The following is a 142794-nucleotide window of genomic DNA, read 5'->3' as shown; positions in this document are numbered from 1 at the left end:
ATGTTTATCCTTCAAGAAACATTAGTGTCAATTGAGAAGCATTCAAATATTTTTTTTTAAAAAAGCTTGTGACTATTCTGCATCTATCCCTGGCCTCTTTTGCATTTTAAAATTGGAATATTTATATCTTCATTGCACTGTTATTTTATGCAACTGACTTTTACACAAGCTTCTAACAATGATAGACATTAGCCAACTCAAGAGATATATGCCAGTGAAGCTGATGGGGTCTTTCCTTTTACCCCTCTCCCATGCCCTAGTATAGAAAGTACGCTGCAACATCAGTTCGAAAAAACACACCTCAGGTTAAGCTTAAGACTACATTATACATCACTGTGATCCAACAGAATGCCTTTAGATTAAATCACTTGAATTCCATGAGAAAATAAAGCTTGAATCTTACTATATTGGTCTGAACCCATTGGTATTTTAACTCATTTATTTTAAGAAGGCGTATAATTGCATAATACATCAATTAAAAAGTAATCAGAGTAGTTTAGTTTACTTTCTTCAGCAATTGATGAAATTTTACTAGATAATCCTAAAGTCACTTTGGTCAAAAAACACTTGGGTTTATAGTTGTACTGCAAAAATATACAAAAAGTTAGTCACAATTGGGATTGAAGAGGAAGATAAACAATTAATATGCTGATGTATTATATCCACTATTCAGTATAAAGTACCTTTCCATGTATGTTAAAGTTGCTGTTTCTTGGTGCTTTAACATCCAAAAAGCTCTTTTCATATTGTGGGGCAGGAGTCCAAGGAGAGTGTGGTGCTGGAGTAGAGATCATCATAAAGAATGGAAAATTCTTGATTCTGTGTTCCAAAAACTCCAATGAAACATTTGACTGTCAAGTGAAAGCATTAAAGTTAGAATGTTAACTGAAGTTATAGCAATTATAAAATACAAACAAGGCAATGTGTACAAATACTGGAGAGAAATCACAGCATACTGAAAAGTAAAAACAATTGCCATGTATTTCACCGACCCAAAACAATGAAGCAGAAGGGGTAGCTGTCAACGATCTCTCCATAAACCAAGAGGGACAGCCTTCCAAAAACTGCAGTAAATCAGGACAAATGCCTGTAATCACTTAAGCCTGAGTGCTGTCATAGCATGTGGTAATTTACCAGTTCATAGATCTCCAGCTAATTACAGCAGGTATATCAAGTTAGACCTGCACTTATCAGCTGCATTGGATTCCTGAACTATACAACTAAGAATCTCTAAGGTTACACCATCTTGATGTTCAACACTATGCAAAAGAGAAAGGGAGAGAGAGAATAGGGAGGAAGAGAAAGAAAACCATGATTGAAAGCAAGGGATACACTTAAATGGGATCTGGGGCAGTCAAGCCCCAACGAAGATTTAAGCATACATGAATGGAAAATAAATGTCCATAAGTTAGGAGTTGCACTCAAATTTTCAATACGTGTGTCAGTTTGTCTCAAGTCCTACTTCAAAACTTGAGCAGAACCCAGGCTGGCACTTCAAAAGGTGCCATCTTCCAAAGATGACATGAAACAAGATGTATGTAAAAGAACAGAGCAGGGAAGTTCCACTGGTGACCCCATAAATATTTATCCCTCAACCTGCACCAAAAATGATGTAGGTTTTTTTTATTGCTATTGCAGGAACATGGCAGTGTGCAAATTGGCTGCCATACTTCTTACATTACAATAGTATTTATTGACTGGAAAGCATTTGAGGTCATACAAAAGGGTGTGGAAGGCACTGTACATTGCCTATTTCTTTATGAACAGGACAAGTCAGAGGGAAATCATATCCAAAACAAGTCATTTTACAAACTTATGAATTTAAAAACTGGACCTGGGAGGGAAGAATTATAAATTTCCATCCTTCATTAGCAGAATAATTCCATCATCCAATAGAAGTGCTCCTATGCAATGACCTGCATTTGCTAGCATGGCAAGAATCTTTGGCTGATTAGGAGACTTGAATAGAAATTTAAACAGGGTGTGCAAGTTTATCCACAAATGTACCTCAATATAAATGTAAACAAAAAGTGAAAAAATTACTCACTAGTAGATCAGTTAGATAATCTTGGCTATAGTTCTGACCGTGATACTGTGGTTTTCCATTAACAGAAAGTGTGTAGTTGTAGTATTTTGAATTCTTCGCCTAAAAAGTGAAAATAGTCAGCATTGCATTATACTCTGAGCCCCTGCAAGCTAACCACTCCCTCATCCAACCAACTGTACGCAAAAAAAATACAAAATGGCCAGCTATGAGGATTTTCTAACTGCAATCTATTTTCATTAGATCTTGTACATTTTTACTTATGAATGCAATGTAAAAATTAATAGAAGTAAATCATACACCCTGTTGAGCCTGCTCTGCTATTCTATACGATCATGGCTAACCTTGGGCTTCAACTCCATTTTCTTGCCCACTCTTCATACCTGTTCATTCCCCAAGTGATCAAAAACCTGTCTTCGCAGCCTTAATATATTCAATGATGGTGCATCCACAACCCTTTGGCATGGAGATTCCAGAGAATCACTACTCGAGTGAAGAAATTCCTCAACTCAATCCTAAGTGATCAGACCTTTATTCTAAGACTGACCCAGTTTATTCTAGATTCCCCAGTAAGGGGGAAAAACAACTTCTCAGCATCTACCGTCAAGCTTCCTCAGAATCACGTTTCAATGAGATCGGCTCTCATTCTTCTAAAGTCCAAGGAATATAGGCCCACAACCAGGCAGAAAATTCATCTCTTCCCATTCTACATTTAAAACAAAGTATTTCATATGGTAATTGCACACGAAACATCAATTTATTTGGCTCTCCGTTACATATATAACTTTACCTGAAATGCAAATTCTGCAGAATTCTTACAGCATCTAAGGTAATTACGAAGTTAAAAACAGTTGTTCTATAGGTCAACAACGAACTCCTTGTAAATGCTTACCAGAGCATACCAGTGATCCCAACCTGGTGGAACATGTTCAATGCCACCTGCAACCTCTGATCCATACTGTAGAATAAGCAATACACAAATATAACTATAAGATTGTAAATGTTTACCAGGGAAGAAAATTTATTTTTCCAGTTCAATGAATAGTTTTGCCTGAAACGACCTACAAGGGGAGGACTCTGAAAAGATCCTAAAATTACATAATTCGCCCACCACTCCTTTCCACTTTATGGGGACGCATCTAGTCCCATGGGGAGGATGGAACAAGACAACTGCAAATTAACTTTTGCCATTCATAATATATAATGACTGTGAAGAAAGAAAGTCTTAATCGTATTGAAAATCTGCATGAACAGTCATTTCTAAAAAGGACACATTCAATATTTACAACATTTAATCTTTATAAATAAACAGTACCTGTAATCAATCAAGTGGCACCATGCGACTTTAATAAGTGTTAGCTATTTATTAGTATACATTCCTTCAGAGAATTAGCTGAAAATATTGCTTTGAATTTCTTGAGCAATATCATCAGATACAAAAGTACATTGGATATAATATTGTTAGAATAGCTTAGGAAAGGAGACGATGCTTAAAAGCTCAGATGAATATACATCGAAAAATCCAAATAGTTATCTAGCGTTTTAGCAAATAAAACTGGTGTTATTCAGCAGAACAGTTTCATGGATGCCTTGTTTGCTTTACCTCGTCTCCCAGATGTAGGGCAAGAATTCACTGAGCAGCATAAAATACCCAACATTAGGGTGGAGGGGACAGCCCCTTTGGTAAAGTTAGGAGCTACTTAAAAGTAGTGTACATTGGTTCACCATAAACTGATCACAGCAGCCTTCCTTCAGTGCATTTTCCAAACAAGTCATTTGATGAAAGCAACTTTCATTTGTGACTGCAGATGCCATATTTTGAGGTTCATTTCCAATTAAAACAAATGGAAATATGGCAAAAACAACAAAATGAAAAATAAATCACATGATTAACATACTCAAAATGCAAGCAGTAGAACAATCACAGGTAACTGGGAATCCAGAGCCAGGAATTCCATGGAGTGGCAATCACCATCGAATGCCATTTCTTTTCACTTATGCAGGTCGGGAGAACATTTCTCACCCGACCTTCCATCACAGCAGCTCCAGAGTCCTTTCTGTGCAGAGGTGCAGTGTTATGTGAAATAAAACCATGCCATCCTTTTACGGCACTGAACTTAACCGCTTTATGGCAGCTAAAGGTCCCATCCACCAAGAAGCCAGGGAGAAAGGAAGTGGTTGGGTGGAGGAGGGGCAGAGGATGCAGTTTGCTGAGTTAGTACCATAGTTACCCAGGAATTAGAAGTGGGTTTAATCCTTCTAGTGTTTTTTTTTAATTCATTTACGGGATGCAGGCGTCGTTGACTAGGAGAACACTTATTGCCTATCCCTAATTTCCCTCAAGAAGGTGGTGGTGGGCTGCCTTCTTGAACTGCTGCAGTCCACATGGTAGAAGTACACCCACAGTGCTGTTAGGGAGTCCCAGGATTTTGACCCAGCAACAGTGAAGGAACCAAGTCAGGACGGTGAGTGTGGTGGTGTTCCCATGTATCAGCTGCCCTTGTCCATCTAGATGGTAGCAGTCATGGGTTTGGAAGGTGCTGTGTAATGAGCTTTGGTGAGTTTTCCAGGTAACTATTGGGTTCCCTCACACCGCCCCAAGAATCAAAGTTCTAGGCCCATGAATTTCTCATCTGGGAGTGGGGGTGCAGAAGAGAGAAAAAAACAAAAACAAACAAAAGTCTTTTGGGGTTTTCTGTATTAAACCCCAGATTCCATACCTGATATTTTGTTTTTGTTGCTTGAAGTGGTAACCTCATTTATATAATTCTATACACTGGTTACATCTTGCCTTATATCTCAGCTTTACCAACTTCAACCTTCCTGCCCTTAATACACTGAATTCCAGTATAACTATCCTCTCCTTTCAGGACTATCTTTATTCATGAAAATTGGAAGAGAAATAAGGCTGCAAAATTCAAATAAAATTAAAAAGCAGGTACTGAATAAAGTACACCGCCAGTCAGCACCTGCAAAGAGCTGGGCTAACTTTCTTCCATGTGTCTTTTACTTTTAGGAATGCAACGAGCTTGGTTTTTCTTTCCAGCATTTTGCTTTTACTTCACCTTCCATTTTGTGCTCCTATCAAAGGGACCTTTTGAATACCACCAGGATTTTTTTAAAAAAATCAGCCTTTAAAGCATGAATGTAACAAAACAATCCTTTTAAAAACCCTCCAGTAAAACATTTCATATAATGATCATGCTTGAAAATTTTCCTAAATAGTTTCTCACAATGGTGACTATCATAATTATTAAGTCTAAAACATCAGTAAACTTCCAGCCACAAAAATAAGAACTTTACCTCATTCAAATATTTTCCTGCAAAAAAAGTCTTGTATCCACAATAACGTTGGAGGATAGCTTGGAAAGTGTTGGGTTCCTGTGTTTTTTGCCATGCTTTGCTACTGCAGTTTCCCTCTAGTGTATTATTAAATACACGGTGATTGTGTGGATACTTCCCAGTCAGGATACTGGCTCTGCTGGGGCAGCACAGAGGGCTGGCCACATACTTAATGAAAAACAAATAAATAACAGATACACGTGAAAATATATTGCAATCACACAATTATTTTTAGTGCATTTCTTTAAAAAATACATAGAAATATATTTAAGAGCATACAATCCTAGTTTTGTTCATTATTATTCCTGTAACAAACTTTTAAAAACTTGTCTCACAATTGTCTGCGTTTGGCACGTTTTAACATAGTAAGCTATTGGTTTTAGCTTGACCAATCAATCAAGAAAGCACCCAGATAGGAACGTCCCCAGTCATATCAACCAGACAAAGGGCTCTTGGACTATCTTATACTAATTTTACAAGTTGATTTCAGGAAAAGACAGCTCACCACATTATTGAAGGTTATTCCAAAATCTCCAATAAGTTTTCTGGTTTTCTTCAATGGTGTCTGCAGAAAACAAAATGGTTCAAGCTTAAATACATTATAATTCTGGTTTGTTTGGTTTGAGGGTTTTAGGATCATTATGGGCACTTTTTAAAAAACACAACTGGAGAAAAGAGAAGTATTTAAGTTGACTGTGCCTTAAACTTGCATATTAAAGTCATCAGAAACAAAAGATGCAGTTGGCTTAAATATACGGAAGGTTCCATCGTCACACAGCTAGCATCGTTAAGTCAGGCCTAACTCTGCCATCAGGCCCGATTTTGCTGATAATTACACCAGGCCTGGTGCCACTGACAGAAGCTAACATTAAAAGCAAACAGGGTCGCTCTGGTGCTTTAAAGCAAACCACAGCCACTCTGATCTTTCGCTCTCCCAGCGAGACGTCGCTCGCCCCCCAACCCCGCCCCCCCCGCCCAACTACCGACTCCCTGCTCACCATTCCGCCCAGGAGAACATCCTGATCGTCGGTGAGGATCAAAACTATATTTGGCTTCTTCGAGCTGACCTCTTCAACAGTAGCCAAAAGAAACAAGAGAGCGACTACACAAGACAGCACGGAAAGTAAAGCCATGGCGCTCTACTCCACGCTCCTTTCTGAATTCCTCTTTCTCTATACAGAGATACCTCCTCTCTGCTTCTTTTCTGTGATTGACGAGTCACATGCGCCTCCAAAACAAGCAAAGCTGCGTCAGCTGACCACAGCATCTGGTGAAACCTTTCAAAGGGTAATAACAATTCGCAAGTCAAAGGGGAATGTTTACTTATCGCAAATATATTAATATTAAATACATAATTCTTCGTAATTATTTAACATTATATGTATTTAGTTGCTAATTTTACTTATTTTTTTCGGTGGACCCCACATTATTGCAAAGGATTTCACTTATTTGTGGCAACTTGAAAACGAAGGAGTTCGCCTTGGAGGAAGAAGTGATGTAGACTACAAAGTATTGTAACTATTTTGTATGTGTTTTGTTGCAGAGAGGCAGAAAGGATACATAGTAGCCCAAATATAACAATACCACGTACCCAAAACACCAATACTTTATCCCTAAATTGTCTTATGTTAGTATACTTTTTATTGTTGTTGTATATACGGTCGAATGGCCTATGTAAATGTGGAGACGGATCATCAGAAAGATAGGTACAGATGAGGGAAGCCATTGGCCCGAAATATCCCACTGTGAATCCAGGAAAAAAAAACTCACCAGAAAAAAATAAACGGATCTCCTAGGCCATGTTTCTAGTTAGCCTTGTAAAGAGAGCAACCCTTACAAGTACAAAGATAAAAACAAAAAAACTGCGGATGCTGGAAATCCAAAACAAAAACAGAATTACCTGGAAAAACTCAGCAGGTCTGACAGCATCGGCGGAGAAGAAAAGAGTTGATGTTTCGCCCTTTTCTCTCCCTTTGTCCAGTCCCTTCCCACCTACATCCGTGATTCCTCTGACACCTTACGTCACATCAACAATTTCCAGTTCACTGGCCCCAACCGCTTCCTCTTCACCATGGACGTCGAATCCCTCTACACCTCCATCCCCCACCAGGATGGTCTGAGGGCCCTTAGCTTCTTCCTCGAACAGAGGCCCGAACAATCCCCATCCACCACTATTCTCCTCCGTCTGGCTGAACTTGTTCTCACACTGAACAATTTCTCCTTCAACTCCTCTAAAAAAAAAGGGGCTGAAAACATTGTCTTTGTCTCTCAGACACTGTCAGACCTGCTGAGCTTTTCCAACATTTCTGTTCACCCCCTTTCTGTTTCCCCCTTCCTTTTGTTTTTTTCCAATAAATTATATAGATTTTTCTTTTCCCACCTATTTCCATTTTTTAAAAAATATTTTTAAATCTTTTATGCTCCCCCCACCCCCACTAGAGCTATACCTTGAGTGCCCTACCATCCATTCTTAATTAGCACATTCGTTTAGATAATATCACCAACTTCGACACCTCTGTGTTCTTTTGTTCTGTTGTCTGTGACATCTTTTGATGATCTGCTTCTATCACTGCTTGTTTGTCCCTACAACCACACCAACCCCCTCTACTTCTAACCCCCCCCCCCCACCACCACACACACACACACACACACACACCTTAAACCAGCTTATATTTCAACTCTTTCTTGGACTCACTCAAGTTCTGTCAAAGGGTCATGAGGTCTCGAAACGTCAGCTATTTTCTTCTCCGCCGATGCTGCCAGACCTGCTGAGTTTTTCCAGGTAATTCTGTTTTTGTCTTACAAGCACAATATTGATAAGGAGTTGGAACTGGGGAACTCACAATGCTGAGTGTCCCCACATTCTGGTACACAAGGGAACCCAGCATAACGTTGAGGCTTAGTATAAAAACAGAAAATGCTGACGTTGTTTAACAGGTGAAGCAGAGTCCATGGACTGAGAACCAGAGTTAACATGTCAGGCCAATGACCTTTCATCAGAACTGAAGGTAGGAATGCTTCCCAGTTACACAGGCATGGGAACTGAAGAGAGGGACAGACTGCACCAGATGGCCTTAGCAAGAGAAACAACCTGAAGAATTTTCTTCCATGGGCCACTTTAGACTATCCATTATCAGTAGTTTCAGAGTTGCATCGCTTAGCAGAAGTTTAGGAGCAGGTCAATCCTCTGCCCTTAGGGATTAGAGGGAATACATTTTTGCTGTTCTAAAAAAAGTGAGAAACAAGAAAAATGCATCAAGAAGAGGAAGTTCCATCCTCAGAAATAAAACTCAAACTGAATTTGAATTTTAAATAATGTCCCTGCATACTGTACTGCAATACAGTAAAGAAGGGGTGACGACATTAAATTCACAATTGTTTACAACACAAAACAAGGTCAGTTGGCTCAGTATCTCTGAACTGGTTCTTTTCTGAAATGATCAAAAAATAATCCCTCTGCCTTGATGTCTCCTTATGCAGCCTGGATATTCATCTGCCTCAAATATTTATCCACTTTGCCCTTAAAAGATGCAGTAGTTTCAGATTCAATGTACTCCATGACAAAGTACTCCATGCTCCAATAAGGCTGTGCATAAATAAAGTTATCCTGACCTTGCTCTCTGACAATTTTAAATTGACAATCCCTCATTGGTGGCATTCCGACCAGAGGAAATCATTGTTTCCCACTTGCCTATCAAAACTAAAAGTATCAAAACCACTAATAGACCTCTTAGTTTTCTCTGATTCAGGGAAAATTATCTCAAGTCTCTGATTATAACTATAGCTTTCAATCTCTGACACCATCCCAGTAAGTCTATGTTGTAAGCTCTATTATTTTAATGCACATTCCAAGACTGCACAGTACACTGACTGTGGCCTAACCATTACTTTCTACTAATTTCCACTTTCCTATCATACTCTCTGCCCCTTATTTATAAAACTCAAAATGTTTTAGTCCTTTATATGCCTTTTTCACCCTGCACTCATGCTTATATTTGAACCACTAAAACTCCATGTTCATCAATACCCTTCAGGATTTTGCATTGAATACATATTGTCACCCTTAGTATTTCCTCCTAAATTGTATAACCTCACTTCTTCTGCCTTAAACTGCATTGTTCTGTCCATTCTACTATGTGTCCACATGTTCATGTATTTTAGAATACAACTTTTAGTTTTAGGAATTAAAGTTTTAACTGTAGAAAATGGGGGTCTGGCTGAGCATTGACTCCTGAGGTACACTGATTCTAACTCAGACAACACTCATTAAGTCTAATTTTTTATATGTCTGTTAATCAATCTTCTATCCATGTTGCTACATTCCTCTAAAACTGCATGTCAGAATTTTTGCATTTAATTTCCTGTAAAACACCTTAACGCATGTTTTAAGCAGCTAAGGTTGTGTGCTTGTCAACTGAGTTCTCCTAATTTTTATAGCATCAATTTATTTTGCACAATTTAAATATAAAACAAATACATAAAATGCTAAAAATCTGAAATAAACACAGAAAATGCTAGATGTAAACAGTAGCCAGTTGGCACTGTAAAGGAAAAATACATTATTATGTGTTTGGTGTGTATCCTTCATCAGTTTGACTTTCTGGCCAAATAAGTAATATCAGAGAGTCTTGGTCCACATGTAAAATTTAAATTTTTAGGAAGGCTTTCATTATGGATGACCTTAGAATATCTCAAAGCATTTTATTGCCAATGAAGTACTCTTGAAGCGTACTTATTATTACAATTTAGGAAACACAGCATCCAATTTGTGTACAGCAAGTTCCTACAAACAAGAACGTGAGGATGACTGAATAGTCTGTTTCGGTGGTATTGATTGAGGGATAAATATTAGCCAGGTCACCAGAGAGAACTCCCTTGCTCTTCTTTGAAATAGTGCCTCAAAATCTTTTAGGTCCAACTGAAAGGGTTGATGGGGTGTCAGTTTAGTGTCTCATTCAAAAGATGGCACCTCCAACAACACAGCAGTCCCTCGGTACTGTACTGAAATGTCAGCTTAGATTCTGAGCTTAAGTCTATGCAGTGGTACATGAATGCACAACTTCTGACTCAGTTGAGATTGTGAGATGGCTGGCACCAAAATCTATGTTACCAGTAATTTATATAGGTCTCAAGATAGTGACACTACCATATTTAAATGTTCTGACTTAGTACCTATCAACTAATGAGTCAAAAATGCTAAGACCTATTCTTCCCAAACCTCTAGGTTCTAAGATTGAATCAGGGAAAATCAACAGATAAGAGATATTGCTGACAAAAGACACATACGGTCAAAGCTTTTTGTCTTGCACTTATCAGAACAAGTGCAAGAATGCCAAATTTCAAATGGAACAATTTACAATGCATGAGAAAACGGATGCTGATCGGTTGGGAAGTCAGTTCTGATTGGTCAAGACATTGCTGTGATGAGTGCACCAGGGAGCTACTATCCCCATGCTTTCGTTTATTCAAAAAAGGTACAATGTCTGGACATATTCCTTTGCCTGCAGAGGACAAGTCCCTGCATATGAGTATATGTAGCTTCTAGCAAGTGTAAGTGAGCTACATTGTGAGGTCAACTGATACATTTAAATTGGTTATTAGTGTAATTCTTAGCACACTTAGGATTGTTTAGTAAATGTTGCCCAATTGAGGAATCACTTCCAATGTTAGATACTATGTTCTGAGTTTTGCAAGCACAGGCTGGTTACTATGGTCAGTACTCTGCCTATTGCAAACAGCCAAAAGGATGTGTTGTTTGATATGATCCACCATTTGTTGGGACGTGGGGCTATTAACAAGCACAATTGCCAGTTAGTTATCTTTTTTAAAATGGCTGGTAGGCTGCTGATTTCAGCACCTGCCCATTTACTGTTTTATGGGGACCGGGTTGGGGTGGGCAGGAAGTTGGTAGGCTAGCCATATTTTATGTTCCCACCTCCCCCATCCCATCCCAGCCCCTGACCCTGCCAAAAACTACCCAGTGGGGGTGTGCATATAATCCAGTCCATAATTTCACATAAATTTGTGATTGAATCTGTATGCAAATAATGTCACATGCATAAGCCTTTTAGAGAATGAGCCTTGTCTTTGGCATAAGAAGTTAACCTTTTTTAAAATTTATTCTTTCATGGGATGTGGGAGTCAACAGCAAGATCAGCATTTGTTGTTCACCCCTTAGGCCATTTCAGTGGGCATTGCTGTGGCTCTGGAGTCACATTTAGGTCAGGTAAGGATGGCAGATTTCCTTCCCTAAAGGACATTAGTGAATAATTGATGATAGTTTTATGGTCACCATTACTGAGACTAGCTTTCAATTCCATATTTTATTTATAGAATTTAAGTTCTACCAGATGCTTTGATGGGGTTTGAACCCATGTCACCAGGACATTAGCTAGGCCTTCAGGATTACAAGTCTAGTGACATTACCAATACGCCACCATCTCTTCCCACTGCATGCATCCCTCTCTCGACCTGCCCCCTCTTATCACAACAACTGATATTTAAAGCACCTTCAAGGGACTAAAACCTTTAAAGTACAGTGGTAATAATGGAAATGACAGAGGGGTAGAGCTGAGTGTCATCAACTTATAACTGGAAGTTAGCCTCCATGCCTACAGTGGACAAGGGACAGCGTGTAAATAGTAATAGGACAGGGCCAATGATGGAGCCCAGGAGAATGCCTGAGGTGTCCACCTGGGGATGGGAGAAATATTGAAAGATGGGCTCTGTCTGTAGTAAGAAAGGTAGGACTGAAACCTAGCAAAGGCAATGCCATGCAAGTGGACTGCAGCAGATGAACAAAGTGGAGGAGGATGAACAAAGTTGACTACGTTAAATACAATGGTCAAGTTCACAAATCATATTGCTTATACATTAGACTTAGGCAACTTGGAGCTTATTTTATTCAATAATGGGATTTGGGCGTTGCTGGCCATGCCAGCACTTATAGTGGGCAAGGTAAAACAGGAGTAAAAATATTCAAACAGAAATGATGGGACAGATGAGTATAGAGCTGGGTGGTGGCAACATTCAAGACCTTAGAAGCGAAAGAGAGATTAGAGATGTGGCAATAATTAAAGAATCAATCAATCAAATCAAGCATTCTTTTTTTGAGTAAGGAAGTATGAGTTCTGACAAAGGGTCATTTACCTGAAACGTTAACTCTGTTTTTCTCTCCAGACCTGCTGAGTATTTCCAGCATTTCCTGTTTATATTTAAAGAAGTCTAGAAAAAGTACAGATGATGCTAGATTCCAACCACTTTCCTGTATGTCTCAAAAATACCTCCTTGGATCACCACCTTGACATTTTGGAGAGGCTTGTGCACTCCAATAATCCCTTGAGCGATGCTGTTGGGGCTCCTTGCGGTGGGGGTGTGGTGGGGGGGGTGTGTGGGGGTTAGGGGTTGCCAGACAAAGTGAGGTTCAAAAAGTCCTCACCAGCAGAACAGGTGAAGGAACACAGTGTGTCTCATTGGCTGTGAAGGTGGATGAAGACTCCAGCGGCAAGGTGGTCTTGGTCATAGTGAGTCGACTACCAACCTGTCAAGATTGTGTGGACAATGACAGTGCCCCAAGGACCCCATATTAAACAAAATCACGTGCAGGTTTCTACCAGAGTCCATTTGCCAAGTCCTGTGGCAATGGGAAATTGACAATGGGGCTGTGAACCTGCGAGTCCCTGGTTAAGAACCTGCACACAGACAACAGATGTATGGAAGTGTGTCTTTGGGTAGCAGCATCAGTATCCTCTTCAGGATACCCTCAGCTCACCCCAAATGGGGAAGGTGCTAGAAAAGGTGCCCTAAAAAATAGGCTGTCCCACATTCTCCTGGCTGGCAACCACGCTCTGTGGGATCAACATCTTCATGGTCAAAGAAAGAAAACTTTAAATTTTGCAGCTTGGCATGTTAGAACACTCATGGATAATCTCAAGTATGACAGCCTGGAAAAGAAGATCTGCAGTCAGATGAGATGAGTTATCAAGACTCCAAATTGACATTGCTGCCCTCAGTGAGACCCACCTTCCTGCGGAGGAGCAGCTGAAGGACCAAGCAGGGGATACACCTTCTGCTGGAAAGGAAAGGTTCGCAGCAAGCCTCCTATTGACAAAATTCATTTTTCCATCCAGAATAGCATCTTGGATGCTCTGCCAGAGCTCCCCAACTATGTAAATGAAAGACTCACAACATTTCACCTATAGTTCAACCATAATCAATATGCCCTGGCTTATAATGCTTATGCCCTGGCCCTTGACGCCAATGAAGGTGTTAAGGAAAAGTTCTATTCTGACCATGACAAAATCCTCACTGCCATCCCAAAAGAAAAGGCCATCTTTCTGGGGGACTTTAATGCAAGAGTTGGCTGTGACCCATGTCTGGAGAAGAGCCATTGGGAAAAATGGGGTGGGAAAAGTCAATGCAAATGGTGTCTTCCTGTGCTTAGCATGGTCTCATTATAACAAACAGCCTCTTCTGCCATTAGGACAATACAAAACTACATGGAGGCATCTTAACTCAAAGCACTGGAACCTCTTGGATTATGCAATTGTTTATGTCAAAGATCTAACTGATGTCTGCACCATGCGATCCATGCAGCGGACTGATACCTGGCTGACAGATCATTGACTTGTTCGATCACTGATGGACATTCATCTAACACCAAGACATCACAAGACCAAAAGTCCAAGAGGAGGAAGATCTGTGTCTCAGCCCCGAAGCAGCCTGATGAAAGAGAGGAATTTCAAGTGCAACTCACAAGCAATCAGGAAAACCTTCACACACCCAACTTATTTTCCAAAAAGTGGGAACAAATAAAGTCAGCTGTAATAAACTCCTGTGCCCATACCATTGGATTCGAGCATTGTTATCACCAGGACTGGTTTGAGGAAAACAATGCTGAAATATGTGATCTCCTTGAACAAAAATGTGTAGCCTTCATTGCCTGGTGGAACAAGCCAAGGTCACAATTCAAGAAGGCAACATTCCAATAGCTTAAGGCTGACACCCAAGGACAAATCTGGAAAGTAAAGGACAAGTGGTAGGAAGAGAAAGCCCGAGAGATCCAACAATATGCTGACCATCATAACATGCAAAGTTTTTTCTTGAAGCCACCAAGGCCATTGGATGAAGGTCAAATGGACACAGGATTGTGTTTCTCTTCTTAAGGATAACAATACCATTTGTCAATGCTGAAAAGAACATTTCCAACAAATCCTCAACAGTGAATCCACAATGGCAGCTGATACTTTCCAGGCTATCGCCTAGTACCCTGTGATCCATGGAATCCATGGAACTACCATCGATGGGAGAGCTGCAACAAGCAATCAAATGGATGAAAAAGAACAAAGCCTGGAGCCCTGATGGTATTCCAGCTGAGGTCACCGAAGCTGATGGGCTTTTGCTCACTTGAACATTCCATGCACTCATCCTACGGATTTGGGGAAAAAAAATAACTTCCCCTACCCCCACCCCCACCCTCCTGACTTCAGGAATGTGACAACTGTAACTATCTTCAAGAAGGGAGATAAATCATGCGAGGAAACTATTGAGGTATCCCCCCCCTTGTCCGTAGCAGGGAAAATCCTGACACGCAATCTCCTGAATCGCCTACTTCCTGTGGCTGAGGAAATCCTCCCGGAGACAGTTTGGCTTTAGACTTTCCAAAGCAATTTCTGACATGGTCTTTGTTGCCAGACAAATCCATGGAAAATATCAAGAACAATACCAGGAACTCTTCATTACTTTCAGCGACCTGACCAAAGCATTTGACTCGATAAATTGTGAGGGTCTGTGGATTTTTCTCCAAAGATTTGGTTGTCCAAGAAACTTCTTCACAATCTTGCAATTGCTTCATGATGATATGACTGCAAATGCCTTGAGTGTGAGGTCTGAAACAAACGCCTTCAATATTTGAACCGGGGTCAAGAAAGGCTGTGTGATAGCCCCCATACTATTTACAATATACCTGTCAGTGGTTATTCACCTCAAAGATCACCTGTCATCTGATGTGAGTATTACATACTGCCTAGATGGAAAACTCTTTAATCTCAGTTGCGCCCTTACCAAAACTAAACTGACCACCATAGACATACATGATCTACAGCTTGCAAATGACTGCTGTGCCATTGCCTACTCTACATCAGATTTGGAATCCACTCTCTACCTCTTCAATTCGGCATACCAGGGACTTGGCCTGTCCAAAACAAAACCCATATCAACCCACACCTGGTCAGTTAATATTCCACCTCCTATATATGTTGAAGGAGAGATTCTGGAATATGTTGAGTACTTCCTGTACCTTCGCAGCCACCCCTCTCAAAAGCCCACCTTTGAGGAGGATATCCAACAGTCAATTAGTTGCTTCAGCTCAGCCTTCTACAAATTAAGGCAGCAAGGGTTTGACAAAAAAGACCTCCGCGGGTCAACAGAAGTCCTAGTGTACAAAGCAGTTGTCATCACCACACTCCTGTGCTGCAGTGAGAGCTGGACTGTGTATCAGCAACACATAAGAGCACTAGAGAAATTCCATCAACAATGCTTTTGCTGTAGCCTCTGCATTCAATGGGAGGACCACCAAACAAATGCTAGTGTTCTTCTTGAAGCCAGCTCCACAAGGATTCATGCAAAACACCTGCAAAATTAACTACAATGGACTGGTCACTGTGCCCAGATGGCTGAAAACTGTCTCCACCATCATATCATGTTTTCTCATCTCTCAAGTGGCCAGTGTTCTAGGGGAGGACAAACAAAACACTTCAAAGACACCCTAAAGCTCCTCTTGAAGTGTGACAGCATTGACATTAATGATTGGGAGAAGCTTGCCACCAATTGTTCAAATTGGCGATAACTTGTCCAACATGCTGCATCACACTTAGTCCGAATGCCTTAATGATGCAGCAGAGCAGTGGCAGAGAAAGAAAGAAAAGGAAACAAATCCTGCACTCCAGATTCTACTACCGCATGGGATACCCAAAGATCTGTGGGTCGATAATTGGCTTGTTCGGTCACATGATGACCCATGGTAGAAACACATGACCCTGAGTAGACATCATACAAGGGACAGGCGACAACGATGTCTCAGAAACCTGGACAATAAATATCTAAGGAAGAAAATAGAGGTCTTTGAAATGTGGATGAAGACGTATGCTTAAAATTCCATATTCAGACCATAAGACAAATAAAGAAGTGCTTGTAATTGCAAAAGCAGAAAGAACTCTTAAAAAGTGACAGAAAAACAAATGTCAGTATTTTGACCATTTGATGAGAGCTGAAAAGCTACAGAGATCTCTTCTAGAGGGCAAAGAGGAGGGCAGAAGAAAGAGGGGTCGATCTAGGTGTAGTTGGATGACAGACATCACTGGTCTGGTTGCAGACAAGCTACTGTGGATGTGTTTTTTAAAATTCATTTGCAGGACGTGGGCTTCGCTGGCTGGGCCAGCATTTATTGCCCATTCCTAGTTGCCCTTAAGAAGGTGGTGGTGAGCTGCCTTCTTGAACTGCCACAGTCCATGTGGTGTAGGTACACCCTCAGTGCTGTTAGGTAAGAAGTTCTAGGATTTTGGCCCAGCAACAGTGAAGAATGGCAATACATTTCCAAATCAGGATGGTGAGTGGCTTGGAGGGGAACTTCCAGGTGGTTCCCATCTATCTGCTGCTATTGTCCTTCTAGATGGTAGTGTTCTTGGGTTTGGAAGATGCTGTTGAAGGAACCTTGGTGAATTCCTGTAGTGCATCTTGTACAAGGTACATACTGCTGCTACTGTGCATTGGCGGTGAAGGGAGTGAATGTTTGTGGATGTGGTGCCAAGCAAATGGGCTGTTTTGTCTTGGACAGTGTCAAGCTTCTTGAGTGTTGTGGGAGCTGCACTCATCCAGGCAATTGGGGAGTATTCTATCACACTCCTGCCTTGCACCTTGTGGACAGGCTTTCAGGAGTCATGAGGTGAGTTACTCATTGCACGATTCCTAGCTTCTGATCTGCTCTTGTAGCCACAGTATTTATATGGCTAGCCCAGTTCTGTTTCTGGTCAATGGTAACCCCAGGATGTTGATAGTGATGGTAATGTCATTGAACATCAAGGGGCAATGGTTGGATCCTCTCTTGTTGGAGATGGTCATTGCCTGACACTTGGTGTGGTGCAAATGTTAATTGACACTCGTCAGCCCAAGCCTGGATATTGTCCAGGTCTTGCTGCATTTGGAAATGGACTGCTTCAGTATCTGAAGAGTCGTGAATGGTGAACATTGTGCAATCATCAGTGAACATCCCCACTTCTGCCCTTATGGTGGAAGGAACACCATTGATGAAGCAGCAGAAGATGGTTGGGCCTAGGCCACTGTCCTGAGGAGCTCCTGCAGTGATGTCCTGGAGCTGAGATGACTGACCTCCAACAACCACAACCATCTTCTTTTGTGCTAGCTATGACTCCAACTAACAGAGAATTTTCCCCCGATTCTCATTGACTCCAGTTTTCCTTGGACTCCTTGATGCCACACTCGGGCAAATGCGGCCTTGATGTCAAGGGCAGTAACTCTCACCTCACCTCAGGAGTTCAGCTCTTTTGTCCATGTTCGAACCAAGGTTATAATGAGGTCAGGAGCTGAGTGGCCCTGGCGGAACCCAAACTGGGCATCAGTGAACAGCTTATTGCTAAGCAAATGCTGCTTGATAGCACTATTGATGGCCCCTTCCATTACTTTACTGATGATGGAGAGTAGAACTGATGGGGCGATAATTGGCTGGGTTGGATTTGTTCTGCTTTTTGTATACAGAATATAACTGGGCAATTTTCCATATAGCCGGGTAGATGCCAGTGTTATAGCTGTACTGGAACAGCTTGGCTAGAGACACAGCAAGTTCTGGAGCACAAGTCTTCTTGCACTAATGCTGGAATATTGTAAGCGCCCATAGCCATTGCAGTATGGGGAGAAAGCGGAAGCAGTCTATTAAGTTGGATGATTATCCATGATCATAATGAATGGCGGAGCAGGCTCGAATGGCCCACTACTGCTCCTAGTTTCTATGTTTCTATGCAGTGCTTTCAGCCATTGCTTGACATCACGTGGAGTGAATCAAATTGGCTGAAGACTGACATCTGTAATACTGGGGACCTTCAGAGGAAGCTGAGATGGATCATCCACTTGGCACTTCTGGCTGAAGATTGCAGCAAATACCTTATCTTTTGCACTGATGTTCCATCATTGCGGATGGGGATATTTGTGGAGCTTCCTCCTCCAGTAAGTTGTTTAATTGTCCACCACCATTCATGACTGGATGTGGCAGGACTGCAGAGCTTAGATCTGATCCGTTGGGATTGTTTAGTTCTGCCTATCATTTCTGTTTGACACACAAGTAGCCCTATGTTATAGCTTCACCAGGTTGACACCTCATTTTTAGGTATGCCTAGTGCTGCTCCTGGCATTAGTGACATTAGTGAACCAGATGGGTTTTTACAACAATCGAGAATAGTTTCATAGTCATCATTTGACTTTTAATTTTTATTGAATTCAAATTCTACCATCTGCCGTGGCAGGATTCAAACCCTGGTCCCCAGAGCATTACCCTGGGTCTCTGGATTACCAGTTTTGTGACAATACCGCTATGCCATTGCCTCCTCAGATCTGCCTTGTGAGGGTGACACAAGGCAGACAACCATGATAACAACAGATCCACTGGTAGGCATAGCTAGAAGCTGATAGAGAAAGAGAGAGATGATGGACTGAGTTGAAAGATGAAAGAACAGTAGAGGAAGCAATTCATCAGTCAGAATTTAATCTCTAAAGAGAGAGGAAGCAATTCATTGGGCAGTATTTAATGCTGCCCCTGAGGTGGGTTCGGAGGTGTGGTGCGGCAGGGCGGGGGGGGTTGGGGGTGGTTGGAGGTTGGAGGTTGGAGGTTGTGGCTGTGTTCGTGGCCAGCAAGGTGCAGGCCAAGTTTCCAGCCGAAAAGCTATTTGAACCCCATAATTGGCTACTTAAGGGCCTCATTCCTGCCAGCAAAGGCCTTGACATGTAGGCAATCTCCAAGGTAACGTATACCTGTAGTTTGGTGAGAAGAGTCCCTTCTACTTGAGCAGCCCATGCCCAACAGAGAGACACACTGGAGGTATGGGTTTCCCATGAGTGGAGACATTCACCTGCCCTAAGTACTAACACCCTCACCAGGGCCTTCCTGTATGGCCCCTGCGAACCTGACCTACTTATCTTACCCCTGGGGCTCCATTGCCGATCCTCTGCCAAGGCTGCAGTACCAGCAGTGGCCATTGCTCTAAGTTGTGCTACTGATACTGGAGAGCTGCAGGCATCTCATTGGCCGGCAACTCTCAGGGGCGGGATATCAGTTCGGGACTGTCCAGGACTTCTGTAAGGAAACTCACTTTCAAAGAGCTGAAAAGGCTGATGATGGGAAGGTAAGCTTAATCCCAACAGGCATTGCAAGAATGGCCAAGACAGGATTGCCACTGGTTTTCAGTCAATGTATGGGCTCCCTACCATGGCCATTCAAGCTTGCTCATGATCTCAACAGTCATTGGATGAAGGAACGATAATTGCATAGCGGAGGTCTTGTGGCGCAGTGGGTGCCATCCTGCCTCTGAGCCAGAAACTCCAGGTTTAAGTCCCACTCCAGGACTTGATGCAGTAATGCATTCATATGACGGAAAGAAAATTGGGACATCTACCATCACTATCCATGGGCCCAGGCTGCAACATACATATAAAATTACATGTTGCCACAGAAACTTGGACTCCTGGGGTCTGGTTAGCTTAGTTGGCTGGATGGTCAGTGTGGATCAGGTTGGTGCCAACTGAACAGGGCTCAAATCCTATTCCAGCTGGGGTGGATTTTGGACCTACTTCCTTGCCCTATCCATGGTGCAGGTTGCAGCGCTGTGCGTCAGACCTGCCTTCGGGCAGAGAGCTCAAGAAGAATTGCACAGTCAGTAGTTGTGGGTTTTCAATTAAATCATTAGGTGGCAACACATGTCAAGTGCCCAGTCTATAATAACAAACACTGAGTCAATAGACTGGTGGTTTTATTTTTTAATATAAATAGTGTTACAACTTTTCAAATGCAAATATCAGGAATATGCTTGATTTCTGACCAGCCACTGACTGGGTATTCATTTACTGGTTGCACTCTTGCCTCTGAGTAAGAGGTTTTGTGGTTAAGTGTCACTCCAGAGACTTGCACACATAATTTAGGTTTGCATTTCATTGCAGCACTGAGGGAGAGGCACCATCTTGCAGAAGACATGTTAAACTGATGCCCCATTTGCCTTCTCAATAGCATTATTCAAACTTGAGGGAGTTCTCCTGAAGATCAAAACAAAAACAAAAACAGAATTACCTGGAAAAACACAGCAGGTCTGGCAGCATCGGCGGAGAAGAAAAGAGTTGACGTCAACTCTTTTCTTCTCCGCCGATGCTGCCAGACCTGCTGAGTTTTTCCAGGTAATTCTGTTTTTGTTTTTGTTTTGGATTTCCAGCATCCGCAGTTTTTTTGTTTTTATCTCCTGAAGATCAGGCCAATATGTATCTCTCAATCAAAGTCAATGATTTAACAGATGTATCTCACTGCTATCTGTGGAACTTTGCTGTGCACAAATTGACAGCCATATCTATTATAACACACTATAACATTATAGCCAGCATAATATTTTTGTATAAAGTGCTCTGGGACTGAGATCTTGAAAGGCATGTAAGAATACAATTCTTTCTTTTTTCTGAAGAAACTACCTACCATGAGAATCCTTTTCAGTATTATGAATATTCTGATTGATTTCCCCATATATCCCATTGGATTTCAACAATAACTTGCATAACAATAACTTTAATAAAATGTACCTAAGGCACTTCACAGAAGCAATATAGAACAAAATTTGACACCAAGCCACAATAGGGCTATTAGGACAAATGACCATAAGCTTGGTCAAAGAGATAGATCTTAAGAAGTCTTAAATCAGGAAAGAGAGGTAGAGAGGCAGAAAGTTTTAAAGACGAATTCCATAGCTTAGAGCTTTGGCAGCTGAAGATGCAGCAACAAATGGTGGAGCAATTAAAATTGGGGATGATCAAGAAGTCAGAAATAGATGATCTCAGATCTCTTGAAGGGTTGTGGGGCTGAAGGAGATTACAGAGATGGAAGGAGGAGGGATTTGAAAACATGGATGAGAATTTTAAAGATGAGATATTGCTTAACTAGAAGACAATGTAGATAAGTGAGCACAAGTTTGATGGCTTAACAGAACTTGATGCCAGTAAGGACACAGGCAGCAAAGTTTTAGATGACCTCCAGTTTATGGACCGTAGAATATGGGAGGTTAGTCAAGGGTGCATTGAAATAGTCAAGTCTGAAGGTAACAAAAGCAGATGAGGTGAGGCAGAGCAGAGCTGGTCGATTTTGGAGGTGGAAATAGGTGGTCTTCGTGCTGGTGCAGATATGTCGTCAGAAGCTCATATGATATCACTGTTAAGAGGATTTTTAAAATTATTCATTCATGGGATGTAGGCATCGCTGGCTAGCCCAGCATTTATTATTCCTCCCTAATCTTTTTTTTTGAAAAATATACTTTATTCATAAAATATCTGGAAGAACATTTCAGAACATTTCTAAATCACCCATCACAAAAGTGCAATCAGATTCAACTTTTACAGATGAATCACAAGGTGCTTCAATACAATCAATGAATATTACAATCATTTCAATATGGTCATTACAGACAGTCAGGCAATGCAATGGTATTGGAGTTATCAACATCCATCATGTTGCACTCTGAGGTGCTTCAATACAATTATAATACAGTTAGTATTCAATGCATACATTCATTGTGAGCTGTATAGCCTGAAGGGTCTATACAATTCCCAGCCCCTTGATGCACTATGGCAGAACGGTCTTAGACAGCGACCTTTCCCCGTGGGGCCTTTGTGGTGGCTGCCCCAAGCTTTACTGCATACCTCAGCACGTAGTCCTGGACCTTGGAATGTGCCAGTCTGCAGCACTCGGTCAGAGACAACTCTTTGCACTGGAAGACAGCAAGTTTCAGGCAGACCAAAGAGTGTCTTTCACTGAGTTGATGATCCTCCAGCTGCAGTTGATGTTTGTCTTGGTGTGTGTCCCTGGGAACAGCCCATAAAGCACAGAGTCCTTTGTCACGGAACTGCTCGGGATGAACCTCGACAGAAACCACTGCATCTCTCTCCAGACCTTCTTTGCAAGGGCACAATTCACAAGGAGGTGAACAATGGTCTCGTCCCCACCACAGCCACCTCGGGGGCAACGTGCAGAGAGGGTGAGACTCCTGGCGTGTTGGAAAGATCTGATGGGAAGGGCCTTTCTCACCACCAGCCAAGCTACATCTTGGTGTTTGTTGGAAAGTTCTGGCGATGAGGCGTTCTGCCAAATGACTTTGACAATCTGCTTGAGGAACCATCCGACAGGATTCACCATCTCTTTTTCCCGCAGGGCCTTTAAGATATTATGTGCTGACCACTGCCTGATGGACTTGTGGTCAAAAGTGTTTGTCTGCATAAATTTTTCCACAAGGGGCAGGTGGTACGGCACGGTCCAACTACTTGGAGTGTTCCACAGCAGCGTGGCCAGACCCATCCTTTGCAACACTGGGGACAGGTAGAACCTCAGCATGTAGTGACACTTGGTGTTTGTGTACTGAGGGTCTACACACAGCTTGATGCAGCCACACACAAAGGTGGCCATCACTCATCCCTAATCACTGGAGATGGTGGCTGCAGTCCATTTGGTGTAGGTACACCCATGGTGCTGTTACGCATTCCTCCGACTTTGTAGTAGTTTTTGATACAAATGAGTACCTTTCTAGGCCATTTCAGAGGGAATTTAAGAGCAACTGTGTGTCACATGTAGGCCAGAAAGGACATAGCTAGTTTTTAATTCCAGATTTAGTAATTGAATTTAAATTTCTGCCATGGTATCCTCAGAGCATTAGCCTAGTCCAGTGACATTACTATTCCCAACCCTGCCCCCCCCCCCCCCCCCCCCCAAACTACTTACTGATGCTTACGTGATGAGATACATTTTTAAGTGTTAGGAAAGAAGTTAACCACTAAGACTCTCTCTCCTAGTTGACAAGTGGGAGTTTCAGCCAGGAAGGAACTATCTCCAATCTTAAGAGGTAATGACGACCGATTTCCTGAATAAAATCAAAACAAACGTCTAACGCGCAAAAGCAACGGAGAGATAAGATCTTACTGCATGCTCAAATACAACACGCCCAAAACAACAGACCATTTCCCCACAAACCGATGACGTAAAGCTGGTATAAGGAACGTGCATTTGTTCCTCTGTATCAATAAGTACAATTCGCCGGCACAATACGACGTACCTTATAACTGAGTGGTTTCATTAAATATCTGAAAGTCGGTTACCTGGAACAGAGTCAGCTTTCGCTTGCAAATGTATTTGCTAATTTTAAATGTAACTAAATAAGAGCGGAGTTAAAAGGTTTGTCTGATGATTTTTTTTAAAATAAAATTAATCTTAACTCGGCGGTTCAGAAAAAAATACTTTAAACTGTGGATTTCAATGTTTAAAGAAGGAACCATACAAATAGTGGCCGGCGCAAGCTGGTAATGTCTATGCTTTCTGTTTTATCTAATTTGAATATGTATAACAAAACTGAAAAGTAATTTAATATGTAATCAATAGCTAATTGAAACCATTCAAATCGTTTTAATTCTGTGTTGATCACATATTAAGATCAAACTACGTTTCATTTTGAAGATTGTTAACAAGTTGCGAAAAGTTACAAGATCTGACACTCAGGAAAATCATTCTGAAAAATCACTCTTGACCCTACGCACAAAGCATTTTGCTCTTGAATGTATTCAATCACTGCTGTGTATTTTTTTTTTGACATTGTATCCTGGTCTTAGTATTTGCAGTCGGCTACAAATCTTGATGCAAATTTACCTGGAGCAAATTGTATAGCCCGAATGTGCCATGGCCGTCGCGGGGAAGATGGAAATCCATGATTTCAAACAATGATAATGTCAATACAAAGTATTTCAAGTTGTATCTGACAAGATCATAGGAAGACGAGGTATTCTTGCTGAAATGGAAAAAAATCTATAATTTCAGCCAGAGAAAATGATAAATTGAGGGTGTGTGAAGACTGCCCACCCCCTCAGAAAGCGAAATGGTGAAGACCCGGAACTAGCTCCCGATCTACCTGAGCCTTGCTCCAGGTCACGAATTGGGGAGTTTGCAGCAAATCAGCTGCGTAGAATGGCCGCTTCTCTTCGCATCCCTCAAAATGAACTGTCCGAAATAGACATTTCCAATGGAAATTGTCCCGAAGGAGAGAATGCCGCCTTCCCGTCAGACGGGATGTCCGGGTTCCAGCACTGGATGCAGATTGCCGATTCCCAGAGAACAGCCCAAGGCCCCTTTCTGCTAAAGGACAGCGCAAACATTCCACCAATTCCGGTGTCATCCTCGATGTTACTGCCAACGCAACACTGGACGAAAGGGACGATCGCGGCGGAAAAAGCGGCGGGATCCCACATTGAAAATCGGGGTAGGGAATACCAGTTTGGAACAGCAAGTATCGCTTGCAAGAGAACTTCTTCCATCGTGGACTGTCTGCTGACCGAACTCTATGACTCCTGCGCCTACAGCAGTAGAAGCATTGACAGTGTGGATAGTTCGACGGAGACCTCCAGCTCCGATGCTTTTCTGGGAAGGAGTAATTCTGGATCGATGTTCCTGCAGGAATTTCAGGAACAGTACACTGCAAAACATCAGATGCAGTATCTGGCGCAAAAAGGTATTTAAAATAAAATCTTTATGACATCTGTGAATACCTTCCTCTAACAAAATGCACCCTTAGCTATTGCTACACTTAGACTACCAATTCCACGCATCAATGCATAGTGGCAATATAAATCCGAAGATTACTGAGCCAATGAAGCTTTCAGTGATATCGAGTTTCCGAAGAGTGGGAATGTAAAACTAGCTAAAATACTAGGAGCTCATTTTCACTTAATTAATTAATCCCAACAAGTTAGTACCTAAGGACAAAATGTTTGGCGTTAAGCAAGTAAGCTGCAAAATATTCAGCAAAATTACAGACGTCAATGAAAACGTGGCAGTTGATAACCAACCGAGCCTTCCAAACCAGTGTCACTGAAACAAAACGGTCAGGAAAAGGCCATGGGGACTTTGAGCTGCTTGTTTGATTTTTGACTGATTAGTGTGTTAATGATGTATGCCAGCTCCTGTATCACCGGAGCTCATTACAGTGGAAAACATGTAAGTGCAAGCGCTTACATTTAACTTTATTGCCCTAGCAAGTAAAGGGGGGGGGGGGGGGGGGGGGGGGGGGGGGGGGGGGGGGGGGGGGGGATGTGGAGGAGACTAAACATAGTCTGCATTATTTAGTCTGTAAAACACCGAATTGTCTAGTTTGACGTGCGGTGACGTACGTTAAACAGCGGTGTGCATAAAGGCGAATAATCGAATCCACCTGTGCCATTAATGTCAGGAAATGAACCAAAATGGTGCAACACTTGAGTGGGCAGCAACGGGCTTACGGGTAATTTCTAAAGCCTGATGGTAAACGTGTCCATTCAGACAAAAAGAACTTCCGTGGACACGATTGAAAGAGAACGCAAAGCACAGCCCTAAAATGTAACACTAATGGGTCTGCATTAGAACTCAACATATTGCGCCTGAAATCTGATTGCCAAAACTGTGTGTAGCTCTTTCCACTACATTACATCAAGTTAGTTCAATAGATAATGGGAATTGAGGTATGACGGACTGAGATCCTGGCTTTGATGGTGAGGTAGTCCATTATTGAGATCAGAACATTTGTCACTAATATTTGAAGGTGTGCTTCAAGGTTTAGCTCCATCTTTTGAACGTTACACACCTGGAATAAGAATTTCAGAATTGAAAACAATTCCTAGCAATAATTTAAGTTGGTAATTTGACTTGATTTGTGCCCCACGAGCTCTCTAATTTCCAAGTGCACATTGGTGTCATCTCTTTATCAGACACTTCAGTGACAAGTACACCAAGGAGGAAACTTCTGCACCAAAAAGAGTAAGTTTAAAAGAATATTTGAAAATGAGAGCCAATTTACTAGATATAACAGTGGAGATAATGAAATAAATTAAAACCTTCTTAGTAATGTTAGTGGAACCCAAGACTCAAGGATATGGAAGCAACTTATTACCAGGTTTCTGTAGTAATTAAAATTATTTTGACATCATGCTTACAAATGTAATTTTCTTTTCTTGATAACAGATGTAGATGAGCTGAAGCGAATTGTAGAAGAGCTAAAATACAGAATTGCTGTGCAATCTGCAAAGCTGGTTCGTCAGTTAAGGAGAAAAGACAATCTTTCACATAAACTACAGAAGAACAGCGATATTGTGACAGCATGTTTGCAAGCAGTTTCACAGAAAAGGCGTAAGTATATTTAAAATATGGAGCACTCAATTTCCTCTTGCAGTATCTTATATAATATTTGCATTTATATGGCACATTATCACTCAAGACCTCGAATACATAACTTTTGTAGTTTATTGGTTTGCTAATTAGGCAATTATAGGCATGGTTTAATACTTGCATGCCTTTTCATATTGCTGCGGGACTTAATGGGATCTTTTCATTACCTCAATAGTATATGCTCTGCATTTATATAATTTATATACAGTCAGGCTAGCAGCTGAAAGAATCAGTTAAAGCATATTCTGTATGTTTAATGTATCATGTTTACCTTTTGATCAGTTAGAATTCTGGGGAAATCTTTACATCAGGTTTCTTTTAAGTATAACCATTACCAAGTAGACTAGTAAATTATGAAATGGTGTTTGGAAAGGAGTGCTAGACTAATGGTAACAGTTATTAACTGGAAAGGAAAAAAAATCAGCTGATTGAAAATGTATCATGATCTGGAAATACTCTAAATGGTTTGACATGGTCTGAGTGGTTTGACAGTTATACCTTTAAACAACAATTTTATGCTTTAATTTCAAACAGTTTTTGAGAGATAGTGAGTTTTGAGTTTTCTATGCATTCTTTAATTACACCTTCATATACTTTCAAAAGGATTTATTTTGAGTATTTCCTTATTAAGGTTTCATTAACATCATAAGAATTTTCCATACCAACCTTTAAACATTATAATTTGTAGATCTAATAATTAGATGGAAAGCATTAAATCTTACTCTCAAACAAGTGTTGAGAATTCTGATAATTTCCTATGGCAGCAGAATTGCTGAAAAGCTCTGTTTTAAAGAATACAATTACCTAGGTGTAAATTGCTGTTTATGCAGATTGAAGTCCTTATTCTTCTTACATTTGTCATTTTAATTGTGGGAATTATTTGCAATGCACAGATTTGCAAAACTGTAAATATTTTAGGTCACCATATAGTGAATGGAAGTAAATGTAGCTACAGAAATATTATAATATGGTAATAACTAGTTTTTGTTTTATTTGAATAATCTCTCTTTTGTTGCTCCCTTCTCCTGATTTTCTTATTTCTCTGAAGATAGTTGCTGAGGTAAGATTCCATTAGTGTTGGGAGCCCTCTGAGTTCTTACCCATTCAATTATTTTTCATACCTGGGTTAAGAGTTTACTGGTGTGTGTCAACTATGGACCTTCACAGCCAAACCCAATCTGATCTCCGTTTACTCATGTGCCAGCAGAAATTACCAGTACACCATACTGGCTGCTTTCTTTCCCTCTAGCCAAAGGATACTTGAGTAAATTGGTGTGCCCTAATTGCCATACAAACTGAGATTAGTTAACTGAACACAGATTAATAATTGAAACTAATTCTTTTCTGTAGGTTTTATTAGCACACCAGATTCTTTGTTTACCCATTAAACCGTTGTAATGTTTTTCTTTTGATAAGTAAGAAAATATTGTTCGCCTTTTGTGTTCAAATTTGTTATTATGATCAGTACTCTATAGAGAATTGGTTAGGAGCATCCTAATTTGAATACATTTATATACTATTTTATGCTGTGACTGATTTGGAAGTCAAATCTCTAACTTAAATGCTGTGGAATAAATAAACTTGTAATTGATTTTCAAATCCACATACACAGTTCTTTGTCTTACAACTTCTCATTTATAGTTCAGTTAGCCATCGTCCTGCAAAGCAGATGTTGTATCAAATACCATTGAATTCAATGCATTATAAACTGATGGTCTGGTACTTAGTAATGTGCATGACACCAAAGCAAGAGATTCAATTTTTAGAACCTAGCTGATATAATGTTAAGTCACACGTTAAACAGATCTCTAATTGAGCATAGCAGGGAGCAGTTCTGAGCAGTTTCAGCGGGAATTCAAATGAGGTCCTGAAAATGCAGTTTAAACATTGGTAGTTTAAAACAGTTATATAAAGCTGAGACATATAATGAATGAATATTAAAATTTAATTATAAACAAAAAATTGACCTCTTTACTCTATTTTCATGATTATACTTAGTATTAGTAATAGTGATTCAGAATAATGCAAAATGGACATCCCATGCTTTTAGTTTGGGACATATTTTAAATATATTAAACCTTTCCTAAGTTAATATTTTAATTATCTGTTTTATTAACATGCAGCATGACTGAGGTAAGGTAAATATGATAAACTTTGTATTTTATTGACTTTGATGGCATGTTAGTTTGAATCATTATTTTTACTTTGAGATCATCAGTTAATTGGTCTCTCAGTCTTGGCAATTAACAGGTTTCTAATCGATTTTCTTTTGCATGTATTAATATGCTTGCTCATTTATAAATTTTATGCATCACTGCACTGAATGCTGAAGAAGTACTCTTTTCAGCTACACTAAATATAAGTTTTAAACAATATAAGTATTTATTTCATGGCTTAATTTTGCATTTCATTGTACAATTACTGTCAATGAACTCTCCTGTAAAACTTGCTTGAATTCTTTTTATTTTTCAATATTTCCTTCTCATGTCTTATGTAATGGACTTGAGGCCTTTCATATTATATCCTTTTTTCCTTCTGTAACATTAAATACAAACTCTGCCATTTGCTCATTCTACAATTACTTTTTATATTAGGAAAAATACAAGCAGAGGCCTATTTGGAGACCTTTTCTAAGCCTTGTATGATCAGCCTATTTCTGTGGCTAATTATAACACATGCCGTAAATGGGTGCTTCAATTCAAAATGTTAAGATTCCTTACAATGAATATTGTAATAATCATGATTTAGAGATACAAGAAGATTGTTTATTGAAAATACCCCTTCATTTAGGGCAAATGCACATTTGTATAATATATCATTAGAAGTATTGTTTAACGAAGCAGTAGTCTTCATAATAAAACTTTTCACTGATTTCAGTAACGGCTTCAGTACTAAAAAGATGCTCAATGTTGCATACAATTAAATGGTAAGAAGTCAATTGACATCAGAGAGCACCTGCTTTAAATGCTCGTCAGTAGCCACTAGACTGGAATAGGTGCAACAATATTTAGGATATTTCAGTGTCACCATCAAATTCCAATGACCATAAACTAAACTTTGCAAACCTCTGACTGGACAGTGGGAATATCTGATTTGCATTTTCTAACATTAGATTACATAAATTCTTCAACCTTGAGTTAGCTTGAACAGATTAAATATTTCTGATGTCCAAAGAAACACTCAAAATTGTTTTAGCAGAAACTACTTTTATTTCCTCTAGAATATCCCCATCAAGGAATTACAAAAGAGAGGACTTGGAATAGAATTGCTACTTCCATCAGGGGGCCATCTAGTGTTCAATTAACAATATGCGAGTCTCGTAGATACCAGTGTTATGGCAGGCAGATGGTAAATGCCAAGCTGCCCAAATCCCAGAGGGAAACTTGAAGCAGCTGCCACAACTATTTGCATTTTGTATTTATTTTGAGATGTGGGCTTTGAATTCAGTAAAAAGAAGGCCACCAAGTCTTATAGGTTTCTTACAAAACTAAATTAAACCTTTATTAATAGAAGAAATGATTTTGAGCACATACATAGATCTACAAATTACTACTGCGATAACTTCTAAATCCCCTAATTAACCTAAACCCCAGTTACACCTCCGTTAAGGCAACAGTAAGACAGATTTTAAAAGACCCAAGCAAAGTAACACACAATACCTGGAGCAGTTGATTGCAAAGTGAATTTTTCTTAGCTTCAGTTCCTTGTAGACAGCAGCTTGAGGCTTAGATGCTGGAGACTTTTCACACTTGTGTTAGATCTTAGAACGCCTGCCCTTAACACACAACCTTCTCTCCTTAATGCTTATTTTCCCCTTTGAATGTAAATTCCCATTGGTTCACTATTTCTTTGGACTTTTGCCTCTCTGATAATAACAATCCATCAAAGTATCAATTTTACCAGTAATATTTGGGAAAAATAAACACACTGGGCAGAATTTTGCTGTCGGCAAGCAGGGGGCGGGGCCCGCTCACCAACGCATGAAATGATGCGGGATGAACCCCCAACGTCATCCCGGCCCATTTAAATTTTCAGGCAGGCTGGGGTGCAGCAAAATCAGCTGCGGGCCTGCCGGCCTGTCAATGGCCAATTGAGGCCATTGGCAGGATCAATTATACAATTAAAGGACCTGCCCATCCAACCTTAAGGTTGGCGGGCAGGCCAGGAGCCCCAGCGGGCAATAGAAAAAACATGAAACCTCATCCACCAGCGGGATGAGGTTTCATGCAGGGTTTTAAAATGTTTAATAAACTTATTATGTAAATTATGAACATGTCCCATCTCATGTGACATTGTCACGTGAGGGGGACATGTTAGGGATTTTTTTTCTATTTTTCATATTTTTTAAAGTGTAAGTAATCTCCCTGAGGCAGGGAGATGTGAGCTCCTTCGTGCGCATGCGCTAAAGAGCGCACTCTCGCATTTGGGGAATCCCCTTCCGTCGGGCATCATGCTGGGCAGGCCTTAATTGGCCCACCCACGTAAAAGGAGCATATAATTAATTAAATCGGAAAAATATTAGGAAAAATATTCCAATGCAAGCATTAAGCCAAATATTTTTTGGGAAAAAGATAACTGCATTTATATAGATTGTGTTAATGTCATCGAAAAATCATGAATTTTGCACGGAGGGGGCCAATTTGACTTTGTGTGATAGTGTAAAACAGATGATTGCAAATTGACAGCCTGTTTTAGAACTCCTGATTTTTACTTCCTTTCCTTTAATGGAAACTAAAATCAAGAAAGGTGTTTAATGGGTGGTCAAGCTGATAATTGTGCAAGGTAAACTATCATCCAAAGTAAAATTACTCCAACTGACTTTTGGAGTGCAGTGACTATCATGGACATAAACATGGATGTCATTCTTTCCTAGCAAGTTAAGACACCAGATGAACTCTTCACCTCCTAATGGAAATGCTATGGGACCTTTAACTACCCACTGTAAAACACATGTTGGAAGACTTAGGAAGATTGCAGGGAGAGGGGATTCTAAAGTAATACCAAATAAGGAAAGGTTAGATGGTGACAAGAAGGGACCCAGTAACAGTTCACTTAAGGTTAGAAACACTTGCAGTAATACCAGTGAGACTTAAATGTTACAAATGAAGATTGCCTCAAAAAAAGAGGTGATTCTTTAATTATTTATGATGAAATCAGGCACTATCCAGTCTGCCCAGTTAAGCTAACGCCATTATATCTTGAGACTAGTTTGTGTGTTTTTGGAGATGTTTAACTTGAAATTTGAAATCCTGGAAGGAAAACTTTCCATCAAAAATGCACACCCACTGATTTTTAAGTGTAGGTTTTCCAAAAAAAGGCACATACCAACTTGTTTAAGTATATTATTGTTTTTCATTCCAGTTATTAAAACATACAGAACAAAATTTTTCCAGGTATTTTTATTTTTGTTTTGGATTTCCAGCATCTGCAGTTTTTTGCTTTTATCTTAATTATTAAAACATACAGCATGCTTTGCACTCCTTATAGAAATGTCTTAGATTTATAGCAACTTTGGAATGTAACAGGTCAGATTTCGAATGGTATATTCAAAATTTGCTTAAATATAGTAAGGGTTTCAGCTCACTATATCACTATGTCATTAATGTTCAAGCCTGCAAAGTTGTAAACGTTAATAATAATCATATTTTAAAAATAATTTTCAGAAGAGTACTGGTTCAGGCACCTTTAATGTTGTCACATGAACCACTTAATGATTTAGTACTGGTTCAAAGATAGCCAAGCCAATTTTAAAAGCAAATATAGGAATAAGGTGTGCAGCAGCTTTATGTATTTGTTCTGAAATAAGAGGTTGGCCTGTTTGCACAGTGAGCCATTAAGCTTGGGCATATCATTTTGGGAAGTGAAGGGGAAGGAGGAAGAAAGGGAATGGACAAACACTATGCTTCTTTATAGGGACGGAGGGCAAAACTAGTTGAGTCTACGTCCTGGCAGCCGTGTGAAGCCTCAGAAAAAGTAGAATGCAAATAGTTTAACTGCCTTTTAAATCAGGAAATTGTGTTTATGTTAGAGTTAGACCTAAAACAAATTACATTTGCTGCCTTTGTGATTTAGGAGACTCCTGATTAAAATCTTTGGGTTTTTATTCTGGTTACCACAGTAACTAGTTGGTCTGGCTTATATTCATATTGTCTTAGGGAAGCAGCTAATTAGAAAAACAGTTGTCTTTTGTAGTTTTTTTTGGCTTTATGGATAGAATATTCATCCAAATGCAGAAGCCATCCAGAGAAGTAAAACAGATTGTCAATTCTTGTCCCTGAAAGAAAAAAAATTCCTAAAGGAGCATTGAAGTTCAAATAAACCAGATTATGTCTTTTGAAAAAAGTATGGGCTAGACATACACACATTGATTTTAATTCCCAATCATAGGGACATTGGAGCTGATGTTCAATTTTTTCAGTCATTCATGTGAGATAAGGCCAGCATTAACTGCTCATCCCTATTTGCCCTTGAGCAGGTGGTGGAGAGACAGCTTGTTGAATACAACTGTGTAACTTGCTAGAGCAGTTATGAGTCAACCATATTGCTGTGGTCTGGAATCACATGTCAGCCAGACCAGGTAAGGATGCCAGATTTCCTTCCCTAATAGGACATTAGTGAACTAGATAGGTTTTTGCAACAATCCAATAGTTTCATGTCACTATTACTGAAATAAGCTTTTTATTCCAGATTTTATTCAATTGATTTAATTTGAATTCCTCAGTTGTGGGATTTGAACTTGTGTTTCCAGTTCATTAGTTCAGGCCTGTGGTCCAATAACATAACCACTCTGCTACCATGCTGTGTTTCATCTTGAAGTGTAAATCAGTTCTAATTTGCTTTGCATTCCTTTAAGACTCATCAGAATCTCAAGGGAAAATAGCAGTTCTCTGATAGGAGTGACAGATTGGGTATAAGCCAATTTAAGGGGATGATAATAGTGAAAAGAGTGTGTCACAATTGGGGGAATAAAGGGGGAAGAAACATTTATAAATAAATAAAAACAAAAATGCCAGAAATACTCAGCAAGTCTGCTGCATCTATGAAGAGAGAAACAGTTAATGTTTCAGGTATGTGACCCTTCACCAGAACCTCAGTTAGCAGTGTTTAATAAGAGAGTCGTTTCCCTTAAGTCACTTCACAACACCATCCCATAGGCTAGCACTGCAACATGCCAGCTAGAAGGTATCGTCTCTATTGTCCCTTTGCTGCATGGTAGCCACAGCAGATGGCACAGCTCAGCATCAACCTCTCTACATTGACACAGTCACTGAGTACAGGTATTCCCACAGTCAGTTCCATGTAGGTTGCTCAGGTCTTGCAGAAACAGTTGGAGCCACTTTGGCAGGTACAGCAAAGAAAGCAATGCTGGCTCTAGATTATTTTACATTCCTTCTTCAATCCAGCACCATGTGTTGCAAACATCTAGTTCATGGTCCATGTTAATATTTTAGAGGTAACTTTTAGTTCTGGGAAGATTAAAATTGGAAAGGTAAGGTAAATAAAATGCTGAGTTTTGGGGATTGCCAAAACGCCTCAAGAAATGGGAGATCAAAAGGTGACCCATGTTTGTTTAATAAAATCAGAATTGAAGAGAGAGAGCTATAAAGCAACAGGTGAGCTTACTTAGCTAAAGAGTTGGAGACAAGATGTTTGCAATGCATGCAGTAATAGCATTCCAGGGAGACGTTTTTGTTTTTGGAGGCAGAGCTAAATTAGATTAAAAGTGTTCCATGAATGTTGAAAGGTTGTAAAACCCATTTACTTCATCAGATTGAGGAAGAAATTGTAAATGAGGGGTAATTAACCTAAAGTTCAGTTTGAGGACATCCCAGAGCAGGCTACGTTGTTAAGATGGGTGGAGCCTAGGGAGGTTCTCCGGTTTTAAGTTATCTGAGTGTTGCTGGGAGAGGTGGTTGCAATTTGGACCTCCTGTGGCTTGCACCTCACTAAGAAAGGATAGCCAAAGTAAATGACATCTGCAGTGTAAAAAAAACTAACTTCGTCACCAACTATGTGAAATATGAGTGAGGCAGGAGCAGTTTAGATCGTCCCACTCCCCAGCCCTGAAAATTTTTTACCTTCAGGTATTTATCCAAAATCTATGATTGAGTCTACATCTTTTACCCTTTCAGGCATTGCATTGCAGATCGTAACCATTTGCTGCATTTAAAAAAACTATTTTCTCATGTTACCTTTTTGTCAATCACCTTCAATCTGTGTCTAACTCAGCAGGCCTGACAGCATCTGCAGAGAGGAACACAGTTAACATTTCGACTCTTCTGATGAAGAGTCATACGGACTCGAAATGTTAACTGTGTTCCACTCCGCAGATGCTGTCAGACCTGCTGAGTTTTTCCAGCTATTTTTGTTTTTGTTTCAGATTTCCAGCATCCACAGTATTTTGCTTTTACTTCAACCTGTGTCTTCTGGTTCTTCTAGTCAATAGGAATAATTTCTACTCTGTAGCTAGTCTGTCCAGACCCCTCAATTTTGAACAACTTAAATAAATCTCCTCTCAATCTTCTCTACAGGAAACAACCCCAGCTTCTCCAACCTATCTATCTAACAAACTCCTCATCCCTGGAACTATTCTCACAATACTTTTCTGCACCCTCTCTAAAGTGTCCCCATCTCTTAACCCTTTCTAAATCCCTCCTAAAGTGCAGTGTCCAGAATTGAACTCAACATTTCATTTGAGGCCAAACCTGTGTTTTATAAGTTTCATCATAACTTCTTTGATTTTGTACTTTGCTTTTGTTGCCCCCACTAAATATTGTCACAAGAAAATTAACATTGAGGGCCTCAAAGTATCCACCAAGGCGGCCCTTCTCAGTCAGCATCTCACTGTCAACCTCTCAATTTCCAGCCACCAGGAGCTACAATGTGCCTACAGTGCCTGGTCAACCTGAAATCCACCATATTAAGCACCTGTGAAGAGGTCCTTGGCCTCTATAGCAGGAAACATGGTGACTGGGCTTGACTAAAATGACTGAGAGAGATATGGAACTTAATCGAGGGTAAGCTTTTGCAGGCTGGAAACTTCACCATGCTCAAGAGAAAAGCAGCAGTCCTACAGGCAGCTAAAGGCAGCATAAAACCTGTGGCATAAAGAACAAATGGTGAGTAGAAAGAGCACAGGAGATCCAACAACTCGTAGATGCCAACAACATGAGTGGTTTCTTCAGCACTGTCAGGATGATCCAAGCACTCATGAGCCCAATCTGCTGAGAGGCAAGCATGGAGGGGAGCTTATCAAAGACAATGAAGCAGTCGGTGCTTGCTGGAGAGAACATTTTGCAGAACTCCTCCACTGAGAATATGTCTTTGTCTTGAATATCCTCAGCTTCATTCCTGAACGCCTTGTCCTGCTCAGTCTTGGTGTTACCCCAGTCTAGAGTGAAGTTGAAAAAGCTATTTGACAGCTGAAGAACAACAAGGTCTCTGGAGCAGATGGAATCCCTACCAAAATTTTGAAACCTGGTGAAAATCTACTACTGGCATGGCTGCGTACCTCACATCCCTCATCCGAGAAGAGGAGTGCATGCCGGGGATCTCAGAAGTTGTGATCATGACTGTATTCAAGAAGGGAGGCAAGTCTCTCTGCCCATTCCATGATGACATGCGAGCTGTGATCCTCAGCAAATGGAACCACCACAGACCCTATCTCCATGAAGATTGGGTCAACATGGCTGTGTCATTGCAGCAACTCTCTTCTCCATTTTTTCTTGCTGCAATACTGCACCTCACCTTCAACAAATCACCCACAGATGTGCAGATAATCTACAGAACAGAAGGGAAACTGTTCAATCTAAAACCAAAATCACTCCAATCTCAGTCATGTAGCTTCAGTATGTGTGTATGTGCTCCAGGTCTTAGAAAGTGAGCTCCAGGTCTTTGTCAACTCCTTCTCTGAATCATATGAGAAAATGAGCCTTTTGCTAAACACCTGGAAAACTAAGATCCTCTTCCAACCAGCATCCACAGCAAAACACCTGCTCCCATCGATTAAGATCAATGGTGAAATCCTGGAAAATATAGATAATTTTCTGTAACTTGGGAACCTCCTCTCAATGAAGGCTGACATAGACAATAACATTTATCATAACCTCCAATGTGTCAGCTCAGCCTTCGGCCAATTGAGAAAAAGTGTATTTGAGGACCAGGATCTCAAACTTGAGACTAAGGTCATAGTTTACTGGCAGCACTAATCCCTGCACTCCCATATGCTTTGGAGACTTCAACAACTTACAACTGCAAAGCACTGGAGATGTACCACCAGCAGTGCCTTCACAAGATCCCAAAGAAAGGTAACAGCAGTGTCCTCTCCCAAGCCAACATGCTAATCACTCAAAACCAGCTCCACTGGACAGGATATGTCATTTGTATGCCTGACACCAGATTCCTGAAGCAGCTGTTCTGCTTGGAGCTCAGTTGCAGCAGACTTCCAGGAGACAGTGGAAACGCTTTAAGGATGTCCTCAAAGTATCCCTGAAGAAACCAAACATCCCTGTTGACTCATGAGAGTCCCTGACTTGTGACTGACCAAAATGGAGAAGGTTCATTTGGGAGGCAACCAACACTGAAGACTTCATCAGGAGCATGCAGAGGCGAAGTTGAACATCAAAGAGTGCAAAAAACCTCCAAACACTCCATCTGCCTAAGAAGGAGGAAATACCTGGGATTTTGGATGTCCAAACAAAAAAATATAACGTTACTGGTCTCTACTGAAATCATAATAATACTTTCAAATTTAGTGTTATGGGCAAATATTGAAATTGTGCCCTGTACAACCAAACCTAAGTCATTAATATAGATCAAGAAATGCACAGGTCTTAATACTGACCCCTGAGGAACACCACTTCATAGCTTCTTCCAGTCCAAAAAATCAACCTTTACCATGACTCTGATTCCTGTCACTCAGCCAACTTTGTATCTATGCCATCACTGTCCCTTTTATTCCATTGGCTTCAACTTTGCTGACAAGCCTGTTATGCGGCCCTTTATCAAATGCCTTTTGGAAGTCAATATAAACCAAATCACCTGCATTACCCTCATTACCCTTCTCTATTGGCTCATCAGAAAACACAATCAAGTTGATTAAACATGACTTGCCTTTGGCAAATCAATGCTGACACTCCTGAATTAATCTACACTTTCCAAGTGATTTATTTTTGTCCTGGAATATAATTTTACAAAGTTTTCCCACCACCAAGGTTAAACTTGTACTTGTACTTGCTAGGTTTTTCCATACAACTTATTTTGAACAAGTCTGTAAGATTTGCAATTCTCCAGCCTTCTGGAACCACCCTCTATCTAGGAAGGATTGTGGCCAGTACCTCTGCAATTTCCACCTTTACTTCCATCAACATTTATGGTTGCACCCGACTCAGCCCCGCTGATTTATCAAGCTTAAGTACAGCTAGTCTTTCTAGTATCTTCGCTTTATTAATTTTTAGCCCATCCAGTATCTCAACTGCCTCCTCTTGTGCTATGACTTTGGTTGCATCTTCTTCCTTGGTACCTCATGCCTCAGCCATGCCCTTTGCTTCCATGCACAGGTCCCCTTTTTGGCCCCTAATTATTCCCACCCATCCTCTTATAACCCTTTTAATATTTATATGTCTACAGAAGACTTTTGGATTTCCTTTCTGTTAGCTAAGAGGTGATGGTGGCATAGTGGTAATGTCACTGGAGTGGTAATCCAGAGGCCTAGGCTAATGTTCAAGGGTTCAAATCTCAATAAGGAGGTTGGTGGAATTTAAATTTAATTAATCATCTGGAATTGAAAAACTAGTTTCAGTAATGGTGACCATGAATCCATTGTCTATTAACATAAAATCATCTGGTTCATTAATGTCCTCTAATATTTATACGCCTATAAAAGACTTGGATGGATTTCCTTGATGTTAGTTAAGGGGAGATGGTGTTCTTTAGGGAAGGAAATCTGCCACCTTGACCTGGTCTGGCCTACATGTGACTCCAGAGCCACAACAATATGGTTGCTCTTAACTGCCCTCTGAAATGGTATGGCACTCAGTTCAAGGCCATTTAGGGATGGGCAACAAATGCTTTGCCAGTGCCGCCCACATGCCCTGAAAGAATAAGAGTCTCTTCTCAGACTCTGCATTTGCCCCTCCAATTTCCTTTCTTATTTCACCTCTGAGGTTTTTATGTCCAGCTTGCTTGTCCCTACAACCCCACCACCCCCCTCCACTTCTCTCCCCCCAACCAAACCACACCCCCCCCCCCCACCACCTTAAACTAGCTTATATTTCACCCCTCTCCTTGGAATCACCCAGTTCTGTTGAAGGGTCATGAGGACTCGAAACGTCAACTCTTTTCTTCTCCTGCTGCCGGACCTGCTGAGTTTTTCCAGGTAATGGATGATATCCACTTGGACTTCCAGAAGGCTTTTGACAAGGTGCCATACAGGATGCTGCTTAGTAGGATAAGAGCCCGTGGTGTTAGCGGCAAGGTACTAGCTTGGATAGAAGATTGGCTGTCTGGCAGAAGGCAGAGAGTGGGAAAAAGGGGGTCAATCTCAGGATGGCTGCCGGTGACTAGTGGAGTTCTGCAGGGGTCAGTGTTGGGACCACAACTTTTCACTTTATACATTAATGATCTAGATGAAGGAACTGAGGGCACCCTGGCTAAGTTTGCAGATGATACAAAGATAGGTGGAGGGACAGATAGTATTGAGGAGGTGGGGAGGCTGCAGAAGGATTTGGGCAGGTTAGGAGAATGGGCAAAGAAGTGGCAGAGGGAATACAATGTGGGGAAGTGTGAGGTCATGCACTTTGGTGGGAAGAATAGAGGCATAGACTATTTTCTAAATGGGGAGAGAATTCAGAAATCTGGAGTGCAAAGGGACTTGGGAGTCCTAGTCCAGGATTCTCTTAAGATTAACTTGCAGGTTCAGTTGGTAGGTAGGAAGGCAAATGCAATGTTGGTATTTATTTCAAGAGGACCAGAATATAAAAGCAGGGATGTGCTACTGAGGCTTTTTAAGGCTCTGGTCAGACCACATTTAGAATATTGTGAGCAATTTTGGGCCCCGTATCTCAGGAAGGATGTTCTGGCCCTGGAGAGGGTCCAGAGGTTCACGAAAACAATCCCAGGAATGAAAAGCTTAACATATGAGGAACGTTTGAGGACTCTGGGTCTATACTCGATGGAGTTTAGAAGGATGAGGGGGGGATCTGATTGAAACTTACAGAATACTGAAAGGCCTGGATAGAGTTGACATGGGGAAGATGTTTCCATTAGTAGGAGAGACTAGGACCCGAGGGCACAGCCTCAGAGTAAAGGGAAGACCTTTTAGAACAGAGATGAGGAGAAACTTCTTTAGCCGGAGAGTGGTGAATCTATGGAATTCATTGTCACAGAAGGCTGTGGAGGCCAGGTCATTGAGTGTATTTAAAATCGAGATAGATAGGTTCTTGATTGGTATGGGGATCAAAGGTTATGGGGAGAAGGTGGGAGAATGGGGTTGAGAAACTTATCAGCCAAGATTGAATGGTGGAGCAGTCTCGATGGGCCGAATGGCCTAATTTCTGCTCCTATGTCTTATGGTCTTATGTCTTAAACTACTCCAGCTCTGACCCTGAAGCCAACGCTGAGTGGACTGGACCATATCCTAATGGATTTGCTGACTGTTGCAATCCAATTTTCTGGTAGAAGTGGGATGGCGAGGAGATGGAAATAAGACTATTGAGTGTGAAGTCTTTTTGAAGTCTTGTGCACACTTCATATGATATTCTGCAAAATTCTGTTGCTATCATAAAGCAGAACTTGGGAGGTTTCCAGCTCAGTTGCAGAACTTGAGATGATTTCGCAGTTGTCCATTTACGGCTGTGATGTACAGTTTTGCAGTTAGATTCTAATTGCTCGCCTCTTTTCAAAGTGGCGCCAGAGCAGTTATTTAAAGTAAAATGTGCCTTTATCAGTGTTTTTAGAGACCAGGTGATCAGACTTGAGATTCTACAAGAACTGTTTGTTCAGGAAACTCAGTTCGGGCTGTATGTACATCGTGACTGATTTCCACAAAATGATCGAAGGGAGGATGAATACTGTGATATCCGGCTCTGCGGAGAAATCATGATGCAGCTGCCTTCTCGTTTCTTGGAGCAGTACTTAACTTCTAAAGTGCGGTTTGTTCCTTATGGACCTTGTATGGGTGTTTCTAACAAATATTCCCAAAGGAGCTTACGTGTTTTTAACACTGTCTAGCTCAGACACTGGTGATATGATCAAACTGCTGGAGACCTTTCTGCAATTTGGTCCCTCTTTTTTGGAGATCAGTCTATTTTAATTTCACTGGCGTATTTTGCTCTGTTCCTGCACTACATTCGCCGACACAGCTATCAGCCAGGAAGGTGCGGTTGGGCTTGTCGGTCATGATACCCATGGGTTGATGCTGTGTTGAAGGTGGGCGGTTACAGTGACTGCAGTAAAAGGGCTCTTGTTAGTGCTGCTGCACTGCAGCTACCTCTGGATAAGGGCGAACCTTACAGGGGTAAATTCAGAACATTTTTCGTCGAAACGTTTGATTGATGTGTAGACGCACAGCCCTATATATGTATTGAACAACCAACAAAAAAAACCCCAAAATGATCATTTGATGGGATTCGGCGTCTACCCGAACAACCTGCACAAATCTAAGGAATAAGATTTCGAGGTTGTTGGTTTGAACCAGGATCCGGAATGAAAAAGGGTAAACACTCCCTGTCTTCAGGCAAACGCGTTGGCAAGTGTCTGAAAAGGCAAAACACGACGGGCATGACCAACATCATCAGCAATGTTCTTAAGAAGAGGAGCTGCATTGCCAGGACTGCCCCGCGGCTACTCTGCACGCTCGAACCAGGTGAAGCCTGTAGAGAAAATATACAGTCAGCCTAGGGCTTTTCAAGGGGGCACCTGTGAATGGGATTTATGATATGTAGTGAAGTCCAACCGGCACGGGTTAATTGAGCCATGGTTATGATATCGAAACTGCCTAGCCTGCATACAATAGCAACATCTATTTTTTTAAAATCAGCCTTTAAAGTTGGCATAAGGTGTAGTTAGCAGATTTACAGACCCCGGGTTTAGATCAAAAGATTTGCTTTTGAGATGGGGAATTGCAGTAGGTGGCTTTGTGTTTCTACATGAACAATGTAAACGCAGGGAGTGGGAGTGAGAGTGTGTATGTGTGTGTGTGTACGCGTGAGTGTGTGTGTGTGTTTAAGCCGATTAGGCTTCAGTAGTGAGGTCTTTGCTGAGTCTCAGCCGCCTAAGGGAAGCACCCGCAGCCATGGTGGGGAATGGAGCAGGGAGAATCGAGATGACATGGAAGCAGGAATGGCGGGGGAGGACGGTGTGTGTGCACCGTTCTGATGTTGGCCGGGAGGGCAGGTAGCTGGTGCAAAAGGCAGGTTCTGGCGTCAGACACGCACCATCAGCAACACAACGCCGCCCGCGATTAAAATAGAAACTAACCGCCCCCCCGCCCCCCACCCCACCATCACCCCCCACCCGCAGCTTCCAGTAACAGTATGAGCCAGGCAGCTCTGGAGAATATGGTTGTGGAAATCACAATTCGCCCTCCTTGGCCCTGCCGTCATGGCGAGCAGCCGACGCAAACATCAGCCTCGCTGAAACACCGCCGATTCAGTGCTCGTCTCCACAATATTCAGCACCGGTGATTTGTGAACAGCGCAAAGGGTGAGGGCCTGGGTTTTGGGTAAAGGCACCTTCCGGGTCCCAGCCTTTTGAGTCTTAAAGCGCAGACGAGCTGAAGACAGTTTCCCCTTGTATCAAGTCACCTCCTCAATCCCGCGATGGTGCACAAGCCGTGTCTTTTGTTCCTCTGCCAAATGGCGTGCCGCATTGTGAGAATACCTACTAAATACTATTACCTGACATTAACTGGTAGTTTTTTTAATAATGCATCGTTACAGCAGGGTAAACGGTCCCATAGTTTAACTAACAAGCTATCGTGAAACACATTTGTTTAATTTGCCCATGCTAGAGTTGTAAATTTAATCTTTTTTCATATTAATATTGTCCTTTGTCCCTTTTCAGGAGTTGATACAAAGCTGAAATTTACAATCCAACCATCTCTGAACAAGCATGGGTTTCAGCAGGTAGGGGACTGAACACTTGTCAAATTCTTGTTAAGGTTGCTGGGGACCGGTCATCTCAATCTTAGGACTTTGCTGCACAGGGCCCTCAGTGAATCATTCTAGGCCTAATTATCTTCAATTCCTCCATCGAAACATCAGGAGTCTTCAGATCTATTGAGTATTGTTCAGATGATGCAGCAGTTCATGCTGTTATACAACAAGTCCTAAGGCAACTATCAGGCTGAATGAATAAGTGGCAAGTACCATTCACACCACACAAATGCTAGGCAAGGACCATTCCCAACAGAGAAACTTCCTTTATATTCAATCACATTCACCAGAAACTCAACTGGAGCAGCCCTGTTATTGGGAATGGCTACTAGAGTAAGTCGCAGCCTGGGCAGTCATTGCCTGACTCCCTGACAGATGTGCTGCAGCATGTCACTACAGTTTCTTTGGCAGCATCTTCCAAACTTGTGAGCTCCACACCTAAAAGGGCAAGGGCAGCAGGCACCTGGGAACAACATCATCTCCGAGATCCTCTCCAAGTCCCATACCATGCTAATCTGGACATATATCACCATTTCTTCATTATTGCTAAGTTAAAATCCTGAAACTCCATAACCAACAGAATTCTCCACGTGTGCTTCAGTGTTTCAAGCCGAAGACATACCCGCACCTGCTCAAAGGCAATTAATGAATGCCAGTGATAGTCTTTTCCAGAGAATGAAAAATGTTTTATATTTAAAATATATGTATTTTCAATTGTTTGATGTCATATTGGATTACTTAACTCTTTCAGACTACACTTCTGCTGCAGCTATTGTTTTGAGATCAATATTTTCCAGTTATATTGCAGAGTGGCTCCAAACCAGCCTGAACCAGATGACAATGCCATTTGTCTTCAGCTTGATTTTTAAATATCATCTGTATTTTACCTTCAGTAGCACCTTTGCCTCTGAGTCACAAGGTTCTGGGTTCAAGTTCCAGTCCAGGACCTGAACACAAAATGAAACAAGTGCCATCTTTCAGATGAGACATTAAACTGCTGTCTCAGGTAAAAGATCCCAGAGTACTTTTTCAAAGAAGAGCAGAGAGTTATCCCTCGTGTTCTGACCAATATTTATTCCCTGATCAACATCACACAAATAAATTATATGGTCATTATTGCATTGTTGTTTGTGGGATCTTGCTGTTCCCAAATTGGCTGCTGTGTCCTCTATATTACAATAGTGACTGCACATCAGAAGTATTTCATTGGCTGTAAACCACTTTGAGTTGTCAGGTTAGTCACGAGAGGCACCATAGAATTGCAAGTATTTTTTCCATTTTCTGGAGAATACAAAACCATTCTTACAGCTGAATAGTGAACAATTAAGACTTAACCAGAATAATTAATGGCTTAGCTCCATATACTCATAGCAAATTCCTAACCATAGTTTGATTTTAATATAAATCATCCAACACCTTTTCTGCATTCATGAAATATTCAATTGGAATGGCTTGAAATAAATTTTAGTCTTATTTTTCCATTGTCAAAATCATTTGAAAAATTATTTCAAGCTCTAATAGGAAAGACATAGCATATAGTTGGTTAAATTCACAGAGTTGATATTGATCTCTCCAACAGAGCAAATTGGAGTAGAAAATCATAAGATAAATGATTAAGTCAATGAACTGGATTAAACACTTCCCAACTAGCTGGATTGAAGATGCTGTGTACCTGCTAACCCTGCCCCCACCCCAATTTTACCAGCAGCAGCAATGGCACTGGGCAGCCTAACTGCCAATGGGCCATTTGAGACCTTTAAGTGACCGCCTGGATTTAACCAGCGGCAAGAAAGGCCCACACCAAATAGCCTGCCCACCTGCCTGCAGACCTCCCTGCATGGGCTGGCGGAGGGCAGATGGATCTATCCTAAACGGGGGCCCTGGTCTCATTGGAGGGCCCGCAAGGGGTAACACCCCCCCAGGTTCCCTTCCCCCAAGGCCTCTCGATCCCCAGCCCCCTTGCTGCCCCTTCAAACATTTAAAAAGTCGCAATCCAAGTTAAGCCTTGAATGCAGTACCAGCAGTGGCCATTACTCCCAGTGGCACTCAGCAGCTCTTTGAGGTGGGACTTCCTGTCGCTGAGGAGCAGAAGTCCTGCCTGCAGTCTATTAACGGCCAATCTTCTCCTGGGCATGCTCTTCCCCTGGCCACCTCCCTAACTCTTTAGCCTGCAGTGGTTGCGGTAGAGGAGGGAGGGTGTGGCAGGGACCATGGCATGCCATAAAATCTGGGCCAACCTGTGCAGATTGGGGTACTATAAATTCTACAACTTTTAAATTCCAGATGGTTATCAAAAGAGCAGAACACAATTTCTCCTCCTTGCCTCTTGAGAAAGGCACCAAACAAATATGACTTATATGGAAATGCTGCTATTTTTCGTGTTACTTCAGTTTTCCAGTTGACAATTAACCTTCTTCAATAAAATGTTGTCTAATGGTTTATTAGGTAAAAATGTCACCTTGTGTGCTACTGAGCCAAGAAAGCAGGAAAGCTACAAGTTCAGTAATCCATTTTGAGTTTTCTAATCATCTCCCAGGGCCAGCAGTGGGAGAGCTGCAGTAGCCATCACTGTCCATGGACCAAAAATCAGCCAGAGTCTGTGGACAGCCCAATAATCTCCAGACAGAAAAGTGAACATTCACTAGGACCAGATTGTGCCTAGCTATGATGCTCACATGGTCAAATAGCTTGTGAGCACCCATTGGCTAGATTCACATCTGAAAAAGGACAACTTCAACAAAATGTTTTAGGGCTACGGGCATGCATGATATTATACACAAGAATAAATGGCTACCTTCTAAAGCACAGGTGGAAAAATTAGTAAAATACTTTAATTTTACCTCACAAGGAAATTAGTGCAAATTGCTGTCTAATAATTACTGTAAATTATGATATAAAACTCCCCTGAAAATATTTTGCAGAATTAATTCATAGGTATCCTTTGTTTTTAGTGGTATGATGCTCTGAAAGCTGTTGCTAGGTTACCAACGGGAATTCCAAAGGATTGGAGGAAAAGGGTAAGTGCTTGTCAATTGTAGAGGCTGTTTCTATGTGCTCTTTATGTCTGTCTTTGTTAATAACACATTATTTATACATGATATTCTCTTTCAAAGCTACATATTACAAAATAATTTACATAAACTGTTTAAAGGACTATTAAAACTGTTAAGATTACAAATATCAGAGTTACTTTAAATAGAATTATAATGATCAACAGTCTCTTGCCTATATTCTTCAAATTTGATAGAAAATTCTTCTATATTTTGTGACTTGTGATGGTGAATATTAGAGGTGGTATTTAATGAGGTTCTATGAGATTTTATTCCAGAGTTTATAAATGATGAATAATGCATTTATAAATGAGCTCTCAGTGCTGAGTGGAATATAAAAGATGTCCTGTAGGAAATCTTTTTATGTATTCTATTCGCACCATATGCTAGCTAAACAATAAAAATTATTTTTAAAGAATTGACATGCTAATTTTAAATATGGACTATTTTAATTATCTCTAGCTTATTTTTCTATTGCCAAATACAATGTCATCACCATTGAATTTTAAGGAGATTATTTCATCTAATGTATAACGATAAAGCAATAACTTATAATTGAGTGTTAAAAAGTCACATAGCAATAGCAAAAAAAATGTTAATTCAAAGCAGTGAGTTACATTGCTGAAAGTAGATTTTTAAAAAATTTTTGTGCATGGCTATAGTATGACATGTTACTGCATTAAGTACAGGACAGTGATAGTTAACATCATCTTGATACTGGCTCAAACTGCAAAATGAAAGTCAGCGTTGCACCAAATGACTTCTATTCGCATTATTCTAAACTCATGCTAGATGATACTGAAGATGCCCAGTAATTCTTTTTATTAAAACCTCCAATTTAAGGCTCATTCTCTGTTTCCCAAATGCCATTTCTTACCTCAATGGGTACACAAATTTAGCTCTTAGTCCACATTGTGTAAGTTTAAATAGTAAGATCTGTCACATGCCTTAAAATGAAGAGTGTGAACTTCAAGGTCCAGATTTTCACTCCTGGGTCAGATGCACAGAGTCAGGACAATTCCCGGTTCCACGAACCTGACCTTTAAAAATGGCTGCTTGGGTGACAGAGTTTCGGTCCGGGGGTGGATTAGAATAGGGGTGACCTGGGAAGGAGTGAAATGGCTGCCTTGTGCAGAGGCGGGCTGGATTGAAGACTTGTCTCGGGGGTCTGGCATTGTATTCAAAGTTTAAAAATAAAGATTAAAGCATAAAACACCCCTCCAGCCCTCACTCCTCACCCCACACACAGTCCCCATGCCCCATTCATGCTAGCCCATGCCACCTAATGCTTTGTACCCATCTCCATGCCCCTCATACACTCCATGCCAACCTGTGACTCTGTACACACTGCTGTGGCCTTTTATAGTCCCATGCCAGCTTAGTGCCAACTCATGCTAACCCATGCCCCCCACCCACCATCCTTATCCCCTACACCTACCATGCCAAATTACCTAGAATCTACGATGGGAAGACCTCCGGACCCATGCAGAGATGAGGGAAAATAAGATTCTATAAAATAAAGTTCTTAGACTTCACCTATATTGAGAAAAACACTCTCATTCATTAAAAGGCATTTACCAAATCTGCATTCCTTCAACTAAATAAAGCCTTATAACAACAATTTCATTCAAGTGCACAATCCCTTATACCAACAAGCATTGAAATTCATAGGCCTGCATCAAAGAGTCAATAACTACTTGTAGCTCTCAATCAAATTGTGAAATGGCAGGCATCCTACAGCGATAATGGATGATTGTGAAATCAGTCCTGCAGCATTAATACAGTCATGGAAGCCTCAGGTTCATGTCATCAGATAGTGTGAAATAGTAAGTAATCATTTTTTAAAACACTCCAGACAATTTTTTCAAAGATTTAAAAGGCTGGACTTTTAAATGCCTTTCACAGGCCCCTTTGACAGGTGCACCTGACAGTTTTGACAGCAATTTTGGCAGGTCTGTGGACAGTTCCAGTGAGCTTGACAGCAATGAGTTTATGCGCTTTTTATGCACATCTATGCCTACTTTTAATACTTCCAATGGGCACCTGACTTACCCCAATGGGCAGCTGACCTAACCCAAAGGGCACTGTACTTTCCCCAAAGGTGTCCGGCTACCAGATCCAAAGGGGTACCTTACCTTTCCAAAGGCAGCCTGCTGTCAAAATGAATCCACCAATTCAGATCTGCTCTTACCTGGTTTAATCTGCACAGGTTCGTTTTTCAACTCTTAGCCTACCAAAATCCCACTTCAGAGGAGGCAGCTGGTGATTTAAATGGCCAGCTGCCTCTGTGATATGTATCCCATCCCATCCCATCCCACAAAAATGGGAATTGCCGTGTTCGGGGTGGGACTTCTGATTTTCGGGCATTTCCGCAGTTTTCACCATGACGGAGAGCCCCACCGTCATGGCAAAAATCTGGGCCCTAGTCTGTTCAATTTATGATAACATGTTCCCATTTAGATCTGATGATCACTTTCTCTCCAGCTACCTATACAAAAGAACTTCAACATGATCATTTGACATAACAACTAACATTGTAGATCATTCATTGTTATTCTTAGCCACTATGTGCAAAGTGGATTTAATGTTTATATATAAATTATATTTCCTCATTTTCAGCATTTAAAAGACTTTGGTATCTTTTGAATCAATCCTAACCCTGCTCCGTTTAGAATAATTTTTGCAAAAACATTTATTGTTTAGAACTTACTTGTTTATTTAAATACTATCAGTTGCCAGCAATAATGTATTAGCTGCACTGTGATACAGCAGAATGATTAATGCAGTACGCAACTTAGTTCTACTCTGGAACAAGAATTTAAAATAATTGTAATGCACTTTATAAATGTGGAACGTGCTACAAACCTTGAAATAGCGCAATGGTACCAGGGAAGAACATTATCAGTGCAGTGATGTTTCAAATTAAATTAAATTGGAAAGTATACAATTTACCAAATACAAAGGTTTTCAACATTTGGGCTATTACATTCAGCAGCATAATAGGCAGTTACAAAAGAGGATTTGATTTTAACAATTAAAGATTTACTGGATATTGTATTTTCATTCTAGTTAAGTCTTTTGTAAATGTAAAATGTTTTAAAGAAAGTATATGGCTCTCTTTTTAGTCACCCCTCCTAATATCTCCTCCTTTGACTTGGTATTAATTTCTGATTAAGCTTCTGTGAAGTACCTTGGATGCTTTTCTACATTAAATGCAATATATAAATATAAGCTATTGTCCCTTGATAAGCTTAACATACTCCTTTCATTGTAGTGCCAATGAGTAGTACTTCATCGATCTAACGAGTCTGTACATCTATGAAGCAAAGAATGAAAGGCACACCACATTTACACATAAATCAATTGTGGCCTATTTACAGGACATATTAAATTTTATATAACTCAACATTATTTTAATGATGGTGAGTATAGTAAATTTTACACAACTGAGTGATCATAATAGAAACAAAGTTAAATATCAAATTTATTTAGAATTATGCTTATTATTTTATTTTTCTGAAAACTCAAAGAAGCAAGTGAACTCTTAGTTTCATTTCTGATGAAAAAGTTCAGTTCTTTCGATCCTGGTATTTCTATTGTATCTGTTAAATTTTAATGGGCTGCATAATTTATTGTACTATTTATTCCCCTTCAGGTTTGGCTGACTCTAGCAGATCAGTACTTGCACAGCATCTCAATTGACTGGGAGAAGACTATGCGTTTTGCTTTTAATGATAGGAGCAACCCTGATGATGATTCTATGGGCATTCAAATAGTGAAGGTAATTCCAAGTCTAACTGTGTGCATACACATGAATATGCAATAGTAATTTACAAGTGGATATACTGCACATCTAGGGGAACTGGGAGCATACTGCCTTCAAAAAGTTTAATTTTTGACATTTTATGTGGTACATTTTCCAATTTTGAAGTAGAATTTATTATATCCTTCACACAAGATAATAGAATCTGAGTTGAACAGAAAACATTTTTACTGATGGATATGTACATTATAATGATTATTAACGTTGTGTCTATTAATTTAACTGTTGTGACAGTGAGGAACTGGAAACATTGGACTTCTTTGGAATGTCTTTGGAAGGTTTTGGAATGATTTACTAAATAATTCCTCCTCCCATATCCCATCTATTTTGTGAAAGAAATTTGATGCACATTGTTCTCTAATTGCTGGAAAGAAATTTTTTTTTGTCGAAGCTTTTTGTCTTGCATTCATCAGTACAATTTTCAAGAAAATACCATCATCAGAGGAAACAACATATTTGTACTGTTTGAGAAGGGAGTGCTGATAGTTGGCAAGTGGACTCTGGTAGGAGAATGCATCAGTTGATTGTGACTGACAGTTAACTGCCAAGCATTGTTTGAAATTTAAACCAGACAGCTTGACATTGCCCTGAGGAATGAACCAGCGAATGGCTGTCATTTATTTTGTTTAGTTGAAACAGGCGCAAGGTGTGTAGTCTCTTCTCATACATTATGTTGTTTCCCCTGACACTGGTGTTTTCTTGCAAATTGTCCTGATGAGTGCAAGATGAAAAACTTCAACAAAAATGTCTCTCTTTTCAGTAATACTCAAGTTCTGTACTACCAAATGACTATTTGTTCTCCGTTCTCTTATGAATTTACATTGCTCACTACCTTCAACAGTTTTACTTCAGTCATGAGTGACTGCTAGATCTGGCTCTACAACTGAGGGAGAGAAAGAGGATCCTTTACTCTAAGATTCCTAATTAGCCCTGTCTCATTACACAAGAGAGTGAAAGAAAGCAGGGAATGGGAGTGTTTTCAGCAGTAAGGCTGGAAGTGGTGATGGTGTGAGCAGAGACTAACGGTGTTGTATTCCTATCTTGTAACTCCATTCTGGTCGTTGAACTTCTGTTGGTATTGTACCCATGTCCTGGAAGCTAAACTTCTTTAAGTGGTGTCAGAAATGTGTGATTTCTTCCCCCTGGCCACCCCAAGCCCAAACAGGCATGTAGCCAATGATTAGCACAGGTGATATTGGCTGCGTGCCTATGTGTTTCCCAAGATAATGGTGTAGTGGTGAGGTCACTGGACTTGTAATCCAGAGGCCCAGGCTAATGGTCTGGGGCATAGGTTCAAATCCCACCATGACAGCTGGTGGAATTTAAATTCAATTAATTAAAATCTGGAATATAATGCTAGTATCAGTAATGGTGACCATAAAACTATCATCAATAAAAACCTATTTGGTTCACTAATGCCCTTTAGAGAAGAAATTTGCTATCCTTTCCTGGTCTGGCCTATATGTGACTCTAGATCCAGTTGACGCTTAGCTGTCATCTGAAATGGCCTAGTAAGCCGATCAGTTCAAGAGCAATTAGGGATGGGCAACAAATACTGGCTTTGTCAGTGACGCCCACATCCCATAAAAGAATTTTAAAAAGTCTCTTTACTGAGGCCCCAGTATAAAATTAATTTGCTGCCTGGGACCACCTGAACAGGCATGTGTCGTGCATGTCCTGCTCTCTACATGCTCGTTTTCAGATGCAATTGAACCTGTAGGCCATTATCTTTCCAGCAAAAATAACCCATAATTAACATTTAATATTTCCAAAAGCTGTATATTCATATAAAGACAAAAGGATTTCATGCCCAATTGATTATCCTGGCATTCAAATTTTAACCTTGTTTGCTTATCTTTGTTTGCTTACTCTGCCATCAATATGCACTAACTGCAGTATGTTTATGTTCACTGTAAGCTGTTAATACACACTGTAACTCCAGGTTCAATATCTGGAAAGAAAAGCATTTAAAGGATGTCAGGATAACCTAACAACAGTGTCCTTCCATGACGTACATTGTGATGGCTACTGCTGTGAAATACGTATCAGTAACTGCACAAATAACATTGCTGATCTCCCAGTTCTATTGGTTTGGCATTTAGAATTGTTTTTTTTTGTATTACATGAAGGTTGAAATGCAGGGTACCTGTGAACATACTGGCATCAATAGAAAAATGCAAATACAAGACCTTTTCTTTTTAAACTTGATTCAGGGATGCCTGTATAACTATACATAGGTTCTAAATTTACTGTTTTTTAAAGTTTGTTCATAGAATGTGTGACATTAGCAAGGCAGGATTCATTTTCCATCTCTAATTGCTCTGAAGGCATTAAGACTCAACCACATAAGGGTAAATTTAACCTCACTCTCCTAACAGATAGCTGACGAGATTAGACCATTTTTTCTCTTATGCTGATTGTGCAGTCTGTAGGGCTGATTGAGTGAAATCTGAAATTATCTGTTCAATTGACAATCAAGTAACCAATTGATTAAAAGTAAATTTGTCAAAAGCAGTCAGCACCAATGAGGAATTGAATGATCAAATCACTCAGTTTGATCGAAAGATGTCAACCTCAAATGGCATGCAAAAAAAATTCTTAGAATTATACACAACCTCAAGAAGCCCTAAATGCTTTCCAGCCAATGAAAGTACAGTTAATAGCAGTTAGTCTCTTTGGTATTCATTGTGGCATATATGTTAGCCTGGACACTGGGACTCTTATTCTTCTTCAATAAGCATCATGGGATCTTTCCCATCCGCTTGAGCAGGCAGATATGACCTTAATTTAACATTCATACAAAAGACAGCAGCTCCACTAATGCTGCACTCCCTCATTACTCACTGAACTATAAGACTAAATTGTGGGCTCAAGTCTTGGACTCCCGACCGTTTAACTTGGAAGCAACAGTACTGCCATATGACATCTCTGGAGGATTGCACAGTGTGCATTGAAGCATGGATAGGGGCTTCAGTTTGATCACAAAGCCCCCCTGTGATCTACTTTCCCACAGTTCAGTATAAATGCTGAGGTGCAGCCTTATGTAAATAACAAGTGGCACAATGAGAGAGGCTGATGTTGAGTTCACTCAGGTTGACAGCATTTACTTTTATTCATGAGTGGGGATGTGAGCATCGCTGGCATTTGTTGCCCATCAGTAATTGTCATTGAGAAGGTGGTGGTAAGCTGCCTTCTTAAACTGCTGCAGCCCATGTGGTGTAGGAACAACCACAGTGCTATTAGGTAGGGAATGTCAGGATTTTGGCCTAGTGAAAGTGAAGGAATGGTAATATAGTTCCAAGTCAGGATTGTGTGAGTGACTTGGAGGGGAACTTGCAGGTGGCGGTGTTCCCATGCACTTACTGCCCTCCTTCTTCTAGTTGGTGGAGCCCTGGGTTTGGCAGGTGCCTTGAAAGAGCCGCAGCGTGTGCTGGAGTGCATCTTAGATATTATGATACATGTTGCCACAGTGTGCAGGTGATGGAGGGAGTAAATGTTTAAGGTGGTGGGTGGGGTAGCAGTCAAATGGGTTGCATGTCCTGGTTGTTGTCAAGCTTCTTCAGTGTTGTTGGAGCTGCACTTATCCTAGCAAGTGCCGAGAATTCCATCATGTTCCTGATTTGTGTCTTGTAGATGGTGGACAGGCTTTAGGGAGTCAGGAGGTGAGTTACTTCCCGCAGAATTCCCAGCCTCTTACCTGCTCTTGTAGCCACAGTATTTATATGACTGATTCAGTTCAGTTTCAGATCAATGATAACCTCCAATATGGTGGGACATTCAATTATGTTAATGCAGTTGAATGTCAAGGGGAGATGGTTAGATTGTCAGTTGTTGGAGAGAGTTATTGCTTCACACTTTTGAGGCATGAATGTTACTTGCCACTTCTCAGCCCAAACTTGAATGTTGTTCAAGCCTTACTGCATGAGGACACAGACTGCTTCAGTATCTGAGGAGTTGTGAATGGTATTGAACACTGTGCAATCATCAGCCAACATCCCTACTACTGATGTTATGTTGAAGAGAAGGCCATTGATGAAATAGCTGAAGATGGCTGGGCCTAACACACCACTCTGAGGAGCTCTTGCAGTGATGTCCTAGGGCTGAGATCCTTGGCCTTCAACAACCGCAACCATCTTCCTTTGTGCTAGAGATGACTCCAACTGGTAGAGAATTTGCCCCTGCTCCCCCACCAATTCCTCCATCTATGCTCGTCCTTCTGCCAAAAGACGACTGAAACAGGTGGCCTTGGCAATAGCAGATATGCCCTCCCTGCTCTGAGATTCAGAAACAATGGCTGTCTTGAGGGCCTTCATAGGTGGTTCAGTGGCCTTCCACCTGTCACGCTGAAACCAGTGGGCCGGCATTTTTTAGGAGTAGTATAATAGGTAGAAGAATACTAAAATCAGGGTGATCATTAGTTTCTGGGTGTGTTAATGCTGACTTTTAATTCTAGCTTTTTACAGAACTCTCCATGTTCTGTGTTTCTTTGAGTATTTGTTGACCAGGCAACGTGATTTGATTGAAAGTCCCACACTGGTGTTTAGGTTGCGTGCCGTCCTGTGGATGATGGATGGATTCAAATGATAATGGGAGGGACTGATGATGCTGGGAAATAAGAGTTGGTTAGTTTAAGTGCTTCTTGATGAGCTGCTCTTGAAGATCTTGCAACTGGCAGGATAAATGGGCCTTGTTTTTACTCATCATCCTCTATATTTTGTTCTGCATGCTACTCCACCTCCATGTCTTCTTCATAGGTGGTTTGATTGGTTGGCCCTTTTGTATGACAAATTGTTGAAGTTTGCAACAAACACCAGTAAATATAGAGACTCTCTGGGGCATCTATTGCAGAATTCCTCTAGGCCTATCCTTGGGGATGTCAATGGTTCACTCCATCAGGGTTCTGGTGGAGCCATGGATTCGATTATTTCTCTCCTCTATCTGTGCACTGATTTCTGACTGGTGTCATGAGCCAAACCTGCCATTGTCTTCTAGCAGCTCGCCTCTTACCTGGTTAAAGTATCTGGCCTGGTTAAAGCCAAGAACTGAGTGTCCACTGACACCACTGTGTCCAATGTTTCAGGCAATAATTGGAGGAGAGCTGGGACTTAAGGCAAAACTCAAGCAAAATCGATTTACTCAGCTGTGTCTGTGTAAACAGCATGCTACAGCAAACATTTTACAGAAGCTCATTAGAAAGAGTTTTTAAGCGATAAAGTAAACCAAAACTGCAGCCTCATCTCCTGGTAAAAGAAGGGTGATTTCTCCAATAAAATGTGGTTAGGATATCTAGCCACAATGACATCCTAATCACCAAAACCATGATGCCAAGCTGAAGTTTGCCAGAAGTCCCTGGCCAAAATTCAATTGTGGACTCAACCAAATAACAGTTTTGGAAACTTTAATGTCAACTTTGATAGCCAACACAGCTAAGAGAGCAAAAGCAGCACCAATAGTCAAAACAAAGGAATCAGTAATTTACCTGAGAGCAGTTAGTGATATTTTTAAAGAACCTGGAGATTATGCACTGCTGACTGTGTTCCTACCCATGATTTGTGAGTCCAATGCAGAGCTGACAAATAAGACACTAAAGTTGCTGAAGTTGACATTAGGGTCCTTAAGCAAGTGCAGGACATTCCAGTTTTATATTTTAAATAGATTCTCACCAATTTCAAGTGCACTTTCAGGACAACACCCATCCCAAAATGGTGTTGGGCACACTTCAAGTAGAGAACATGTGAGAGAGACTGTAACCTGACTTTTAGGGTCTTAGCAATCAGTTAACAATGAATGGATGAGCACTACCTGAAAATTGCTCTGTTTCTTTAATATTTTGATATTTTTTAATGTTAACACATCCGCCCAATTTCAGAAATGTGTATAATGGTAGGAATTGAAAATGTTAATGCTTAATGTTTTTTGCTGTGCATTATTTTTAAAAATCTTGACATGAATTTGAGGTTTTATAAGATATTTTATGATTTGGAACTGTCATTTTAATTCCTGGTAAAATTGAGTAGTGAAAAGGGCCATGTAATCTGTTCGGAGTTCGGCCTACAACAAGCCTGGAAGACTTGGGCCAGAATTTTTTGCTCGTTGGGCGGGCGTGTGCCTGACCCGAACGAGCGTAAAATGATGTGCGATGACATTGGCGAGCGTCCCAACACCATCGTGCACTCACGCGATATTTCGGTCGGTGGGCACGCACAGGAGTCGGCAGCGTGCCCACCGACAATTAACAGGCCAATTAAGGCCACTTAAAGTACCAATTGAGTTAAACTTTTCGCTTCTCGTCCAAATTGCGGTTGTCGGGCAGGCCAAAAGGGTCAAGAGGCCTTTGGATTATTTTTTAGGGAACCTCATCCACGGGCGGGAAGAGGTTTCCAACAACAATCAAAAATTAAATTAAAATATTAACATTTCATTAATAACATGTTGCTGCTCATGTGACAGAGTCACATGAGGGAACATTTTTTTTAACATTTTAAACCTTCAGCTCCCTGAGGCAGCTTTCATTGCGCGCATGCGCGAACTTGCGTGCACGCCCTCCTCCCGCCCCCAGGCAGCGCTGCAGCACACATTTCATGCTGGGTGGGTCTTAATTGGCCAATCACGGGTGGCAGTCACTTTCACAGCCGCTCTTGTTGCCTCCACTGAGCCCGTCTAATGAGGGCAAAGTCCTGGCCTTGGTTATTATGGGGACAGGAGGGCCCAGCTTCAGACTTAGCAGACACAAGATATAAAATGGTAACACCTAAAAACAAAGGCAAGAGCAGCTATGCTGACCGTGGATAGACTTACAGTCTCCATGAGCGGAATTTTACGGTTCCTCCTGCTGGCGGGATCTTGCGGTTCCACCGAAGCCAGTGGACTTTTGAACGGCTCATCACATTTTCTGGCTCTGCCCCCGCCGTGACGGGGTCGTAAAGATCCACCCCATGTTTTGGGCCGAATAGAGAGAGAGCGGGGGACGTCTCACAGAGAAACAAAGGCTGCAGCTGGTGTGGTCAACAGAGAATAAGGCTCCAAGTTCACTGCGAGGTATCCAGCAGAAATAAGGGAGGTAAGATGCTCTCCGATCAAACAGACACACCCAATGGAAATCTAAGGAGTCTGGAAGATTTGTCCTTGCGTGCTTAGGACTGGGAGGGGTTGGCAGGTGCATGAATCACTGGAGTGAGCCTTACTTTTGGTTTGGTACTGTCTGAAAACTGAGAGAAGCGCCTTTTGACAGTCACTGCGAAATTGGAGAAGCGACCCCTTTGGAAGCTGGGAGTGTAGCTGGATTGGTTCCTGTAAAACCTGTAATGCTATTGAGAGTGGGCAGTGAAGTTAACTGTGGCGTCGGGTTTTCAGTTGTGCTAATAAGTTAAATGGGAGATATCTTTTCTGTAAGTGACTGCACTGTTTGCCTCCTGACTATTGTTTAGTTGTTGCTTTTGGTTTGTTTATTACCGTAAAAATCTTACAAAACTTGAAATCATTTCATGAGATTTCTTTAAGTCAGTCGCTGGGAATTCAAATCTCTTGTCTGAAGTTATCCGTCTCTACAGGAATTGTTAACAATCTACAAACACATTTACTAACAAGGCCTTTACAGATTTATTAACCATTACTGTGCATGGACAAATCGAGGCTCATAAATTAATCACTGTCCTAAATCCTTCAAGGTGAAGGTCTAGAATGTAGATAAAGACTTACCTAAACCTATAATTGTTTGTTTCAAGGATCTTCACAGAACAGGCTGCAGTTCTTATTGCGGGCAGGAGGCTGAGCAGGATCGTGTGATGCTGAAGCGCGTCCTTCTTGCATATGCTCGCTGGAACAAATTTGTAGGCTATTGCCAAGGTTTCAATGTACTTGCTGCACTCATTTTGGAAGTAATGGAAGGGAATGAAGGAGATGCACTGAAGGTAAGTGCAATGATGCAGTTAGCTGATATAGTTAAAGAAAGAAAAAAATAGCAATTTATATGGTGCTTCATCATGTCTTTGGGAATTCAATTTGCATTGATGTACAATTGAACAGAATTGCTGGTGAGATCTACTTCGTCAGATAAATTGGTGTTATGACATAAAGATATGATAAGGTTCTGATCAGATTCTTCCTTTATCTCCAGTCTAAAGTTCACACTTCTTTTTCCGTGATCTTTTTCAGGGAATATTTGTTGACATTTCATTGAAAATACAGTGACCTAAACTGAATCTTATAGGAATTTCAGCTTTTATTGATAATTGTGCGTTAAATTGCTGTTTTATTTCACCATTGTTCTGTAAATTCAAACTTGGGATTTTCCATGTACAACCATATAATACGATGAACTTTACTATAGCTTTGCAGAAACATGATGATGTGCTCTTTCAGTTAAATTCCAGGCTATTCATTCTCTAATAATTCATTGTGAATCTTACCTAACACACCTAAGAGTGGAATTTTCCATTCTGGAGGCTGTGTGTGGTGGCGGGTGGGAAAGTTGGCGTAATTCCTGATGCCAATTTTCTGCCTTTCAGTTCATTAATTATGCAACAACGAGGAACTCGTTGAATCTCATGGCAGGGCGGGCAGTAATTCATCCACCCCGCCATTACCTCATGGGGTCGAAGGTTCTGGCGTCATATTTAAATGGCACCCACATAGATGTTCACTCGCTGCAGACCCAATGTGGTGTAAACTTCTGTTTCACCATGGTGCCCAAACATACAAAACCCTCGGATCCGCGGTTCAACAAGGCCTCCTTGGGGATTCTCCTCCAGGCCATCCAGGAAAGCCAGGAGGTCATCTTTCCTCAGAATGGGAGCAGGAGGTCCTCCCACCTGACCACGCCAGCCTTGGAGGAGGTCGCCAGGGATGTCAGCACCCATAGGAAACAAAAAAGGGCCCCCTGCAGTGCAGGAAAAGGGATGGATGATCTGATGCACTCCATCAAGGTATGTGCATCTTCTACTGACTCCAAACTCTCACACTCATAAAGGCATCAGACATTCTAAGAGTTTGAGTCCACAGGGATGTCACACAGTACCAGCAGATGGGACATCAGCACTGCACATCTGTCAGCCAATTTAAGCTCACCGTCTCATGTAAGATCCTGCACAAACGGCATCTTAATCCCTTGCTGGGGAGGACTCAGCACACACAACAGGTATGCATCCTTCTCAAATGCTCTTTCATCCATAGTGCTCACAGTCAATCCATCTTTCTTTATGCAGGACAAGATGTCTCGAGAGTGAAGACCAGAGGTGGTACCCCTTACCTTAAGACACTCTCCTCCCATGAGGAGCAGATGGCAGAACTCACTGGCAAGGACAGAGGTTGTCCCTGCACGTATGGCAAGATCAGCCTCCCCGAACAAGTCAGTGAGGGGATGTCCAGTATACATCAGCAACATGGGGACAATGACTGTGAGTGACCTATAATACAGGAGCCTGGCTAGTCAATCACTAATTATCTCTTCTCTCTATTCCAGCTACCAGCAAGAAAAGGAGGAGGAAGACCACAAGCAAGCATCCAGCCTCAGCCGCCAGAACACCTTAGATGAGGAGGCAGAGGAAGTATCTGAGAAAAACCCTCCACTGCATCCATCTGCACCCTCTGCCAGCCCAGATACACACACCTTGGGTCCTACTCCTAGAGTAGGCTCAGGGTCACTACCTGGTGATCACCTCACAGAGACGGGTCCACAGAAGGCAGAGGCAGTTGCAGCCAAGGTCTCTGACACTCGGAGGACTGCTGGAGACCAGGCCCCTGCAGAATCCAATGATGATCCTCTGCAGTCAGTCCTGAGAGAAATGTTGGAGATGCAAAGGCAGGCAGAAGAACATCAGGCAGAGCTGTCAGAGGCCGTCACCAGACTGGAACGCAGGATGAAGAAGTCCGCCCACATTCTGTCTGATGTCGTGGCTCTGGCCTGCGAGCACACTGAAATCTCCTTGGAAAGGATGTCAGCCGTCTTGGAGACCCAGGTTCAGCAGTTTGTGGTGGATTTGTGCTTGGACCTGCACACCATCACCATGGGCACATTCCAGCAGTGGCTAGGCAAGAGCACCCTTGACCCCCCCTCCAGGTGCCCCCTTCTCCTCAAGGAGTCGTGGAGGGGCCCTTGGGCACCCAAAGGGAGGAGCAGCACCAGCCAGACACCCCAGGAGCATCAACCCAAGACACTCCAAATCCCCTCTGCCTGTGACCCCATCAACTCCAGCAGGTCAGGCCGAGGAGGGTGCACCTCTCCCAAAGTAGTAGACCCTTAGCAGGCTGGGGCCATCGAGGCCTCCAGAGTACACCCGCCAAAGTCACCTCAAATAACAGGGCAAAGCAGTCAGCAGACTGCCTCCACCTCTGCTGCGGATGTCGGGTCAGCAGCTAGATGTAGCCATAGGGTTAGAAAAATTGAGAAGTTTTGAATGCACAGTGGTGACACAGAGGTTTATTCACTGTATATGATCTGCACTATTGTAAATGTATTTCACATTTATCCCTCTCCAAGTCTCAGGTTTTGAATGGCTAATCAATGTGATGCAAGGTCTCAGGTTCATTCCATTGTACAAAATGAACCTGACCCCAACTATCTTCCATCTTGTCCCTCAGTTCTATTAAGTCTCACTCAATCTCATCACAGTGAATCACCTTAGTTCCACATCTGTGACATGTGCAAAGGCACTTCCTATTCGAAAATGATGGCTGAACAATGCACATAAACCGTGCATCTGAGGCAGACATTATGTGACCTCATGAGAATTGTTCATCAAGACTAGTAATTATCCTGATGCTGTTGCACTGAAGTCTGTAGTTTGTCGATGTTATAAGTATTTTTCAAGACCGTTAAGAGTCTTTTCACCCAAGTGTACTTTGCAATGGTGTTTATTTTATGACTGAGAGTTTTTGGGAAAAGTACTATTCATCATCCAGCCTTTCCAGCCTCCCTGCAGCAGTTTTTCATCTCCAGATTTAAGGCTGAATATTATTCCTTTATTAGTCCCCACTTTCCCCATGCATGACGCTGAACGATAGAAGTTGGTTCAACTCGGTAATATTTGAAATGTCTGCTAGAGAGAATGAGGGTGTGATGTCAGAGGTGTGTGCTCATCCTGATGAAGTCATCTACTTACCTGTGAGCATCTTACTTTGCTCCTAAACGGCTGCCTCGTAGGCTTCATGGATTCCCTCTGTGAAGTCACAAAACGCAAATCGGTATGGAATTCATTGCATGACATTCGTTGACCTCAGGTTCATAGAATGGATTGCCTTTGTGAGATGGCTAATAGCGAGGATTGTAATGGTACGAAAGTGGTGCTCCGGCACATCTCCTGAGTGCTCAGCAGGATCTATGAAGGGAAGTTATCATTGACTGCCATGTTGAAACTGACTGGGCCACATCTCTCCCAAATGCCAAGGCAATATAGGACGTAGACTTGGCAGGCTTCCGACGAATGCAGAGTAATGAGTGTTTGTCAATAATCACATGATGGTCTGGCTGCCCCATTCCCTGTAAGGACAATGCTAACATAACTTGTGGCTTTTAGTGCATGCTGTTGTATAACAGATCACTACATTCCGATAAAAGCAAAATACCGTAGATGCTGGAAATCTGAAACAAAAACTAAAATTGCTGGAAAACTCAGCAGGTCTGACAGCATCTGTGGAGAGGAAGACAGAGTTAATGTTTCAAGTCTGCATGACTCTTCATCAGCGCTACATCCTGATGTCTGATGGCATCTTGGGGCTCAGAATCCAGATGCGGCCTCTGTGTTAATCAGGCCTGAGAGCTAGCATTTGGAGAGATGGTTCTGTCTGAATGTAGCTTTCTCTTGAGGTGGTCAAGCACCAACCATTGATGGGGTTTTTATGTTAGAAATGCCTTGTTAAGCTGCTGTCATACTGGCATGAGTGCATCCATGTGTATGAAGGCGTTTCAGTAGCTTGAAGGATGCCATAGCCACTGACTTATTTCCTCCATGGTTGAAAGGACTACACTATATGTAAAAGATAAAAGCGAAATACTGTGGATGCTGGAAACCTGAAACAAAAACAAAAATAGCTGGAAAAACTTAGCAGGCCTGACAGCATCTGCGGAGAGGAATACAATTAACATTTCGACTCCGTATGACTCTTCATCAGAATTCAAAACGTTAACTGTATTCCTCTCCGCAGATGCTGTCAGACCTGCTGAGTTTTTCCAGCTATTTTTGTTTTTGCTACACTATATGTAGTTGCTTAAGGATGTGCGCTAGTGGAGTGCTTATCACTTTCCACAGCAGCCATATGTTCCCTAGACTATTGCACCTTCCAAAGATGACCCTATAGTTCGGGTTGAAGGTGACTTATGCTTCCTCCATGATCATTGAGAGAATAATGGCCTTTAGCAATATGTTGAAGATGACAACGAAGGTCTTGTTGTGTCCCCTACATCAAAACATGAAGAGAACTGCAATCATGAAAACTTGTTTTCACCTTATTCCTCTTGAAATCTTGCAGCTATGAGGTTGTCACAGGCACATCTGTCACATCGTACCCGTGCAATGACATCCTCATGTGTCTTGTCTGAATCCTCACCCTCTTCAGATTCATCTCCTTCCAAGTCCGCCTCATCCAAGATGACATTTAGCTCCTTCATGTTTCCCTGTGGAAACACAACCTCCTTTTGTAGCACTTGGTTGTGCAGGGCGCAGCTAACAACGATAATGCAGGGCATTCTCTGTGATGAGTATCTGAGAACCCCGCCTGACCAGTCCAAACATCTGAAATGCATCTTTAAGAGGCTAATAGTCTGCTCCATTAAGGAACTTGTGGCTGAATGTTCAGTGTTGTATCTCTCCTCAGATGCACCCTGCCGATGACTGGGTGTCATTAGCTATGTTTTCTGGGGCTACCCCTTATCACCGAGGAGCCAACCCTCTAAGCGCTGTGCTCCCTCAAATATCTCTGGCACCTGAGAGTGACTAGAAATGTGAGCTCTCTGGGTACCTAGCATAAACATCCTGGATCTGCTTTCTGTGATCACAAATTAGCTGAACATTTAGAATGAAATCCTTTTCTATTAATGAATCTCACAGGCTACTGTCAGGGAGCTCTCAGGGCCACTGTTTCAATGGCACCCTTCATTTGCTGGAAGCCTGAGATTGCAGCGAGTTCCACAGCTCTGGCTTGCTTCATCCATGCGGAACTGCACATAATGGTGAGCTTTACTGAAAAGGGCGTATATCACCTTCCTTATGCATTTATGTATCGCCGAATGTGAGATTCCGCAAAGGTTCCCAGTGGAACCCTGGAAGGATCTGTAGGCAAAAAGTTCAGTGTTATGGTAACTTTCACAGCAACCAGCATTGGATGCCCTCCATGTCCATGTGGCATGAGTTCCTCATGGTGAATGTGGCAGATACGAGCTACCACACCCCTAGACAAGCGAAGTTGCCTGTGGCACTATCTGTCACTCATCTCCATGTATGAGCTGCGTCTTCTGTAGACCCTTGGTTGTGCCAGATGCCTTTTTGGATTTGGCCCCTCCTCATCAGCATCTGGGATATCTTGAGGTCCTGCTGGCTGTTTCCCACCTCGATGGTCTTCCCTGAGCTGTGCGAATTGGTAACAGGCCCCCCTCCTTCTCACTCTAATCAAAGTCCTCAAGAAGGCAGCGTTGCTGCAGTCTGCATTCTCCACTCCTCCTTGCATCTGTGAACAGGTACAACTCAGCAATCAATGATAGTTCCCTCCATATACAAGGCAGTGAACTCAAGTTCTGTCGAAGGGTCATGAGGACTTGAAACGTCAACTCTTTTCTTCTCCGCCGATGCTGCCAGACCTGCTGAGTTTTTCCAGGTAATTCTGTTTTTGTTTTGGATTTCCAGCATCCGCAGTTTTTTTGTTTTTATCAGAAGACCCAAATCCTAGGAGCCACAGTCAGCCTTGTGTTGGTTGTCCTCCAGTGGCCCTTACAATAAGTATCTATATCCAATCCTTGCACTTTTGTCATTACTGCAAGCATAGTGTCTTGATTACCATGACCAGTGCACTAGGAACATGGAGGCTTGTAAGGCCCATGCTACCTCAGTGCAGCAGATGTGGCCCTTGATTTTTTGATCCTACATCCATTCTGACATCCCTCTGTAAGTATCAGATACCAATTAAGACCACATGCATCACAGCATCTAAACATAATAGATTCTTGCCTGAATGCACACCATTAGTAAAGAAGCTGAGCTCATTCATTGTGCATGAGACCCTTAAGACAGCACTTAGCTGATCCATGCTGTTCATGGTTTGAGCAGGACATTTATATGGTGCCCCTTCAATCAGCTAAAAATTCCTGTGCTGAATCTTCCCACATGCACAGACACCCCTCCCCGATAGATTTCTTTTTTCTAGATTGTTTTTCAAATCATTGTTAGCTGAGATTGAAAATGGTGCTGCTGACCTTTGTCTGGGAGACGAGCTCCCAACCTCCCCCCATCACCCACCAAGTTCCTCCCATCCTCCATACTCACTGTCTCCTAATTCCCCTTCCTCCTATCACTATCCAGTCTCCCCCTGGTTACCCTTGACCCCATCATAATCCATGTGGATATTCCTGTTCTCGCCCCAAACCCCTTAATGTTGATGCCCCATGCCCTTTGTTGACCTGTTCCCTCCCGTTCTCGAGGCCACGTGCACCCTGACATTTCAGGATCCCTTCCATAAGACCACCCAATAACCCCCATCACATTCTGGATCCTACTTACAGGATCCAGATGCCACCCCTGAACGTTACTGTGCCTTCTGCCTCACAATCCCATGACTTGAATCCCCAGGACCAAATGCCTAATGTGACTGACCACACCCTGCACACCATACTGTGCACAGCTGTCACTGCCCAGGGAGGCCTTACCCCAGTCTGTCTCCCCTGCTTCCCAGCTGGTTTGGCATCCCCTGTGCCCAACCTTGGCACAGTTTGTGATACAGGCACCAAATATCTTGCAGCAACGCTCTTAAAGGTAGGCAAAGAAGGTCGTCAGGTGTGTGCCACTTATATGCAGTTGAGAAACAGACTTCTAATTATCCGCTCGGGGTGGGGGGGAGGGGTGGGGTGCATCACTTAATTTGAAGGGGCTAACGTAATTCCGGTGAGTTGGCCTTTTAATGAGCATCCCTGAGATGCAAATTTGATTCCTGACATGGATCAGCAGGAAACTTGAGCCGCCTTTAACCCACCATCAAAGTCGGGAGAACAAAATTCCAAACTAATTTGCTGCTGGCAGGAAACTGACTTTTTCCATCATGCCAAATTTAGTGCCCCTGCCCACCACAGTTCCCGTCATGGGTGGGAACAGAGAATTCCTTCCCTAAACGTTGCTTTCTTATGTGGATTTCATAGTCTAATACCTGCTTTCCTTTGTCTTTCTTTAATATGTAGGTAATGATTTACTTGATTGACAAAGTACTTCCTGAGAGTTATTTTGCCAATAATCTACGTGCATTATCAGTGGATATGGCTGTCTTTCGAGATCTTCTGCGGATAAAACTGCCTGAGCTTTCGCAATACCTTGATAATCTCCAAAAAGGTGCCAACAAGGAAAGTGCAGGTAAATTTCTTTCAGTTTCTTCATGGGCAGGCTTTCTCTCTCTGTTGTGTTTGATTCTTCTTGTTTCTCACACCCACATTTCAAGAAAGGACTTTATGTTGAAATAAGAAAATCACCCATGGGATGTGCTGATATACATAGAACAAATGAAGTCTACTAACAACCAAACACTGCCACCTTCAGTAGCAGACTCAGCTGCTACATACAGCCATGGTCCCATTTGTAGGCCTTTTCATCCACCCTTGTGCCAACTCCTCATACCTGGTGTAACTCACTCCCAATGCTTTTCCTGTGCGATTAGCAAAAAAATGGAGCCGGCGACAAGAAATTGCAGTCAAATGGGTTTTTTAAATTAATTCATGGGATGTGGGTATCGCTGGCTAGGCCAGCATTTATTGCCCATGCCTAATTGGCCTCGAAGGTGGTGGTGAGCTGCCTTCTTGAACCGCTGCTGTCCATGTGGTGTAGGTACACCCACAGTGCTTTTAGGGAGGGAATTCCAAGATTCTGACCCAGCGACAATAAAGGAACGGCGATATATTTCCAAGTCAGGATGGTGAGTGACTCAGAGGGAAACTTCCAGGTGGTGGTGTCCCATCTAATCTGCTGCCCTTGTCCCTCTAGATGGTAGTGGTTGTGGGTTTGGAAGGTGGTGTCTAAGGACCTTTGGTGAATTCCTGCAGTGCATCTTGTAGATGGTACACACTGCTGCCACTGTGCATGGTGGTGGAGGGAGTGAATGTTTAAGATGGTGGATGGGGTGCCATTCAAGTGGGCTGCTTTGTGCTGGATGGTGTCAAGCTTCATGAGTGTTGTGAGAGCTGCACTCATCCAGGCAAATGGAGAGTATTCCATCACACTCCTGATTTGTTCTGTGTAGATGGACAGGCTTTGGGGAGTCAGGAGGTGAGTTACTTGCTGCAGGATTCTTAGCCTCTGACCTGCTCTTGTAGCCATGTATTTTTATGACTAGTCTGGTTCAGTTTCTGGTCAATGGTAACCTCCAGGATGTTGATAGTGGGAGATTCAGTGATGGTAATGCCATTGAACATCAAGGGGCGATAGTCGGATTCTCTCTTGTTGGAGATGGTCATTGCCTGACACTTGGTGTGGCGCAAATGTTAATTGCCACTTGGCAGCCCAAGCCTGGACAATGTCCAGGTCTTGCAGCATTTGGACTGCTTCAGCGGTGGTAATGTCAAGGGGTGATAGTTAGATTCTATCTAACTTTTTAGTAAGCTCATTAGTTGATGATTGTTTTTTCCAAAAGCATGGTGGGCTTCCGATTTCAGCACCCGGTCACCTTCTGTATTATTAGAGACTGGCGGGATGAGGTCAGATTTCCAACCTGACATCGGTGGGTTGGGGTGGGGGGCGGGGGGGCAGCCCACCTGGTTTTTAGCCATAAAATCCAGCCCAGTAAGGACAGAGTTGGAGCGGTTACTATGCTAATGATATGAGGAAATTGAAACATATTCTGATTAATGGGAGTTTTTCTGCTGATATTCAGCACTTCAATTCCATAACTATCAGTATGTACTTGTTTTAAAAAACCAAAATTCAGAAAAAATTTTCATAATTGTAATTTTTTAATAAAATTATTTCAAGTGATACTTGTTAGGCATTTTTTAAAGATAATTTTAGATTCCTGAAGTTATTTAAGATTTTATTTCTACTGTCAAGAAATGTATAGACAATATTTTGACCTCTTAAATTTAAAAAAAGTTTCCAAGTGTTATTGCCTTAGCAAACAGAAAGCTATTCACCTTTCATAATAATGGGGAACCGGGAAATGGCAGAGGAGTTGAGTAAATACTTTGCATCAGTCTTCACGGTAGAAGACACTAATAGCATTTCAAAAATACTAAATAATCAAGGTGCAAAAATGGGAGGGGAAGAAATAAATACAATAACTTTCACGAGAGAAAAAGTATTTGGGAAACTAATGGGGCTAAATGCCAATAAGTCCCCTGGACCTGATGGGTTGCATCCTAGGATATTAAAGGAAGTAGCTACAGAGATTTTGGATGCATTGGTAGTAATCTTCCAAGAATCCTGAGATTCTGGAAAAGTCCTTGAGGATTGGATAACAGCCAATGTAACACCCTTATTCAAAATAGGAGGGAGACAAAAAACAGGTAACTATAGGCCAGTTAGCTTAACATCTGTCATTGGGAAACTATTAGAGTCTATTATAAAGGATGTAATAGCAGAGCGTTTAGAAATGCATAATCTAATCAAGCAGAGTCAGCATGGCTTCATGAAGGTGAAATCATGCCTAACAAATTTATTATAATTTTTTGAGGAGGTAACAAACAGGATAAATAAGGGGAACCAGTGGATGTAATATATTTCCAAAAGGTGTTCGATAAATTACTGCACATAAGGCTACTTAATAAGAGCCCATGGTGTTGGGGGTAGGATAGGGGATTGGCTAACTAATAGAAGACAGAGAGTTGGGATAAGGGAGGCATTTTTGGGATGGCAACCTGTAACAAATGAAGTGCCAGAGGGATCAGTGCTGGGGCCTCAATTATTAATAATATATATGACACAAAAATAGGTGGAAAGGCAAGTGGTGAGGATAACAAAATGAGTCTACAGAGGGATATAGACAGGTTAAGTGAGTGGGCAAAAACTTGGCAGATGGAATTTAATGTGGGAAAATGTGAGGTTATGCACTTTGGCAGGAAGAAAAGAGGAGCTGAATATTATTTAAATGGAGAAAGTCTGCAGAAAGCTGCAGCACAGAGGGATTTGGGATGAAATCCCAAATCCTTGTGCATGAATCCCAAAAAGGCAAATGTAATGTTGGACTTTATTTCAAAGGGAATGGAGTATAAAAATAGGGAAGTCTTGTTGAAACTATGCAAGGGCACTAGTTAGACCACTCCTCGAATACTGTGAACAATTTTGGTCCCCTTATCTAAGGGGAAATATACTGGCATTGGAGGAAGTCCAGAGAAGCTTCACTAGGTTGATCCCGGGTATGGAGGTTTTTTCTTATGAGGTGAGGTTGAGTAGATTGGGCCTGTGCTCATTGGAATTTAGAAGAATGAGAGGCAACGTAATTGAAACATTTAAGATTCTTATGGGTCTTGACAGGATAGATGCTGAGAGGTTGTTTCCCTTGTAGGAGAATCTAGGATCAGAGGGCATAATCTCAGAGTAAGAGGGCAACCATTTAAAACAGAGATGAGGAGGAATTTCTTCTCTCCAAGGGTAGTGAATCTGTGGAATTCTTTACCGCAGAGGGCTGTAGAGGCTGGGTCATTAAGTATATTCAAGGTTGAGATAGACAGATTTTTAATCAGTAAGGGAATCGAGGGTTATGGGGAGAAGGCAGGAAAGTGGAGTTGAGGATTATCAGATCAGCCATGATCTCATTTAATGGCGGAGCAGACTCGATGGGCTGAATGGCCTACTTCTCCTCCTATGTCTTATGGTCAACTCTTAATTTGAGAATATTAAATTTTGTCTTAACTGTGATAATACGTATATTTTACCTGTTCAAACCATAATACTTTTTTTGGCAGGTAGTTATGAGCCTCCCCTGACCAATGTGTTCACCATGCAGTGGTTCCTAACTTTGTTTGCTACATGCCTTCCTAATCACACTGTGCTACGAATCTGGGACTCTGTGTTCTTTGAAGGATCTGAGGTGATCCTACGAGTAGCCCTGGCAATCTGGGCGAAACTTGGAGAGTAAGTTATAAACTACAATCAATTCTGTGATTTTGCTTTTATTTATTCTGGGTAGAGTGGAAGAAAGATGTACTAAATTTAAGATTTGTGGGGAAAATTATTTTCCCCTTCCAACCTCTCTTCCTCCCCCTTTTCCCCCTTTTGCATCTTCCCCCACATAAAAACTCCCATTTCCCCCTTTTGCAACTTCCCAAACATAGAGACATCCATTTACCCCTCTGCAATCTCCCTCCCTGCCTCCCAAAGAAACATCTATTTTCCCCTCTGTCCTCTCTCAAGTTGTGTATTTTATCTCACATGCAACCATTTTTTGATTCAGCTAAAAAAACTAAATAGCGGGAGGAGGCGGCATAGTCGAAATGTCACCAAACTAGTAATCCAGAGGCCCAGGCTAATGCTCTGGGGACACGGGTTCAAATCACACCACAGCAGCTGATGGAATTTAAAATTCAATTAATGAAGCTGGAATTAAAAAGCTCGCCTCAGTAATGGTGGCCACAAAACCGTTGATGATTGTTGTAAAAACCCAGCTGGTTCACTGATGCCCTTTAGCGAAGGAAATCTGCCATCCTTACCTGATCTGGCCTACATGTGACTCCAGACCCATATCAATGTGGTTGACACTTAAAATGCCTTCTGAAATGGCCCGGCGAGTCACTCAGTCATATCAAACCGCTACAAAATCTACAAAAAGGAATGAAATTGGACGGATCACCCAGCATTGACCTAGGCACTGGAAATGACAACGGCAAACCCAGCCCTTTCGACCCAGCAAAGTCCTCCTTACCAGCATCTGGGGGCTAGTGCCAAAATTAGGAGAGCTGTCCCACAGACTAGTCAAGTAACAGCCCAAATTGTCTGTATGGTATGATACTGTGAATATAACTATGTCCCAGACACCACCATCACCATCCCTGGGTATGTTCTGTCCCACCAACAGGGCAGACTCAGCAGAGGTGGTGGCACAGCGGTATACTGTCAGGAGGGAGTTGCGCTGGAAGTTCTCAATATTGACCGTGGACCCCATGAAGTCTCATGGCATCATGTCAAACATGGGCAAGGAAACCACCTAATGGTTACCACCTACCACCCCACCGCACTCCCCCCCACCCCCCTCTACAACTCCCAACCCCCCTTAGCTGATGAATCAGTACTCCTCCATGTTGAACACCACTTGGCGGAAACACTAAGGGTGGCTAGGGCACAGAATGTACTCTAAATGGGGCACTTCAATGTCCATCATCAAGAGTGGCTCAGTACCACCAATATTGACAAGCTGGCCCTGAAGTATATAGTCGCTAGACTGGGTCTGCGGCAGGTGGTGAGGGAACAAACAAGAGGTAAAACCTGCTTGAACTTGTCCTCACTAATCTACCTGTCGCAGATGCATCAGTCCATGACTACATTAGTAGGAGTGACCACTGCGCAGTCCTTGTGGAGACGAAGTCCCGTCTTCACATTGAGGATAACTTCCATCTTGTTGTGTGGCACTACCACCATGTCAAATGGGGTAGATTTCAAACAGATCTAGCAACTCAAAACTGGGCACCTATGAGGTGTTGTGGGCCATCAGCAGCAGAATTGTATGCAAGCACAATCTGTAACCTCATTGCCCAGCTTATGCCCTATCTACCATTACCACCAAGACAAGGGATCAACTCTGGATCAATGAAGAGTGTAGGAGGGCATGCCAGTAGAAGCACCAGGCATACCTAAAAATGCAGTGTCAACCTGGTGAAGCTACCACACAGGACTACTTGCGTGCCAAACAGCAAAAGCAGCATGTGATAGACAGAGCTAAGCAATCCCACAACCAGCAGATCAAATCTAAGCTCTACAGCTCTGCCACATCCATTTCTGAATAGTCGTGGACAATTAAACTAGCTGGAGGAGGAGACTCCACAAATATCCCCATCCTAAATTATAGCAGAGCCTAGCACATTAGTGCAAAAGACAATGCTGAAGCATTTGCTACAATCTTCAGCCAGAAGTGCCGAGTGGATGATCCAACCTGGCCTCCTCCTGAGGTCCCCTGCATCACACATGCCAGTTTTCAGCCAATTCGATTCACTCCATGTGATATCAAGAAACAGCTGAGGGCATTGGATACTGCAAAGGCTATGGGCCCTGACAATATTCTAGCAATAGTACCGAAGACTTGTGCTCCAGAACTTGCTGCTCCCCTAGCCAAGCTGTTTGAGTACAGCTAAAACACTGCAACACTACAGCTACAATACCCAGCAACGTGGAAATTTACCCAGGTCTGTCCTGTCCAGAAGAAGCAGAACAAAACCAACCCGGACAAATACCGCCCCATCAATCTACTCTTGATCATCAGCAAAGTGATGAAAAGTGTCATTGACAGTGCTATCAAGCGGCGCATTCTCAGCAATAACCTGCTCACTGACGCTCAGTTTGGGTTTCGCCAAGGCCACTGAGCTGCTGACCTCATTACAGCCTTGGTCCAAACTTGGGCAAAGAGCTTAACTCCAGAGGTGAGATGAGAGTAACTACCCTTGACATGAAGGCAGCATTTGACCGAGTATGCCATCAAGGAGCCCTAGCAAAACTGGAGTCAAGGGGAATCGGGGGAAAACTCTCCACTGGTTGGAGTCATAATTCGCACAAAGGAAGATGTTGTGATTGTTGGAGGTCAGTCATCTCAGTTCCAGGAAATCACGGCAGGGTTCCTCAGGGTTGTGTCCTAGGCCTAACGATCTTCACCTGCTTCATTAATGCCCTTCTTTCCAACATAAGGTCAGAATTGGGGGTGTTCGCTGATGATTGCACAATATTCAGCACCATTTGCGATTCCTCAGAAACTGAAGCAGTCCATGTCCAAATGCAGCAAGACATGGATGATATCCAGGCTTGGGCTGATAAGTGTTATGTAACATTCATGCCACACAAGTACCAGGGAATGACTGTCTCCAATAAGAGAATCGAACTATCTCTTCTTGACATTCAATGGCATTACCATTGTTGAAACCCCTACTATCAACATCCTGGGGGTTACCATTGACCAGAAACTGAACTGGACCAGCCACATAAACACTGTGGCTACAACAGTATGTCAGAGGCTGGGAATTCTGTGTTTAGCAACTCATCTCCTGACTCCCCAAAGCCTGTCAACCATCTACAAGGCACAGGTCAGGAGTGTGATGGAATACCTGAATGAGTACAGCTCCAACAACACTCAAGAAACTCAACACCATCCAGGACAAAGCAGCCCACTTGACTCGCACCACATCCACATTCAACATCCACTCTCTCCACCACCGACAAACAGTGGCAGCAGTGTGTACCATCTACAAGATGCACTACAACAACCCACCAAGGTTCCTTTGACAGCACCTTCCAAACCCATGACCTCCAACATCTAGAAGGACAAGTGCTGCAGATGCATGGGAACACCACCACCTGCAGGTTCCCTTCAGCCAACTCAACATCCTCTCTAAGAACTATATCGCTGTTCCTTCATTGTCGCTGGTCAAAATCTAGAATTCCCTCGCTAAAGCACTGTGGTGCACCTACACCACATGGACTACAGCAGTTCAAGAAGGCAGCTCACCACCACCTCCTCAAGGGCAACTAGAGAAGAAGTCTCACCTCCCCAGAGATACCCACATCCTGTAAAATAATTTTTTTAAAATGCTGTACCAGGAAGTAAGACTTGGCTGAGCAAATTTAAACCAACATGGCATGGATGACAAATGTAAATTCTACTGATCTACTTTAATCTGACTTGAAACAGCAATAGGAAGGTTATTGTGACCTTCCAACCTCTTAGGATTAAAAAAAACACTCCACTGTTGTCAACTTTCAATTTGTGTAGCAAAAGCAAAATACTGCGGATGTTAGAAATCTGAAATAAAAACAAAAAATCCTGGGAATACACAGCAGTTCAGGCTGCATCTGTGGAAGTCAATTTGTGTTGGTTTTTTTTGGACTGTATATGGCAGAGTTGGGTTGTTTTTTTAACTGAAGCTAGCGATAACATTAGAGAAATATCCATTCCATCCTTTGTTTTTAATGTGAGGGCTGACTAAAGTAGCAGCTGTTTAATTTCTAGGTCTTGGGCTAAAGAGAAAACAATTGCAAGGAAATGAGGCAGCCCTGCTCATTTCCCCTTTACTTCTGTCAACAGATGGAGGCATATCTTGCTAGGCTATTGACTCTTATTTGTTTAACATGGATCAAAGTAAGGAAAAAAAAACATTTTTTGAAAACCTCTTAACTATGACATATTTTGATTAAAAATCCCATGCAATTATAGGAAATATCATTTATATTGTAAATTAAGTATATCGATAATGTCCAATAAATTAAATCTGCACTGGCTTTCAGTCTCAGAAAAAAAATAATTATAATCTATTTATAATTTTAGTCATTTACCTAGAATACTGACAAACGGTTATTCTACAAATTTCAAGTTTCTGATGAGAGGAATATTATACAGGGAAGAGATTACACAGTGCAGCTACTCATCATTACAATAACCTAGATTCAAGCTAAGTGAAACTTGGAGAGTATAAAAGTACAATTATATTGGAGAGTATATAAGTACAATTATATTAAGTTTGTCACTATCTTTTCCTCATTTCTTTCTTTTTAATCTACATTTGCTTATCAGTTTCCATTCACAAAAATTATCATTGAGCTTTAACAATTGCTATTTGAAACACGCAAATGCTGTAAATATTTGTCAAAATACCAGGATTACTTTGCCCACTGGCAGTATGTTCCAATTCCTAATGTGCCAGTGCAATGATGACATATTGAGACATTTAAGAGTACGAGCAACATGAGTAAAAAAAAATCTTAGAATGAAAATTTATCAAACCACTAGTAACAGAAGTTAGGTGCATGAAAAAGGAGAGGTAGAATGCCCTTGTCCGTCATGTAGGCAGGATTCTTAAGTGTTTTTGTCTCTCTTAATATTATTAGTAATTTCCAGTGACTGTGAAGGAAACATATCTCCTAATTGCCAGTGCTAGATGTGGCCATTCTTCTTGGTTCACAAGCAGGCGATGGGCCAGAATACACAGGGAGACCATTGAAATTAGATTGTCTTGAGTGCTAAGATCCAGTGTTCAAAAGCAGAAAAGTGCCATTTTTGTTTTGTAATACATTCAAATATTATTGACATCATCAGTAGCACTTCTAAGCATTTCTCGCAATAATTGGAAACAATTTAATTTCTCTTATTCATTTGTGGGATGTGAGTGGGCTGGTAAAGCCAGCATTTATTGCCCATCCATAACTTCTCTTGAGAAGGTGGTGGTGAGCCACCTCGTTGAACTGCAGATCATTTGGTGTAGGTCCACCCACAGTGGAGAATATTCCATCACACTGCTGAACTGTGCCTTGTAGATGTTGGACAGGCTTTGGGGAGTCAGCAGGTGAGTTATTTGTCACAGAATTCCCAGCCTCTGACCTGCTTTCACCGCCACAGTATTTATATGCCTGGTACAATTAATTTTCTGATCAATGTAAACCGCAGGTTGTTGATGGTGTTGGATTTAAAGGTGGTAATGCCGTTGCATGTCAAGAGTAGATGATTAGATTCCCTATTGTTGGAGATGATCTGCCTGCTACTTGTGTGGCGTGAGTGTTACTTGTCACTTATCAGTTCAGATCTTAATGTTGTCCAGGTTTTGCTGCATACAGACATAGACTGCTGATGATTGAGATTGGACTGATGGGGTCATAATTGACTGGACTGGATTTGTCCTGCTTTTTGTGGACAGCACATACCTGGGCAATTTTCCACATTGTCAGGTAGATGTCAGTGTTGTAGCTGCACTAGAACAGCTTGGTTAAATGTGCAGCTAGTTCTGGAGCACAAATCTTCAGTACTACAGTCAGGATTTTGGTCTTTGCTGTAATCAGTACCTTCAACCTTTTCTTAATATCATGTGGAATGAATTGAATTGGCTGAAGACTGGCATCTTTGATGCTGGGGATCTTAGGCAGAGTCCAAGATGGATCATTCACCTCTTGTCAGTTCTCCCACTACCTGTTGCAGGCCCAGTCTGGTGGGTGTGTCCTTTAGGCTTGGTCTGTTCGGTCAGTACTGGTTCTATTGAGTCACTCTTGGTGATGGGCATTGAAGACCCTCATCAAGAGTGCATTTTGTGCCCTTCTGCTCCTCACTGCTTCTTCCAAGTGGTTATCAACAATGAGGAGTACTGATTAACCAGTTGAGGGAGGGTCATAAGTGTTAATAAAAGTAAATAATTCTCTTCAGTGTACAATTCAAATATTGTCACAGCCACTGAATTCTTGAAAACAAAGTATTGATTAAGTTTAACAATCCATTTGCATGAAGGCCATTCAGTCTATCCCACCTGTGCCAGCTCTTTGAAAGAGCTGGCCAATTATTCACACTCTCCAGCTCTTTATCCATAGCCCTGAAAATTCATATGTTTTCTGTTCTAACCTGGCCAATTGGTACAGTAGGGATCTATAATATTTCATTAAAAGGGTAAATCCCCTTCAGATGATCTTAGTCAGGAGTTAAGGTAAATTACTAAATGTTTATATTAAAGGAATCAAGTCAGGGATGTTCTCAATATTCTATGATTTTTTTTCATATCGTTTTGATGAATAAATGTATTAAGATTTCAGTATTTGTTAGTACATCATTTTCCTTTCATTGCCCTCCAGCTTGTTTTTTGACTAAGGGCAAAAATGGATGACTGCGTGAATTGCTGTAGCTTCTACAAATCCCAATCCCTGCCTGCTGGTTTTCCACCCACAAGAACACAAGAATATACAAGAACATAAGAATTAAGAGCAGAAGTAGGCTATTCGGCCCCTCTATCCAGCTCTGCCATTCGATAAGATGATGACTGGTCTAATTGTGGCCACCTTCTTGTCTAGCCCGCATAACATTTGACTCCGTTGCTGATCAATAATCTTATCTAACTTGTCCTTGAACATACTGGATGACCCAGCCTCCACTGCTGTCTGGGAAAGAGAATTCCACAGACTCTTTAAAAAAAACCTCCTTGTCTTAGTCTTAAATGGGAGTCTCCTAATTTTTTAAACTGTGATCTCTGGTCCTAGACTCCCCCACAAGGGAAAACATCATTTCAGCATCCACCCTGTCAAGCCCCTCAGGATCTTATATGATTCAATAAGATCACCTCTCATTCTTCTAAACTCCAGTGAGTATAGGCCCAACTTGCTCAACCTTTTCTCATAGGATAACCCTTCGTCCCAGGAATTAGTCGAGTGAACCTTCTCTGAACTACTTCTAATGCAATTATCCTTTCTTACGTAAGGACACCAAAACTGTACACAGAGCTCCAGATGTTGTCTCACCAAACTGTAACTGTAACGAAGATTCCCTACTTTTATAAATGACAATGTTCCATTTGCCTTCCTAATCACTTGCTGTATCTGCATTCCAACTTGTGATTCATGTACCGGGACAGCCAAATCACTCAGTACCGTAGAATTCTGCAATCTCTCTCCATTCAAATAATATACAGCTTTTCTATTCTTCTGGCCAAAATGGACAGTTTCCCACATTATACTCCATCTGCCAAACTTTTTTCCACTCACCTAGCCTATTTGAATCCCTCCGTAAACTCTTTATGATCTGTCTGCATCACTAAGACATCCACTTGATGCTATTCACGCCGGGCTGACATTGGCAGTACATTGTCCACGTGGAAACGACCTGAATGTATCCCTTGGAAAAATAATCAGATCTTTTTTACAGTAATGATAATGACAAAGGACATATATTTTTATTTTAACAGAAGAATCGAAAGCTGCCAAAGTGCAGACGAATTCTACAGCACCATGGGAAAATTGACTCAAGAGATGCTGGAGGATAGCCTGATTGATTGTAATGAGCTGATGCAGGTCAGTAATTTTGCTCCTATTTTTGCAGGAGAATTCCTTCGGTCATAATTTATAGCAACATTATAAAGCTTTCATGAAAATTTCCTATGTTTGCAGTTTTTACAGAAACTGTAGATATTTTCCAAAGGAGCATGTTGACTATTTCTCTGAAAGTACCAAACAAAGAAAATCTTCACGAATATATTTGCATATGCTTAGCCACCCAGAAGGATTGTAACCCTGTGGTGTAATTTTAGATGTTCGTCGAAAGGAGATTTCAAGAAGTGGGCATCTTTCAGGATGTTTAGACAGAAATTGCTATTATGCTACTAATATTTTAAAATAGTCTGGAGAGTATCTGTCAGAATCATTATCAGATCTATTATGGCATAAAGTAAATAAAGTCAAGGAATTAAATGCGTGGCTCAAAGAGTGGTGTGGGAGGAAAGGGTTTCAGTTCATGGGGCGCTGGAACCAGTACTGGGGTAGAAGGAAGCTGCTCCAGTGGGACGGGCTTCACTTGAACCGTGCTGGGATCGGTGTCCTGGCGAATAGAATAACTAGGGCTACAGAGATGGCTTTAAACTAAATAGATTGGGGGGAGGGTTCTGGAGAGGGGATACGTAAGCTTACAAAGCAAAAGGAAATGGCAGCATTGCAAGGATGCTATTTAGGTAATGATACTCAGAATGTGACAGAAAGGGACAGTATGTACAACACAAAAATAAAGCAGCAAATAGGGTCAAAGGGGGAAAAATGGGAAAAAGGCAAAATTAATGGTTCTTTACTTAAATGCACGTAGTATTCAGAGCAAAATAAATTAATTAACGGCACAAGGAGATCAAAGCAGGGAACAAAATATTCAGGATTGTGTGACTTTTCGAAAGGACAGGCAGGAAGGAAAGGGTGGCGGGGTAGCTTTGTTAGTACGAGATGAAATAAGTATGAAAGCAAGATGTAGAATCCATATGGGTGGAGGTAAGAAATAACAATGGGAAGAAGACACTGGGAGTAGTCTATAGGCCTAACATTAGCTATACTGTAAAACAGAGAATAAATCAGGAGATAATGAGGGCATGAAAAAAGGCAGTACATTAATCATGGGTGACTTTAATCTTCATGTAGATTGGGAGAATCAAATAGGCAGAGGTAGCAACAGGCAAGAATTCATAGTGTGTATTCAGGCCAGCTTTCTAGAACAATATGTTGTGGATCCAATCGGGGTCAGGCTATTTTAGATCTGGTAATGTGTAATGAGGCAGGCTTAGTAAATGATCTCAGAGTAAAAGATCCTCTAGGAAACAGTGAACATAACATGGTAGAATTTGGCATTCAGTTTGAGAGTGAGAAACTTAAGTCAGAAACAACCATGCTAAACTTAAATAAGGGTAACTGCAAAGGAATGAGGGCAGAGATGGCTGGAGTGGACTGGGAAAGGAGTTCAGCAGAAAAGACGGTTGATGGACAATGGCAGACATTTAAGAAAATAGTTCATGACTCACAACAAAGATATATCCCAGTGAGGAAGAAGGATTCTAGGAAGGGGATAAACCAACCATGGTTAATCAAGCATTTTAAGGATAGTATCAAATGGAAAGGAAAAACATACAATGTGGCAAACGTTAGTGATAAACCAGAGGATTGGGAAAGTTCTAAAAACCAACAAAAGGTGACTAAAAAAATAATAAAGAGGGAGAAACTAAACTTTGAGGTTAAACTAGCAAGCAATATAAAAACGGACAGTAAAAGCTTCCTTAAATATATAAAAAGGAAGAGGGAGGCTAAAGTGAACGAGGCTGGGGGAATAATAATGGGGAACCAGGAAATGGCAGAGGAGTTGAATAAATACTTTGCATCAGACTTCACGGTAAAAGACACTAATAGCATTCCAAAAATAATCAAGGGGCAAAAGGGGATGAGGGGAGGACCTGATGGATTGCATCTTAGGATGTTAAAGGAAGTAGCTACACAGATGGTGGATGCACTGATAGTAATCTTTCAAGAATCCTTGGATTCTGGAAAAGTCCCAGAAGGTTGGAAAACTGCCAATGTAACATCCTTATTCAAAAAAGGAGGGAGACAAAACACAAGTAACTATAGGTCAGTTAGCTTAACATCCACCATTGGAAAAATGTTAGTGTCTATTATAAAGGATGTAATAGCAGAGCATTTAGAAATGTATAACATAATCAAGCAAAGTCAACATGGCTTCATGAAGGGGAAATCATGCCTAACAAATTTATTAGAATTCTTTGAGGAGGTAACAAGCAGGATAGATAAAGGGGAACTAGTAGATGGAATATATTTGGATTTCCAAAAGGTGTTTGATAAGGTACCATACATAAGGCTACTTAATAAGATAAGAGCCCATGGTGTTGGGGGTATTATATTAGCATGGATAGGAGATTGTCTAACTAATAGAAGACAGAGATTTGGGATAAGGGGCATTTTCAGGATGGCAACATGTAGCAAGTGGAGTGCCACAGGGATCAGTGCTGGGGCCACAATTATTTACACTATATATTAATGACTTAGATGAGGGAAGTGAATATACTAACATCAAGTTTGCAGATGACACAGAAATAGGTGGGAAGGCAAGTGATGTAGATGACACAACGAGTCTGCAGAGTGATATAGACAGATTAAGTGAGTGGGCAAGAACTTGGCAGATGGAATATAATGTGGGAAAATGTGAGGTTATGCACTTTGGCAGGAAGAATAGAGGAGCTGAATATTATTTAAATGGAGAAAGACTGCAGAAAGCAGCAGCATAGAGGGATTTGGGAGTCCTCGTGCTTGAATCCCAAAAAGCTAACATACAGGTTCAGAAGGTAATAGGGAAGGCAAATATAATGTTGGCCTTTATTTCAAAGGGAATGGAGTATAAAAATAGGGAACTCTTGCTAAAACTATACAAAGCACTAGTTAGACTACACCTAGAATACTGTCAACAGTTTTGATCCCCTTATCTAAAGAAAGATATACTGGCATTGGAAGCAGTCCAGAAAAGATTCACTAGGTTGATCCCAGGTATGGAGAGATTTTCTTAGGAGGTTGAGTAGTTGGGCCTGTACTCATTGGAGTTTAGAAAAATGAGAAGCACCCTTATTGAAAATATAAGATTCTTAGGGGGCTTGACAGGGTAGATGCTGAGAGTGCTTGTGGGAGAGCCTAGGACCAAAGGGCATAATCTCAGAGTAAAGGGTCACCCATTTAAGACAGAGGTGAGGCGGAATTTCTTCTCTCTGAGGGTAGTGAATCTGTGGAATTCTTTACCATAGAGGGCTGTAGAGGCTGGGTCGTTAAATATATACAAGGCTGAGATAGACAGATTTTTAATCAGTAAGGGAATCAAGGGTTATGGGGAAAAGGCAGGAAAGTGAAGTTGAGAATTATCAGATCAGCTGAATGGCTGAACAGACTTGATGGGCCAAATGGCCTACTTCTGCTCCTACATCTTATGGTCTTAGCTGTTATCTATTAACAGGCCAGTTAGGTTGATATCAGTTGTTGGGAAAATGCTGGAATCTATTATTAGCAACGTCTTAACAATACACTTAGAAAATCAGTATGATTAGACAAAGTTGTCGTGGTTTATGAAAGTGAAATTGTGCGTAACAAGTTCTTTGAGGATGTAACTAGTAGGGTAGATAAAGGGGAGTTAGTAGATGTAGTATACTTGGATTTCCAAAAGGTATTCAATAAAATGCTGTTCTGAAGGTTAACAGGTAACATAAGAGCTTGTGGAGCATGGATGGAAGATTGCTTAATGGACAGGAAGCAGAAAGTAGGAATGAAATGGAGCATTTTCAAGTTGGCAGGCTGTAACTAGTAGAGTGCTGCAAGGATTGGTGCTGGACCTCAGCTATTTACAATCTATATTGACGTGGACTAAGAGACCGAGGGTAATGTATCCAAGTTTGCTGATGATACAAAGCTAGGTGGAAATATAAGCTATGAGGAGGATACAAAGAGCCTGCAAAAATGATAGAAACAGACTAAGTGAGTGGACAACAAGGTAGCAGAAAGAGTATAATGTGGAGAAGTGTGAGTTTATTCACTTTAATTGTAAGAATAGAAAAGCAGAATATCTTTTAAAAGGCATGAAACTTTTAAAAGACGTTCAGAGGGACTTGAATGTATTCATATAAAGAACACAAAGTTAGCAAACAAATACAGCAAGCAATTAGGAAGACAAATGACATCTTGGTCTTCATTGCATGGAGGTTGCAGTACAAGAATAAAGAAGTCTTATTACAATTGTAGAGGGCTTTGGTGAGACCACACCTGAAATACTGTGTGCAGTTTTAGTTTCCATGCTTAAGGAATGATAGATTTGCATTGGAGGCGGTATAGCAGATGTTCACTAGGATGGTTCCTGGGATAAGAGCATGGTCCAATAATGAGAGGCTAAGTAATTTGGGCCTATTCTCTGAAATAGACAGTGAGAGGCTGTTTCTCCTAGCTGGGGAATCTAGAACATGAAGGTACAGCCTCAGGATAAGGGGTCAATCATTTAGGACTGACATGAGGAGAAATGCCTTCACTTAGAAGGTTGTGAATTTTTGGAATTCTCCATCGCAGAGGGTTGTAGATACTCCATCATTGAGTATATTCAAGGTTCGGGTAGACAGAATTTTGATCTCTCAGGAATCAAGGGATATGGGGAGCAGGCAGAAAAATGGAGTTGAGGCAGACGATCAGCCATGTTCATAATGAAAGATGGAGGGCGTGAGGGGTCGATAGTTTACTCTGCTCCTATTTCTTATGCTCTTACAATCTGGGTTGAATCTACTCTAGACTAATGGGATAAAATTGCACCCTTTAGTATTGGTTTTGACAATACTAATCTTTTGTGAAATGAATTTTGGCAGTTTCAGTCCAGTTTTAGTGAGTATTGTACTACAACAACAACAACAACAACAAAATCGCAGTCTCATAAAGTTACCATTAGTACAGTGTTTGTAATAAATGGAAAATTTCATAGTGGTGCAGTAGAGAGTGCTATTCCAAGGCTGGAACTTGAGATGCATTATTGAAGTTAAATAGAGCCAACTTTACTCTGCAGCCAGCTACACAGTAACATGGGATGTTTGTTGTTCATGCTGGACACCTGAAATAGGAGTGCTGTATTCTTACATGCTTTCAACTGTTTGGCTTAATGTGCACCAAAATGTTAATATTGAATAACAATTTTAAGAAAGACAACTTTGATTAAAAAAGAGTTCCCTCAACAACTCGATGGTTAGAATTGAATGATGTCTTATTTTTCCTGAAATGGCTGATCTCAACAGGCCAGTATCCTATATTGAGAGGGCAAAAACCAGACAGGATTTCTGCTACTTATGATTGCAGCAGCTTCTACTAGAAGGTTTTAGCTGAATTTTACTCCCTGCCCCTTGGGATGGGTTGGCAAGTGGAGGGTGTGCATGAAATTGGGGCAATGCCATGGGTGCCAATTCTGGCATCTGCCCCAGATGAAATTTTACCTGGGCCAGGGGAGATGTCAGGTGGTCTGCAACCCCATGGGCCAATTGAGGTCCTTGTGGCCAATTATAGCCTCCTTGCACCCCCACTGCAATTTTTCCCATGGAGGCGAAGGCTGGCGTAAGGTATGAAGCCCCGTAGTTTTCACTGCTCAGGCTGGTGGTGAGAAAGGGGTGGGGGAAAGGGTGCAACCTTTCCAGGACTTCTGGACCCATCGGAGACCACCTCCTCCTTGGTCTTCACCTCCCATCCACCCCATGTTTCCCCTTCCCATCTTATCGACCCAGCACTCCCGCCCCCTCACTTGGGCCTGCTAGCTTGGCCTCAGCAAGACCCCATCCCACTTAATTTTACATCCAGCTCTAGCAACAGTCGCTTTTGGGAACTTGATGTGGTCCCAGCAGTAGCCAGCACTCCCAGTGCTGCTGCTGGGACACTGGCAGCTCTTGGAGGCAGAACTCAACCCAATCAACAGCTCACCAGCCGTTAAAGGATATCAGGGCAAGCTAGCAGATGCCGGCTGGGCTTGCCATCAACATTTATGCTAGGGTCACAGGGACCCTGGCCCTGCTTAAAATCCCATCCTATGTTTGTGAAGGTCAGCTAGGAAAAGACCAGGTTTAACTGGGCTGGCCACCATCATTGACTAGCCTAACAACAGTCACTGTTTAGGCACACATAACCAAAATAAACAATATTAATGCTGCAATCACTATTGCAGGCATATCCCTGTGTGACTCATGATTTTCATGAATGGACGGGAGAGAAAGGTAACGAGGGACAAAAAAGGCTTTATTTTTGTAAAACCTGAATTTATTACAATCAAAGATTGGGCTCTGATCAAAAAGCTTAAAAATGCAAAGAGGTTGGAACCCCTGTTAAATGTTTTTCTTAATAATTATTAGCTTGTGACTCCTGTACTCTGGAGATTGTCAGTAATGATGACAGTTTTATCACCAAACCAGAGCAAACAACTCATTGCCTCAAAGGAAGCATGGCTTCCTGAGTAATACGTGGCAATGTTTTCACAGAAAGCAGATGCTTGCCCTTTACGCTTTTGAAACAGCTAGTTACTCACCAATTTTGATTATTCTGGGGAAAAATAAACTACAGAGTAAAACTACAATCATGCACTAGTGTGTAGATCAGTTATAAAAAAGGTCAAATTTAACCTTTAAATAAAGGAAACAACAATGTGTTGTTTATCTTGACTTCCTGTGAGCTCCATCTGGCTAAACATGTTTGGCACTTTAACTGTGGGGCAGTATATGATTCATTCATGGTAGAAAATTGATCCATTTGAGCGCATTTTTAATGTAAATACTGAAGCCTAACAGGGAGATTTTCAATGGTCCTTTACTTATGGGAGAAGGACATCCTAATAATGGATCACGATGTGTCAGTTATAAGTGTCATTCCTTATGAATTAGCTTGACACACTTACAATAGCAAATGTCTGTAGTTCAGTATTAATTTTGTTGCTGTTTGTTCACTAATCTGACAGAACCAAGCCCAGTTGAATGAAATGTTGAGGAGTTGTCATAATTGTTCTTCCCTTAAGAATACAAAGAGAATAGGGATGGAGTAAAGAGCTAATGTTCACAGAATCACAGTGCGGAAGAGTCCCTTAGGCCTATCGCGTCTGCACCGACACGTGAGGAACACCTGACCTACATATGTAATCCCATTTACCAGCACTTGGACTATAGCCTTGAATGTTATACGTGCCAGGTGCTCATCCAGGTACTTTTTAAAGGATGTGAGGCAACCTGCCTCCACCACCCTCCTAGGCAGTGCATTCCAGACCGTCACCACCCTCTGGGTAAAAATGTGTTTCCTCACATCTCCCCTAAACCTCCTGCCCCTCACCTTGAACTTATGCCCCCTTGTGACTGACCCTTCAACTAAGGGGAACAGCTGCTCCCTATCCACCCTCATAATCTTGAACACCTCGATCAGGTTGCTCCTCAGTCTTCTCTGCTCCAACGAAAACAACCCAAGTCTATCCAATCTCTCTTCACAACTTAAATGTTTCACCCCAGGCAACATCCTGGTGAATCTCCTCTGCACCCCCTCCAGTGCAATCACATCCTTCCTATAATGTGGCGACCAGAACTGCACTCAGTACTCCAGCCTCATCAAAGTTCTATACAACAAGGTTCCATTTAGAATTTTGACATGTGTATCTGAAAGTAGAACATTAATTCTCCTGTATTATTTATAGAGCAAATTTTGCTCTAGAAATACAGTAAGCAGTAGATTATTCTTTGTGCTTCTATTAATAACCTGATGATTATGGGCAAGCCCTTATCAAGGCCACTCATTTTGGTGGAAAAATGGATCTCATCATGACTCGTAAGCTCCAACTACTAAAAGACCCAGTAACCAATGTAATAAAATTAAGTTTGAATTGCTCCCATAATCTAGTGGCTGTGACTGTTGGGAAAATTAGCCCTTTTACATATCATAGGTGAAGGTAAATATTCATTTGTCAGAGGAAAACAGAAGGAACCGTGGAATTTGATCTGCAATACACCAGTCAAAATCTTGGAATCCTGTATACTAAAAACACTATCTGACTTATTCAGTCACCATCTGTTACAGTGTATTAAGTAGAATCCAGATGTTGTTTAGGAATAGTTATTAAATGATCCATTCACTATTTCCATTTTAATGTGCCCTAAGGGACCTGTTATTAATTTTTTTCTTCCAAATCCATTTTGTACATAATTTTTAAAATAGTTGAGCTGTGACACACACAGCTGAATGAAGGATTACAGGGAATATTTCTGTGAAATTTTAAGCATTATACTTCATGCTTGGCTTGATGCAATATGTAACATCATGACCACTTCACCAATGGACAAAGTGCTCCTTCTCAAGTTCCCACATTCCAACCTCACAAAGGAGATTCAATAAGAACTCCGAATCATACAATGATTAGAACATAGAAGGAAGCATTCGGCTCATTGTGTCCGTGTCAGCTCTCTGCAAGAGCATCTCACCTAGTCCCATTCCACATCTTTTCCCCATAGCTGTGCAAATATTTCTCCTCAGATATTTTTCCAGTTATCTTTTGAAAGCCGCAATTGAATTTGCTCAACCACTTTCTCAGGCTGTGCATTTTTTTAAATTCTTTCATGGGTTGTAAGCATTGTTGGCAAAGCCAGCATTTGTTGCTCATCATTAATTGCCCTTGAGAAGATGCTTCTTGAAGTACTGTAGCCCATAGGGGAGGTGTTGGCATAGTGGTATTGTTACTGGAATAGTATTCCAGAGACCCAGGATAATGCTCTGTGGACCTGAGTTTGAATCCCACCATGGCAGATAGTGAAATTTTAATTCAGTAAAAATCTGGATCATAGAACCATTGCTGATTGTTGTAACCATCTGGTTCACTAATTTCCTTTAGGGAAGGAAATCTGGCCTACATGTGACCCCAGAGCCACAGCAATGTGGTTGTCTCTCAAATGCCCTCTGACCAAGGGCAGTTAGGGCAATTTAGCTCCAAGTCAGTATGGTGTGTGGCTTGGGGGGGAACTTGCAGGTGGTGCTATTCTGATGCATCTCCAACCCTTGTTCTAGGTGGGCGAGGTCACAGGCTTGGAACGTGCTGTCACTGCAGCCTTGGTGAGTTGCTGCAGTGCATCTTGTGGATGGTACACACTGCTGTGCATTGGTGGTGGAGGGAGTAATAGATGTGGTGCTGATCAAATAGTTGCTTGGCCCTGAATGGTTTTGAGCTTCTTGAGTGTTGTTGGAGCTGCACTCATTCAGACAAGTGGAGATTATTCCACCACACCCCTGACTTGTGCTTTGTAGATGGTGGACAGGTTCTGGGAAATCAGGAGGTGAGTTACTCTCTAAAGAATTCCTAGCCTCTGACCTGCTCTTGTAGCAACAGTATTCAGTTCAGTTTCTGGTCAACAGCAATCTCCAAGATGCTGATGGTGGTATTGGTGATGGTAATTCCATTGAATGTCAAGGGGAGATGGTTAGATTATCTCCTGTTGGAGATTGTCATTGTCTGGCACTTGCGTGGTGCATATGTTGCTTGCCACTTATCAGCCTAAGCCTGTATGTTCTTCAGTTTTGTTGCATTTGGACAGAAACGGCTTCAGTATCTGAGGAGTTGCAAGTGGTACTGAACACAGTACAATCTGTCAACATCCTGGAGTTACCATTAACTAGAAACTGCACTGGACTAGCCATATAAATACTGTGGCTACAAAAGCAGGTCAGAAGCTGGGAATTCCACATGGAGTAACTCACCTCCTGACTCCCCAAAGCTTGTCCACCATCTACAAGGCACAAGTCAGGAGTATAATGGAATACTCTCCACTTGTCTGGATGATTGCAGCTCCAACAGCAGTTAAGAAGTTTGACAGCACCCAGGACAAAGCAGCCCACTTGATTGACACTCTATCCACAAATATTCACTCCTTCCATCATCAATGCATAAAGGCAGCATTGTGTACCATCTACAAGATGCACTGCGGGAACTCACCAAGGTTCCTTAAACAGCACTTTCCAAACCCATGACCGCTACCATCTCAAAGGATAGGTGCAGCAGACATATGGGAACACCACCACCTGGAAGTTCCCCTCCAAGCCACTCATAATCTTGACTTGGAAATATATCGCCGTTCCTTCACTGTCACTGGGTCAAAATCCTCGAACTTACTCCCTAACAGCACTGTGGGTGTACCTACACTACATGGATTGCAGCAGTTCAAGAAAGCGGCTCACCGCCAGTTCTCAAGGACAATTAAGGATGGGCAATAAATGCTGGCCTATGCATGATACCCACATTCCAAGGATGAATTTTTAAAAATCATCCATGGATATCCTTTTGCCCCTATAATGGAGGGAAGGTCATTGATGAAGCAGCTGAAGATGGCTGAGCCTAGTGCTCTGCTCTGAGGAACTCCTGCAGCGATGTTCTGGAACTAATCACAGAATTGTTACAGCACAGAAAGAGGCCATTTGGCCCATCGTGTCTGCACTGGGTCTCTGAGCAACTCATCTAGTTCCCTTCTCCCCATAACCTGCACGTTTTTTCTTTTCAAATAACAGCCTAATTTCCTCTTGAAAGGTTCAGTTTAATCTGCCTCCACTACATTCTCAGGTACAGCATTCCAGACCTTAACCAGTCACTGCATGAAAGTTTTTCCTTTATCACTATTGCTTCTTTTACTAATTACTTTAAATCTGTACCTTCTCATTCTCGATCCTTTTACACGTAGGAACAGTTTCTCCCTATCTACCCTGTCCGGATCCTTGTGATTTTTTAATTCCTGTATCATATCTCCTCTCAGCCTTCTTTTCTCTAAGGAAAACAGTCCCAACTTCTCCAAACTATCTTTATAACTGAAGTTCCTCATCCCTGGAACCATTTTTGTGAATCTTTTCTACACTCGCTCCACTACCTACACATCTTTCCTAAAGTGTGGCGCCCAGATCTGGATGCAATACTCCAGCTGAGGCCAAACTAGTGACTTACACAAGTTCAACATAATGTCTTTGCTCTTGTACTCTATGCCCCTATTATTAAAGCTCAGGATACTGTATGCTTTAATAACCGCACTCTCAACCTGTCCTGCCACCTTCAATGATTTATGCACGTATACACCTATGTCCTTCTGCTCCTGCAACCTATTTACAGTTGTATCCCCCATTTCATATTGTGTCTCCATATTCTTTCTACCAAAATGAATCACCTCATATTTGTCTGCATTGAACTTCATCTGCTACCTGTCCACCCATTCCACCAACTTGTCCATGTCTTTTTGAAGTTCCATACTACCTTTATCACAGTTCACAATGCTTTCAAGTTTTGTATTATCCAAAAACTTTGAAATTGTGCCCTGAACATCAAGGTCTACGTCATTAACATATATCAGGAAAAGCAAGGGTCCCAACACTGACCCTTGGGGAACTCCACTACAAACCTTCCTTCCGCCCGAAAAAAAAATCAATTAACCACTACTTTCCTGCCACTCAGCCAATTCTGTATCCATGTTGTTACTGTCCCTTTTATTCCATGAACTATAACTTTGCTCACAAGTCTGTTGCATGGCATTGAATCAAATGCCTTTCGGAAGTCCATGAACACCACATCAACAGAAAATGCTGGAAAAACTCAGCAGGTCTAGCAGCATCTGTGAAGAGATTAACAGAGTTAATGTTTCGAGTCCATATGACCCTTCTTCAGAGCTGAAGAGAAGTGGAAATGTGATGAAATTTATACTGTTAAAGGGGGGTGGGGCAGGTGGAGCTGGATAGAAGACCAGCGATAGGTGGGGACAAAGGAGGGATTGACAAAGGTGTCATGAACTAAAGGACAAAGGGAGTGTTAATGGTAGTGGTTAGTGCTAAAAAAAAGGTGCTGATAGTGGCATAAAGGTAAGAAAGCAGAATGTGATAATAGCAGAACAAGGGTAAGCATTGTGTGAAAGAACATCATGGAACAAGAAACAGATGGCCCTGTAGGGGATGGAGTGGAGGGGAGGGGGCAGTGGTAGGGACAAAAAGCATAGAAAATGGGATAGAAGAGGGGATAAAAATGGGGATAAAACCACGGATAAATGAATGAAAATAATATAAATATGGATAAAAAAAATAAAAATGAATGTAGAGAAAGGGGGAGGATTAAAAAAAAAGGGGGTGAGGATAGAGGAGAGAGTTCATGGTCTGAAGTTGTTGAACTCAATGTTAAGTCCAGAAGGCTGTAAAGTGCCTAGTCGGAAGATGAGGTGCTGTTCCTCCAGTTTGCGTTGGGCTTCACTGGAACATTGCAGCAGGCCAAGGACGGACATGTGGGCATGAGAGCAGGATAGTGTGTTGAACGACAGGGAGGTCTGGGTCATGCTTGTGGACAGACAGGAGGTATTCTGCAAAGCGGTTACCCAGTCTGCGTTTGGTCTCCCCGATGCAGAGGAGATCACATTGGGAGCAGCGAATGCGGTAGACTAAATTGAAGGAGGTGCAAGTGAAGTGCTGCTTCACCTGAAAGGTATGTTTGGGCCCTTGGACGGTGAGGAGGGAGGAGGTAAAGGGACTGGTGTTGCACCTTCTGCGATTGCATGGGAAGGTGCTGTGGAAAGGGGAGGAGGTGTTGGGGGTGATGGAGGAGTGGACCAGAATGACCCGGAGGGAACGATCCCTCTGTAATGCTGACGGGGGGGGGTGAGGGGAAGATGTGTTTGGTGGTGGCATCATGCTGGAGTTGGTGGAAATTGGTGCAGGGTTATCTTTTGAATGTGGAGGCTGGTGGGGTGAAAAGTGAGGACAAGGGGGACCCTATCATGGTTCTGGGAGGAGGGGAAGGTGTGAAGACAGGTGCAGGAGATGGGCCCTGTCATCCACAGTGGGGGGAAACCTCGGTTTAGGAATCGCAGATTTTGGGAAGGAGGTAAAAGCGGGCTCTCCATGGTTGTGAGACTATGAGGCTGGAGGCTGTGGAAGGAAGATCTCCGGTCTCCCAACCCCGGACAGCCCACTTTTACCTCCTTCCCAAAATCCACAAATAACAGGAATGTCCCAGTAGACCGATCGTGTCAGCCTGTTCCTGCCCCACGGAACTCATTCCTTCCTATCTTGACTCCATTCTCTCTCTCCTTGTCCAGTCTCTTCCCACCTACATCCATGATTCCTCTGATGCCCTACATCATATCAACAATTTCCAGTTCCCTGGCTCTAACCGCCTCCTCTGCACCATGAATGTCCAATCCCTCTACACCTCCATCCCCCACTAGGATGATCTGAGGGCTCTCCATTTCTTCCTTGAAGAGGCCCAAACAATCACCATGCACCACTGCTCTCCTCCGCCTGGCTGAACTTGTTCTCTCACTGAACAATTTCTCCTTAAAATTGACTTACTTCCTCCAAATAAAAGGTGTGGCTATGTGTACCCACATGGGTCCCAGTTTTCCATGTCTCTTCATGGGGTATGTGGAACATTCCTTGTTCCAATCCCAGTTAGGCCCCCTCCCAAGATTCTTTCTTCGGTACATCGATGACTATTTTGATGCCGCTTCATGCTCTCACCTGGATCTGGAAAAATTTATCGATTTTGCTTCCAATTTCTACCCCTCTATCACCTTCACGTGGTCCATCTCCAACACTTGCCTTCTCTTCCATGACCTCTCTGTCTCAATTTCTGGTGATAGACTGCCCACCAATATTCATTACAAGCCCACCGACTCCCACAGCTACCTCGACTACAGCTCTTCACATCCTGCTTCCTGTAAGGACTCCAACCCATTCTTTTAGTTACTTCGCCTCCGTTGCATCGGTTCCAATGATGCCATTTTCCAAAACAGCGCTTCTGACATGTCTTCCTTAACCGAGGTTTGCCCCCACTGTGGTTGACAGGGTCCATCTCCCGCACGTCTGCCCTCAAACCTTCCCCTTCCCAGAACCATGATAGAGTCCCCCTTGTCCTCACTTTCACCCCACCAGCCTCTGCATTCAAAGACTCATCCTCTGCCATTTCTGCCAACTCCAGCATGATGCCACTAGCAAACACATCATCCCCTCACTCCCGGTCAGCATTCCGTAGGGACCATTCCCTCCAGAACTTCCTGGTCCACTCCTCCATCACCCCCAACACCTCATCCCTTTCCCATACAATCAAAGAAGGTGCAACATCTGCCCCTTTACCTCCTCCCTCCTCACCGTCCAAGGGCCGAAACACTCTTTTCAGATGAAGCAGTGCTTCACTTGTACTTCCCTCAATTTAGTCTACTGCATTCACTGCTCCCAATGTGGTCTCCTCTGCATCGGGGAGACCAAATGCAGACTGGGTGATGGTTTTACATAACAGCTCCCGTCTGTCCACAAGCATGACCCAGACCTTCCTGTCGCTTGCCATTTCAACATTCCACCCTGCTCTTATGCCCACATGTCTGTCCTTGGCCTGCTGCAATGTTTCAGTGAAGGCCAACGCAAACTGGAGGAACTGCACCTCATCTTCCGATTAGGCACTTTACAGCCTCTGGATTTAACATTGAGTTCAACAATTTCAGACCATGAACTCTCTCCTCTATCCTCACCCCCTTTTTTTTTAATCCCCACCCCCCTTTTTCTACATTCATTTTCATTTTTGATCCATTTTTATTTTATTTTCATTCATTTATTGTGCTTTTATTCCATTTTTCATCCCCCCCACCTCCCCAATCCCCCCATCCCCTAGGGCCATCTGTTTCTTGTTCCATGATGTTCTTTCACACAATGCAACCCTTGTTCTGCTATTATCACATTCTGCTTTCTTACCTTTATGCCACTATTAGCACCTTTTTTAGCACTAACCACTACTATTAAAACTCCCCTTGTCCTTTAGTTCATGACATCTTTGTCAATCCCTCCTTTGTCCCCACCTATCACTGACCTTCTACCCAGCTCCACCTGCCCTTCCCCCCTTAACAGTATAAATTTCATCACATTTCCACTTCTCTTCAGCTCTGATGAAGGGTCATAAGGACTCAAAATGTTAACTCTGTTTCTCTCTCCACAGATGCTGCTAGAGCTGCTGAGTTTTTCCAGCATTTTCTGTTTTTGTTTTAGATTTACAGCATCCGCAGTATTTTGCTTTTACCAGATAAACAGCATTGCCCTCATCAATAAATCAACTGATTGGCTCCCAACAATCACAACCATCTTCCTTTGTGCGAATTATGACTCCAATCAGTGAAGAGGTTTCCTCATTTCCATAAACTCCAGTTCTGCTCAGGCTCTTTGATGCCACACTCAGTTAAATGTTGCCATGATGTCGAGGGCAGTGACTCTCACCTCGCCTCTTGACTTCACCTCTTCTGTCCATTTTAGATCAGGATTATAATGAAGTCAGGACCTGAGTGGTGCTGCTGGACCCCCAAACTGTGCATCAGTGAGCAGGTTACAGTTGTGTAATTGCCCCTTGATAGCACAATTAATGACACCTTCATTTTGCTAATGATCGAGAATACACTGATGGGGCAGTAATTAGCTGGATTGCATTTGTCCTGCTTTTTTGTTGACAGGACATACCTGGGCAATTTTCCAAATATTCAGGTTGATGCCAGTGTTGTAGCTGTACTGGAACAGCTCGGCTAGGGGCGGGGCTAGTTCTGGAGCATAAGTCTTCAGTACAACAGCCAGGATATTGTCAGGGCCCATAGCCTTTGCAGTTTTCATTGCCTTCAACTGTTTCTTGGTATCACATGGAGTGAATTGAATTGGCTGAAGACCAACATTCTGGGTACCTCAGGAGGTGGCTGAGATGGACCATCCACTTGGAACAACTGGCTGAAGTTAGTTGTAAATGCTTCATCCTTGTCTTTTGCACTGAAATACTGGACTACCCCGTCATTGAGGATGGGATATTTGTGTTGCCTCCTCCTCGGTTAGTTGGTTAATTGTCCACCACCATTCATGACCAGATGTGGGTAGGGCTGCAGAGCTTTGACCTGATCCATAGATTGTGGGATTGTTTAGCTCTATACAGCATGCTACTTCTGCTGTTAAGTGTGTATGTAGTCCCGTGTTGTAGCTTCACCAGGTTGGCACCTCATTTTTACATACGCCTGGTGGTGCTCCTGGCATTTTCTCCTGCATTTTTCATTGAACCAGGGTTTGTCCCTTGGCTTGATGGTAATGGTAAAGTAAGGGATATGCTGGGCCAAGAGCTTACAGGTTATGGTTGTATACAATTCTGCTGATGCTGATGGCCCACAGTGCCTCATAGTTGCCTGTTTTTGAGCAACTCAATTTGTTCTGAATCTATCCCATTTAGCACGGCTGTAGTGCCACACAATGTGATGGACGGTATCCTCAATGTGAAGGCAGGACTTTGTCTCCACAAGAACTGTCTGATAGTCAATCCCACCAATGCACAGATGCTACTATGACAGGTTGACCTCATAGGTTTTTCTCTCTTGCTGGTTCTTTCACCATCTGCTGCAAGCCCAGTCTGGCAGCTGCATCCTTCAGAACTCAGCCAGTTCTGTCAATAGTACTAAAGAGCCACTCTTGGTGATGGTCATTGAAGTCCTCCAAACAGAGTTCATTCCATGGCCTTGCAGCATGGCATGGTGAGGTGTGGCATAACATGCTGCAGTAAAAGCACAGCCCACATATCGGGGCTCAGGGGCTGTTTGTTGGACGTGCTTAAACCACCTCATGTGTATTTTCAACATGCAACTTGACTGTACTTTAGGGGCTGATTCAAACATACACACAAAATAAGCTATACAAATAACATTAGTTTTAGAAAAGAAAACTTACACCACATAGCACAACCATAAAAAAAACTTACAAGACTCCTAAAATGGAATCCAAAACAAAAACAAAAACAGAATTACCTGGAAAAACTCAGCAGGTCTGGCAACATCGGCGGAGAAGAAAAGAGTTGACGTTTCGAGTCCTCATGACCCTTCGACAGAACTTGAGTTCGAGTCCAAGAAAGAGTTGAAATATAAGCTGGTTTAAGGTGTGTGTGTGGGGGGTGGAGAGAGAGAGAGAGAGAGAGAGGTGGAGTGGAGGTGTGGTTGTAGGGACAAACAAGCAGTGATAGAAGCAGATCATCAAAAGATGTCAACAACAATAATACAAAAGAACACATAGGTGTTAAAGTTAAAGTTGGTGATATTATCTAAATGAATGTGCTAATTAAGAATGGATGGTAGGGCACTCAAGGTATAGCTCTAGTGGGGGTGGGGAGAGCATAAAAGATGTAAAAAAAAAAAAAAATAAATAAATAAATATTTTTTTTCCCTCTTTTTATAATGGAAATAGGTGGGAAAAGGAAAATCTATATAATTTATTGGAGAAAAGGAAGGGGGAAACAGAAAGGGGGTGGGGATGGGGTAGGGAGCTCATGACCTAAAGTTGTTGAATTCAATATTCAGTCCGGATGGCTGTAAAGTGCCTAGTCGGAAGATGAGGTGTTGTTCCTCCAGTTTGCGTTGGGCTTCACTGGAACAATGCAGCAAGCCAAGGACAGACATGTGGGCAAGAGAGCAGGGTGGAGTGTTAAAATGGCAAGCGACAGGGAGGTTTGGGTCATTCTTGCAGACAGACCGCAGGTGTTCTGCAAAGCGGTCGCCCAGTTTACGTTTGGTCTCTCCAATGTAGAGGAGACCACATTGGGAGCAACGAATGCAGTAGGCTAATTTGGGGGAAATGCAAGTGAAATGCTGCTTCACTTGAAAGGAGTGTTTGGGTCCTTGGACGGTGAGGAGAGAGGAAGTGAAGGGGCAGGTGTTGCATCTTTTGCGTGGGCATGGGGTAGTGCCATAGGAGGGGGTTGAGGAGTACGGGGTGATGGAGGAGTGGACCAGTGTGTCCTGGAGGGAGTGATCCCTACGGAATGCCGATAGGGGGGGGGTGAAGGGAAGATGTGTTTGGTGGTGGCATCATGCTGGAGTTGGCGGAAATGGCGGAGGATGATCCTTTGAATGCGGAAGCTGGTGGGGTGATAAGTGAGGACAAGGGGGACCCTATCATGTTTCTGGGAGGGAGGAGAAGGCGTGAGGGCGGATGCGCGGGTGATGGGCTGGACACGGTTGAGGGCCCTGTCAACGACCGTGGGTGGAAAACCTCGGTTAAGGAAGAAGGAGGACATGTCAGACTCTTTTCTTCTCCGCCGATGCTGCCAGACCTGCTGAGTTTTTCCAGGTAATTCTGTTTTTGTTTTTGTTTTGGATTTCCAGCATCCGCAGTTTTTTTGTTTTTATCCTAAAATGGAATGTTCAGTACAACAATTATTTGATGGCATCCTTGGACAGCATCTTTTCAATGTCGAAATATTGATGTTTGGCTGATTCTTGCTGTACTATTTGTGTTTAAATAATGGCTTCAGCATTATTTTAACAGAAAAATCCAGCACATTAATTTCAAAAATCCTGAATGAGAGATTGTATTTTTAGCTCTTTGTTCAGAGCTCCCAAAGATGCAAGTTTAGCATTTCTGGGATTCTTTACATTGCCATTCCAATTACCGCCATGTAGGAGATAGACATGTCAGGTCATAAGCTCCAGTATAAGGTAAAGTGGACAATGTAGTAACCATCACCCTTTTGTAACTTTGCTCCAAGTACCACTGATGGCTGATTTCCAGACCTCAAAGCAACCATTGCTCCCAGCAGAGCTCAGGGCTGAAAGATTCTAGAAGGAGCCACCCTTCTTCCCTGCTATCTGCCAATGACTTCAAACAGAAACTCCCCGATCATATTCGCACCCAAGTCAAAAATGGGAGTGGGATCCACTTAGTTCTTTTGGCAGCCAAATAGAGGAGTGTCATTTCAGTTCTGGAAACCATCAGCTAGCGTTATCTATGCAGCCCCATTCAGCCTATTTGCCAGCTCCAGTGGGATAGTCTGGCCTGAATTTAATGGGTTCCAAGGGCAAAAGACATATTGTTAAGGCAGATATTCTTCTATCTTCCATTGCAGTTATGTGGCAAAAACCAAAAAGGGGCAGTTTATATTTGCATCACTTCATGAAAACTTTCCACACAACTGGATTTTAGATTATTGGCCTTAATTCTCTTAAAGGAAAAATTCATGTATAATTCATCCAATCTCTTGGGGATGCCACTTGAATTATTTACACAGTGGCATTGTCTGGCTGTAATATAACTTTCTTCAGAAAAATAGGAACAGGTGACTGATCCGTAACTTAACTCCATTAATCGCTTTGTTTCTTTAACCCTTAATACCCTTGTCTCATAGACTTGACCCAGTTTCAACTGCTTTTTGGGGTTGGGAGTTCCAAAATTTCACTACCCCTTGTGTGAAGAAGCGCTGTATGATATCACCCCTAAACAGCCTAACTTTAACCTTAAGGTTATGTCCCCTTGTTCTAGACTCCTTCACAAAGAAATTAGTTTTCATCTTCCCCATCAGACCCTTTAATCATTTTAAACACCCCAATTACATCAGCCCATAATCTTCTATATCCGAAGGAAAACTAGCCTAGTGTAAGTAAGATGTTCTCAATGTTTAGCCCTTTCCTTTTGTGCTCATTTTACCTCAATATCAAGGTCCTCAAAGTCAAATCATGTTTTCATATCTTATTATTCTAACTTATTGGGCAAGTCCGTCACCAGATTAAGTTTTGCTTCTTGATGTCATGCAGCCTTTATTGCTGCCATTATAAAAGACAAGAATTCACCAGGACAACGAAATGAGGGGGTGATGGTCATTCCAGGAGCGTGGAGGTTGCTGTCTTAGAAGAAGCCACTGGACAGAGGAAATCTCTTTATTTTCATCCCTCCACTAATGTTCCCAAACATAAATGTTAAGCATTTAAATAGTGTACAAATATTTGTGTCTAACGAGAGAGGAATTTTCTAATCTGGTATACTAACATGTTAAATTACATACTACATGGCTTGAAAGCCCACCTGAGGTATCATGTTTCATTTTTTTCTGTTGTAGACTCTTTATTCAATGGCACCTTTTCCCTTTCCACAACTGGCTGAACTGAGAGAGAAATACACTTACAATATCAATCCATTTCCAGCCCCTGTGAAGTCATCTGAATCACAACAGTAAGAGAAATTTTTCATTATCCAAATATTGATAGTAACATTTGTGTGCAATGCGTATAGATAATGGTCATCCTAACACATATCTCGCACTTGGTGACAGAGTTTGATTTTTGACTATTCTCAATATTCAAACTGTAAAAAGACTGTTTGCAATCTTTGATAACCTTAATGTACCATTAAATTCTTGAGGCTTACTTACCATGCTGCCACTTCATTCAAACCACACATGGCTTCTGCTTTGTCCCTCGTATAAGAAAAGTTAAATTGCTATTTGAGGTAAATTCAATTTTCTGAGCCTTTGCACTGTTTCACTCCCATAACCCATGTGACTTTGAATGACCACAAACTTTAGTCCTGGATTAAAAGTCAGCCAGAAATGAAAGTGGTCTTGAAATATAGCATCACAGCTGCACCAGGAGCCTTTCAATCAACATAATGGGTGATATGTTTTAAAGATTTTTTTAATATTCTGATCTGCCTCATTTTTTGTACCATTTGCGAATCCACCATTTTTGAATCATACTTATCATTTTAAATTTAATTTTCTTTCCCTCCTGCAATATTTGTTACAGGAATATCTGTAAAACAAAAGACAGTGATGAAGAGATAGATTTGGATGATGAAGATATAATAGCTTCTGCAGTCGGCTGTCTGGGACCATTCAGTCTTCTCGTACCAGAATTGCAGAAGTATCAGAAACAAGTCAAAGGTAATCTTTAACTTAACTTATAATTATTTTTCTAAAAACTGGAAACATTGAAAGGCTAACAGCAACAAGAGCTGTTGGATTGGAAAATACAAGCTGAACAGTGCAGCAATGGCATCACCTTTAATGATTAAAACAAAGTCTAAGTGTCCTAAATTGAACCAATCCAGATTTCTTTTTTATTTGTTGAAGAGATGTGGGCATCACTGGCTAGACCAGCATTTATTGTCCATCTTTAATTGCCCTTGAGGTGGTGGTGAGCTGGCTTTTTGAACTGCAGCTGTCGACGTGATGTAGGTACACCCACAATGCTGTTGGGGAGGGAGGTCCAGGATTTTGACCCAGCGAAGGAGAGGTGATATATTTCACAATCAGGATGGCGGGTGGCTTAGAAGGGAACTTGCAGGTGGTGATGTCCCCATGCGTCTGCTGCCCTTGCCCTTCTAGATGGTAGTGGTTGTGGGTTTGGAAGGTGCTGTCGAAGGAGCCTTGATGAGTTGCTGCAGTGCACCTTGTAGACAGTACGCACGACTGTCACTGGGCGTCGGTGATGGAGGCAGTGAATGTTGAATGTTATGGGTGGGGTAACAATCAAGCGGGCCACTCTCTCCTGGATGGTGTCAAGCTTCTTCAGTGTTGTTGGAGCTTCACTCATCCAGGCAAGTGGAGGGTATTCCATCACACTCCTGACTTGTGTCTTGTAGATGGTTGACAGGCTTTGGGGAGTCATGAGGTGAGTTACTGTCTGCAGAATTCCCAGCCTCTGACCTGCTTTTGTAGCCACAGTATTTATATGGCTGGTCCAGTTCAGTTTCTCATTGATGGTAACCCCAGGAAGTTGATAGTGGGGGATTTCAACAATGGTAATGCCATTGAAAGTCAAGGAAGATGGTTAAATTCTTGTTGAGATGGTCATTGCCTGGCACTTGTGTGGTGCAAATGTTACTTGCCAATTATTAGCCCAAAGCTGAATATTGTCCAGGTCTTGCTGCATATGGATGTGGACTGCTTCAGTATCTGAGGAGTCTGAATGGTTCTGAACATCGTGCAATCATCAGTGAACGCCCCCAATGTTGACCTTATGTTGGAAGGCATTGAAATAGCTGAAGATGGTTGGGCCTAGGACACTACCCTGAGGAACTCTTGCAGTGATGTCCTGGAATTGAGATGATTGACCTCCAACAACCACAACCACCTTCCTTTCACTAGGTATGAATCCAACCAGCAGAAATTTTTCCCCCCAATTCCCTTGACTTCAGTTTTTCTAGGGATCCTTGATGCCACACTTGGTCAAATGCTGCCTTGATGCAAAGGACAGTCACTCTCACCTCATCTCTGGAGTTCAACTCTTTTGTCCATGTTTGAACCAAGACTGTAATGAGGTCAGGAGCTCAGTGGCCCCGGCGGAACACAAACTGAGCATCAGTGAGCAGGTTATTGTTGAGTAAGTACCACTTGATAGCACTGTTAATTACACCTTCCATCACTTTGGTGGCGATTTAAAGTACACTGATGGGCCTGAAATTGATTGAGTTGCGATCGCCCTGCTTTTTGTCGATAGGGCCGTCTTAGGCAATTTTCCATAATGTGGAAAATTGGGTGGATGCCAGTGTTGTCGCTGTACTGAAACAGCTTGGCCAGGAGCATGGCTAGTTCTGGAGCACAGAGTAGTCTTCAGTACTACTGCTGGAATGTTTTCAGGGCCCATAGCTTTTGCAATACTCAGTACCTTCAGCAGTTTCTTAATATCGTATGGGGTGAATTGAATTTGCTGAAGACTAGCATGTGTGATGCTGGGGATGTCTGAAGGAGGCTGAGATGGATCATCCATTTGGCACTTCTAGCTGAAGATTGATGCAAATGCTTCAGCCCTGTCTTTTGCACTGATGTGCTTGGCTCACTGGATGGGGATATTCATAGAGCTTGCTCCTCCTGTCAATTGTTTGTTTACCACCATTCATGACTGGATGTGGCAGGACTGAAGAGCTTAGATTTGATTCATTGGTTGTGGGATTGCTTAGCTCTGTCTCTCGCATGCTGCTTCTGCTGTTTGGCATACAAGTATTCCTGTGCTGTAGCTTCACCAGATTGACATCTTCTTAGGTACGTCTGGTGCTGTTACTAGCATGTCCTGCACTTTTTATTGAACCATGGTTTATGCCCTGGCTTGATGTTAATGGGTTATAAGCTAAGCCATGAGGTTACGGATTGTGTTTGTATATAATTCCGCCACTGCTGATGGCCCACAGCACCTCATGGATACCCAGTTTGGAGTTGCTAGATCTATTTGAAATCTATCCCATTTAGCACGGTGGTTGTGCTGCTCAACACCTTGGAGGGTATCCTCAATGTGAAGATGAGATTTTATCTCCACAAGGGCTGTGCGGTGGTCACTCCTACTGATACTGTCATAGACAGGTGCACCCGTGGCAGGTAGATTGGTGAGTTTGAGGTCAGGTAGGCTTCCCCTCTTTGTTGGTTCTCTTACCACCTGCTGCAGACCCAGTCTAGGAGCTATGTCCTTTAGGACTCCGCCAGCTTGCTCAATAGTGCTGCCAACTATCAGTTCTTGGTGATTGACATTGAAGTCCCCCACCCAGAGTGCTTTCTGTGCCCATGTCACCCTCAGCGCTTCCTCCAATTCATATTTTACATGAAGGTTCTGATTCATCGGGTGAAGGGGTGCTGTAGGTGGTTATCAGCAGGAGGTTTCCTTACCCATGTTTGACTTGATGTCTTGAGACTTCATAGGGCCTGGAGTCGATGTTGAGAACTCCCAGGGCAACTCCCTCCCGACTGTATATCACTGTACCACCACCTATGGTGTGTCTGTTCTTCTGGTGGGACAGTATATACCCAGGGATAGCGACTCCCACAGTTACCTCGACTACAGCTCCTCACACCCCGCTTCCTGTAAGGACTCCATTCTATTCTCTCAGTTCCTTCGCCTCCATCGCATCTGTTCTGATGATGCCATTTTCAAAAACAGTTCCTCTGACATGTCCTCCTTCTTCCTTAACCAAGGTTTTCCACCCACGGTGGTTCACAGTGCCCTCAACTGTGTCCAGCCCATCTCCCGCGCATCCGCCCTCACACCTTCTTTTCCCTCCCAGAAACATGATAGGGCCCCCCTTGTCCTCACTTATCACCCCACCAGCCTCCGCATTCAAAGGATCATCCTCCGTCATTTCCGCCAACTCCAGCATGATGCCACCACCAAACAAACACATCTTCCCTTCACCTCCCCCGGCGGCATTCCGCAGGGATCGTTCCCTCTGGGATACCCTGGTCCACTCCTCCATCACCCCCTACACCTCAACCCCCTCCCACGGCACCTTCCCATGCAACTGCAGAAGGTGCAACACCTGCCCCTTTACTTCCCCTCTCCTCACCGTCCAAGGGCCCAAACAGTCCTTTCAAGTGAAGCAGCATTTCACTTGCACTTTCCTCAATTTAGTCTACTGCATTAGTTGCTCCCAATGCGGTTTCCTCTACATTGGAGACACCAAACGCAAACTGGGTGACCGCTTTGCAGAACACCTTCGGTCTATCTGCAAACATTACCCAGACCTCCCTGTTGCTTGCCATTTCAACACTCCACCCTGCTCTCATGCCCACATGTCCGTCCTTGGCTTGCTGCATTGTTCCATTGAAGCTCAACGCAAACTGGAGGAACAGCACCTCATCTTCCAGACTGAATATTGAGTTCAACAATTGTAGATCATGAATTCTCTCCTCCATCCCCACCCCCTTTCCGATTCCGCACCCCCCCCCCCAAATTTTTATTTTATTTTATTTTTTCCCAATAATTTATAGATTTTTCTTTTCCCACCTACTTCCGTTATTTTTAAATGTATTTCCATCCATTGTTTTATTTCTACTTTTTAGCCTTTTTTGATTCCTTCACCCTACCCCACCCCCAGTAGGGCTATCTGTACCTTGCTTGTCCTGCTTTCTACCCTTAATTAGCACATTCCTTAGATAATATCACCACCTTCAACACCTCTTTGTCCTTTTGCCTATGACATCTTTTGGTTATCTCCACCTATCACTGGCCCTCTATCCAGCTCTACCTGTCCCACCGCCCCCCCCTCTTTTTTACTTAGTTCTGTTGAACGGTTATTTGGACTCAAAACGTTTACTGTGCTCCTCTCCGCAAATGCTGTCAGACCCGCTGAGTTTTTCCAGGTATTTTTGTTTTTGTTTTGGATTTCCAGCGTCCACAGTTTTTTGCTTTTATCATAGTGATGGTGATGTCCGGGACATTATCTGTAAGATCTGATTCAGTGAGTATGACTATGTCAGGCTGTTGCTTGACTAGTCTGTGAGACAGCTCTCCTAATTTTGGCACAGGCTATTTCAGAGGGCATTCAAGAGTCAGCTACATTGCTGTGGGTCAGGAATCGCATGTAGACCAGACCAAGTAAGAACAGCAGATTCACTTCTCTAAGGGACATGAGTGTCAAATAACTGAAACTGATCCCGTTCTGAAGACTTTGGTATGAGAGAAATCTGTCTCTTAAAAATATTAATTCAGAGAAAAACAATAAACACCTCTTTACAATGTTTGTGATGGGGGGTCTTGCCTGCTGACTGGAGAGCCAGTGGAAGCCCTGCTTCACTTCCATTGGGGACAGCCTTCCAGTATTAAGTGCCTAAGTGGCCAGTTTCCGACTTTCCCCAGTATTGTACCAAGGGGGTGTGGAAATCCTTCCCTGCAACCCCCCCCCACCACCACTCCCACCACCCACCACCACACCCCTGAGAGCTTCCAGTCAATTAGAGACTATCAGCTCTCCATTGCCATCATCACCACTGGGGGGTGTGTTAGCTGCCAGCAATACACTAACCTGAATCAATGAGAGATCCCAAGCCTAAGGTGAGTAAGGGCAGGATGGCAGCCATGGTGTGGTCATTGCGGGAGAATGGTGTTGCATGCAAGGGCAGGGGTTGGCTTTCAGTGCCCCCAGCCCTCCCGATGCCGGGTCCCCCAATCAGGCACAGAATGTCTTTGAATGAGCCACAACCCCACCACCCCAGGAGCCTGTCAAATTTGCTTTTTGGGGTCCCCATGTAGTGACCTCCCCCACCTGGCTTTATTTGCTTATTTAAGGGCCTCAAGTGGGCATCCAAGTGGCAAGGCCACTTACAGGCTTAATCGGGTGGAGGCAGGAAGGTGACAAGGTCTCCACACTATGCCCTCTCGCCCAATAAATGTTACCCCACCTCCAAACTCTGGTGGGGCGGGAGCTGGTGGAGCACTAAATCCCACCCATGGTTTCTCTTTCTTCTGATACCTGAACCAGCCCTAGGTTTTTTTGGAAAGTACAACTAAGGTGGGCAAGCAAGAGTCCCAATAATATCTCTCAGGCAATGTAATTCTATTTCCATTTTTAACTCCCTGGAAGTTAGGACAGGCTTATACTCAGCACTGGAAAAACTCAGCAGGCCTGGCAGCATCGGCGGGACTTGGAAAAATTTATGAATTTTGCTTCCAATCTCCACCCCTCCATCATTTTCACATGGTCCAGCTCTGACACTTCCTTTCCCTTCCTTGACCTCTCTGTCTCAATCTCTGGTGATAGACTGTCCACCAATATCCATTACAAGCCTACCGACTCCCACAGCTACCTCGACTACAGCTCCTCACACTACGCTTCCTGTAAGGACTCCATCCCATTCTCTCAGTTCCTTTGCCTCCGTCGCATCTGTTCTGATGATGCTACCTTCAAAAACAGTTCCTCTGACATGTCCTCCTTCTTCCTTAACCGAGGTTTTCCACCCACAGTCGTTGACAGGGCCCTCAACCGTGTCCGGCCCATCTCCCGCGCATCCACCCTCACGCCTTCTCCTCCCATGATAGGGTCCCCCTTGTCCTCACTTATCACCCCACCAGCCTCCGCATTCAAAGGATCATCCTCCACCATTTCCGCCAACTCCAGCATGATGCCACCACCAAACACATCTTCCCTTCACTCCCCCTGGCAGCATTCCGTAGGGATCGTTCCCTCTGGGACACCCTGGTCCACTCCTCCATCACCCCCTACTCCTCAACCCCCACCTATGGCACCTCCCCATGCCCACGCAAAAGATGCAAACACTCCTTTCAAGTGAAGCAGCATTTCACTTGCATTTCCCCCAACTTAGTCTACTGCATTCGTTGCTCCCAATGCGGTCTCCTCTACATCGGAGAGACCAAATGCAAACTGGGCGACCGCTTTACAGAACATCTGCGGTCTGTCCGCAAGAAAGACCCAAACCTCCCTGTCGCTTGCCATTTTAACACTCCACCCTGCTCTCTCGCCCACATGTCTATCCTTGGCTTGCTGCATTGTTCCAGTGAAGCCCAACGCAAACTGGAGGAACAGCACCTCATCTTCCGACTAGGAACTTTACAGCCTTCCGGACTGAATATTGAATTTGAACTTGAACTTGATCTCCCTCCTCCATCCCCACCCCCTTTCTGTTTCTTCCCCCTTCCTTTTGTTTTTTCCAATAATTTATATAGATTTTTTTCCCACCTATTTCCATTATTTTTAAATCTTTTATGCCCTGCTAGTCTTTCCACCCCACCCCCACTAGAGCTGTACCTTGAGTGCCCTACCATCTATTCTTAATTAACACATTCGTTTAGATAATATCACCACCTTCAACGCCTCTGTGTTCTTTTGTTCTTTTGTCTGTGACATCTTTTGATTATCTGCTCCTATCACTGCTTGCTTGTCCCTACAATCACACCACCCCCCCAACTTCTGTGCCCCCCCCCCCCCACTTCTCTCCCCCCCCCCACTCCACCTTAAACCAGCTTATATTTCACCCCTCTCCTTAGATTCACTCAGTTCTGTTGAAAGGTCATGAGGACTCGAAACATCAACTTTTTTCTTCTCCGCCAATGCTGCCAGACCTGCTGAGTTTTTCCAGGTAATTCTGTTTTTGTTTTGGATATCCAGCATCCGCAGTTTTTTGTTTTTATACTCAGCACTGTTGGTTCATTAGTGGATAAAGCCCAAAATCAAAACACCAAAATCTATTATTAATTTACGTTTAACTGAAATTAATGTAAGAACATTATATTGGACCATGGGCCATAAAGCATTAAGTGGTCCTCAAAAACACTTCTGGATCTCTTGTAAAATGACCAGTTGGCCTCTGGAACTCTTGATGAAAGTGAAATCTAAAGGATGGGGATAATTAAAGGGGAATGTCAAAATAAAATGGCATAAATTCTGGAAGACTTTGGAAAGTCTAAACAGCATCTCAATCCATTAAGAACCTTTGCCAAGACCAAAGGGAATAGGGACTTAAAGATAATCCGAATAAGTGAAAGAAAAAGAGAGCTCAGCTGTAGCCATGAGTTTGCAGACAAGTGACAAAGCAGACATTTTCATTGACACCTGCTGAAGTGGAAGAGATGAGACATGAGGTATTTGTGAGGAAGTAACCTTTCTCACGCGTCATTCTCAACTCTGTAGGTGAACATTACAGTGCACTTGCAACTTGTATCCATGTTTAAGACCGCAGTTGGCTGTTATACTAGATGCCCTATTCTGCATGGTCACTGCAGTTCTTTGTGCAGCAAATAACATACATTTGCATCAATAACCAGGAATTTCCTCAGAGTGGATCGCACTCTGCTGCTGTAACTTCACCGGAGGTTGGGCAGAAACCTCACTGAACCTCGTAAACAGGATTTCTACTGTACTTCTGCTAGTGGAGTGGAAGCAGCTCTGAGGAAATTCATGGTGGAAGTCTCTGCTGATCCAGGCCCTGTAAAGATTGTCCCAATAATTGTTAGGTAAGTATGCCAGGGCTTGTGTGAATGGGGTTTCTGCCAAAGGTAATGCAGTGGAGCAGGAGAAGGCAGGAGGCAATTCATGCAAATGTTTTGTACTGTTTTTAACCACCAACTATAAGATATTCAGTATAAAATATCTATAGTCATTATTTGCAGGGTCAGCACGCTGAACTGAGAGTGAAATTTCAAAACAACTCAGACATTTATAAAAGCTGCAGTAACTTGTGTTGTAAAACCAGTTGCTATTTCTTGCAGATGATTTACTTTTTCTGTTCATGTGAAATGGAATAATGTATGTTAATCAAGCCTAGTCACCAGTACCGGCTTGAATAAATGTGCAATTTGTACAGCAGCATTTACAGCATGTTTTTATAGCTCCAGTAATAGTGTATTTGCAATCACATTAATCTTATTTTCTATCCCTGTGGAGCATTGCCAAGTACCATAAATGTTAGCATATTACTAATGAAATCTGTCCTTGCATTGAGCCTACTTGTGAGAGAAATAATACAACATATAATGTAGATATGTAAACCTTTCCATTTTTCTGCTTGTGATTTCTCCAGATCAGCAGGATGAGCAAATCCTGAAATCAAGCAACATAGCAGAGCTCAGCCCCGGGGCTATCGATGCAAGCCGCAGTGAGCACCATTCTGTCTTTAACAGCATGATGATGGAACGTATGACAACTGACATCAACGCACTGAAGCGACAGTATATTCGGATAAAGAAGAAACAGCAGCAACAGCAGGCCCATCTCATCTTTATCAAAGCAGGTAACGTATCACTCAGAACCACAGTAGCATTTCCAAAATTATTTACAGGATGTTGACAGATATTTAGTTTATAAAGGAAAACTCATCCACTTGCATTTTATATTGGTAAATTTGCATGCCTTTCATTGGTGAAAGGGAAATTATTGAACAAATAAAAACATTCACATTGTAGTAAAGCTTGTTTTTCAAAGGCAGAAGTTGCATATGTGTTTGTCACTTAACACGAGGAAAATCTTGAGCTATGAATTTGACCGAAAGGCCAATATTTGGATTGATGTATTGTTCAATGTGATGATATAAGGGATCGAAGCTAAATTTGTGATGTGCATGAAGGCCTACTGTTTTCTACAGCATACTGTTATAGCCATTAATTGCATTCTGACATTGTTGGTTTGGCTCCATGCTTTTTGTTTCCATTTTTATTTTTTACTGACCACTTTGAAAAGCTAAATACTATTGATATTTTTGACGATAATTTTGGAATTGAACCAGAAATAAAAGTTAGGTGGCTAACTGATTATTAGTAGAATTTGGTCACAACACAGCTCAAATGCCAACAGTGCAAGTGCCTTGCTGAGTATGTGAAGACACCAAGTTATCGCACCCATTAATCACCAGTGATGTCACCATTAGACAACTGAATTTGAACCTTCAATATAGTTGCAGCTCCAGTTGGAGCTTCCATGCCTTGGTTTCAATTCTAGCATTGACATATTTAAGCAACATAATAGCACTGAGTGGATTTCTAACTATTCAGGAGTAGCAAAGAAGGATGAAACATTTTGGCAAATCTAGGAAATGAGTAAAAGCATAGAATAATGAGAGGCTTTGATAACCTCCGAGTAAGTTGGAAAAGAAAGGGAGGGAAAGGGATAAAGGAGTGGAGGGTGTATACGAGTCCTGGTCAGAGTACACTTGCAATAATGTGTGCAATTGTGGCCTCTGTACTATAAAAAGAATATGAAGCCTTGGGGAAGGAGGCAAAATGACATCACTTTTGGTAACACCCTTGTGTAGATGTAGCTATCAGGAATGACTGAATAATCTGGGTCCCTTTCTCTGGAAGAGGGAAAAGCAATATGAGGCGAGATAGATTTTACATGGTGAAAATGTTTCCGCTTGTGGGGTAATACAGAATGGGGTGGGGGTGGCGGGGCAGAAATCTGAGAAAACCGTTGACAGATCAAAGAAAGAGTTTAGGAGCAATTAATGTACACAGAAGGTGGGGATATTGCACAACTCACCGCTGCATGGAATGATTGAAGCGGATAATATTCACAAATTTAAAGATAAGCTAGATGCATACATGAGGAGAGGAAATAAAGGGATTGGGGGACAGGATAGCAAGGAGGCATTAGAATAGTAGGAGACTCACAATGAGAAGAAACACCAGCGTAGATCAGTTGGGCTGAAAATCCTGCTTCTGTACTGTAGATTCTGTGTAACTTAGGGCGGGATTTCCTGGCCCTATCCACTGCAGTCTGGCTCTGCTGAAAGCCAATGGACTTTTGGCTGGGCCTCTGAATCTCCTGTGACGGGTCCCACCATGGTGGGGCTGGAAAATCCCGGCCTTAGTGGCGAGAAACCCTGAAGGTGACTGAGAACAATGGCTATACCCACAGTGTAGCCCATATGTGGCAAGTAGCACTTTTCCCCAAGTTCATTAGCAAGTGCACTGAACAGGTTTCTTTTTGATCTCCATGCTACTCGTAGTGCCAATGGCCAGGATTTCAGTTTCTGCATACCACAGATAGAAACTCTAACAAGAACAGGAAGGGTGATGGAATGGGGAAATGGATAACAGCGAAGGTGGGAAAATGGATTGCAATAGAAGAGAACGGGGAATGGATGGTAATGAGAGGTACATGGACAGATCCTGAGAGCAGTACATTTAGGATAAGTGGGGAGAAACTGGGAATGGTGCTTCACTGAGTTTGTGGAGAAGGAAAATGCAAAATTAAATTGAAAAAGACAAGGGAGAACTGTTCCTGTATGAACTAGGCTTGAAGGAGAGGAAAGTCTGAAGTGGTGAGGAGGGGGAGTTGACTGAAGGACATTGTCATTGTAATTGGTTCTGGAAGAGTAGAGTGCCTCTGTGAACGGTGACAATAGGAAGTTTGGGATTAGAAAGTAACTCTTGAGGTACATGACAGTGATGTTTTTTCTTTAGTTTAAAAACCTATTTATTTTGAAGTATATAAATGCTCAAAATAAACCAGGATGCTGCATTTGTATTGTAAAAATACTAAAAATTTTGCCTTCAATGTCTCAATTTCCCTTGAGATTTTGGGTATACCTACCACTTGCATTTAAAATTCCATGTGATTATTTGTTTCAACACAAAGCTATTTGTCAGTGATCTGCTTCTTGGGCAATGGTGTCAACTTTTCTGAGGTTGTTGGCCAATTTTTCTAGTTTTCTAGGTTGATGTGTATGGCAGTGAGCATAACTGTTCACAGCAGTGACAGGGGTTAGAAGCATCCACTGAACTTGGAGAACACAATAGAGTTTGCAGAAGATACAAAACCTTTCCACTGGCTTCTGTTGCAATTAACTTCACAGTCTAAGAACTCCTATCCTAGACAAAGGTTTCACTTTTTTATGCTGCTATTTTACTAGTTTAATGAGGCAACTTCAGCAACTGATAGCTTCAGCTGGAATTTAAATGTGACCGAGGACAACCATGTTAAAAGTACCATGAAACCCACCCCCCAATGGCCTACAGGATAAAAGCGCCAGTTAATATGGTACTAAGTCATATAGGCCAGAAGGCCACTGGTTCAATATCCAATCTGTGATGGGCTAGTAGATCTCACCGGTGGTCAGTGGAATTCTGTGATAAGTCACATCGCCAGTTAAGTAAAAGGGATAAAATAAACCCGGGTTTCCCTTTTTAATTGCGATTCAGTGACTCTGCTTGTTAGAAAAATCATATATGTGAATATTGGGTGGGAGCAGGATTAAGCCTGACTTTTACATCTTCCTTTTCCTACTGGTTGCTGACTCTCACTGCCTGGGTTCGTAAATAAAGGCTGGCCTTTTGGATTAGGTTCTGGACTGTGGAACTTGCTGGATGGGGGTGGGTGATTTTCATGGAAGAGAAAGGGTGAAAGTTGGCAAAATTAAAAAGGTCTGAGTGCAAAACACATACACAAAATACCAGTTTAAAAAGACAGGAAGGCATTTGGAACGAGGCATTTTCAGAACCATAACACCAATTCTAACATAAGGAGAATTTCTGGTTACCTTATTTGTAATATAAACGCTGTTCAGACTAACTCATTTTGTCCGGTTTAAAATTTTCTGTTTCTTTTATTAGGAATAGAAGATGAAATTAATCCTGGGATCATCCCAGATCCCAGAGACAAGTTGAATAATGCTATTGGAAGAAGTTAGTGTTTTATGATTTTATTTTTATTTCATTGTTTCATATCACAGTAATATATTGAGGTACTAAACATGAAAACATCTTTCCCTGTGTTGAACTTATCTACCGTCTCTCTTTTCCTCCCTCTTTCACTCTTTCAGCAAAACACCTTTTTTCCTCACATAACCATTCCTGTTTTGGAGCAACTCAGCAATTTAATGAATTGTCAAGTCTATCGCTCTCACAATATTAGTCCTTAAATAAGTTCAACCACCTAATCATATTTTAAAGCACTTTTTTTTGGTGAATATTTGTGATTATTATTGAGAAATGGACCATATTTTCATTTTTGGTAGTCTCGTGTTAGCACAAGATTTCCAGTGTTAAATGTCACACAGGGTGATGGGGGATGTTACTGATTTTGGTCGGAAACATAAGAAACACCAGGAACATTTTTCTTCCCCCTACAGAAGTGAAGGAAAGTTCAAGGCAGCAAATTAATGCACAGCAGGCCTATATCTCCTGACTGCCAGTTATAAAGCAGCAGTTAGAAGGTCCTGGAGAAAAGCAGTTTCCCACTCTTATTTGGGAAGGAGAAAAAATTCTTATCGCATTGGCTACTATACAAACTAATGAATACAATAACCAAGATTTCTGCTCCCCCCCCCCCCCCCCCCCCCCCGCCCCCCCACCACCACCACCACCACACAAATTCCTGGATGTAATTCTAAACTGATACTTTATAGACATCTCATATTTTCCAATTGAGATTAATCTCATCTGGAAGTAGGGTACTGCACAATCTGAGACTGTCCCCTGTAATCAGTGCTGACCCCAGCCTGGTTTCCAGGTTCAGCTTCATTAAAATATTATGGTGAGCTCCAGGCATCGGAAACACTTCTGAAGAGGTTGGTCACCTTTGGTCATCAGAGACCCCCAAGGTGAAATGATCAGAGAGGTGGAAACAGGCTCCCCCATCTATTATTACCAACTCCACTGCTCTACCTGTATGAAAACAGTACAGGAAGAAGTTTAATGACTGTACAAGGTTAAGCCAGGTAAGGGATCCCGGTGAATGTTCCATTAATGACTCACTTAACAATGACCTTTTTCCACACACTTTCTCTTTAAATCCTTTTCTTGAATGCTCCCGAGACAGAAGGATGCACCTTATACTTCATCTTTACCTGGAATTGTTCTCTCACCCACATCTTTAATGTATTTACTGCATAAGCAGTGTCCCATAAAATGCAACAGTTTGTTGCATGTATGCACGTACATCTATTTTGACTAACATCTGGAGGTGACTGTATGATATGATAACCACACCTACGTCTCACATTTTTGTACTCCTTTTGTTGGAGAGGACATCCCATAAGAAGACTGCTAACAACGAGTCTTTGTTCACCTTCTTCCTGTTCTGACAGAAGGTTGGGCCTTAGTTTCTGACCCTTCCAGCTTACGGGTTGCCCAGAAGAGTTAATCAAACCTGCTGCCATGTTTTTTTTTCTCCTTTCAAAGTAGCTTCACATATAACTCAACAGGTAGGAACATTTCGTACCCCTCCAGTGCAAATGGATAACAATCCACAGATGGATAAAACACCCCTATTTTCCCCAGTTTTTCTCAATAACAATATGGCTTTAATGCACATTCAGAAAATGCCATCAGTTTGCGGTCTTTTCTTGAATCTCTGCCAATTCACTTTTTGTGTCTGTGCTGGCTCTCTGTAAAAGCTGCTCAGCTAGTAGCAGTCCCCTGCCTTTTCCCCGTAATCCTGCAATATTTTTTCTCTTCAGCTGATTACAAATTCCCTTTTAAAAGTCCTAATTGAATCTGCCTCCACCACACTCTAAAGCAGTGCATTCCAGATCCTAACCACTCGCTGCATAAAATGTTTTTCCTCATATTACCTCAGGCTCTTCTAAAATCAAATTAATTTGGTATCCTCTGGTTCTCGACCCTTTCACCAGTGGGAACACTTTCCTCACTATCTATTCTGTCCAGACTCCTCATGATTTTAAACACCTCTATCAAATGTCTTCATAAGCTTCTCTAAGGAGAACAGCCCCAACTTTGCCAATCTATCCATGTATCTTAAGTCTCTCATCTCCGGAACCACTCTCATAAATCTGTTTTGCACCCCCTTCAAAGCCCTTGTAGTCTTGCTTAAGTGTGATGCCCAAAATTGGATACAACATGCCAGTTGAGGCTGAACCAGTGTTTCATAAATGTTCCTCCTAATATCCTTGCCTTTGTACTCTGTGCCTCTATTTATAAAGCCTAGGATTCCTTACTAACCACTTTTTCAACCTACCCTACGACCTTCAACAATTTCTGCACATATACCCCAGGTATATGCACCCCCTTCAGAATTGTATCCTTTATTTCCTATTGCCTTTCTTCATTCTTCCCACTAAAATGTATCACTTCACACTTCTCTGCTTTAAAATTTCATTTTTACATGTTTGCCCATTCCACCAGCCCGTCAATGTCCTCTTGAAGTCTAACATTGCTCTCCTTCCAGCTCACAATACTTCCATGTTTTGTGTCATTCACAGCTTTTGAAATTGTGCCCTGCACACCCAGGATAGGGTATTAACATAAATCGAGGGTTGGGTTTTCCACACCCGCTCGCCGCCGGGATCTTCCGGTCCTGCCACAAGTCAGTGGGCTTCTGGCTGAGGCACTGCCTCGCCCACGGCGGGTCCCACACAAGACGGGGCCGGAAAATCCCAGCTCAGGAAAAGCACTGGTTCTATGAGTGACCCCCGGGAAATCCCAAAATATACCTTCCTGTACTCTGACAAACAACCATTCATAACCACCTATTTTCAAATGCTTTTTGGTCAGTTTTACCAAGTTGATAGTTGCCAACATTGGAAAACTTGTTTTAATTTTCTTTTTTCTATCAACAGTTAGCATCAGGAACATTCAGATTAGATTTGGAATAAAGCCCTATCACCTCTGCCCCAACCTCGAAAGAGCATCATATAATGTGAATTTTCTTTGTGTACTAGAGTGCAAATGCCAGCTCCTGTTGAATTGAAGGCAGCAATGTGCTATGGACTTGTGCCCAAGCAGGATATGAGTTAAATCTGCTCTTTACATATTTGTTTAAAAGTTCATCCAAAGCTTATTAAGTTACAATGTAATGGTACAATAAAGTGATTTATGTTTTTATTTGAAGGTTCAGTATGAACTTTATGTCCAAGCTATGATTTATTTTGAAAATTTCAGGAGAAATGTGGAGGTGGAGCTCTGCAGTCAGAGGTTGTGACCATCCCTGTCATTTATTAACCAGTGGATTGTGTTTTATTGTGTGTTTCATAGGTGAAGGGCCTGCCACCACCATTTTGCCATCACAGATCAATCAAACTCCAATGATGAATCACTTGCTTCTTGGGAAGAAACTGAGAGCGACTAACAGGATCACCAGGAATGCTGTTATTCATGTGCCTGGGGCAAAAACCTCACAAGATGACATAAAGTCAAAGCTCAACTCACCATGGCGCACTCACATTCGAGTTCACCGGAAAAACCTAGCAAGGACCAAGAACCAGCTGAGCTACAGTGATACCATCGGACTAATGGAGGAACAGAGCGACATTACTAAAGAAAAAATTAATAAACCAGTGGAGGAATCATCCCTTAGCTCTACAGAAAGTACAGAAGCTGATAGCAAAAGCATTGAGGACCGAATATTGGCACAAGCAGATGGACAATCATCTGAATTAGTTTACAGGGATGCTAATGACAATGTGAACGTGATTCAGCACCAGCTAAAAAGACTAGACTTAAACCAGAGTGACACAACTGCAGCCGAGCCACCCAGTCCATCACCGAGCCAGGGGCACTCATCTGATTCTTCAGATTCTGAAAAAGGAATTTCAGACCTAGGGCACAGAACTAGCACTTTGAAGATTCAGCCATTCAGCCCTTTTCCTAGTGTTAAACCTCCCAGAAAATCAGCAGCAGCAAGAAATTTAGGATTGTATGGGCCAACTGAGAGGACCCCAACGGTCCATTTTCCCCATATGAACAAAAGTGTTAAGGGCAAACCAACGGGGACCAGGAAAGAATGATTAAGTTAGAGTAATTCTGTAACAACCATTTTGTTATAATTTATTCTTAAATTAAGATCTTTAAAAACATTTTATATCATGTGCAACATTAGAAGACCTACCCATTGTAAATAACAGTTTTAAAAATAAGTGGTTTAACTATCTAAGGTCAACTTCTAAAGTATTGCTGTATTAAATGTGTTTTCCAGAAAGTGAAGACCAACACTAAATGCACCATGATACAAAATTTACGGACAACTGAAGGAAAACAAAACAAAGCACTAAAGGCAATGTAATATAAAAAGATCTAGAATTCTTCAAAATTGCTGTCTATTGCTATTGTATAATGTGATAATAAAAAGTACTGTTTACAATTTCAGCTACAGATTTATTTTCGTATTTTAATCTTCAGATAGAAATCAAAATCTTGATGTTTGTGGGTTCATACCAGTTTGCAAGCTTATCCAATTTTTGTTCTATTTATTGTATAATTACCTTTGGGAGTCTGCTCCATGAGGAAATATGGGACTATTGATAAGAACTCAGTCAAGCCTATGCATTTTTAAACCTTCCTTGCTCTCTACAAGCATTACTTTGCTCAAATATTATTCTGCAGCCTTTTGGACATATTTATTTCAGACATGGGTACAGGGCTCCCACGGGTGGTTCACTGGGTAAATGTACCAGCTAACGTGACAGAGGAGTGGAGTCATGAAAACTCAGTGGACCTTTAAAAATTGGTGGGGCCTGGATGCAAAAGTCCCACCCCCATTTCCAACAGATCCAATATTTTGCTCGTAGGGGAAAGGGGGCAGGGCGTGATCCACACAGGTGGGAAACCCAAACTCCATAGGGCCAGTTGAACCTAGTGCTGGGTTCAAACAGACCGCACTTTGGCTGGTCCAAGGGCCTTAACTTTGATGGGGCGAACGTAAACACCCTTGAAGGGCAGGTAAGGTCTGTATAACTGTTATGATCTGAAGTTTTTTTTTAAATTGCCCTGCTCTTTAAACTTTAACAGGTACAGCCTGTTTCTTTTAATTACAGCTTAGGAAAAAATACCATCTACTGAACTGCTTTGATTGACAGGCATAAATTAGAAAAAAACATTAGCATGTGGTAATACAGTTTCAATAGAGCCCTTCACCTATGTTTGTTGACATTTCCCCAAGGGCAATCATTATGTCCTTATGAATGTTTGGCTGAGTTTCAAATGCTACAATTATCTCACCACAGGGTTCTGAGTTTATGGTTTGACAGTTTAAAGAATTAACTGTCTCCAATGGGAACTGAATAATTTTTTTTGCTTTCACGAGGCGTTAACCACTTGGAGATTTTAAAACTTTGTGTTTATGAAAGGGAGTTTTTTTTCACCATCAAGTGTGTAGGAATGAGAGCTGTATTTTCTATTTTTTTCAGCTCCACATGGTTCATGAGGTCTGCCTATGGTGGATACTCAGTGAGTGACTATGGAGGTGGCATGGAGGGTATAAGGGGGGGGGTGCGGGTTGCATGAGCATGAGAGCAAGGGTTAGAGGGCCTAACAACTTCCAAAATAACAACAAACTCCCAGTGAACCTAGGCAAGTCTTCTAACCATCCCACCTCGACACTTGCCCGCCCCTGTGGCTGCCTGTGCTCTGCTTCGGAAGTTGCCAGGTTTGACTCCATCCCACACCTGTGCTCCCCCACCTCAGGGAGTGAAAGTCATGCATTTTGGGTTTTTTTTTTTAAAACCAGGACAGGTCCAGTGAGTCAAGGAAATTTGCCAACTCGAGCCACCCGCCTTGCTAACCAAAACCAAGCCCTGAGTTTTACAGAGCAGGAACTTCCCAAGTGAAAGGTCTTTGCTGGGTTGGGTGACTTCAAAGAGAGAAACAAGTCAGTCTTGACTTTGCCTTTCAGTCACTAGTCAGCTTCAGTCACAGCACCACCAGAAGTGTGGCAGGTTGTCCTATAATTTGTGCTGATACCAGTGAATGTCTTGGGTCAACTAATTCAAATAATTTCGAGCAGGCTCCCAGAGGGAGATCTGCTCCTGAACGGGCACACCGGTTATGAGAAATGGTATGTTGAATGCTATTTTGTGCATAAATGCACTGAATTCTACTCCACTAACACTTAAATTTATTTTAGCGCAATATGCTGCAACGTTCACCCATTTCCATCTGCAGATCTGATCTTATTATTCAAATAAGTTTGGAAAATTTCCATCAACACAATGTACCTCTTATTCAAAAGATTGTAGTATTTTCCCCTTTTCTACAATCCTTACAATCTCAGTCCTGATGACAGGATTGTTATTTTTTTTGTCTTTCACCTATAAGAAAAGCAAGTACACAAATTTCCTGAAGCCAACTCCACAATGATGTCCCATGTACTGGATACAATCCAGCATCAAACTGCTAGTAAATCACCATAGCTTGGAATTGGTTGCCCTGTATCACTTCTGTCAGATCTTAGAGAAACGAAAAACAAATGTCTATTTGTATCGTGCCAATTCTGCTGAATCCGAAAACATAAGGTCTATTGAAGTTATTGTTAAGTCTCTATCCCTAATTTAGACCTTATTTTTAAATCCCCCCAATGGTTTCACCTACCCCCAACTTTGTCATCTCTTCCAGCCCTATAACCCTCAGTCATTTCTGCACTCTTCCAATCCTGGCATACCCACCCCCACATCCCTGTCCCCACTAAACCAATCTGTCTCTTTGCTTGTGAAAAGCTTTGAAATGCTCTCTCTTTGACCATTTGTCCTTATATCTCCTTATATGAATCAATGTCAAATCTTGTTTAGTAACGCTCTTGTGAAGTGCCTTGGGACATTTTACTACATTAAAGGCACTATATAAAATGCACATTGTTGTTGATGATTGGTGACTGGGGAGAGGGGAGGTAAATTCACACCGGTAATTTGAATTTGTGTGGTGGGTTTCAAACACAGAGTAATGTGATCTCATGAAAACGGCAGATAAACACGCATCAGAATCCCAAATAACAGGCAAGTATAAGAATGCTCCAATCCAATGTTATGGTGCCAGTGACACTATGCAGCTGTTCTCATAGGTATTGAAATGTAGACATTACACAATACAAAGCAAAGAAAATATAAAGGAGCTAATAAATGAATTCAATGTAAATGTGATTTAATGATAAATAACAAATTTTAAAGACTTGAGAAACACACTCCAAGATTGAAGGCCATTAATAGCATCCAAAATGATAAAGACTTTCAAAAATTGATTGGGTGGTGTAAGTTCTCATTCAAATGGATGATATCCAAGGGCAAGAATATTCATATCCAGAAAAACAGATGAGAAAGGAAGAAATTGGCGTATTTGTAGTGTAATACTTGCTCCGTGTAAAGAACTGACTCAAAAGAGATTTTAACCTTTTCAAAACCCACCTACTTGCAGGGTTAAAATCAGGCCCAATATGAGATTCAAAAACAATCAATAACTGAAGATTGCTTTGTTGATCCGCAGTCTGATAAGACGAGGACGGACCATTATTGCGGGAATAATATTCATCCCAAAGACTGTGGCCTAATATTGCTTCCCCCTAGTGTCCAGAAAATCCATATTTCCTAGGCGGTATGAGAGAAAAAGGAAGTGCACGCATGTTACATCAGGCACATCCCTCTTTTGTATTGTTTGTGATTTCTCAAACATCTACAGCCTGTTCTGTGAACAGATATGGGGCAAGGGATACATAGAAATGTGTCAGAAAGGTGCCCATTTTCAAAAATGCTCAGAAGGTCTGGCAATGTGCTTGTATGCAAAATCAGACAGTCTGAGGAAGACAGGAACAAGGCATATGTGGCTGCAGAGCAAGCACTCCCATTTTCTTGTAGCCTCCCAACAGTTCTTCCGGTCAAATGGCTTTCTGACTGCTATCCTTCAACAGCAATTAGAATTCCCAGAGTCTGACGGCTCTGTTGGTTATGCAGTTGGGTTCATCAAATTTTGAGTGCACTTTGCTGTCCACTTCTTGGGTAAATCATGGCCCATAATTCTCAGGAGACTAGAATCTGTATATAAAAAAACTCTTTTGAACATCCCCTTAAAATATTAAATCATTCTGCAAACTGTTTGAAATTGAGAAACTCTGGCAAAAGGAAGTTAATTATAATTTCAGATCGTCAAGAAAGGAAGACTTGCATTTATGTGGCGCTTTTCATGACCACCCGACATTTCAAAGCCCTTGACAGCCAACAAAATAGCTTTGAAGTGTAGTCACTGTTATAATGTAAGAAACACAGCAGCCAGTTTGAACACAGCAAAGCCACATTAACAAAGGAGTAATGCTAAAACAAGATTGCGATGGCAAAATGAAATGTTGTCTTCTGTTCCTAATAGAAATGGTGCACTAAGTTTTAAATTATTAACTGTTTCTGTACTTCACGCTCAGGTTTTCGACCTCCCTTAACAGATTTGGAGAATTCTTGAGATCAGCATGCAATGACTTTGGTAGTTCCAACTTTGCGTAATCTTCCGACTTTACTTGTTTACGAATAGATTGCAAACAGCAGTCCTTCAGTGAATATACTGTAAAGAAAAAGTTTGTTACACACTGGGATAAGGGTATTTAAATGTTTTAAAAATTCAGGCTTGTCAAGCTATTTATCATCAAGCAAGGACTTGAGTCCTGAAACAATTCTAAGGGTCAACAACTAAGCTAACTACAGTCAAATAACTACTGTTTTGCTGGACTGAAAACAGAAAATACTGGACATTCCCAGTAAGCACCTTAAAGAGACAAATATGCTAATATTTTTGGTTCAAGTTCAATCATAGTTTGCAAAGACTTGTGTAATCTCAGCCAAATAATGGAGTTGCTATAGTTATTCTCAATGTCCTAGATGAGAGGAGAAATAAATCATCCTGTTTTTTACATTAATAAAGGTTTTGCTTCTGGCTATTTGTTGGTCACTAGACTCCAGCAATTACAACAATTATTCTTTTCAGAAATTTAGACGTTGAGTGAAAGGAATCTTTGATGTTCTTCCCCATGACAAGGTTTTTCCACATCCTGCCTTTTTATGCTGTCTCTTTCGATCTTCCACTGCAGTTATAAAGGAAATCGGGATCAATCCCATGGAAATTCTACCCCAACTTTAATATGTTTGAACAAAAGTCATGGAGATTGTTATGAATTTGGGTCTGCAAAAAAGACCTTAAGTTTCAGTGATGTCAGCCACTCTCATCAACAGTCCAAATGCTCTACTTTCTGGAAGTTAGCTCATACTGTCCTAAGCCTGAAATTAAAAGCAAAATACTGTGGATGCTGGAAATCTAGAACAAAAACAAAAATACCTGGAAAAACTCAGCCCGTCTGACAGCATCTGCGGAGAGGGATACAGTGACGTTTCGAGTCCGTATGACCCTTCATCAGAACTAAGACACATAGAAATAAGACGAAATATAAGCTGGTAGAAGGGGGTCGGACAGGAGAGCTCAATAGGGGGCCAGTGATAGGTGGAGGCCAAGAAGAGACTGCCAAAGATGTCCTGTCACTTGCCATTTAACCACACCACCCTGCTCTCATGCCCACATGTCCATCCTTGGCCTGTTGCAATGTTCCAGTGAAGCTCAATGCAAACTGGGGGAACAGCACCTCATCTTCCGACTAGGCACTTTACAGTCTTCCGGACTTAATATTGAGTTCAACAATTTAAGATCATGAACTCTCTCCTTCATCCCCACACCTTTTTCAATCCCCCTTTTTCCAATAAGTTATAATTTTTTTTTTTAACAACTATATTTTTTTTCTTTTCCCTCCTATTTTTAAATTTATTTCGATCTATTGTTTCATCTCCACCTTTTAACCCATTTCGATCCCTTCCCCCCACCCCACCTGCACTAGGGCCACCTGCCACTAGCTTGCTTCCCTTAATGTCCCCATTAGCACATCCTTTAGTTAACATCACCACCGTCAACACCCCTTTGTCCTTTTATCTATGACATCTTTGGCAGTCTCTTCTTGGCCTCCACCTATCACTGCCCCACTATCGAGCTCTCCTGTCCCACCCCCTTCTACCAGCTTATATTTAATCTCATTTCTATATGCCTTTGTTCTGATGAAGGGTCATGTGGACTCAAAACGTCAACTGTATCCCTCTCCGCAGATGCTGTCAGAGCTGCTGAGTTTTTCCAGGTATTTTTGTTTTTGTTCTGTGTGGTAGTGAGATCCAGGGGAGCACAAGTAAAATCCCCTTATACTCTGGACTGGATGTCTTTGGGATGATTCTGCAGCTGACCATAAGTCTTAAGGAATAAGGCTGGGATGCAGATATTTTTCAGTTGGTCGTGGGCCTAAGATGCAGGACCAGACTCAAGATGTCTTTTGGCCTGCAATGGGGCCTGAAGAATTGGGCAAACCAGGAATATTTTAAAATTAATTTTCTTTCTGATCTCGGAAGCATAGCTAGGTCAATTTTCAATAATGAGATTTTTTTTTAAAACCATTTATCACCCATTTGAAATAATGACTGGACAGTAATGAGGTGGCAGATTTTTCTCATCCTAGCTAGGTCATTTGAAATGCCCCCACTGATACCCATCTGCGACTAGCTAATGGCATTGGGAATAAAAACAGAAAATGCTGGAATTACCCAGCAGGTTAGGAAGCGCCTGTGGGGAGAGAAACAATGAACACTTCAGGTCTGCGACCTTTCATCAGAACTGAGAAAAGCTAGAAACTTAATAGGTTTTGATGAAATGATAAGGGGTTGGGGTGGTGTTGGAGGTGGGTAAAAGAACAAAAGGGAAAGTCTGTGATAGGGAAGAGCAGGACAGATTAAATGGCAGAAATTTAATGGTACAAGGGGAGTAGTAACGGAACAAGAAACAAAGGATGTTTCTAGATGAGGTGTGAATGGCAGAATAGCAGCTGTCTGAATGCAAAAGAATACAGGTCAAGGCAGAGGTTATACCTCTATATCGATTCCACAAGGCTGTAAATTACCCAGTAGAAAGATGAGGTGCTGTTCCTCGAGCTTCTGTTGAGCTTCACTGGAATGCTGTAGCAGGCCAAGGTCAGAGTGAGTGCAAGGCAGAGAATTAAAATGACAGGCAGCAGGACACTCACGGTCATGTTCATGGACTGAATGGAGGTGTTCTGCAAAGTAGTCACCCAGTCTGCGTTTGGTCTCTTCAATAGAGGAGACCACATTCTAAGCAGCAAATACAGTATACTAATTTATTTTACTCTTTCATGGGATGAGTGTGTCCGGGCAAGAGGGGCATTTGTTGCCCATCCCTAATTACCCTCAAAATTAGTGGCTTGCTAGGCTATTTCTGAGGACAGTTAAAAGTCAACCACATTGCTGTGGATCTGGAGTCATGTGTAGGCCAGACCAGGTAAGGGTGGCAGATTTCCTTCCCTAAAGGGCTTTAGTGAACCAGATAGGTTTTTAACATCAATCGATAATAGTTTCATGGTCACCATTAGGCAACCTTATATTCCAGATTTGTTACTTGAATTTTAAATTCCACTAACTGCTGTAGTGGGATTCAAACACATGTCGCCAGGGCATTATCCTGGTCTTTGCTTCACTAGTTCAGTGACATTACCATGATGTCATCATCTTTCCCTAAAATTGGAAGTAGTGCAAATAAATCATTTTTTGACTTGAAGGAGTGTTTAGGGCTTTAAACATTGAGAAGGGAGCCGGTAAAAAGGCAAGTGTTGCATCTCCTGTGTTTGCGTGGAAAGATGCCCTATGAATGGGGAGGGGTGTTGGGTGTAACTGAGGAGTGGACCAGGGCTGTGTGGAGGGAATGGTCTCTTTGGAATGATGAAAGGGGTGGGTGGGTGTTGTGTTTGGTTCTGGCATCATGCCAGATGTGACAGAAATGGCAGAGGATGATTGGGGTGGTGGGGTGGGAGGTGAGGACAAAGGGAACTTTATCATAGTTCCAGAAGGGAGGGGAAGGGGTGAGAGTGGAAGTGCGTGAAACAGAATGGACACAGTCAAAAGGCCCTGTCAGCCGCCGTGGGGGGAATCCTTTATGGAGGCAAAAGGAAGATACATCAGAAGTACTGGTATGGAAGGTTGCATCATCTGAACAGGTGCGACAGAGGTGGGGAAACTGGGAGAACAGAATAGAGTCCTTACAGGAAGTGGGATGTGAGGAATTATAGTCAAGGTAACTGTGGGAGACCGTGCTCTTGTCGTGAATATTGCTTGATAGCTTATCTCCGGGAATGCATCCAGAGAAGTCAATTTAAGGGGAGGGAAGAATCAGAATGGGCCATATGAAGCTGAGAGGAGAGAGGAAATTAAAAGCCAAGTCAACAAAATATTTCAGTTCAGCATGAGACCAGGATGTGGCATTGATGTAGTTACAATGTACCAGAAAGAAAGGTGATTGAGGTGGTTGGATTAGGACTAGAACAAGGAATTTTCCACATATCCCACAAAAGGGCAGTCATAGCTAGGACTCATGTGGGTACCCACAGCAATACCATTTACCTGGAGGAAGTGAGCAGAGTTGAAGGAGAGGTTGTCAATGTGAGATCCTGTTCAGGCAGGCAAAGGAGGGTCGTGGTGGATGGAGACTGTTTGGGCCTCCGTTCAAGGAAGAAGAGGAGAGCTTTCAGACTGTCCTGGTGTGGTAGGGAGGTGTAAAGGAATTGGACGTCCATTGTGCAAATGAGGCAGTTAGGGCCAGGAAATTGCAAACTGTTGAAATGACAAGGGCATCATAAGTGTCATGGATGTAGGTAGAAAGAAAGTGGATAAGGGGAGAAAATGGACGAGATTGAAGAAATCAGTTCAGTGGGAGCAGGCACAGGCTGAAAAGAAAACAGATTCTGGGATTTTGTGGTTTGAACGGTGAAATGACATAGTTGCTTTACCAACTGAGCAATAATGGAACAGTGAGGGGAGATTTTTAACTTGATAGAGAAATATTTCAAAGTAATCGCTGGAAAAAGTAAATTAATAAATGAACACCACCATTTTGGCTATTAAGCAAGGTATTTAGACACTGCAGATGTTTCTGTAGTTGACAGTGGGTCTAAGAGCTAATGGCAGATCCACTGCCAGTGATGACTGATATGAGTTCAGCTAAACATGAAGTTGTTTGTGCTGTATTTACCTGGAATTATGATGCAAACAAGCATGTAAACAGGACCATCTTCATCATACTGTGCAGCTGTTGGAAAATATATCTCATCCTTATTTATAAGCAATTTGTCTCCAGTGTCTGCATCCCGAAAAATCCAAGGATGAGCTGAAAAAAAACAAAATGAGCTTGGCATCAAGTGACGGACTGTCTGTCAGTATCTGATGCCCCATATGAGACCTGCCACAATTATAAATACACTGTAATTCTGTTCTAGAAGTGATTTTACAATGTTGAGCAATTCAGCCCCCTTATAATACAACACACAATAGAAAAACTGCAGCATGACTGTATTTGGCCACTGAGCCTTCTCTACTGTTGGTGTAGGTCTGTATAGGCAAGGCAACAAAAGAATGAAATCACATCACTGGCATGGACAACCATTCTCACTCAAATTGTTCACTTTTGCACCCAACAGTAATGTTTATAAAAATGTGAACATTAGAATACTAAAAAAGTTGATGAACTTTACTGCATCAGATTGGAGCAAGATAATGCTATCTTCTAGTTGAAACCTGACCAGATCAAAAGCTATCATTGTTTTCAGCTGTTTCGCTACTCATTCACTATTTTTTTTTTTTACAGGACTCAACATAATGCTTTTCATTTTTCAATTCAAAACAGCTGTAAAAATGTTTATACTGTACTTATATTCAGTGTATAAAGACACTAGTCCATAAATTAGCAGTTGGACATCTAATGATGCCACAGTAAAATAATAACTAAAGATTAAAAACAATTTGTTACCATTTTTGCCTCAATAAAAATGTTATCTTGTCTATGTCTTTATTACCGCTTTATTTTGCGATGTATTTGACTGGCCTTTGCCAGAGTTCCGTTCCAACACAACGAAGATCCCTCTGCTCCATTGTTAAATATCTAACCCGGCTGGCAGTCAGAAACTCACTCAAATGGCCTTTCTTCATGCAGCTAGACAATGATCATCAACAAGCTAATTTCACGAAGGCATTAGGAAAATTAAAGTTTAATGTCACCAATATCCACATGCATGCACTTTCTAGCAAACCTTCTAACAGCATTGTGGATTTACCAATTGATTATCAGTATGAACGGCAGATAGGTGGGAAGGGATATTTTCTTTGACCACTTGATTTATGTGCCATTTCTGGAGGTAATGCTGTGACATAAACATGGCAATACTAGCTAGTGTCTTTGGAGACCATGAGGTCCACCTTAGATGACTTTCTAAGAGCTGTCCAATGACACAGGACAACAGAAAACAAATATGCTTCTGATGGTGCTGGACCATGTTGACACAATTGTAGTCAGACTGACAGTACAGGCCACGGTCAGAAAATCTTGGTCACTACTTTTAAACAGCAATCTGCACAATCTTGAGCATCTCCTGTGGTTTCAGTGTCAATGCCAGCATTTTGAATTAATCCTGAAAAATGAAAATTTCACAGCAAATGGAATATTACTACGAAGCTCTAAGCTCACAATTTCAGAGTGTCTTCAAGGAAAAACTAGAGCACCCGAGTATGAATCTGTAATATGAGGGAACCCTTAGAAAAACATGTCTGATTTTATAATTACAACAAAAGGTGTGGGGAAACTCCTCCATAATACTGATCCATATAAAACTGATGATGGCATCCCAAACCATGCACTTAAAACTGCAGCCAGTGAATTTGCACCATTATTGTTCCAATATATTTTTCAACAATCCATAAACACCAGAGAGAGTTGGCTGCCAACTGGGCTACAAGCTAACGTCTCTCCAACTTACAGAAAAAACCCCCATACCAATCCAGCAAACTACTAACATTTTTGCTTACTGATGTTTGCTGTAAACTACTAGAACACATCATTACAGTCAGCTAATGAGACATCTTAAAGGACAGAATATCCTTATTGACAAACTGCCGGCCTTTTGTAAAGCCAGATCAACAGAATCACAACTTACCCCTAACAACTGTGATCTGACCTATAACCTTGACAATTGCATCACCACAGATCAGGCTATTTTAGAGTTTTCCCGTGGGTTTTGACCATGTATTTCACCTGAGCCTACCAGACAAACTAGATCATGAAGGAGTCTGAGGAAATACTAAGCAATGGTTAAGAACATTTCTTACCAAATGGCAACAAAGAGTCACAGTAAATGGGTATATGAAACTGGAAACCAGTCTTAAGTGACTTGCCCCAAGGTACCATCCTGGGCCCACCATTGTTTCTCCTCTTTATAAAATGACATCTAGGATCGAATATCAAGCACAACCACACACTTTGCAGATGACTGCCTATTCTATAGAGCCATTACTGAAGCAGATGAGGTTAACCTTCAGGAAGATCTAAATAATATCCTCAAATGGACCAAATTACTGGTTGGGTGGGGGGGGGGGGGGGGGATGAAATTCAATGTAGAAAAATGTAACATCATGTGAATCAACAACACTCAATGTCCATCAGTACCCAAATACATAATGCATGATTCCCTCTTCAGAATTACTAAAGAATGCCATTATTTAGGAATCCATTTTCAAAATGATTTTAGGTGGAACGTACAAAGTCAACAAGCAGCTTCCATGGAATCAAAAATGCTTGGGTTCATGAAATGGAACCTCCATAGTTCTTCAACTACAGTAAAGGAAATTCTGTTCTAATGTTTGGTTAGAGTATGTTGTAGCTACTTGGGACCAGTGTACTGCTGAAATCATTACCCTCCTTGATAGAAAGCTCAACGCCAGTTTATTACAAGTAATTATTTGCGAGATTCCAGTGTTTCCCCAATTGGTCATGTTGCTAGGCTGGCAAAGAAAAGCCCATAGGTTGACATGCCCCACTAACATTTTGAATGGGCAATTAAATATTTCTAAGCAGTACATTAAGCACAGGAGTGACTGAGCTTTCAGAGTTCAAAACCAGCAGCTCCAGCTGTATGCACCCCGACATGTTTCCTTAGCTAACTCCTTTTTCCCCCCCACAAGAACAATTCATGAGTGGAACAATCTTCCACAAACCTTAATTCCCAGGCCCTTCAAAAGGATTAATTTTAGGAAAATCTGTTGAGCTTTTTTAATGCGACCATCAACTACACTCATTGTGCACCTCCTGTGAACATTCCTTGGTCAAAGTCTATGAGGGGAAACCTTACCAAGTACCACGTTATATAACCATTTCCCCTTAATTATAAAACACACCATTGGATTTTTTAACAGCTTTTAAATTTGGTCATCAAACTTTCACCTTCTCCACTGTCATTATCAAGATTGCTGCAGGAAAATCAACAGAACTTCTGAGGATGTATCTGGTTCTGTCATTTACTCTGTAAAATGGATGGTCCATTGCAGTGTTAACTTGAAACCCAGCAAAGAAACAACATTTCAGCCGATTAGGTGAGCATGAATTACAGGTGAGGTAATTTAAATATTTCAGTTAATATTACAGCAACTATTAAAAACGAACATTCTACCCATTACTGGGTTACATCAAAATTAGATTTTTTCAAATCAGCTTTCAATACATTGAAATAAATATATTTTTAGCCGCAGATATAGTGTTCCCAAGATATACTGAAATGCAATGCAACCTGTGACTGCAAGACTCCTTGGAAAGTAAACACTTGATACATTAAGCAACTCCAGGTGTATAAGAAATTGTATAGGGGTTATCCGATATCCTATATGCAGCTACAGAAACGTCGTTCAACTTCAAAAAGGGAGAGGGCTGTTTAATAGAGCAAACTGTACCTTAAAGCTATTCAGTTCCTACCCAGCTACTTACTCCGATATGTGCGCATATGCAGGGTGCCTCCCGGAGGAATGTCATCATAATTCTGAGGAATTCCGTCGAAATTAATCCACCAAGGCCTTGCAATCCGCGGGCTCCGATTAACAAATTTAACATAAGTAGCTTCATCTGAATTCAGGGACCTAAGCGCACGGATCGACTGCCTGCCTATGACCAATGCCATCCTGGTTTAAAGCACGGCAATGCCGTCCCCCGTTAATTGCTTTCACTTTTAAACCCAGGAAGTGCCCAACTCAAAGGTAGAGGCCAATTATCCCGAAAGATTCAACTTGTTCTCAAGATGCATCGTAATTGGGGAGGTAAAACCGAGGGGGGTGTGGCATGGGGAAATGGGAACTGAGCCAGGAAGAGCCAGCTGTGGATAAAGACAAGTCGAGGCGTAAGAAAAAAACTTAGGTTAAAGTTAGTAGCAGTAAAGGCTGTAGAAATATATGCAGACAACAAAGAGACTATGTGTTCTCAAACCAAGAGGCCCAAGGATCCCTCGAAATTGGTCCTGGGGCCTCATTTGAATAATTGAGCTGTGTAATGTTGGGGGGAGGGCAGCAGTACCTGCACAAACAATAACCCTCAGGTATACAGGGGTTGGAGCGGTCAAGAGAATTCTTGATCCACAGAAAGGTTTTATTTTAAATTAAAACTTACTGCAAGTCATGGACAATTGCTAGGGAGATGACCCTTACTTCTGCAAAGGCAGGACAATCAACATCCTGGGGGGTACCATTGACGAGAAACTGGACTAGTTATATAAATACTGTGGCTACAAGAGCAGGTAAGAGGCTAGAAATCCTGCTGCGAGTAACTCACCTCCTGACTCCCCAAAGCCTGTCCACCATCTACAAGGTACAAGTCAGGTGTGTGATGGAATACTCCCCACTTGCCTGGATGAGTGCAGCTCCAACAATACTCAAGCAGCTTGATACCAGCCAGGACAAAGCAGCCCACTTGATTGGCACCCCATCCACAAACGTTCACTCCCTCCACTACTGACGCACGGTAGCAGCAGTGTGTACCATCTACAAGATGCACTACAGGAATTCACCAAGGGTCCTTAGGCAGCACCTTCCAAACCCATGATCACTACCATCTAAAAGGTCGAGGGCAGCAGATACCACCACCCGGAAGTTCCCCTCCAAGCCACTCACCATCCTGACTTGGCAATATATCGTCATTCTTTCACCACTGGTGGGTCAAAATCCTGGAACTCCCTCCCTAACAGCACTGTGGGTGTACCTACACCACAGACAGAGCAGCAGTTCAAGAATGCGGCTCACCACCACCTTCTCAAGGGCACTTAGAGAAGGGCAATAAATGCTGGCCTGGCCAGTCATGCCCACATCCTGTAAATGAATTTTAAAAATGACCAACATTCAGGACATTGCTGCAAGAGACATCAGAACATATTTCATTACAGAAGTTTTCTGTGTAACACAGTTTATCTTCAACACCAGTGCCTCACCTCTTTCTTCTTCACTTACAAATAAAGGAACATTCCCTCAGTCTGATATTAAAGGAACACACAAGTCAGCTGGTTACATCACATTCTTCCCCACGGAGAGCAGAATTCCTAACGACAAAATTGTCCTGGCAAATCTGGCCTTGATATACAGAATTCTAATCACCTCCGATCTGTACACTCAGTAATGGAAGCCTTTTTATCCCTAAAGCTTAGAGATATATTGGAAGAGCTTGTAATACTTTGATGCAATCGTTTGCACCCTGGACTTTGGGGATTACAGAAAGCCGACTAAACTGTACATGCTGCTGCTTAGTCACTATGTTAAGTTTATTGAACTCACCTGCTATCTTAAAAATCCTTTCAGTGATTTGTTGAATACACACTGGGATGGTAGCTTGGGAGGTATGTCATAGGTCCCATGTGGCTAGGTGAAATGATATGGTGACATAAAAGCTGAGTGTGGTGATAACTTTTATTGCCACCAAGCAGTGCTGGCAGTACCAAAGTAGTCAGATTTTAAAGTCTTCTAAAGTAACCTAACATCATCACTGCTCCTATTCTCAGGTCCTTACTAGTTAATAGCATACAATGAATCTTTACAATGGGACATTCGCTTTAGCCCAGAACAGGTCACAAGGGGTTTCAAAACAAAAAAATGGATGGATAGATAGATAGAAATAAATACTTCCACTTTACAACCGGGATAGGCAAAATTCAAGTCTAAATTTCTAAGCTAAAATCGAAGATCCTTCTAAATTACCAGCAGCTGATTTGTTATCCATCCATCTGTGGATCTTCTTGTAACTCAAAGCACATTTTGCAGCATTCTGATGACAGGCACATTGAGACTATGCTCACACCTGTCTACAGTTTGAAAGCCCTACTCTCTCAATCACCAAAAGTTCCAAAGTACAACATTTCCATCAGTACCAACTGATGCCAGGAATAAAAACATCACTTTTACCTCATTCTTAATTGTACCAGATGCAATGTGAACACTAATCATGCGATGAGGGCCAAATCTATATATTATAATGAGGTCCCAATAACAACGGCGTAGGTGCAGTCAGAAAGCCCCAGATCTGACTGGATTGGCAATGCAGCCATTACAGGGTGAAACCTAGCCCAATTTGGAGGCCTCAGGTTTAGTAGGAACACAATGAACCAATGCGCTCTTCATTGTGCCACGGAGACACATGCTTGAAAAGACCTCTGTTCCCTCCGTTCAATACAAAGCTTGTAACTGTTTCGAGTACAAACACATTTCCATCTGTTCCTATTCAGATGAAGTTACATTGTTTCATAGTTTGCCTTTGTGAGATTTGAACTCTTGATCTTGGGGTTACAAACCCAGTGCCATAACCAATTGGCTATTTAGGCCAAGCTTTGGAGGCCTCAGTGAGTACAAACTCAATTATGATGCCAAAAGGTGCTGAAAAAATTGAACGAATTAGGGGCCAAGATATTTATAAACATGCATGCAACTTCCTGTTGAGTATCACCATGGTTTTGCCTTGTCTTCACTTCAACCATATGAATTAAGATTTGAGGGTAGGTTTGTTCTGCACTAACAGGAAGTGAGCATTTAAAGTGTTGCTATTTTTGAGGAAAGACATTTGAAGGAGCAATTTATCTTTGTATTAGTGTTGGCTGTTATTTAGTGTGCTATTTTGCATCCTGTTATTTTAGAGTATCTTTGCTTAAGTGTTCAGGCTGATATAATTTAATTACTACTGTTAGAATTTTGGAAATGGAGTTCAAATGGAGTTTGATCTCTTTTTGTGTTGTTTGCAGGATGTGGAAGCAAATAAAAGAAGGAATGTAAGAACAAGACAGATTTTGTCATATGTGGACTCCTTTTACCTGTTCTTTACTACAAAGTCGAAGCATCTCTGGGAAGTGTCAGGAAAAATGCCTTTACTGGCCCTGCTTTATTGGGGAGGCAGCGACAGAGTTGTACCACCGCCTAGCATCGTATCTCTATCTAACCTTCACAGTCGGTGCACTGGCAGCACCACTAGTGGTCAAGCTCACAATAACCTTAACTTTGAACTCTCATGTTCATTGCAACCTGCCAAAAAAAAGACATTAGCAAAATTAGTCTATCTGCAGTTCACAGATGTATTGAGCAGAAAATTATTGTGCTACTTGCCTGGGAAAACAAAATGAATTCCTCTTTAGACAGCTCGCAGCAGAATGTTTAAGAGCTAAAATAGAGAAGAATGTCTACAGACAGTCCCTACATGCAACAAAAAAAGCTATCTGGAAGAGTTAGTGTGACAGAAACAATCAGAGCAGCCCGATACAGGAGAACACAAAATTAGAAAACACAGTCAGAATGAACAAATCAGCCAGAATAAGTCAGTCAAAATTGTCATGTTTGGAGAAAGTATCTGAACTTTGACCAGAAAACATGCCATTAAACATGATATTTGCTTAAGACCTGTAGGGCGAAATTTTACGGTTCCTCCCACTGGTGTGATTTTCTAGCCCCGCCGCAGTCCATGGACTTTTGAACAGCTCACCACATTTTACAGCCCTGCCCCCAATGCAACAGGGCTGTAAAATTCTACCCGTAGCATAAAAGGGAGGTGAGTTCAGATTTGAACTGAATGTTCTAGGATAGAAAAGTACTAACTATTTATCATTTTGCAAAAGTAAAAGTTTACAATTTACTTTAAAATGTCACATTACTGTAATATATAAAATGATGATCCTTTTAAATTTGAAGTTTATGAAAATCACTGGTCCCAACTCCATCCCTCAGTACCATTCCTGGATTTGATTCTCTATGTGTAGAATCACTGGTCCTTAATAAAAAGTGAAAAAGATCGTGGCATTATGAATACTTGGCTGGGCTCCCAGTATGACTAATGGGCTCAGCCTGACAGAAATCTGTTTACAAAGTTGCAAAGTGGAATGCCAGCTTTGTTTAACTTACATCTTTATTGCCTTGCAATACCCTGATATTTCTTTGAAGTGGTTTTTCCATGCCTGTGTGTTTATTTGGACAAGGTTAAGAGGTGTGAAGTGGATTAAAGATTTGTTCAATGGAACTTTAAATGACTGATTGATTGACAACTTTATGAGAAGGGTAGAGGGGCAATGTTTTTTAAGGGGATTTTTGAATGGCTTTGTTTCATGAGCACTTCAAAGACGTGCCAGTGTTATTTTATGGCTCATTGGCTGTGTACCCAGAGCATACTAAGAGTGTGGGCATGGAAAGGGTAAGGGGCAAGGGAGATTGGAGGCAGCATGAGAGGTATGAGAGGGCATGGCAGGTGCATGGGAAATTTGAGGGGTAGAGAAGGTGCATGAGAGATATGAGGCATATAGATGAGGCATGAGAGATATAAGAAGGCATGGGAGATTCATAGGGCATAGAGTAATGGAGGTGGGTGGAGGAGTGAGGGCCTAAAACCATGTACCAATGCTCCAATAAATGGAGGCAGAGTGACTAACCTGCCAGCCTTGCCATCCACCTGCCTCCATTGCTGCCTGGGGTCTGCCTTGGGAGATGGTGGGCACATCTACAGCCCATTCTTGCCTCCATGACATGAGAATAGGGTGATGGGCACTTAGGAACATACAAAATAGGAGCAGAAGTAGGCCATTCAACCCCTTAAGTCTGCTCTGCCATTCAGTAAGATCATTGTTGATCTCTTTGTGTTTCAAGTTCTACATTCCCATCTTCCCCCAATAACCTTTGTTTTCCCTGCCTAACAATAATCTATCTACCTCTGCCTTAAAAATAATCAATGGCCCCACTTCCACTGCCTTCTGAGGCAGAGAGTTCCCAAGTCACACAACCCACAGAGAGAGAAAAAAATCTCCATCTCTGTCCTATAAGGGTGACCCCTAATTTTAAAACAGTGCCCCTAGCTCTGAACCCACCCACAAGAGGAACATGATTTCCACATCTACCTTGTCAATTCCATTCAGGATCTTATATACTGCAATCACATATCACCCCTCACTCTTCTAAACTCCAGTGGAGAAAAGCCCACCCTGCTCAACCTATCATCAAAAGACAACTAGTTCATTCCAGATATCAATGAAGTAAACCTCCACTGAACTGCATCCAATGCATTTACATCCTCCCTTAAATAAGGAGACCAAAACTGCACACCGTATTCGAGATGCAGTCTCACCAATGCCCTGAGTAACAGAAGCATAATTTTTTTTTTATTCATTCATAGGATGTGGGCATTGCTGGCTAGGCTAGCATTTATTGTCCATTCCTAATTGCCCTTGAGAAGTTGGTGGTGAGCTGCCTTCTTAAAGCAGTCCATGTGGTGTATGTACACCCACAGTGCTATTAGGGAGAGAGTTCCAGGATTTTGACCTGGCATCAGTGAAGGAACGGCAATATATTTCCAAGTCAGAATAGTGAGTGGCTTGGAAGGAAACTTCCAGGTGTTGATGTTCCCATGTATCTACTGCCCTTATCCTTCTAGATTGTAATGGTTGTAGGTTGGGAAGGTGCAGGCTGAGGCTTGCTGAGTTCCTGCAGTGCATCTTGAAGATGAAACACACTGTTACCACTGTGCATCAGTGGTGGAGGGAGTGAATGTTTGTGGATGGGGTGCCAATCAAGTGGGCTGCTTTGTCCTGGATGGTGTCGAGCTTCTTGAGTGTTGCTGGAGCTGCATTCATCCAAGCAAGTGGAGAGTATTCCATCACACTCCTAACTTGTGCCTTGTAGGTGATGGACAGGCTTTAGAGGTTTAGGAGGTGACATCCTGTTATGTTCAATTCCTTTCGTAATAAAGGATAGCATTCCATTAGCCTTCTTGATTGCATGCTGTACCTACATACTAACTTTTTGTGATTCATGCATGAGAACACCTAGATCCCTCTGCACCTTGGAATTCTGCAGTCATTCTTCATTTAAGTAATACTCTGCTTTTTTATTCTTCCTGCCAAAGTGCACAATTTCACATTTTCCCACATTATACTTTTGCCCTCACCCTAAACTTATCTATATCGATCTGCAAACTCCTTATGTCTTCTTCACTACCTTTGCATCATCTGCAAATTTAGCTACCATGCCTTTACTCCCCTCATTTAAGTAATTGATGTAAATTGTAAAAAGGGACTATATGAACTAGCCATATAAATACTGTGGCTACAACAGCAAGTCAGAGGCTAGGAATCGTGTGATGAATAAATCACCTCGTGACTCTCCAAAGCTTGTCCACCATATACAAGGCACAAGTCAGGAGTGTAATGGAATACTCCCCACTTACTTGGCTGAGTGCAGCTCCCACAACACTCAAGAAGCTTGACACCGTACAGAATAAAGCAGCCCACTTGATTGGCACCTCTTCCACAAACATTCACTCCCTTCACCACCGACGCACAGTAGCAGCAGTGTGTGCCATCTACAAGATGCACTGCAGGAATTCAGCAAGCCTCCGTAGACAGCACTTTCCACACCCACAACCATTACAACCTAGAAGGTCAAGGGCAGTAGAAACATGGGAACAGCAACACCTAAAAGTTTCCTTCCAAGCCACTCACCATCCTGACTTGGAAAGTTTTTGCCGTTCCTTCACTGTTGCTGGGTCAAAATCTTGGAACTCCCTCCCTAGCAGCACAGTGGGTATACCTACGTCATGTAGATGCAGCGTTTTAAGAAGGCAGCTCACCACCACCTTCTTAAGGGCAATTAGGAATGGGCAACAAATGCTGGCGCAGCCAGCAAAGCCCACATCCCATGAATGTATAAAAAAAATGTTGAGGCCCCAGTACAGACCCCTATGGGACTCCACTAGTCATATCTTGTCAATCAGCCAAAGACCCATTTATGCATACTCTCTGTTTTCTGCCAGCCAGCCAATTCTCTATCCAGGCTAATATGTTACCCCTACACCATGAGCTTTCATTTTCTGCAATAACCTTTGATATGACATCTTATCACATGGCTCCCCTTTACTTAAAGCACATGTTACACCTTCAAAAAACTCTAATAAATTGGTTAAACATGATTTCCCTTTCATAAAACCATGCTGACTCTTCCCAATTACCTTGTGTTTTTCTAAGCGCCCAGCTATAACCCTTTGATGATCAACTCTAACACCTTCCCCATGACAGGCGCCTAGCTAACTGGTCTATAGATTCATGCTTTCTGCCTCCCTCCCTTCTTGAATAGAGGGCTTATATTTGTTACTTTCCAGCCTGAATCTTTCCAAACCTAGTGAATTTTGGAAAATTAACACCAACCCATTTACTACCTCATTAGCCACCACTTTTAAGACCCTCGGATGAAATCCAGCTGGACCCGGAGACTTGTCAGCCTGCAGCTCCATCAGTTTGTTCAGTACCACTCCCCTAGTGATTATAATTTTACCAAATTCCTCTCTCCGCTCCACCTCCTGATTTACAGCTATTACTGGAATGTGTTTTTATATCTCCTATAGTGAAGACAGAAGCAAAATATTTGTTAATTTCATCCGCCATTTCCTCATTATGTACTACTAACTTCCCCTTCTCACTCTCTAGAGGACCAACACTCACTTTACCTACTCTTTTACTGTTTAAATGCACGTGGAAACTCTTGTTATGCATTTTTACATTTCTAATTAGCTTCCTCTCATGCTCTACTTTCTTTCTCCAAATTAACCTTTCAGTCATTCTCTACCATTCTTTATATTCTGATTAATCATCTGACCTGCCACTCATTTTTGCAGTTATATGCTTTTTCCTTAAGTTTGATGCTTTCCATAACTTCTTTAGTTAACCATGGATGGCGGGTCCTCCCTTTATAATTTTTCTTTATAGTAGGAATATACTTATTCTGAGTATTCTGAAATATCCCTTATATGCCTGCCACTGCTTCTCTATTGATCTATCCCCTAGCCTAGTATCCCAGCTCACTTCAGCTAGCTCAGCTTTCATGCCTACATAGTTGCCCTTATTTAAGTTTAAAATACTAGCCTTAGACCCACTCTTGCCCTTTTCATACTGGATGTAAAATTCAATCATATTGTGGTCACTGCTACTTAGTGGTGCCTTTACCTGAGGTCATTAATTAATCCTGTCACATTACACGATACAAGTCTAATATAACCTGCCCTCTGGTGGTTCCAGAATGTGCTGCTGTAAGAAACAATATCGGAAGTATACTATGAACTCTTCATTCATGTCACTACTGCCAATCTGATTTTTCCAGTTTATATGTAGATTAAAGTCACCCATGATTATTGCTGCCCCTTTATCATGACCACTCAATAGTTCTTCTTGTACATTTTGTCCTTTATTGTGGTTACTGGTAGGGGCCCTGTAGACCATTCCCACTAGTGGCTTCTTTCCCCTACTTTTTCTCATCTCCTCCAAACCGATTCTACATCCTGATCTCCTGAATCAAGGTCACCTCTGACCATTGCACAAATGCCAGCCCTGATTAGCAGTGTTTTCAGGAGGGAGACGAGACCGCAGGGTCAGGAAAATTCCCGATTTCCAATATCCGTCTCTTTGACGAAAATCTAACCCTGTTTTCTTCGTGCTGATTGAAAATTGATGCAAAACCCTGTGATGGAGTTACTGTGGCTTGTATGTCGTATGTCAGGAATATTCTAAAGACTAAAATTTAATCGATTGCCTCAAAATCTATAATTGTCTATTAGAATGCCTTTGCAATACCAGCAACAGAATGTTGAGTGTACCTGCAGTTTAAGTCATGACAATTCTATACATTTTGCATGTTCAATGCTGTCTTTGAGTTTGAAGCTCTTGATCGAATTTTACTGCATTTCTGTGTTGATGTGTATGATGGCAGAAAAGTGTCAGGCCTGGCAGTTTGATGGCCAAAATTAAACAGTATCCAAGCCTCAGCATTGACATCCCTCACATTCCTGGAGGGAAAAGCTGGATGGGGAATATGTGGCTCCTAGGCAAATGAGTTTGCAAGTTTTCAGCTAAACTTAATTAAAGGAAAACCTAAATCCACGGAATGTCAGGATAAAAATGTGATTCCCTGCCTGTTCAAGATAGAAAGGAAGAAACATAGAAAAAAAAGTAGGTGTAGGTCATTCGGCCCTTCAAGCCTGCTGCACCATTCAATATGATCAAGGCTGATCTTCTGTCTCAATGCTGTACACCCACTTTCTCCCCATACCCCCGATGCCTTTAGAGTCTAGGGGCTGAATTTTCTGCCTGCCGGGCGGGCGGGCCCAACCCAATCTCCAGCGGGCGGGGAGCCAATCCCCACCGGAGAAGCAGGCCCCGCTGCCATTTTATGTGGGCGGGCCAATTAAGGCCCGCCCAGTGTGACATCAGCGGGAAGCACTATGCGCTTCCTGTGCGGGCGGGGGGGGCGGAGGATTCCCCAAAAGAGAGAGTGCACACTTTCGCGCATGCACATGAAAGAGCGCACATCTCCCTGAGGCTAAGTGCTGCCTCAGGGAGATCGCTTATACTTTTAAAAACATTAAAATTAGAAAAAAAATATCTTTAACATGTCCCCCCCCATGTGACAATATGACATGAGATGGGACATGTTCATAAATTACACTGAAACTTTATTAAGCTGTTTAAAACCCTACATGAAACTTCATCTTGCCAGTGGATGAGGTTTCATGTCTTTTCTATTGCCCGCCGAGCTCCTGGCCTGCCCGCCAACCTTAAGGTTGGACAGGTAGGTCCTTTACTTGTTTAAATGACTCTGTCAATGTTTCTTAATTGGCTATTGACAGGTCGGCGGGCCCACAGCTGATTTTGCTGTGCCCCTGCTTTCCTGAAAATTTAAATGGAGCAGGATGACATTGGGGGTTCCCCCCGACGTCACCTCGCATCATCTTACGTGTCGGCAAGTGGGCCCTGACCCCTGCTTACCAACGGAAAAATTCTGCTCTAGGAATGTATTTCCTTCCTAACTATATTCAGTGACTTAGCCTCCATAGCCTTCTGTGGTAGAGAATTCCATAGGTTCACCACCCTCTAAGTGAAGAAGTTTCTCCTCATCTCAGTCCTAAATGGCCTACCCCATATCTTGAGATTGTGGCCCTTTGCCCTAGACCCCTAAGCCAGGGGAAACATCATCCCTGCATCAAATCTGTCCAGTCCTGTCAGAATTTTATACATTTTATACAGATCCCCTCTCATTCTTCTAACTCCAGTGAATACAGGTCTAGTTGGCCCAATCTCATAGACTCATAGATGTTTATAGCACAGAAGGAGGCCATTCAGCCCATTGTGTCTACGCCGTTCACAAAGATTTGACTACACTAATCCCATTTTCCAGCACTTGGCCCATAGCCCTGGAGGCTATGGCAATGCAAGTGAATATCTAAATACTTCTTAAATGCTATGAGAGTTTCTGACTCAACCACCCTTTCAGGCAGTAAGTTCCAGACTCCCACAGCCCTCTAGGTGAAAAAATTTCTCCTCAACTCAACTCCTCAACTCGTCCTTCTAACTATTACCTTAAATCTATGCCTCCTGGATATTGACCCCTCTGCAAATGGAAAAAGTGCCTTCCTATCCACCCTACCTATGCCCCTCATAATCTTATACCACCTCTATCAGGTCCCCTCTCAACCTTCAGTGCTCCAAGGAAAACAACCTCAGCCTATCCAATCTTTCCTCATAGCTAAGACCCTCCAGCCCAGGCAGCATTCTGGTAAATCTCCTATGCACTCTCTCCAATGCAATCACATCCTTCCTATAATGTGGTGACCAGAACTGCACACAGTACTCCAGTTGTGGCCTAACCAGCGTTTTGTACAGTTCCAGCATAACCTCCCTGCTCTTGTATTATATGTCTTGGCTAATAGAGGCAAGTATCCCATAGGCCTTTTAACCATCTTATCTAACTGCCCTGCTACTCTCAGGGATCTGTGGATATGCACACCAAGGTCCCTCTGATCTTCAGTACTTTCCAGGTTCTGTCATACAAAGTGCAATCCTTTGTCTTGTTAGCCCTCCCAAATGTATTACCTTATGCTTTTCCGAGTTGATTTCCATTTGTCACTGCTCTGCCCACCTGACCATTCCATTGGTATCATCCTGCAGTTTATGGCTATCCTCCTCACTATTTACCACTGCCAATTTTCATGTCATCCACAAACTTCTTGATCATACCCCCTACATTTAAGTCCAAATCATTTAGTACAACACAAATAGCAAGGGCCCCAGTACCAAGCCCTGCGGAACCCCACTGGAAACAGACTTCTAGTCACAGAAACATCCCTCTACCATCACCCTCTGCTTCCTGCCTCACAGCCAGTTTTGGATCCAATGTACCACTTTGCCTTGGATCCCATGTGTACTTACTTTCTTGACCAGTCTGCCATGAGGGTCCTTATCAAAAGCCTTGCTAAAGTCCATGTAGACCACATCAAATGCATTACCCTCATCAACATTCCTGGTTACCTCCTCAAAAAATTCGATCAAATTTGTCAAACACGACCTTCTCTTAACAAATCCATGCTAGCTATCCCTGATTAATCCGTATCTCTACAAGTGAAGATATATTCTGCCCCTCAGAATTCTTTCTAGTAATTTCCCCACCACCAAGGTTAGGTTGACTGGCCTGTAATTTCCTGGTCTATCCCTTCCTTCCTTTTTTAATAATGGGGCAATTTTAGCAGTCCTCCAGTCCTCTGGTACCTCACCTGTGGCCAGAGAGGATTTTAAAATTACTGTCAGGGCCCCTGATTTCTCTTCCCTTGCCTCCCTTAACAGTTTGGAATACATCTCATACTGGCCTGCAGATTTATCCACTTTTAAGGCCATTAAACCCACTAGTACCTCCTCTCTCTCTATATTAATTTCCTCCAATATACACAGTCCTCCAACCTGATGTCTATACCTGCATCGTCCTTTTCCATTGTGAAGACCAACCCAAAGCATTCATTGAGGATTGTACCCACATCTTCCGGGTCCACATACAGATTACCTCTATGGTCCCTAATTGGCCCTACTCTGTCCCTAGTTATTCTCTTGCTCTTTATACATTAAAAAACCCTTTGGGTTTTCCTTTATTCTACTCACCAATGCTTTCTCATGCACTCTCTTAGCTTTCTTAATTTCCTTATTAAGCTCCCCCTGAACTTTTTATACTCCTCTAGGGACTCTGCTGTATTGAGCCCTTGGTATCTGCCATACACTTCTCTTTTTTTCCTAATCCTAACCTTTACAGCCCTTGACCTCCAGGGTTCTCCAGACTTGGTCCCCCCCTTTCTTTGTCTATAAGGTAACATATTTGTCCTGTACTCTCGTTATATCTCTCCTCATACAACAATCCTGCCATCCCAGGAATCAACCTGGTGAACCTCCACTGCACCCCTCGATGGCAAGCATATCCTTTCTTAGGTAAGGGGAACAAAACTGGACATACTACTCCAGGTGTGGTCTCACCAAGGCCCTGTACAGCTGCAGTAAGACATCCTCGCTCCTGTACTCAAGTCCCCTCGCAATGCAGGCCAACATACCATTTCCCTTCTTAACTGCTTGCTGCACCTGCATGCTTGCTTTCAGTGGGGAAACGGAGAAAATAAACAGTTAATCATGTTATCAGGAATGGTTCAAAACAAGTAATAACACTGGGCACTTTCTGTTTTTCACAATGGTGCTTCTGGCTTTACGTTTTTGCTTTTTCAGGATGGGACTAAGGTTGATTTGTCCGTTGGCCCCCTGCTGAATTAAATCCTATTTCCTTTGACTCAATGGTATAGTTGCGAATTTACAATTGTCAAAGAATGTTCTGCTTTTTGTATATCTCTTGCTATTTTCCATTTATGCAGATTATGGCATTGCTAATAACAGGTAAGTGAGTAGGCAGGGAGATTTAGCAGCTGGGAAACTGGGAAGTATAAATTTAATGCAAGACTGGATGACTCCAGAGGCCTATCATCAGCCTTCGACTGAACATCGTCCTGGTCTGCAGCAGTCCTCCGACTGCCAGCACCCTGGGCACTCTGGTTCCATCTGCACCTCAAGTGAGTGTGAAGTGCCCACACCAACATGCACCAAGATACTAGCCGCCGAACTAATGCCCGCTCAGGTGCTGGCATCTGCGCTGGTGCCTGATTCAGAGAGCGAGTGTGACACAGGTGCTTGGGGAGCATGATGGTCCTCCTGCTGGAAAATCTTAAAGGGAGAAGAAGGACATGTCATTAGTTAAAGTAATCGCACTGTCACTGGTGAGACGATGGAGATCTGCATCATGGTGCCATCTTCTTTCAATGATCACTGGGGACTCCAGATTCGAGGCTCATATCAATGAAGAGACTGTACTAGAATGTTTGCACAAGCCGAAATTCTCACCTCAGTGCACTGCACTCTTACCTTCTTCTGACACCCCAGCCTCACTGCCGCTGCTTGAACGAATGCACGGCACCTATCGAGCTCCAAGTCCTCATGCTCGTACCGGGAGAGGATGAGGAGGTGTGGGGATCCCCTGCCAGTCCATGACCTCTCAATATTGTTATAAGATGTCTTGTCCTGAAAGGACAGAGAGGCATTAATTAGTCCACACTCTACCTGCAGCGCCATTGCAGCCTGGCCAATCCCAGCTGAGGAGCACTTTGCAGGACAGATGCGAGAAATGGCTCTCGAGGTGCAAAGCACTCAGTCACTGCAGCCAGGGCTCACCCCCTTGGCCAGCTCCGGCATCACTGACAGTTGACACGCAGACTCTTAACACCCCTGAGCTCCACAGGGTGGATGGCCAGCCCAAAACAATTCAACACATTGACCCATGCCAACACGGTACTCACCCCTCCTGAGCACAGCAGGCCATTGAAGTGCTTCCAGCACTGGACCCAATCTCGCTGCGCCACATCGTGGCTTCTCACCCGGGCTGCCACCCATGCCTTCTTTGTGAGGTGCAGTGGCCTCCTCCTCCCATCTCTGGGTCAAGGGTGTCCCTTCTGGCAGCCATCTCCTCCAGGAGGGTGGTGAGGCACTTGTCAGAAAAATGGGTGGGGCTGAGTGCCCGCCTGCCTGGCGTTTGCTGCTGCACCCGAGTCCATCTTTATAATGGCAGGCAGATGTCCTTCCCTGGCAGCCATTCTGGGGCTACCTGGACCATTTTTAAACCAGCCGCCAGGTCGCCATTAGACCCGGCGGCCAACAAGCTTTCACCTCCACTCGGCCCTTCTCAGCCAGTGACGAGTCACGTTTCACGCTAGGCTGGCCTTAATTGGCCCATCAGCGCGAAATCGTGGTCGGGCCTCAATCGCGGCAGCAGTCGGCTTTCCGGCCACTCCCGCCTGCCCCTGGCAAGCCTGCCCGACGAGCGCAAAATTCTGCCCTCGGTTTCCTCTGAAGTACACTATTTGTATCATAGCACCACCTGCAGGACGAGGTACCCAATTAATCAGCCTTTCAGTTTTTTGTCTTGTTCTCCTTCGTTCAATCCATATTTTCTCTCTCCTCTCTTGATGGTGACTTATTCTTGGGTATGTTTTCACCAGTTCCTCACACGTATAAACAATTTTTTTTTAATGTGTCTGGACAGTGAATGTCAACACACTGAACACAGAGGCATCAAAGGTGAGCTCAATGACCATTTAGCTTGTCATCCACATATTTTCCAATAAGGATCATAGGATACTGATTGGGAGTTAACTTTGACAGATTTTGGTCCCTTTCTGAGGGGTTGGGAACAAATGCAAGGTTGCAGGTTTGCATTCATTTTCATTTTATACTAAAGTAGCACTTATTGCACTGCTTGGAATAAGCTCCACAATGTCTGATGCCTAAATGTTCGATTGTGATAGCAATCATAAAAATGAGGGGTATTATATTTATGGTGGAGGGAGAGCTACATATCAAAGGTGATGTAACGCTATTATAGCACTGTGCACACTACCTTGATTACTCGGTGGACTTGCCCAGTTAATATCTGAGGCATACAGACAACAATCTCTCAGCACAAAAGCAAAATACTCCGGATGATGGGAATCTGAAATAAAAAAAACAGAAAATGTTAGAAATACTCAGCAGGTCAGGCAACATCAGTGGAGAGAGAAAGCAGAGTTTAGCCCTCGATGGGCGAGCAGGCTTCGCGCCCCCCAAATCGCCGAGGGGAAAATCCTGGTGAGAGTTAACGTTTCAGGTCAATGACCTTTCATCAGAAAAATTAGAAATGTAATGGATTTTAAACAAGTGAAAATGATAGAGTGGAAGACAAGAGGGATTAAATGACAAAAGAGTTGGCAATGCAAGTCCAAAGTGAGCTGTGATGGAACAAGTGAAGAAACAAAAGTGAAGAATTAGTTCCAACAGCTGCTGTCCAAAAATTGGGGACAAGGATTATTATCTGAAATTATTCAACTCAATGTCGAGTCCAGAAGGCTGTAAAATGCCTAATCCAAGGATGAGATGCTGTTTCTCGAGCTTATGTTGAGTTCATTAGAACCGCGTAGGAGGCTGAGGACAGGGAAGTCAGAGAGAAAGTGGAGCAGAGAATTAAAATGACAGACAACTGGAATCTTAGGGTGAAATTTATGGACTGAATGAAGGTGTTCGGTGAAGTGGTCATCCAATATGCATTTACTGTCCCCAGTGTAGATGGGGGTACATTGTGAGAAGTGAATACAGTTTACTAAATTGAAAGTATAAATAAGTCACTGTTTCACCTGGAAAGGAGTCTGTGGGGCCCTGGACAATGGGAAGGGAAGAGGTTAAGGACTGGGCCAGCAACCCTTTTTTCCCTTAATCTCACCTACCTTCCTCCCTATCACAGGC

General features: G+C 42.2%; 3 protein-coding genes across 6 annotated transcripts in view; 1 reads left to right on the top strand and 2 right to left on the bottom strand.

The window, feature by feature from the left end:
- gnsa (glucosamine (N-acetyl)-6-sulfatase a) overlaps positions 1-6625 on the bottom strand; it is a 17258-nt gene extending 10633 nt beyond the window's left edge. Inside the window, exons 1-7 of the mRNA XM_041216184.1 lie at positions 6385-6625; positions 5892-5951; positions 5348-5554; positions 2937-3002; positions 2048-2146; positions 684-851; positions 1-9 (exon numbers count right to left, since the gene is read on the bottom strand). The exon at positions 1-9 is cut by the window's left edge and continues 74 nt beyond it. Coding sequence (XP_041072118.1) covers positions 1-9; positions 684-851; positions 2048-2146; positions 2937-3002; positions 5348-5554; positions 5892-5951; positions 6385-6519 — 744 coding nt within the window. The 5' untranslated portion in view covers positions 6520-6625. The remainder of the gene's footprint in view (positions 10-683; positions 852-2047; positions 2147-2936; positions 3003-5347; positions 5555-5891; positions 5952-6384) is intronic.
- Positions 6626-23660: 17035 nt separating this feature from the next.
- On the top strand, positions 23661-114113 carry tbc1d30 (TBC1 domain family, member 30). 4 transcript variants are annotated; one of them, XM_041215579.1, is made up of 15 exons: positions 23661-23861; positions 24293-25185; positions 26670-26834; positions 42936-42997; positions 45979-46044; positions 49733-49858; positions 57625-57810; positions 65277-65445; positions 68982-69150; positions 76923-77028; positions 96914-97026; positions 97599-97735; positions 106094-106303; positions 109623-109694; positions 113004-114113. In XM_041215579.1, exons 2-15 carry the CDS (start codon positions 24645-24647, stop codon positions 113753-113755), a joined length of 2874 nt encoding a protein of 957 aa, XP_041071513.1. In that variant the 5' UTR covers positions 23661-23861; positions 24293-24644; the 3' UTR covers positions 113756-114113. The 4 variants fall into 4 exon arrangements, with proteins under 4 accessions (XP_041071513.1, XP_041071514.1, XP_041071516.1 ...); XM_041215580.1 differs by lacking the exon at positions 109623-109694; XM_041215581.1 differs by lacking the exons at positions 23661-23861; positions 24293-25185; positions 26670-26834 and adding an exon at positions 40847-41736.
- A 2745-nt stretch (positions 114114-116858) lies between these two features.
- vhll (von Hippel-Lindau tumor suppressor like) lies at positions 116859-127094 on the bottom strand. The gene is made up of 3 exons (XM_041215583.1): positions 126612-127094; positions 122838-122972; positions 116859-118280 (listed from the first exon to the last, which is right to left on the bottom strand). Exons 1-3 carry the CDS (start codon positions 126799-126801, stop codon positions 118117-118119), a joined length of 489 nt encoding a protein of 162 aa, XP_041071517.1. The 5' UTR covers positions 126802-127094; the 3' UTR covers positions 116859-118116.
- Between the last annotated feature and the right edge of the window lie 15700 nt (positions 127095-142794).

The sequence above is a fragment of the Carcharodon carcharias genome, chromosome 21 (genome assembly GCF_017639515.1).
Source record: "Carcharodon carcharias isolate sCarCar2 chromosome 21, sCarCar2.pri, whole genome shotgun sequence".
NCBI classification, from domain to species: Eukaryota; Metazoa; Chordata; class Chondrichthyes; order Lamniformes; family Lamnidae; genus Carcharodon; species Carcharodon carcharias.
The sequence above is the reverse complement of the archived record's forward strand: the minus strand, read 5'-3'. Positions and strand labels throughout refer to the sequence as shown.

Coding starts and splice junctions, on each gene's coding strand:
- tbc1d30 (XM_041215579.1), top strand. CDS start 24,645: ATGGCCGCTTCTCTTCGCATCCCTCAAAATGAACTGTCCGAAATAGAC. Junction 69,151..76,922: donor ATCTGGGCGAAACTTGGAGA/GTAAGTTATAAA, acceptor TTATTTTAACAG/AAGAATCGAAAGCTGCCAAA. Junction 97,027..97,598: donor AAGTCATCTGAATCACAACA/GTAAGAGAAATT, acceptor TATTTGTTACAG/GAATATCTGTAAAACAAAAG.
- vhll (XM_041215583.1), bottom strand. CDS start 126,801: ATGGCATTGGTCATAGGCAGGCAGTCGATCCGTGCGCTTAGGTCCCTG. Junction 122,973..126,611: donor GCATATGCGCACATATCGGA/GTAAGTAGCTGG, acceptor GTTTTTTTTCAG/CTCATCCTTGGATTTTTCGG. Junction 118,281..122,837: donor TGTTTGCATCATAATTCCAG/GTAAATACAGCA, acceptor TTTTCTTTACAG/TATATTCACTGAAGGACTGC.